This window comes from Typopeltis vanoorti, chromosome 12, assembly GCF_054136105.1.
Source record: "Typopeltis vanoorti isolate ZY-2024b chromosome 12, IOZ_Tvanoo_1.0, whole genome shotgun sequence".
Lineage (NCBI taxonomy): Eukaryota > Metazoa > Arthropoda > Arachnida > Uropygi > Thelyphonidae > Typopeltis > Typopeltis vanoorti.
In genome coordinates, this window is record NC_143560.1 from 13,892,592 (window position 1) to 13,998,840 (window position 106,249).

The 106,249-nt window shown below is 36.3% G+C and overlaps 1 protein-coding gene across 1 annotated transcript; it reads right to left on the reverse strand.

The window, feature by feature from the left end:
• Window positions 1-340: 340 nt before the first annotated feature.
• On the reverse strand, window positions 341-105,912 carry LOC150100589 (partner of xrn-2 protein 1-like). The gene is made up of 4 exons (XM_090401985.1): window positions 105,806-105,912; window positions 82,240-82,409; window positions 8,099-8,215; window positions 341-638 (listed from the first exon to the last, which is right to left on the reverse strand). Exons 2-3 carry the CDS (start codon window positions 82,398-82,400, stop codon window positions 8,131-8,133), a joined length of 246 nt encoding a protein of 81 aa, XP_090258111.1. The 5' UTR covers window positions 82,401-82,409; window positions 105,806-105,912; the 3' UTR covers window positions 341-638; window positions 8,099-8,130.
• Window positions 105,913-106,249: the final 337 nt, after the last annotated feature.

Sequence of the window (106,249 nt, forward strand, 5' to 3'; positions counted from 1 at the left end):
GAAAACAGTAATTTGATTTTGCTAGAGCAAACTAATGAAAACTCTACAGGCACAGTGCTTTCTAAAGAAAATGTACAGCAACAAACTATTCCTATGTATGAGTTTGCTATAGTCAAGGCTTGAAAATTTTCATTAAGTTACTAGTCAGGTAAACATGTCACTAACTTTTGCCAACGTGAGGTGCCCGATGTTGGCAAAATGATATCATAGTTGAATATTAATTGTGGACCCACTCCAGCTTTTACTAATACTATGGCTAATATTTAATCTGTTTAACTATCAATGTTGAAACCAATATTAGCATATTTATGTCAGGAGAGAGGTAAAGAAAATACTCACATTTTAAGAGTGACACCAACTGATTTTATTATTCACATATTAATGATAGATAATTTTTACACAAATTCAGTTCTAACACAAGGATATGCTTGAATCTGTTCTTTGGAGAGAGAGAGAGAGAGTTAATTTCTTCAGTTCCATTATAAACAGACGAAGATAAAATTCAAAAAACTTTCAATAACATAAAACTCAAGTCAAAACATATTCACATGGAACTACACTAGTGAGGTTTCTGAATTCTGATTGGCTCTGAAACAATGGATAGCCAGGGCAGGTGATGTCATATGATGCAGCAGCAACTGAGAAACATTAAAAAACATATAGGTTATATTTTTAGAATCAATAGAAATAAATCATATATTTTGAGAAAATATAAAAATTTAATACCTTTTTTTCTCATCTTTGCTAACATTCAGTATTAATGATTCAAATTTCAGATTTCACGATTGGGTACAAAATAAACCAATTACTACTATCAGTAATTGGATTATTTTTATTTTAGGTTATACCTTAAAAATACATAAATAATCCAAATAAACATAAAATAAAACATGTCATGTTTTATTTGCATAGCTGGTTAATTTGCATTATGCCTGAGCATTCTTATATAAAATTTTTCTGATGCCTACATACACTATCCTCTTACTGATCATATCCCATTACAACAAAATCAGTCATAATCAACAATTTGTAATGTCTGGCATGTCCTGTTAGGCATGATAAGTGAGGTAAAAAGCATTTATGACATAAAACCTGCTGAAGAATTGGCTTTCCATAATTAAAACTGATGGTTAAACTCCACTTCAAGAGTCAACCGCAAAAACTTACGAGGGTGGTCTGAAAAGTTCTCGGCGTCGACCACAGATGGCAACACCATCAGCAAGATTTTTTTTTTCTGAGTTGGTACATCTGTCATAAGCATCCATGTGAAACTGTAAGTCATTCTATCAAGTAGTTTGTTTTATATAGCTGCCTGAAGCAAAAGTTCCCTTGAAATTGATAAAATTGAGTATTGTGAGGTTATAAAATTCTTTGTAAAAAAAGGTTTAACACCAAAAGAAATTCATCCAAAGTTCATAAAAGCTTATGGGCACTCTTCTCCTTCGTTTTCAACAATTAAGAAATGAGCCGCCGAGTTTAAATGGGGCAGTACTAGCCTTGAAGATGATCCACGTGAAGGACATCCAAAAAGTGTAACAACACCAGAAATCATTGATCGAGTTATGATATGGTATTGGATGACTGGCGAGTCAAAATGCATGAAATTTCTCAGACTACAGGCATTTCAAAAGAACGTGTAGGATATATTTCGCATGAAGAATTGCAAATGAAAAAGCTTTGCACAAGATAGGTGATGTACTTGCTCACAGCAGATCAAAAATGCACCCACATGAAAATCTCTGATCAGTGCTTGGAGCGTTTTAACAGGAATAAAACTGATTTTGTGCATTGATTTATTACTATGGATGAGAGTTGGATTCACCATTACACACTAGAATCCAAACAGCAGTCAAAATGGTGGACACAAGCCAGTTGTTTAGTGCCAAAGAAGACAAAGTCAGTTCCATCAGCAGGAAAAATCATGGCATCAGTGTTTTGGGATGCTCAAGACATTTTGTTTATTAATTATCTTGAAAAGGGTAAAACAATAGCCGGGGAATATTATTCCAATCTTTTAACCAGACTAGATGAAAAAATTTGTGAGAAAAGGCCTGGTTTGTGGAAGAAAAAAAAATCATCTTTCATCAGGACAATGCACCTGCCCACAAAGGTATTTTGGCAATTGGAAAATTAAGGGATCTGCATTATGAATTGTTGGAACATCCACCCTATTCCCCAGATTTGGCGCCCTCTGAGTTCTATCTTTTCCCAAAACTAAAACTCTTCCTCACTGGTTAGCGTTTTACTTTGAATCAAGAGGTGATTGCAGTTGTGAAGGGTATTTTGCAGATCTCACTGAAAACCACTAAATGGATGGGATAATGAATATTTATCCTCATATTTACTAATAAATATGAGGATAAATAAACTAATCTTAAAATAAATAAAGGATTTTTTTTGCTTAGAAAGTAAATTATATTTTTATACTTGACAGGAAATAATATTCTTGTTTTCATCATTTACTAAAGGGTGAACAAACAAAAAGTGCAGTAACTTAAAAAATAGGCTACTGTGTGTGTGTGTGTGTGTGTAGATTTCCTATTAGAATGCTCCAGTATCCCATAATGGAAAGCACACTTCTTTTCAGATATGTGCATTTGTCAGGCATTATGGGAAGGTCACTATTTCAACACCCTTACTGAGGTGAAGCAGTGTATGATGAACTTCTCCTTCACTTCTTAATCTCAAGGTGTGAATAGCAATGACCCTGAAAGGAAGTGATTGTGCATTATGGGATATGGCAGAAATCAGATTATTATTATTATTATTTGTCACCTCCAGGGAGTCCAAAGACTCATCGAGGGAGGGCATCCACTCTACAACTCTGCTGCCACCACTCACAATCCACCAACTGACCGCAACTACACCAATGCCATCTACCACCGACCACCACCACAACTAGTATTTCCACAGACAATCACAAACATCCATGCCCATGGCAGGATTCGAACCCGCAGCCTCTTGACTGGAGAGCAGACACGCTAACCACGTTGCCTATATACAAGTAGATTACTTGTGAAGCTACTTCAAGTATAGACTTACTTGTTCATACTTAGATAAAGGATAAAAAAAGAATGGGGTGCTTAAGGATCAAAGCTGTATAACTGAGAGAAGACCTCCGCATAGTCTTTAAAGGAATGTGGAGAACCAACCAGGGCATCTGCCCTAATGTCCAATCCTCACCTTCTCGTGGTGCACCCTGTTGGGTATCTACCTGGATACTGAACGGACGAGGATGGGCTGACAATTTGGGATTTAGCCGACCAAATTGTATTCCTATTGGCTTAAACCAATATATAAAATGATAGTACAACATGACAAAATTTCATGCCGGCTGGGGCATCGCCCGGTTAAACAAGGCCCTCGTTGCTTTCGCCAGGGAACCAGGGCGAACAACGAAAAGTCAGCTACTGGAACAAATCTGAAAACACATCCTAACTCAACATCATCAGAGTTAAAGATTGGTACTATCAACATAAGAAGCCTGAATGGCAAAGAAATGGAGCTAACTGAAGAATTAGATAAGTACCAGATCGACATAATAGGGGTGACTGAAACAAAAAAGGCAAAAACTGGTGAGATCTTTCTCAACAATAAATACAAAATGTTATATTCGGGAAATGAAAATCAAGGAAAAGAAGAAGTAGCCAGAGCATTCAACACAAATACGAGGCTAATCTTCTTGAATGGCAGGCAGTCTCAAGGAGAGTGATGTAGGCAAATATCAGAATGGGGAATTGGACAATGAGACTTATTTGTGCCTATGGTCCCTCAGAAGGTTCTACTAAGGTAGAAGTGGAGGAATTTTTTGATGCTTTAGAAAAAGCAACTGACACAATGAAAGAGGAAAAGTTGGTACTTGTTGGGGATCTAAATAGCAGAGTAGGAAATGATTGTCAAAATACAAAAATATTTTGGGAAAATTTGGAGAAAAGAGCAAAGCTAATAATAATGGCAAATACCTGTTGGATTTCTGCTCAGGACATGGACTAGTTATTACTAACACCATGTTAATAAAAATGTGCACAAATTGATATGGAGAGAAGAGGCAAGGAATAAGAAAACTCTCATTGACTATGTTACTGTTGATAGTGATGTTTTCTCCCTGGTGCAGGACTCCAGAGTGTACAGAGGATTTGAAATTGGAAGTGATCACTATTTAGTCTTAGCAGGATAAAATTGAATTTCATATCGAAAAGAATAACATGTAAGAAAGTTTTAAAGCGAATAAAAGTTGAGCAGCTTTCAGATGTGAACTGTAGACTAAAATACACAATTTTTTTTTTCACCAGAGGTCATGCCAGTAGAATAACATGTGATCGAATCATTGTTTCTCTAGCTTAAAGTTAATGATGTAACTCAGCTTGTCCTGTATATTTATGTATGCTCCAGATGATGATCTTGATGTGAAGATCGAAACGTCGCGATAATAAAAAAAGTTTTTTTTAACACTTTTGTAAATTCCATAAAATTTTTAAAATGAATGCTGATCACCGTGTAACCCTAAAAGAAAGGATTAAAATACACAAAGATTATTGAAGAAAAAATGAAAGAGTTTGAGAACAGGAACCAAACCTTGCAGATCCAGTGGCAAGCCTTGAAGAAAACCCTGATGCATTCAGCCAGAGAGGCATGTGGTGAGGCTGTCTGCAAGGATAGAAAAATCAGAACTCCATGGTGGACACAGGAAGTTAAAGAGGTAGTGTAGGAAAAGAAGAAAGCATATCAAAAGTTCCTGGCAAATAAGTCAGCTTTTGCTCTTCGAGAATACAGAGACAGATGTAAGAAAGCGAAACACTGTGTAAAACAAAAGTCATTGGAGGACTTTGGCAAGAACATAGAAAATAAATATCAAGTAGGTGGTAAGATATTCTGGAGGTTGTTGAAGAATCTTAGAAATTGAGGAAAGAATGCTGTAAAAGGAGTTAGAGATGATAAAGGTGACAAGAAAACAGGAGAAAAAGATATCCTTGAAGTATGGAGTAATTACTTTGAAAAATTGCTAAATGAAACAAGTACTGATAGCACAGTGGTAAAAAACACTCCACAGGCATACAGTTAGGAATACATATTCATACTTGAAGTTGAAAAAGCCATCAAAGTCTTGAAATGTGGAAAGGCAGCAGGAGTAGATGATATTCGACCAGAAATGCTGAAGTATGGTGATACAAAAGTGTTACAGTGGCTGCACTGCATAGTTCAGAAAGCCTGGACAGAGGGACGAATTCCCGATGATTGGAGCAGAGCTCTAATAGTACCAATATATAAAAAGAGAAATAAAACTGAATGAGAGAATTACAGAGGTATCTCCCTACTGAGTGTTACGGACAAGATCTATGCAAGTATACTTGAGAAACGGTTGAGAAGAATAGTGGAAGAAAAGCTTGGTGAAGAACAAGCTGGATTCAGACCAAATAGAGGCTGTCAGGATCAGATCTTCACTTTACGACAAATAGTTGAGAAAGCATGGGAATATAACAAAGATCTGTATTTAAGTTTTGTCGATCTGGAAAATGCATATGATAAGGTGCCAAGAGAGAAGCTATTCAATAAGCTACAGTTATATTGTGTCAATGGGGCATTATATCAAGCAATACTTAGTCTTTATTTGAGTTGTAAGTCAGCAGTTAGAATTGAAGGGAGTACAGGAAGATGGTTTAATGTTAAAACTGGTGTGAGACAAGGATATACATTATCCCCTCTGTTATTCATTATCTATATGGATCGTATTATGAAGGAAAGTGGTATTAAACACGATATCAGAATTGGAGATGTTAATGTCAGCTCTTTGCTTTATGCGGATGATGTTATACTTCTAAATAAATCCGTTACAAGTTTGCAAGATTCCCTGACTAAATTGAATAACTGTTGTAATAGATATGGTATGAAGGTCAGCATTAAAAACACAAAGACAATGAAAATAGGTAGAATTGATGAAAATGTCAACTGTGTTGTGAACGGAGAACCTGTGGAACAAGTAAAACGTTTCAGCTACTTAGGCACGATTTTTACTGAAGATGGTAAATTAAATATGGAAATAGACAACAGAATCAACAAAGCTGGTATGGTAGGCAGTCAATTGAATAAATTCATATGGAATAAGAGAGAAATTAGTCAGAACACTAAATTAGTATACAAGACAGTGTTCAAACCAGTTTTAACTTATGGATTTGAGAGCTGGGTCAGAAGTAAAACACTTGACCATAGATTAGAGACTGCAGATATGAGAGTCCTGAGAAAGATTAGAGGCATGAACTGATGGCATCAATGGCAATATTATATTAAAAAAGAGGATATTAGGAAAGAACTTGATATTGTCAGCATCCAGGAATGCATTAGCAGAGCTAATCTCAGGTGGTATGGTCACTTAAACAGAATGGGCAAGGAAAGATTAGCAAAACAAGTGTTCTTTGCCAGGTTGGCAAGAAAACAACCCAGAGGAAGACCAAGATATAGGTTGATTGATGCGGTACAAAGTGCCTTAGACGAGAGAAATATAAGATCTGATAATGTTGGAGTCTTGACAAGTAACAGACTGATTTGGAGGAAAATTGTAGATAGGAAGTTAGTAATGATGTAAATTTTTCATGTAGTACTATCATATCCTGTATACCCCTTGAGGGTACATGGCAGGAATTGGATGATGATGATGATAAAACAAGAATATAGTTTCTTGCCAAGTATTGTTTATTACGACTTTTCTGGAGTGTCAGGAAGCAAAGTGTCACATTGGTAACTCCATTTCTGATGCCATTCTTCAAATGAAATCATGCAAATTTTTGAATAAGTTATGAATTTTAACTTTTCTTTAAGGACAGATATACAAATCATGTTTTCTACCAAAGTGCTGTCACTGCTTGTTTCATTGAACGATCTTTCAAAATAATCACTCCTGACGTCTAGAACATCTTTATCTTCAGTTTATATATCCCTTTTATTATCTCTGATTCCTTTTACAGTACGCTTTCTTTCATTTCTGAGTTTTTCCAAAGTCTCCAGAATAGTTTACGACCATCCTAATATTTATTTTCTTACCATTAGCTATTTTACAGAGTACATCACTTTTTTACATTTTTCTCTGCATTCTCTCAGATCACAAGCCTTCCAGAAACATTTGATATTCTTACCTCTTTTCCTTGACTCCTCTTTAGCTTTCTCACTCCATAATGAAGTTCTATTTTTCTATCCAACATGCATCTCTGGTTGAATCAATCAATGTTTTCATCAGAGTTTGCTACTAAATCTCAAAGGTTCTTGTTTTTAAACTCTTTCAATTTTTCCTGAATGATGTTTGTATATCTGAGTGTTGACAATTCACCTCTGAAAGCTGCTCAACTTTGATTCATTCTTTTTTAAGCTTTCTTACACTCTCTTCTTTTCAACGATATTCAATTTTCTCCTGCTCAAAACTAAATGTGATCACTTACAATATTACATTCTCTCTATGTTCTTGAGTCCTGAACCAGTGTAAGATACTGCTAGGCTTTTCTAACTCTGTGTGAATTAGTGCCCATCTTTATGTCTGAACATGGTGTTAGTAATGACTAGTCCATATTCTGAACAGAAATTCAGCTGGTACTTACCATTATCAGCTTTGCGCTTTTCTCCAAATTTCCCAAAACACATCTCTATAAGTCTGACAATCATTTCCTGCTATGCTGTTTAGTTCTGCAACAAGTGCCAACTTTTCTGTTCTTGTTGTCAGCTGCCTTCTCTAATACCTTGAAAAAATGTTCCACTTTGTCCTTAGTAAAACCTTCAGTAGTACCAAAATACAAATAACTCTCATTGTCCAGTTCGTGCATTCTAAAATTTGCTCATATCACTCTATTTAATGCTGCCTACCATGATGTGATTACCACATCAATTTACTGTTGTTTTACAAAAGAATGTGCATTCACATAACAGTACAAAGCCATACAAATTATCACTTTGGTTAAGAACCATTTTGGGTGATTTATTGGTCACCCAAAGCCACCCAAAAAATAGTAACCAAACAATGTTGTTTACTATTTAAACCACTATTTTAAGATCAGGTCAGAATTATTTAGTTAGATTATTATTTTTATTTATAGCTTCACAGCTAATTAATACTCACCTCCTTCTTACTTCTATATCCAGGATTTAAAATTAAGCTCTTTTTTTTGCAAGTTCTTTTGCAACTTTCAAATTTTTTGCTAATTCATTCACTTGCCTCATGACAGGTTCAGGATACCTAAAAAAAGATATATCTTCAGATAATACTGAATATGATAATAATGTTAAGGATATTATTTCCTATAATTAAATAGAATAGGTTAATATAATATAAAGGACATGAAAGGGTTGTTGGAAGAGTGAGAAAGTGAAAATCGTCAGTATTTTACCTCGCTATGATAAAAATGAATTAAGAAGAAGGGCCATGATGGCAAATGATTTGATGCGTAAGCTATGTAGAAGGAATGGATGTGACTTTTTGGATGTGTGGAATGAGTCTGAGGGAAGATTGGATTTGTATAAGAGGGACAACCTACACCTGAATGCATTTGGTATCAGGAGTCTAGAAAAACTAATAACTGGTATGAGACCTAACAGAGAGTCAGGGAAACTAAATTATAAAGGGAGGAATGGTGAATGTGAGTGTAAGAGTAATAATGTTATATGTGTTAATGACAGGAATGTGCTTTGTCATGGAAATGTTGATGAGGAGAGAATGATTTTGGGTTTGTATTTGTCTGGTTTGGACCCATCATATGTGCAAAGATGTGTTAGGCATTAGAGAAAAATAGAGATCTGCAAGTTGTCCAACGGTGTCAGGCAGACTGCAGATAAGACAATACAAAAGAACAAACAGGTATTATTATTATTATGTCTGTAAATGAATACTAGGAGTATCAGAAACAAAGGGATAGAGTTGGTTGCTTTAGTCAATATGTTGCAGCCTCAGATTATAGGTATTAGTGAGACCTGGCTATCAGAATCAGGCCTACTAACTGGCATCGCGTGTCAAGGGAACAATATTTTCAGGAAGGATAGAGAAGATAGGAGAGGAAGGGGCATGCTGCTAATGATATCGGATGACTTGAATCCAGTTCAAGTTGAGACCTATGACTGTAGTACTACTACTAACAATATTTCATGTGGCAGTGAATTTGAAGCCATTTGGTGTGAGGTGGAATCTAACAAGACTAATCACATAGTGGGGGTGTTGTTACAGACATGGATCAGTTGCTGGTGATGAAGAAATGCATCACCAAATAGAAAAGATGAGCACGAAAAGAGCAATCATAATGGGAGACTTTAATTATCCAAATATTGATTGAGTAGCAGTAGAATCTCATGATAAGAATGAAAATGCATTTATTGAGCTGTTGCCGGACAACTTCCTCAAGCAGCATGTGATAGAAGGAACTCAAGGGCACAAAGTGTTACATTTGATTATAATGTCAGAGGGCATTTCAGTTAAAGATGTAACTATTCTGCCTCCGGTTGGTGACAGTGATCATGCAGTACTCACTTGGGAAGTGACTAAGTTTCTGAATATTCCATTCAGAAAAGGTTACAAGCTGAACTACAAAGCAGGAAATTATGACCAACTGAGAAGTATATTGAGTTCAGTGGAATGGGATTGGTTGCTGGATGGGAAGAATATCAACGTGCTTGGGAGGCATTTAAACAATACTTAAATGATGCGATATAAAAATGTGTCCTGAGAGTTCGAAGAATAAATAGAGTAAGAATCAAATGGATGTGTAATCTTATTAAGTAAGAGATTTGTAAGAAAAGGACGATGTGGAAGGAATATATGTACATAAGAATGACGTCCGTTATAAGCAGCAGGCTAGAACAGTCACAACTGTTGTACAGAAAGAAAAGTCTGAGTATGAAAAGAAACTGGCTCTGCATGCTAAAAACAACCCCAAGAATTCTATCGATATGCTGCAAGTAAAAAAAAGAATGGACATGAAAGAATAACTTCTAAATCCAGATTGCATGAGGGTTACAGATGCAGAAGAGGTTGTTCAGCTAATAAGTACCCATTTTGTTAAAAGCTATTAACCTGGTATACGCAACATTGAGTCACTGTTACCTCTTCACTAGATGAAGAAACGCAGGTGTATGAGGATGAGGTATTAGCTGTTGCACAAAATGAATAAGAATTCAGCAATAGGGACTGATGGGATATCAGCATGTGTGCTAAGAGTGTTCAGCTGAACTGGCCATTCCTTTGACCAGGCTGTTTAATATGCATTACCATACATTCCTGCAGAAGGGTGATGCAAAGACCAATGTATCCAACTATCGACCAATTAGTATCTCAGGAGTGGTGGTGAAGATTTTGGAAAAAATTTTTAGGGCTCGCATTCAGAAATGGGTTGACAGTGAATCTCTACTTTGCAATGAACAACATGGGTTTACTAAAGGAAGGTCATGTTTTAGCAACTTGCTCACATTCTATAACAATGTTACCATTGAATTAGACAAGGGGAATGGATACATCATGATACTTTTGGATTTAATAAGACTTTTGACAGAATACGGCATCGCAGACTTCTGCATAAATTGGAGAAAATGGGTTTGGGTTATAGAATATTAGCATGGATAAGAGGTTGGCTGACTGACGGATATCAAAAAGTGGTACACGGGGGATGTGAATCTGAGAGATTTAAGGTGTACCACAAGGATCAGTGCTTGGTCCACAGATTGTTATTCAATCTGTACATTAATGATATTGAGAAGGATTTGACAAGTGACTACAGCTATTTGCTGATGATGCAAAGATAGGCAGAGTAATCAGGAATGCTGCTGATATGCAGTACTTACAGTATGATTTTAATAGTGGAATTGTGGTCATGGGAAAATGGGTATCAGTTCAATGTCAGTAAATGTAAAGTCATTCACTTCAGTGTGATTAGATATCTAATGTTATATTATATTGGTGGGATTAGGCTAGAAGAAACTGATGAGGCTAGGTATCTTGGAGTGTTAATAGACAAGAAGTTGAAGTTCAGGGGTCACGTAGCAAAGATTGCAAATACCACTACAAAGATAATTGCAATGCTAAACGAACGTTTACATGTAAAGATAAGGATGTCATTTTGCCTCTTTACAAGGCCTTGATAAGACCTTGGAGTATTGTGCGCAGGTCTGGTCTTCGTTGTGATTCTGATATATTGGAGAGAATACAAAAGGAGGGCGTTAAAAATGATATCAGGATTGTGGAATACTGATTATGAAGACAGACTGAGAATTTGTAGACTGCAGACATTAGCACACAGGAGAAAGAGGGAAGATACGATTGAAACTTACAAATTTCTGAAAAGGTCATACAGGATTTCAATTGATGAAATTTTTCAATTTACAGAGAGTGAGCATCCTTGGAAGCTAAGAATGAAGGCTGCTAAGAAAGGGATGAGGAGACTAGATTTTTCTCTCATAGGGTGGTGCGTGATTGGAATGGATTGCCACTGGATGTTGTGTGTATGTGTGCAAGCAGTATGAATGAATTCAAGAATAAGTATGATATCTGGTGTGTGTAGTATGTGGCCTCCCTCGATGAGTTTCTGACTCCCTGGAGGTCTCTCTTAATAATAATAATAATAATAGTTTAGATTATATTTAGTCATTCAAACATATAATTAAAGTGAAATATATATTGATCTTTAATTGACCATGATTTATAAACATCTATGTTTCAGTAAGGAAATACCATGAGTAGACATAATAATTAAAATTATAAACATCTAATACCAACAAGTTTCACCAACGGGCAGTGGTGCACCCATAGGGGGGGGGGGGCCAAGGGGCCCTGGCCCCCTCCAAAGAAAAAGGAAAAAACACTAGAAAATTTTCCAAAAATCTTATCCTAATTAAAATTCCTTTTTTTTTTATTTTTGTTGTGTCGTGTTTTCTGTTTCTATGCTACTTATGAATTAGCGATCATTGCAGATGCTCAGTCATAGGTTGTATGCGATGCGTAGTGTGTATTCTCAAATCATCTCCTCAACTTGCCCCCCCAAAGCTAAATCCTGAGTGCGTTGTGCTGTCTGGCTTCTTCAAGGCTTATAATGGTAAGAGGAAATAAAACTCAAAGTGGCTAGTACAGAGACATTTCTAGATAAGATGATTTACAACAGTTTCGACAAAGCTTTTCTAATTAGTAAAAAAACTCAAATGAAAAAATTCAACATGCTATATGAAAAGTATTACAACTCTTGACACAACGTATATCACATATTAGAGTTGGATTCAACATGGAAAAACCACAAGGACACTAGTAACTTATTATGGAACATGACTAGTTGGTCCACAGACTTGCAATGGAATTTGAAGTCACTACACCCATTGACGATGATTGTATGGAGCCCCGAAAGTCCACAAAAGTGGAGTTCCGCTGTGACCGATCATCGACAGAAGAAATGCTCCACATATTTATTGTTCAAAACCTCTCCAGCCTCCTAAAAGGACATCAGAAAATCAGACACTTACATTAAGAATTCAAAGCACTTCATTGAAAAACATCTTGATCTTAAAGACAGACATTCCTGCCAGCTGGGACGTGGCATCTTTATTTACCAACATCCCAGTAGAAGAAGTTATCAGTATCCTATACAATCTCTTCCCTGAAGATACAGATCACCTTTTTCATCATTGCTTTAAATCAAATTATTTTAAATGGAATGAAATGATATAAGAGCAACTAAATGGCTTAACTATGGGCAGTCCCCTTTCACTGCCCTGTGCAGATCTGTTCATGGAAAAGCTAGAAACAGACATCCTCTCAAAATTAGACCCAAAACCTTTAGTGTGGTGGAGGTGTGTAGACTATATCTTCATAATTTGGAGGTACAAAAAACAGCTCTTTTGAACTTTTTAACCAAAATTAATTATTTTCATCAAAAAATACAATTTGCTTTGGAATTGGAAAAAGATAATCAACTACCATTTTTGGATAACCTAATCAAGAAACTAGCAGACGGACATATCAAACTAACAGTATACCGCAAACCAACACACACTGGATGCTACTTTCATTTCAAATCAACTCACCATATTTCCCAGAAGCTCAGCATAATACATATGCTCAAAAATAGAGCCACGAACATCATCTCAGAAGAAAAAGAACTCTATGATGAAATTACTCATATATCAGAGACATTAATAAAAAATGGCTATCCAAGGAATTTAATCAACAAGATTTTTCACAGAAACCCCCACAACAACAACCTACCATCACTCAATACAGTTCATCAATAGTTATTCCTTATGCATGTACAGTGTCTGAAAACATCGCAAAACTTTTTAAACCTTTCAACATCAGAGTTGCGTTCAAACCAATCAAGACTGTCCGTCACGTTTTAAGATCGCCAAAAGACACTAATGCTTTTTTCAAACAAGCTGGAGTGTACAACATCTCATGTGTTTATAGTCTAAACTATATAGGACAGACTTCGAGAAGCCTCGAAATTGGAAAAAAAAAAAGAATATATAGGAGATTATAAGATTTAACGATTACAAATACAAAGAGCCAACAAGTTTCACTAGCCACTGTCTAGCATTTTCAAGGCAGTACTGGTGTGAAAACAAATGCATCAAGTTACATGAAAATATACACTTTAGTAACTGCTAGGCCATTACATTTGATAATTCGTCTCTGATGGTGTGCATGCGTTCGAATGCTTCAGTCAGAATCCGGTACATAACCACGTGTTGTGTAGTTTTTCGCATATTGTAGTTCTGTTGAGCTGAGAGAATTGATGAGATATTTCCATATGTCTTTAAGAATAGCACCTTGATTTCAGTTTAAATTATTGCCTGTGCGTAGCACCACTGCTGCTTCTTTGAAAGTTCTGTATCTGCAGTCATTCTCGATGTAAGGCATAGAACTGTTTTTCCAATCTATAACGTGATTTGATGTTGAGAAATGATGAGCTAAACCAGATGTGATGATTCTATTGTGATTGACATCTCCCCACATGTTCCTTCTGTGTTATTTCAAAACTTCTAGAGGTCTCTCCAATGTAAGAAAGGCCACACGTGCATGGAATTTCATATACTGCAGGAAATTTGAAGAAAGGTACCTCATCTTTGGGTGAACTTAAGACTTTTCTGATCGTGGTAGTTGGTTTAAAAACTACTCTGATGTTATGAACTTTTAATATTCTCACCATTTTGTGGATACTGAATTAATATACGGAATGACAGCTGTGAACACATATTGGGACTCCGTTCCAGGTTGAGACCTTAAGAGCCTTAAGGTCTATTTTGAAAGAAGTAGATGTACAGAGAGAACTGTCACAAATAGCTAACACTCTATCTCTGAATGGATACCCTTCTAACATTTTAAACAAATTGCTTTTTAAAGACAACCTCCAACAATGTGGAACGGAGTCCCAATATGTGTCCGCAGCTGTCATTCCATATATATTAATTCAGTAACCACAAAATTGGCAAGAATGATAAAAGCTCATAACATCAGAGTAGTTTTTAAACCAACTACCACGATCAGACAAGTCTTAAGATTACCCAAAGATGAGGTACCTTTCTTCAAATTTACTGGAGTATATGAAATTCCATGCACGTGTGGCCTTTCTTACATTGAAGAGACCTCTAGAAGTTTTGAAATAAGACAGAAGGAACATGTGGGGGGGGATGTCAATCACAATAGAATCATCACATCTGGTTTAGCTCATCATTTCTCAACTCAAATCATGTTATAGATTGCAAAAACAGTTCTATGCCTTACATAGAGAATGACTACAGACAGAGAACTTTCAAAGAAGCAGCAGTGGTACTACGCACAGGCAATAATTTAAATTGAAATCAAGGTGCTATTCTTAAAGACATATGGAAATATCTCATCAATTCTCTCAGCTCAGCAGAACTACAATATGTGAAAAACTATACAACACGTGGTCATGTACCAGATTCTGACTGAAGCATTCGAACGCATGCACGGCATCAAACATGAATTATCAAATGTAACGGCCTAGCAGTTACTAAAGTGTATGTTTTCATGTAACTTGATGCATTTGTTTTCACACCAGTACAGCCTTGAAAATGCTAGACAGTGGCTAGTGAAACTTGTTGGCTCTTTGTATTTGTAATCATTAAATCTTATGGTCTTTTAACAATAAAAGTTCTTAGTTTTAATACATTAGACCAAATATGAACAATTTAACATATAGGAGATGTTAATAACAAGAACAGACAACTCAGGTCGAGCCCATCATTTCATGATTACTAACCATACCACTGACTGGGATAGCAGCTCCATGCCTTATCTAGAAGATTTCTGTTGTAGAAATTTCAAGGAAGCCATTATAGTCCTCCGTTCTGGAGAAAATCTTAACAGAAACCAGGGAATGATAATAGCTGACATATGGAAAACCTTAATAAGATCACTCAGTCTGCCAGAATTTAATTTCGCTCAAAACTACAGAATGTGCTCTCATAACAGTGATTTACACAACATGCTCCATGCGTGTAATGTTACGCGTTCTATTTTAATGTTTAATTTATACGATAGTGTTACTTCATTTTCTCTATACTAGTCACTTATCTCTTACCGTTATAAGCCCTGAAGAAGCAGGACAGCCCCACCGGTGAAACTTGTTGGTATTAGATGTTTACAAATCATGGTCAATGAAAGTTCAATATATATTTCATTTTAATAATAATAATATTGGGACAGCTTAGTGCTGCATTATATAACAAACTGATGGCACTATTAAGAGAAAATTGTTTAAATTATCAGATGACTTAAGTCCAGTTAGGGTAGAAATACAAGAAAACAATGATGGTAACAATGTCCCATGTAGCAATGAGTTTGAGTCTATTTGGTGTGAAGTGAAGGTTAAGAGAATGAAATATATGGTGGGGTGTTGCAACAGACCTGGCAGCTCAGTTGTAGGGGATGAAGAAATGCATCGCCAATTTAGCCTTATGGGTACCAAGCGAATGATCATTATGGGTGACTAATTTTCCAAACATTGATTGGGTAGAAGAGAAATCTCATGATCAGAAAGAACAGGAGTTTATTGAATTGTTGCGGAATAACTTTCTCAAGCAGCATGCGAAAGAAGGAACTCGAGGTCAAAGAGTGTTGGATTTGCTCATAGCGTCGAAAGGGATCTCTGTCAAGAATATAGCTATTTTACCACCAATTGGTGACAGTGATCATGCTGTTCTTTGTTGGGAAGTATCTACTTGAATTGAAGCTCCGATTAAAACAGGCTACATACTGAACTCCAAAGCTGGAAATTATGATCGACTTAGAAGAATACTATCTTTGGTCCCATGGTATCAGTTACTGAATGGAAAAAATGTCAGCAAAGCATTGGAATATTTGAAAAATTGCTTGAATGAGGCGGTATCTGAATATATCACTAGTGTTCGAAGAGTAAATAGGTTGGGTGTGAAATGGATGTGCAGCCTTATTAAGCTAGAAATCCACATTTCTAGCTTAATAAGGCTGCTTATGAAGACGATGATGTGGAAAGAGTATCGTGAGAAGAAGAGTGAGAGGAGTTATGAAATATATAAAGCTCAGGCCAGAAAAGTAACGAGTATTATGAGAAAAGCTAAAATGGAGTATGAAAAGAAATTGGCCATGCAAGCTAAAGACAATCCAAAAGAATTTTATTGTTATGCCGCAAGCAGAAGAAAGAATGAATATAGAAGAATAACTTTACTAAATGCAGATAGTACACGAGTGTCGGAAGCTAAGGAGATTGTTCAGTTAATGAGTGCTCACTTTGGTAAGATATATCAACCACGTGTACATAGTATGGTGCACAGTGCTACTGCTACGTTGGATGAAGAGTTAGAGGTTCATGAAAATGAGGTTGAAGAGCTTTTGCATAACCTGGATAAGAATTTGTCAATAGGGACAGATGGAATATCTGCCTGTTTGTTAAAGGAATGTTCAGCTGAATTGGCTAGGCCTTTCACACATTTGTATAACTTGAGTCTCAGCTCAGGATTGATACCACAGGAATGGAAGGAATGTAATATAGTTCCATTGCACAAGGGTGGTGCAAAAACTGATGTGTCTAACTACCGACCTATTAGAGAAGTTAGTAAGAACTCGAATACAGAAATGGGCAAACAATCATTCTATACTCTGCAGGGAACAGCATTGGTTTACTAAAGGAAGGTCATGTTTTAGCAATTTGCTCATATTTTATAACAATGTTACAACTGAGTTGGATAAAGGAAATGGATACACTATAATAATGTTGGATTTTTCTAAGGCATTTGATAGGATACCACATGATAGGCTGTTGTGTAAACTGGAGAATATGGGATTGGAACATAATCTATTGACTTGGATCAGGGGATGGTTAACAGACAGATATCAAAAAGTGGTATACAGTGGGTGTGAATCTGCCAGATTTAAGGTAACCAGGTGTACCTCAGGGTTCAGTCCTTGGGCCATTATTGTTCAATCTATACATTAATGACTTCAAGCAGGGTCTATCATCAGATTTGCAATTGTCTGCTGATGATGCAAAAATAGGCAGGGCAATCAGGGATGCTACTGATATTTAGCAATTACAAAATGATTTGAATAGACTGGAAATCTGGGCAAACGAAAATGGCTGTCAGTTTAATGTTAGTAAGTATAAAGTTATGCACTTTGGTGTAATTAGAGATCCAGCGGCATATTATATTAGCAGGATTATGCTACAAGAAACTGAAGAGGCAAGGGATCTTGGTGTATTGGTGGATAAGAATTTAAAGTTCAAAGCTCACATAGCAAAAGTTGCAAATACAACTCAGAGGATAATTTCTATGCTGAAGTGAACCTTGACATGTAAGGATAAGGAAGTAATTCTGCCTCTTTATAAGGCTTCAATAAGACCACACTTAAATTACTGTGCTCAGATTTGGTCTCCCAGGTTCCAAGGGAATAAAAAAGCTGTGGAAAGGGTGCAAAGAACAGTTACAAAGATTATATCCAGATTATGGGATTTAGATTATGAGGACAGATTGCAAGTATGTGTATTACAGACTCTGGTTAACAGGAGAAAGAGGGGTGATATGATAGAGGTCTATAAACTTTTGAATGGGTGTTATAGTATTTCAAATGATGAAATTTTTCGTTATATGGAAGGCAGGGAGAGAACATTGGGGCATCCATGAAAGTTAAGGTTGTTCTTAGTCAAGAAAGGGGTAAGAGCTAGGTTTTTCTCTCAAAACGCAGTGAATAAGTGGAATAATTTGCCCTTAGGGGTAGTGAGTGCATCTAGTGTAAATGAATTTAAGGGAAGGTATGATAGCTGGGTTGGGTAATTTACAGCCTCCCTGGAGATCTCAGATAATAATAATAATAATATCCTTTTTTGAGGACTACCCCGCCTTCTCTTTCCAATTGGCTTATATTTTAGTATTTGTTTAGGATATCAAGTGTTGGCCATTCAGTTTACATGTTCCATCCATTTTTGTTTATAATTGTTTAGTTTTTCTTCTATTGATTTTGTTTTTAGTTCTTTTAAAATATCTTCGTTCCTTTTTGGTCTAATAATGTGTATTTTGCAGTTCTTCTCATAAATCTCATTTCACTTGTTTTTATTCTTTATCTTGTTTGTTTATTGTCCAAATTTCACTGCCATATAACAATGTGGGCACTGCGAAAGTATTGTATATTTTTAAACGTGTTTCTTTTTATACTATATTTGGATTGAGTGTTCTATTTATCAGGCCTATAATCTGTAAAAATTTTGAAGTTTTTAATTTTGTCTTTTTCTCCTTCATATATTTCACATCCAAGATAACTGAAAGTATTTATCTGTTCTATTATTTTATTATTAATAACTATTTTACTTCTAATTGGAGTTTGCCCACAAAATGCCATTGTTTTAGTTTTATCTATGGAAATTTTCATTCCAAACTATTTTACTATAACGTTTAAATTATATATTTTTCTTTGTAAATTGTCTTATCTGATATTATTACCTGATCATCTGCAAATAATAGCGTGTTTATTTTGTTATTCCGGGAAATTTCTATACCTGGATTGTTTAAGGTGTTCCACTGTATTAATATTTCATTAATGTAAATATTGAAAAGTGTTAGAGACAGAGGGCATCCTTGTCTTACTCCTTGGTTTATAGATCGCTTTTCAGACGTTTTTTCATTTATTTTTATTTCGTTATCTTTGTATATATTCAATATTGCATGTAGTAAAATATTAGGTTTATTCTTTGTAATATATCAAACAGTATATATCTTTTTACTTCGTCAAATGCTTTTTCATAATCTATAAACAAAAGATGAGTTTCTAAATTAAATTCTCTTCTTTTTTTCTATAAACAGTTTTAGACAGAAAGCTGCATCCATTGTAGAGCATCCTTTTCTAAATCCATTTTGACATTGTAATAATATTTTTTCTCTTTATATTTTTAGTTTTTCATTAAGTATTCTGCTATACATTTTGTAGCATGTATTCAATAAACTAATACCTCTGTAAATTACTAATTTAATAAGCCAAAAGGCTATTTGACCAGTGAAATCATTAATAGAAAGGGGGAATGATAAATCCCTTTATGTTTTAATAGCCGGGTACGAAACTCGGATCGGAATCCATCGAAATCCATAGTTTCATGCCGAAAAATCTATCGGCAGGCCCAAGTGTAAATGATCACTTGGGTAGTACCACACCAGGGCAACTCCCAGCAAAGGTGAAGCAAGCTCCCTCACTAACTTTAATATTCTCTCATAATGTAAAAGCCAGCTCCAGAGTACACCACTTCGGCAATTCGATAGTAGAGGTATGTAAGTTCATGTTCACTTAAAACCTTGATGTTCTAGGTCTACCTACTCACTGATGAGATCTCAAAAAATGTTGAAACCGGTCTGGGTAGTGAACTCTTCTCATAATGTAAAACAATATATATACATCTCTTAGGGGCTGGCTTTTACATTATGAGAGAATATTAAAGTTAGTGAGGGAGCTTGCTCCACCTTTGCTCGGAGTTGCCCTGGTGTGGTACTACCCAAGTGATCATTTACACTTGGGCCTGCCGAGAGATTTTTCGGCATGAAACTCTATGGATTTCGATCCGAGTTTCATACCCAGCTATTAAAACATAAAGGGATTGACCATCCCCCTTTCTATTAATACCTCTGTAGTTAGCAGGTTTTGTTTTATCCCCTTTTTTAAATATAGGTATTACTATACTTGTATTCCATTCTATTGGTATTTGTCCATTTGTATATATTTTATTTAAAAATTTTAGTATTCTTTGATGAAATTTTTTCCCAGCAAATTTATAGTTTGGAGTTTTCCCATCTTCTCCTTCTGATTTGCCATTTTTTATTTTATTTAGGTTTGTCCTCCAATTCTTTCATTGTTATTATATCATTTAAAGTATTTTGTAAGTTTCTGGTGTAATTATTTTTGATGCCAGTATTATTTGTCCAAAGATCTGAAAAATAATCCAAGAATTCTTTTACATCTATTTCACAATTTATATTTGCAGTTTCTTTTATATCTGCATTCATGTGTTTTAGTATTTTGTACTAAAACTGGATCTTGTTTTGTATACGTCATTTTCCAGATATGATACAAATTTTTCCCAGCTTTTTCTGTCTCTCTTTTGGCTGTTGCTCTTTTTTTGTTTATATTCAATTTCATCTTTTTGTTTTTTGCTACTTAATCATCTTTTAAAAGCCAACTTTTTATTTTCAATTACTGTTTTTATTTCATTGACCCATATATGTAATTTTCTATTTTTATGATATTTTTTGTGTGTTCTTGTTGAGAGGCTTATACGCTGGTTAAACATGATAACTAATATTTAAGGAATTGACAGCGTTTACTAGAAATATAGATTAAATAAACTTTAATATATACTTTCCGATATTTCGGCGAACGTCACATTGCCATCTTCTTGGGAACTTACTAAAAGACACGTGCACACAAGTACTAATAACAGCAAATGAGACTGAAGCTAGAAAGCTAGGGTTTCCTAAAGTCCTGATGGTGCCCGCTGGCGGGCTATATTGGTAGTTCTTGGCATTTGGGCTGAAGTTCTTCTGATAAAAGTTTCCCAAATTTGGGGCAGTTTCATGCATCCAAATTTGTTGAGGTTTGGCATGTTCCTAAGGGCCGAGGCTGATTCCATGAATAGTCTTTCATACTTGAACTTGCTGCGGTGTATTACTGTGGCTTTCTTCCATTTTATTCTGTGTCGAATATCCAGAGCGTGGTCTGCAAGCCCAGAGTGGCTGTACTGGTAAAATCGGATGTAATCCTTGTGTTCTGAGATTCTGATATTTGCTGTCCTGCCTGTTTGGCCAAAGTAGGACAGTTTACAGCTGCAAGGGACCTGGTATACACCAGGTAGGTCTAGGGGAAGTGGTTGGTCTTTGGTGGAGCGGATAAGGGATGCCAGTTTTCTATGTGGTCTGTAACAAGTGGTCAAGTCATGTTTTTTTCGGATTTTATTGATTTTTTCCGAGGTGCCTCTGATGTAGGGAATCGTGATAGATTTAGAGTAATCTTTTTTGTGAAGGGGAGGGGGTGGTGGGTTGTGGATAACTGGGTTAAGTATTTTTTGGATTTTTCAGAGGGGGTAGCCGTTGGCTGATAAAGTGTCACGGATGTGATTTAGTTCAGTGGTTAGGGCTTGATCATTAGAACAGATTATTTTTTCCCTGTTGAATAATGTTTTAATAACTCCATATTGTTGTAAGGGGGGGTGGTGGGATTGTTGGTGAATGTATCTGCCTGTATGGGTGGGTTTTCTATAAACTGAGAAAACCAAGGTTCCATCAGGTTGGCGGGTGACTAGTGTGTCTAGGAAGGGGAGGTTATTGTTTTCCTCTTTTTCCAGGGTGAATTTGATTCTAGGGTGTTGGTTGTTCAAGTGTGTTAGGAAGGAGAGGAGTGAATCCAGGCCATGCGGCCAAATTGTTTTCGCTATTTGGCCACATGGCCCATATTCCTATTTCATATATCTGAATTACATCTGAAAAGTTAGTCAAAATACTTATAAAATATAATCTTCATGCCACATTCAGACTGCATATCAAAACAGCAACTCTGATCTACTCTTCTAAGGACAAACTCTATTCTCTAGCACATCCTGAAGTGTATGAAGTGACAGATCATGCTTTAGACACCCCCTCTTTACAAGATTAGATGGAAGAAGACCAACATGCAGTATAGAAGTCATTACAGGTGTGTGTGTGTGAGAGAGAGAGAGATCATATTTAGTAAGCAATGGTTATGAAGCATTCTTCTTGCTTTAACAAATATGGCTGCCAAAAATTTGGTAGTCATTTGCTTTTCATTCATCTTAAGATCAGCTCCTATGCAACTGTAATAACTTCTTTCATGCAACATTAGAGGGCACCAAATTAAGACTTTAGATCTTGTGTTTTAATTTGCTTCATCTACTTACCATTGTGTGCGTAACCTGTAACATATTGTTTTGCTCTGAAGATGTTTGTTTGAAATCTGGTGAAATATAAGCTGGTTAATAAAAATCCTTTTATTATTTGATGTTGGTATTGGTGTTGTAATACCATTAAAATAAGTTATATAAAATGTTCAACACCTATGCTTGTCAACTGCATGTTTGGATCTGTAAGTGTTCATCTTTACAAGAATCAAGGGGATAAAGCAGTCGTTCCCAAAGATTATTCTTCATAGCCAAAAAATACCATTTGAAAATATAAACATTAAAAAAGAAAGCAAGGAATTTTACATTTATAATATTTGTTCTTGTGGGTGTTATTTATTTATTAAAATAGTCATGTAATGGAAAAAATAAAAGGGAGTTGCAAGGAATATAAATGTAGATTCCTGTGCACGTGTGGTATCAATTTGCTGGGTTCTACAACCCCCCCTCAATGTATGGGAGAGATATTTAAAAAAAAAAAAGGAGGAAGTGGGAATGTCCATGAAGGTTGTATCTACCATTGCATCATTTTTAATCAGCTTTGACCAAATTGGGAATATAGTTTTTTTTTTTTACATTGCACACGTTCCCCTAAAAACTTCAGCGTAATCAGACAAAACTGATAGAGTTGTGAAAAGAGGGGGGGGGGGGGAGAGTGGTCACTTCCTCTGTAGACACCACAATAGGTTGCACAGTTAAATCAACTTCAACCAATGGAATATAGTGGTTTCTTATATCATTTATGTTCCTCTTCGACTTTTGGCACAATCAGACCAAAGTGGCAGGGGTGTTTTTAATGAAGAGAGTAAAATTTTACAAACACCTCTACAGGTTGTATTACTCAAGCAATTGTGGCATATTCACTGAGAAGCAAGCCATCTGGCTAACACTATTGTTTGAAGTGTCAAGAATCTAAAGTCCCCTCTAGGGAGTTAACAGCCTTGACATAGTTTGTCTAACAGCAGCCTTGCTAAGGGAAGATACCAAAAGAGTAGGAGAGTAAAATGATTCACTTCACAAAGGGAGTGCCAAGACAGGTTTCAAATGACAAACCAGTCTATGTTCCCTGAGTTGTAGTTAAGGCATCACAGAGGTAGGCAAGGGCTGGGAAGGTCAACATGGAAAGGTGGATGGAATGGTTTTGTATATAAATGTTGATGGATGTGGAGATGGATAACAGACTGGCTGACAAGTATCAGCAAGTTATGTATGGGAAAACAGTATTCTGGAAAAGGAATGATGCTAGCAGCATGTGTTAGGAGCCTGTTTAAAGTCAATTTCAATTATTGTTTAACTTATATATGAATGCATTGGGAGAAGTTTAAATGGAGATATACATTGTGTGCAGATGCTGCAACTCATGAGGATGATTTGAACACATTGGCTCTGCAAGAACAAGAGGAGGATGCCAATTCACAATACTGCAAAGTGTAAGGTTTTGAAATTTGGAAGGCAATGATCAGACGTTCCAGTGCTGAGGCTATATTAAACAAGGTGGAGAAGATAAGGGACTGGAGTGTGAAAGTAGATGTTTAAAGGTAGCAGTGTTAGAATTGCAGAGACAAGATGCTAGATTATGGTAATGACCAGAGCACTGATATGGATAAAAGTAAAGAAGTTACAGTTGCAATGTGTCAGACCTCGACCAGGCCACATATGGATTACACGAGTCACTTAGTTTGCAAGGAGACGAAGGAATTGTGAAAGGGCCCAGAGAGGACTAAAGTTAATGCCATATCTGGAACAATGGAATATAGACAGAGTGAATGTCAACTATAGAAGCCTGTTGGACAGGAAGAATGATGTGCTTAAGATGTATAAGATGGTTTGGGTTTTTTTACCAGATTATTGCAAAAAACAACTTTCTCACACAGTGAAGGGACACAGGGAGAGAACCGAGGTTATCTTTGAAAGTTCTATAAGGATATAAGCAGGGAAGAATGGAGCAGGTTTTTTGCTTGGAGAATGGTGGGTGAACAAAGCTACCTGAAAGTGTAGTAAGTATACAGAAACAGTGAATGAACAAGCTGGCTGAAGTTTGACGAGCACCTCCTAAACTGACCTTTCAACCTCACAGAGTTTTGGTGATATATATGATTATTCATGATTATTCAGAATTTCCATGACCTGACTTGTTTTAATGCATTGAATCTCTGGACTCAGAATACACATGCAGCAGTTTGTACTGAAAGTTATGCACCTTATACAAAACAGAGATAAATGGAAAGAGAGGAGGAGAAGTACACTTGGATGAGGGGGAGAAGTGATGGTAGCCAAATCAATGGAGCAGCATCCATGAAAATATCTATATAAAAAGCAAACACAGAACACTTAAAGAAAAACTTCTCTATCATAAAGTGAATGCGACAAAGAGATAATCTATTAAGCAGACTAATATTCTGGATAGCAACCACTTAACAATATACCACCCATATGAGAAAGTCTTAAACAAAAGAGAACACCAAGTTTTTTTTAAATATTGAGGAGGGTATAGCAATGTCTTTGTGCTAGGAAAAGCTATAGGCATAAGTCAGCCCAAAAAGAAATTTGTGATCTAGTCTGGCAATCTGAGCATCATCAAAAAGTATGGAGATGTGAAGTCTATCTTTCTTAGGAGAAATAAGGTGGTAGCTGTGTTCTGGTGGTATTGAAGTCGACCAGATTGTAACCTCGTCTCACTTGAGAAAGGCAAAGAAGATCGTGAAGATCATGTGTTTTTGAAATGCCGTCCTGAGAAAACTACCTCCCCCCCCCATCTGGCAATAGTGCTTGAAGCTGGATATAGATGTTCTTCTGTAGTGTTTATTATCCTCATTTCATTGGTTGGTTTGTATTGCTACTGTTCGTTTTCACATCAGTAACCAGACATTTTGAAAATGGCATCCATACAGAAGTGTAAATCATCAGCATGAAAAGTTTCAGCTCAAAGATTGAGTTTTGCTCTGGATTTTTCTCTGTGGATATGATGTGAAAATTGTTATATGTATGCATCAAAGGATGTAGCAGTTTATGGACTATTAGGATGAACATAAAGAAGGAAAATATTTAGAGCATGTGAGAAGTGCAACAATAGGCTGGAGCATTCCAGAAAGGAGAATAGTGTTACCAAGAGACAGAAAATGGATGAAAATGCTAATAACAATAGTAATAGAAATGAAGTGGAAAAGCTTATGCAAGAGTTAAAAATGAAAATGATGTGTATGAGCAGAAGTAGGAAAATAGTAGTAGAGGAGAGAAGACAAAACTGCACTTTCGACCAATACCAGCGAGTGTGAAGCTGGTAAGTGCAAGCTCAGAGTGAGAATTAAAAGAGTAGAGAGAGAGAAAGAAAAGATATGATGGCAGTTACAAGACAGTCATTTTTGAAAGAAAGGGTTATATAAACATAAAATTCAGGTTTGGGTTGAAGATTACATTATGATTGGTCAGTGAATTTAGAGCTCATGTAAAAGTGGTGGTTTTTATCTGTTTATTATTTTTTTCCCTTAGAAAATTAGTGTTTTAAAGTATATTATTAGTATAGATTTTTGTGTTTTTAGTGTATTTAATGTTTTATAACATGTTTTTTGTTAAGATATTGCTGAAATAAATATAGTTCAAAATGGCGCCAAAATGCACAAGGAACGTAACATATGGAAGAAGTGAAGTGAAGTCAAGAACAAGAAGGCTTGACCCACTAAGGAGGTTATTGAAGTTATTGAGGAGGTTATAGAAAATAAATTAATCTCTGAAATAGCGAAATTAAAGCAGATTATCAGAGAGAGAGAGACAACATGGGAATTACAGTAAGTTGAAAGGTTTTTATTTGGTATAGAGACTATCATAAAACATGCTGTTGATGAGAAGGTTATAATGTCAAGTTTTCAAGTAGCAAAAATTAAAAATATAGCACATCCAATTCAAAAACAGAAAAGAAAAGTAAACGAGATCATAATTATAGTTGGTACTAACAACTTAACTAGTGATCAGTTCAGTATGAGAGAGGTCATGAAAGGTTGTTGGAAGAGGCAAGACTGAAGAGTGAGAAAGTGAAAATAGTAAATATATTACCTCAATATGATAAAATGAATTAAGAAGAAGGGATTATGATGGCAAAAGATTCAATGCGTAGGCTGCATCGAAGGAATGAATGCGAGTTTTTGGATGTGTACAGTGAGTTTGAGGGAAGATTAGATTTCTATAAGAGGAATGGCATACACCTGAATGTGTTTGGTATCAGGAATCTTGAAAAACTAATAACTGGTATGAGACCTAACACAGAGAGTCAATGAAACTAAATTATGGCAGGAGAAATGGTGAGAATATGAGTATAGGAGCAACAATGTTAAAAAATGCATGCTGATGACATGAGTGGGCATCATCATGGAAATGATTACGAGGGAGCACGATCTCAACTTTGTGTTCATCCGGTTCGAACCCATCAAACATATGCAAAGATGTCTACATGCATAAGGCACTAGAGAGAATAGAAATCTGCAAGTTGACCAACTGTGTTATGCAGACTTCAGACATTTTTTTTTTCTCTAAATCCAGAGTAAATTATTAAAAAAGGGTGGCACACCAATTGGCAATTCCTATAGGTAGAGATGACCTGCTAATGCTTCTGCCTGATATCTCCACTTGGGCCTGGCTCCCACTGAAGAGACCTCAATAAAGGTCGAAACTAGTCTGGGTAGTGGCCCTTCCCGTAATGCATAACATTAGACATATCCGCAAGGAGATGTGTTTTGCATTATAGGAGATACTGAGATAGGATGTTGGTAGCTTGCTCCACCTTTGCAGCGAGTTGCCCTGGTGTGTACCACCTTAACCCAGTCCTGAAGATACTTTCAGTCGCAAACTTTGTTTGCTCACACTTGGATAAAGGATTAAACTAAATTTATTAGACTGCAGACAAGAGTATACAAAAGAACATGCAGGTAGCTTATTAAATGCTAGGAATATCAGAAACAAAGGGGTAGAGTTTGTTGCCTTAGTCAATATGTTTGGACCTCAAATTGTAGGCATTAGTGAAACCTAGCTATCAGAATCAGACATATAAACTGGGATCAAGTGTAAAGGATACAGTATTTTCAGGAAAGATAGACAGGATAAGAGAGGAAGGGAGCATGCTGTTAATGATACTGGATGACTTGAATCCAGTTAGTGTTGAGAACAAGATTGTACTACTACTAACAGTATTTCATGTGGCAGTGAATTTGATGCCATTTGGTGTAAGGTGGAATCAAACAAGATCAATTACATAGCGGGGTATTGTTCTGGAGATCTGGTGGATCGGTTGTTAATGATGAAGAAATGCATCACCAAATAAAGACGATAGGTGCAAAAAGAGCAATCATAATGGGAGACTTTAATTATCCAAATATTGATTGGGTAGCAGTAAAATCTCATGACAAAAATTAAACTGAATTTATTGAGCTGTTGCAGGATAACTTCCACTAGCAGCATGTCAAAGAGTGTCAGATTTGATTAGTGTTAGAAGGTGTTTCAGTTAAAGACATAACTATTTGGCCTCCAGTTGGTGACAGTGATCAAGCAGTACTCACTTGGGAAGTGACTAAGTCTATGACTGTTCCACTCAGAAAAGAAAGGTTACATGCTGAACTACAAAGCAGGAAATTATGACCAACTGAGGAGTATACTGAGTTCAGAGAAATTGTATTGGTTGCTGGATGGAAAGAATATCAGAAGTGCATGGAAGAATTTTAAAAAATACTTAAATGATGCAATACAGAATGTGTCCCTAGAGTTCAAAAAATAAATAGTGTAGGAGTTGAATGGATGTGTAATCTTATTATGCAAGAGATTGCTAATAAGAAACAGATGATGTGGAAGGAATACTGTGAGCATAAGGATGAGTTGTTGGAGAAGCTTGTGAGAACTAGGATCCAGGGTTGGGTTGACAACAATGGTATTATGTTTGATGGACAGCATGGATTTGCTAAAGGGAGGTCATGTTTTAGTAATCTACTTACTTGTTACAATAAAGTGACTGCTTCCTCGGACAGAGGAGAAGGATACACAGTAATATACTTGGATTTTGCAAAGGCTTTTGATAGAGTACTTCATCAAGATAAGTTGACAGTCAAACTAGAGCAGATGGGGTTGGATATTAGATTAGTGCATTGGATTGGAGACTGGCTATCTGATAGGTATCAATGAGTTGTGTATGGGGGAGCGATATCCAGGAAAAGGAAAGTCACTAGTGGAGTGCCTCAGGTGTCTGTTTTAGGGCCATTACTGTTTAACTTGTATATTAATGATATTGGTGAAGATTTGGATGGAGATATTAAGTTGTTTGCAGATGATGCAAAGTTGGGACAAACCATGAAGAGTAGTGAAGATGTTGTGGCCTTACAAGAAGACTTGAATAAACTGAGTGATTGGGCACGGAAATGGGGATGCGAGTTCAATGTTGCAAAATGTAAGGTTTTAAAATTTGGAAAACAAAGATGGGATGCAGAATTTATGCTTGGTGAGGATATATTGTTGGAGGTGGAGGAAATAAGAGATCTGGGAGTGATAGTGGATAAGGATCTGAAATGTAGGGGACACATAGTCAAAATTCTGAAGACACAAAGGCTTCTAGGAATATTGCAGAGGACACTGACATGTAGAAGTAGAGAGATTCTTGTTCCATTGTATAAGGCTTTGATTAGGCCACACATGAACTATTGTGCCCAGATTTGGTCACCTGGTTTTCAGAATGATGAAGAGATGTTGAAGAGGGTTCAAAGGTGACTGACTAAGGTAATTTCTGACCTCTGGAATGTCGAGTATGAGGAAAGATTGAGAAGATGTAATTTTCAGAGTCTGGTGGACAGGAGGAAGAGGGGAGATAAGATAGAGATACAAGTTGGTAAGGGGTTGTTATAGGATCAATGCTGGAGAAGTTCTACAGAAAATAGTGGAAGATTGGGGGCAGAACCAGAGGTCATCCCTGGAAACTGTATAAAGAGGATGTGAGTAGGGGAGTGAGAGGCAGGTTTTTTTGTGCAGAGTTGTAAATGATTGGAATGCCTTGCCTGAGAGTGTGGTGTCTGCAAGGAGTTTGAGTGTGTTTAAGATACGATATGATGAGCTGTATGTGTGTGTGTGTGTGATAAAAAGGACCTCCCAGATGAGTCTTTGACTCCATGAGGTCTTGGGGAAATAATAATAATAATAATGCCTGTTATGAAAATTATAAGCAGAAGGCCAGAACTGTTGTTCGGAAATCAATGTCTGAGTATCAAAAGAAACTGGCTCTACAAACTAAAGGCAACCCACAAGAATTCTATCGATATGCTGCAAGTAAAAGAAAGAATGAATATGAAGGAATAACTCTTCTAAATGCAGATCGTGTGAAGGTGACAGATACAGAAGAGGTTGTTCAACTAATGAGTGCCCATTTTGTTAAAAGCTATCAACCTAGTATATGCAACATTGAGTTTGTTGTTATCTCTTCACTGAATGAAGAAACTCAGGTGTATGAAGAGGGAGGTATTAGAGCTGTTGCACAAAATGAATAAAAATTCAGCAACAGGGACTGATGGGATATCAGCAAGGGGTCAGTCAGCCATCATGTTTCTCTGAATACGAGTGTACTTCAGTGGTTGTTTTTTGGAAGTTAGTTGCTGTCACGATATAATATATTTTGGTTACCTTTGGAATCGAATGCATAACGGTAGAAAACAAAACGAAGCTAAGTTTTCATTACTGTATTTAGTTATATTTCATTTTATTTAGTGTACTTAAATGTTTTGTTTTGCTTGTAATTGTTTGCACTTTTTTTTTCTATTTATTTAATGGAATTTATTAATTGAATAATTAACGATTATGCTACTCGGCAGTAAGGAATGATGACGGATTCAGCAGCAGTCGCAAGTGGCGTATCGCCAAGTCCTCTGCCATTTAAGAACTCAATTATTAGCAATATCATAAGGGACTTTGTGGCATGCAGTACTTGAGGCATGTATGCATCTCGGGAATTAGATATGTGGCTTGTGAAAGAGTGTATATGCGCAAAATGCAGGCAGTTGGAGGAAATAAGTGCATTAGAAATATCGATATCCAATTATGTTGCTCCAGGAACGGGGAATGAATGTAGGAAGACAAGTAGTGTGATAGGAGAGAATGAAAAAAAAGATATATATGAATGAGAAAATAATAGTTGATAGTGTGGAAGGTGTGAGTGACTGTGAAAGTTTAGGAGATGGTTTTGTTTGGGAGAGTGAATTTAGATTAAGAGTGACTGACCTGCAGAGGGAGATAGATGAGTTGAAAGAGGAGGTGGAATGTCTTGTGAATGAGAGCAGAAGTATGAAAGATAAGATTAGGAGAATGGAAGAGATAAATGAAAGGAGAATCAGAGTAGGAGACAGAGAGAATTTAGGGAGTATGAGTGAGAGGTATGGGGGTCCTAGAAGAGGAGAGAATGGAAACAGTAGAAGAGAGGGAATGAGAGAGAGGTATGGGAATGCTAGCAGACGAGAGGATGGAAGCAGTAGGAGAGACAGAATGAGAGAGAGAGATATGGAAGTGCTAGAAGAGGAGAGAATGGAAACGGTAGGAGAGATGGAATGAGAGAGAGAGGTATGGGAATGCTAGAAGACGAGAGGATGGAAACAGTAGGAGAGACAGAATGAGAGAGGGATATGGAAGTACTAGAAGTGGAGAAAATGGAAACAGTAGGAGAGAGGGAATGAGAGAGATGTATGGGAGTGCTAGAAGAGAGAATAGCAGTAGAGGAGAGGGAATGAGAGAGACCTATGGGAATGAAAGAAGAGGAGAGAATGGAAACAGTAGGAGAGAGGGAATGGTAAGAGGTATAATGTATGGCGACTCAATGATCCGTGGTGTTCAAGATAGGATGCGTGAGGAGTGTTTGCCAGGAGGAACAATAGAAAGGGTGGCTATGTCAATTAAGAGAGGTGAAAGGGTGGATGAGATGATTGTGATGGTAGGAACGAATGACTTGAGTAGTAATGTAAGTAAGTCGGGCAGCGAGAGATATGAGGTTTTTGCTTGAGACTGTACGGAAGAAGACAGAGAGAGGAAAAATAGTGTGTGTGTTGCCTAGGTATGATAATGATGAGCTGAGCAGAAGAGGGTTGATATTGAATGGCATAATAGCAAGAATGTGTGAAAAGAGGACTGGTATGTGTGGATGATGCTTGGAGTGCCTTTGAGGAAAGAGAGGAATTGTATGCAAGAGACCGTTTACATTTGAATGACGTAGGCATCTGGAGAGATTGCTGTTCTGAACGAGTCAGTGTGTCCCAGGGAGGATGATAACAGGGGTGGCCTCTTGCAGGAATGGATACTTGGGAGAAGGGAGACGATGTCAAGTAACACCGAGCCCAGTGGAGTCTAGAAGGGATAATGCTGGGTATAGAAACAATGGCATTTATATACTTTATACTAATGCCAGTAGTATCCGGAATAAGGGAGAGGAATTGGTGGTGCAGACAGCATCAGCCTGGCCAAAAATTATTGGGATCACTGAGACGTGGTTGACAGAAGGGGATATAATAACAGGAATAGAAGTTGCTGGGTATAGCATTTTTCATCAGGATAGGAGGGGAAAGCGTGTGTTTCAGATACTGAGAACTCTGGATGTCAATAAAGCTTTGGGACTGGATGGCATTTCACCATGAGTTTTGAGAGAATGTGCTAGGGAACTGACAGTACCTTTAACCTGGCTTTTCAATGAAAGTCTGGCTTCGGCAAAGGTGGCCAGGGAATGGAAGGAAGGTAAGATAGTGCCATTGCATGAGGGTGGTAACAGACTGGAAGTGTCTAATTATAGACCAGTCTGTGTGTCATCAGTAGTTGTTAAGATCTTGGAGAAAGTAGCGAGTGACCGTATACAGCACTGGGCAGATGAGGGTAATATTATCTGTGAGAGTCAACATGGATTTGTGAAAGGGTGCTCTTGTTTTAGCAATATGCTAGCCTTTTATAATAAAGTTACAAAAACATTAGATGAGGGAAAGGCATATACTGCAATTTTCTTAGACTTAGCAAAGGCATTTGACAGGGTGCCACATGATAAGCTGATATTTAAGTTGCAAAACATGGGTCTGGCTGTCAGATTGGTCAACTGGATTCAGGATTGGCTGTCTGATAAGTATCAGAGAGTTGTGTATGGTAGAGCAGTTTCAAGGAGACAGAAGGTTACAAGTGGGGTCCCACAGGGCTCAGTACTAGGATCTATATTGTTTAACCTTTATATCAATGACATTGCCAGTGGATTGCAAGGGGATATTCAGTTGTTTGCAGATGATGCAAAGCTGGGAAGGATTATTAGTAATAGTGTAGATGTGGTAGCCCTGCAAGAGGATTTGAATAAGCTAGATAGATGGGCAAATGAATGGGGGTGTCAGTTTAATGCAGCAAAATGTAAGGTCTTGAGGTTTGGGAAACATCGATGGGATGCTGCATACTCTATGGGAGGAGTTATACTGGAGGAAGTTGGGGAGACAAGAGAACTGAGGTTGATGATTGATAGAAAACTGAAGTTTAGGGGACATATTGCAAAGGTGGTGAAGGTAACACAGAGGATTGCTGCAATTATGAGAAGGACACTGACCTGCAGAGATAAGAGGGTTATCATTCTGTTGTATGAGTCTCTGATCAGACCACACTTGGATTACTGTTCTCAGATTTGGTCCCCAGGATTTGAAGGGGATAAATTAACTGTGGAAAAGATACAAAGACGGATGACAAAGATGGTCTGAGGACTGTACAAGGATAGTTATGAGAATCGGCTGAGGGAATGTGGATTGCAGAGTTTGGCGGATAGAAGAAGGAGAGGTGATATGATTGAGACTTTTAAACTGTTGAGAGGTGGTTACAGGGTTGACACTGGGGAGTTCTTTCACTTGGTTGAACAGCAGGAAGGAGTGATGACAAGAGGCCATCCCTGGAAGTTACGAAAGGAAACTGTGAGCAAGAGGGTGAGGAGTGGTTTCTTTGCATGGAGGGTGGTTGAGCCGTGGAATGCATTGCCTGATAGAGTGGTGAGGGCGAGAACGGTCAATGAGTTTAAGGAGTGGTATGATAGACTGTGTTTCTTAGGGGGAACCTCCCCTCGATGAGTCTTGACAGACTTTATGTTCTTAGGAAGGACCTCCCACGATGAGTCTTTTGACTCCATGGAGGCCTGAATAATAATAATAATAATAATCCTCTTAAGCATGCTAATATTTTATAATGCAAACTAATATTCTTCAATTTATGCAACAGTCTTCCATGCTGTATTCTGTCAAAAGCATTATGGTGTATCCATTCCCCTAGTCTAGTTCAATGGTAATATTATTATAGAATGTGAGCAAGTTGCTAAAACATGACCTTCCCTTAGTAAACCCATGATGTTCATTGCAAAGTAGAGATTCAATGTCAACACATTTCTGAATGCGAACCTTTACCAACTTTTCCAAAATCCTCTCCACCACACCTGAAATACTGACTAGTCAATAACTGGCTATTCCTTTGACCAGTCTATATAATTTGAGTCTCAGAACAGGGAAGATTCTGCAGGAATGGAAAGAATGTATGGTAATCTATTGCACAAGGATGGTGAAAAAGCAAATTAAAAGACCAGTCAGTATCTCAGGCATGGTGGAGAAGATTTTGGAAAAGTTGATTAGGGTTTGCATTCAGAAATGGGTTGACAGTGAATTTCTACTCTGCAATGAACAGCATGGATTTACTAAGGGAAGGTCATGTTTTAGCAACTTGTTCACATTCTATAAAAATGTTACCATTGAATTAGACAAGGGGAACGGATACACCATGATACTTTTGGATTTAATAAGGCTTTTGACAGAATACAGCATGGCAGACTGAAGATGAAATATTTTATCTGAAGTGGAAAGTTGAGCTACTTCTTCTAAACCGTTTCCTCGTGATAGCATGTCTATTACAGAATACTGAAGATAAGAAGGAGACTATTATTCGGTTAAGGAACTGAATACAAGTGATGAAGATTGTAGAAAACTAGGGCAAACAGTTTACTCTAATATATATATTGCCTTGTTTAACTTTCTGGAGAGAGTTAAATATTCCTGAGAATTATGTAATTCTTCTCCAGTTACAGAAGTAGGATGTGTTGTTAACTTTGTAGTGAGTGTGAGATGATTCCTTATTGGAATTAAGTGTATTAAAAGACATTTGTTGTATTAATCCTAGAAGATCAGTAAGGAATGTGTTTCCTTTTTTTTTCTTTCTGCTGTTGGAATTTTTTTTTTATTATAAATTCTTGAATTTTAATTTAAAAGCAGATGAATGTGAGAGAGAAAGGTATCTCTTTCAATTTCTTTATGTAAATAATTATGTTTGTATAGTTATTTAATTAAACATTGTTTCTTCTATTACTATTTCTTTTGTTTTATTTTAGAGATAAAGATAAGTGAATATAATATCTAAGTTTCAATAATTTGGGGCCAACTAGTATAGTTTACATTTAGAATAGTGGAAAGAAGCAGTAGATATTTAAAGGATACTCGTGGTATGAACTTAACCTACAGTCTGTAAATAACCAATAGAGTTTTAAATAGGTGCAGGTAAAAGAAAGATCAGTGGTTTACACAAAATGGGTTACTGACTACATAAATAATCAAGAGGAGGGTAAAAAGTAGAGGGGGGGGGGATGCTGTTAATGATAGTAAAAGAATGTTGTTTTGGAATTAGAGACAAAATAACTAAGGCTATGAAGTTAGACAGCAGAAAAATTTTATCTCTAATTTCAACCTCACTTGTTGTACAGTTGAAATTATAAAGTAGTATAACTAATAGGATTTGTTATAGGCAGGGAATGAAGAGAGCACCAATTGTGAAATGGACAAATTCGTTCGGCACGTAAAAAATATTTTAAGTATAGGAACATGAACTGGAAAATGTAGTAGTGTAAGGGAACAAGAAGAGTGATCTGTTGAATTTCTATGAGAAGTAGCATGTAATGGAAGCAACACAAAGATTTAGAGCACTGGATTGGTGATTTAGTGGAATTCCATTAGGATCACCATATCCTCACAAGATGAGATATCAACACTCCTGGAAGGTGAGATTAATTATAAGGTACTGATTTCAGAGGTGAAATCAAGAAAAGGTAACTGTCAAAAAAGTATATGTGTGGAATTATATAAAAGGTGGATAATTATGAGAAGTTTCATAGTCAACTAGAATCAATACTGGTTGATGAACTGTACAGAAAAGAAGTTAACAGAGCATGCTAAAGTGCTCATTAGATAACTCCACTATGTCCTTTGGTATGGTCACTCAGCTACCACAACTATCCACATGTTGTGGATAGTTATGGTAACAAGTCACCCCTTTCTGTACAGTTCATCAACCAGTATTGATTCTAGTTGACTATGAAACTTCTCATAATTATCCACCTTTTATATAATTCCACACATATACTTTTTTGACAGTTACCTTTTCTTCTTGGATCACCTCTGAAATCAGTACCTTATAATTAATCTCGCCTTCCAGGAATGTTGATATCTCATTAACAACCATCTTGTGAGGATATGGTGATCCTAATGGAATTCCACTAAATCACCAATCCAGTGCTCTAAATCTTTATGTTGCTTCCATTATATGCTACTTCTCATAGAAATTCAACAGATCACTCTTCTTGTTCCCTTACACTACTACACTTGGCAGTTCATGTTCCTATACTTAAAATATTTTTTACGTGCCGAACGAATTTGCCCATTTCACAATTGGTGCTCTCTTCATTCCCTGCCTATAACAAATCCTATTAGATATACTATTTTATACTTTCAACTGTACAACAAATGAGGTTGAAATTAGAGATACAATTTTTAGCATACAAAAATCTTCCTTAAAATCTTTTCCCACACAAGCTTCATGGGAAAAGATTTTATGGAAGAGGTACAATATACAAATGATCAGATGAATGAGCATAAAGTGCCAGATAGAAAGGTAACAAGCATGGTAAAGAAAGTGCAACATAACGAGAGGGGATTGGCCAAGTCGATCAAAGATAATTCTAAGAATTCTTCTGCTATGTGACAAGCAAAAGAAAGAATAATTATGAAATGGCTAACTCAACTACCACGACTATCCACAACTTGTGGATAGCTGTGGTAGCTGAGTGACCATACCAAAGGACATAGTGGAGTTATCTAATGAGCACTTTAGCATATATCACAGTCAGGTAAATGATGATGTGCAATGGTAGCATGTAGAATGAAGTGTTAATTGGGTTAGATGTTACTAAGGCTGGGGGAATGGATGACATATCACAACATATTTTAAAGAAATGTGCAACAGAATTAACTATGCTCTTCACCTGGCTAGTCTTGCAGAAAAGGTCCTAAGAAACGGAAAGAAGGAAAAATAGTACCACTTCACAAGCACAGTTCTAGGATCAAAGTTTAAGAATTATTGACAAGTCTGCATATCTGCAATTGTAGTTAAGGTAGCATGGAGAAGATGGTTAGGAAAAGAATACAGAACTGGATTGATGGACAGAGATAGGATTCCTTAAGATGGTCAAAATGGATTTATAAAAGGTAGGTTTTGTTTTAGCAATCTGTTTGCAATTTATGACAAATGCCATAAAATGGCAAGCAGCTTGTTTGAATAAGGGAGATTCATACACAGCAAAATTCTTGGACATGTGATAATTTAGCATACATGCTGAAGAAGACAGGAATGAATAACAGGTTAGGTGGATTCGAGATTGGCTCTCTGTTACCAGCAAGCTATGTATGATGAGACAGTGTCTCAAAAAAAGGAAGGTAACCAGTGGTGGGCTTCAGGGTTCTGTTCTTAGGGTCATACTGTTTAACTTATTTGTCAATGATATTTCATATGGGCTGACTAGTATCTTCAGTTGTTTACTGATACAAATTACCTTCAAAAAGATTTGAATAGACTTTTAACTCGAACAAAGAAGGGGAGCTGCAGTTGTAATAAATGCAAGGTGTTGAGCTTTGGGTTACAGAGATATAAGACTGTGCAGTGCTGGAACTGCATTTCAGAAATTCAAAATCTGTGAGGAATCTATATTTAAGTTGTCAGTCAGCAGTTAGAATTGAAGGAAATACAGGAAGATGGTTTGATGTAAAATCAGGGGTAAGACAAGAATGCACATTATCTACACTCTTCATCATCATCTATATGAATCACATTATAAAGAAAGTGGAACTGATCTCCATTCACAGCTGCATTCTGAATGGAGATCCTACAGAACAAGTAAAATATTTTTTGCGAGATGTTTAGGCATTTCAGTGAAGATGGCAAGTTAAATCTGGAAATAGACAACAGAATAAGCAAAGCGCTGGTATGGTGGGTAGCCAGCTGAATAAATTTATATGAAATAAGAGAGAAATTAGCCGAAACACCAAACTAGCAGTATACAAGAGTGTCTTTAAACCAGTTTTAAGTTATGGATTTGAGAGTTGGGTTAGAAATAAATCACTTCATCAAAGACTAGAGACTACAGATATAAGGGTTGTGAGAAAAATTAGAGGAGTGAGCTGATGGCATCAATCGCAGAATCATATTAAGAATGAAAAGGAACTTGACATTGTTAGCATTCAAGAATGTGTCAGCAGAGCTAATCTAAGGTGTTAAGGCCACTTAAATAGAATGGGTGAGGAAAGATTAGCAAAACAGGTATTTGATGCAAAGATGGCAAGAAAGATACCCAAAGGAAGACCAAGGTCTATACCAGTTTTAAGTTATGGATTTGAGAGTTGGGTTAGAAATAAATCACTTCATCAAAGACTAGAGACTACAGATATAAGGGTTGTGAGAAAAATTAGAGGAGTGAGCTGATGGCATCAATCGCAGAATCATATTAAGAATGAAAAGGAACTTGACATTGTTAGCATTCAAGAATGTGTCAGCAGAGCTAATCTAAGGTGTTAAGGCCACTTAAATAGAATGGGTGAGGAAAGATTAGCAAAACAGGTATTTGATGCAAAGATGGCAAGAAAGATACCCAAAGGAAGACCAAGGTCTATACCAGTTTTAAGTTATGGATTTGAGAGTTGGGTTAGAAATAAATCACTTCATCAAAGACTAGAGACTACAGATATAAGGGTTGTGAGAAAAATTAGAGGAGTGAGCTGATGGCATCAATCGCAGAATCATATTAAGAATGAAAAGGAACTTGACATTGTTAGCATTCAAGAATGTGTCAGCAGAGCTAATCTAAGGTGTTAAGGCCACTTAAATAGAATGGGTGAGGAAAGATTAGCAAAACAGGTATTTGATGCAAAGATGGCAAGAAAGATACCCAAAGGAAGACCAAGGTCTATGTAGATTAATTCAGCCAGAAGTGCCTTAGATATGACATTATTGGAGAGCTCAAGTAATAGACTAATTTGGAGGAAAATTGTTGATAGAAGGTTAATAATAATGTAAACTTAATTATGTCATACTGTCATAATAATCTGAACATCTCTTGAGGATACATAATCAGGAAATTGATGATGATGGGATGATGGTGAACAGTGGATTGAAATTTAGGGGATATTTTTCAAGTACTGAAAAGACTGCACATCATGTTGCTGCTATGATAAGAAGTAGTAACAAGTAAGAATAAGGAGACAGTTGTGGCACTGTATAAAGCACATTGGTCAGACCATGTATAGCCTACTGTGATGCAATGTGATCGGAAAAGGTCCACAGATAAATGACCAAAGCAATCATGGGGGAGGGGCCTCCAGACCTTTTTCACTTCACAATGAATACTGGTTATGGGAAGAGTTTGAAGGAATGTAAACTGAAGAGTTTGGCCAATAGGGGATTTTTTTTTTTTTTAAATCAGATTAACACAACACAGATTCCAAAAATAACAGTGGCAAAAGGGTAAAGAACTAGAGACCATCTCTGGAAGTTGTGTAAATGTGTGGAGAAGACGAGTGAGGAGCAGATTTTTACATGGAGAGTTATGATTGAGTGGAATACATTACTGGAATGGATTGTGAATGCTGGGAGTGTAAAGGAGTTTAAAGTTCAACATGATTCAGTTGACTCTATAAAGGTTGATGAAATAACAATAAATACGGATTCTTCCATTATCAATTAACAGGTTTTCTTGTTTAAGTTATCCATCTTTGATAAATGCCATGGAAAATCTTAAGTGGTTGAGAGACATAAAATTTTTTCATGGTAATTTGATTGGGTTTAGCACAAAGGTCTATTAAATAAATTTCTATCATATGGTCTGCAGAATAATTTTTAAGAGTTAAAAACAACAGTTAACAGAAAACCACAAGGAATAACTAACTACACTTCCCTTCTTGGCTGCAGGTAATCTACTGAATAGAACTAAGTTACCTGAATTGTTGAAAGCCCACATGCCTGTAATTCCTGCACAAATTTCAGTCAGTGCAAATGTGCTACTTAGTCTACACGAATGTTTCCTCTATGCTGTGTGCACACATCAGTCAAAAAAAAAAAGGGCACACATGCCTAGTAACTGCATACAAAAATTTTTGCTTTCAGAATTTTTAATTTACAGTCAATTTTTAAACATACAGTAAAAACAAATTACATGATAAATGACACTTGTCAGTTATTTTATTCAGTAATTTCTCCAATGTTTCCACTCCAATATTACTCTAGCCCATTCCATCTTAAATACACTCTAATTAGTTACTTTTAGCCTGTGCTGTGTGAGTGAATTGACTCTGACTTCAGCAAGTTACCAAGACATTTATTCAGCATGTCTATTGTCTAGACTAGTATTTTTCACAACTGCAGGTTGTGACCCATTAGTGGACCATGATATCAGTTTAGCAGATCATAACCAATATTTTTTTTTAAAATAACAGAGTATGCCAGTATATCTTAGTTTTAACAGGTTTACACTGGGCAGTGTCACATCATGCATTTCTCTTCAAGAGGGTACTCACTTGACGATATGTTATGTCCAGTGGTAGCTATAAGGGGCTCGTGCAAGCTCTTTGTTAAAATTTTCTCAAATTTGCGAGCCCCTTGTTCTTCTTGTTTAATCTTGTAGAACTAGAAAATACCACCGTGGAATGTATGCATGCTACTATAATTGCTACTTTAAATTCGTGGATTTTCTGATAACTATATAAAAAATCATTTCATTACATTTTGTTCTGATGGAGCTAATGTAATGTTAGGAAACAAATCAGATGTTGCAATTAAACTTCTACAAATATTTCCCAATGTTGTGATTTGGCATTGCTCTCATCGTTTACACTTAGCATTAGATGATTTGATAAAAAACATTTGAAATATTTATGGATAAATTATATGCTTTTTATCATCAATCACTAAAATATCAACAAGAATTAAATACGATTGCAAAAGACCTTGGTATCGAAATTTTAAAGATTGGACGTGTGTTTGGACCACGATGGGTAGCTTGCAGTTTACGAACAGCTCTTGCTTTGTGGAGAAATTACTCAGATTTATGCAAGCATTTTGCATCAAACGATAAATATAAGGGCTTTTTAAACCGACTTCTCAATTTTGAAATTTTAAAAGATCTATCATTAATGACTGATATCCTACAGGAATTATCATATCATTATCATACCATTCTCATGTATATATCAGAATCTAAAATGTAAGTTGATTTCTGTGTAAGATAATTTTTCATTAAATTTTTTTGGTATTAAATTTTGGATCTCTCATTTAATTTCAGATTAGTAAGTTTATTCTTTCTCTTCAAACTTCAACTATCCATGACACCATGCATTATACAAAGAGAAACACTTTGTTTAGAATTATCATTAGAAAGCATTGTTTGAGATGTTATTGATAAAAGAAAAATAAAAGCACTTCTGAAACATCATTGAATTGATTTCCTAAAGGATTTTTTTAGGGTCAGGGCTAGACTTCTCTACAGTCTTGGTGCTTTGGCTTCTGACTTGCTGTCCTATCCTCACCTACCTGTGCTCTATCCTATTGAATGATTATGGATTGCCACTCTGGAACTTAGTTACCAAATTGTTCTGTTTTGGTCTAAATTATGTTTATGTAATGTTTATTCTTTCTCTTCAAACTTCAACTATCCATGACATCATTGCATTACACAAAGAGAAACACTTTGTTTAGGATTATTATTAGAAAGCATTGTTTGAGATGTTATTGATAAAAGAAAAATAAAAGCACTTCTGAAACATCATATAGAATGCTGTGAATTGATTTCCTAAAGGATTTGCTTACGGTCAGAGCTAGATAACTGGTGGAAAACTTCTCTATAGTCTTGGTGCTTTGGCTTCTGACGCTGTCCTATCCTCACCTATCCATGCTCTATCCTACTGAATGAGTATGGATTGCCACTTTAGAACTTAGTTACCAAATTGTTCTGTTTGGGTCTAAACTATGTTTATGTAATGATAGTACAACATAATCAGATGCTGGGCAGAAGACATTGCCTAGTCATTATATCTGGGAACCAGAGCAAAGAGATAAATTATTGGAATAACCACTGCAGAAATGAAGATAAGTATTATCAACATAAGGAACAATCATTGAAAAGAAAGGGGGAAAAAGCTTAGAAAGTAAATAAAGAACATTACAAAAGGAATTATCATGTACAAAAACTGACAAAAAGAATATTCTTGATGCCTGGAGTATGTTTTAAAATTATTAAATGAGATAACGAAACATTAGAAAAATGGTTGAAAATATATTAAATATAAAATATATAAAAATCTAATTGCATGTCACTCTTTGAGGCAATAAAAAGTAATCATAAATTGGAAAGCTGTAAAGGTGGGTGAGATAAATGACATTTTCCCAGAAATGCTGAAATATGGTAAAAGTAAAGTTTTATATGTTTGTAATGTATTAATTCAAAACGCTTGGTCACAAAGTTGAATTCCAGATGATTGGAATATAGCTTTTGCAGTTAATAGTTTATAATAAATTAGACATAAAAAGAATTATACAAGTTGAAATAATTTTCTTATTGAATGTTGAAGGGGAAATCTGTGAACAAAGCCAGATTTAGGCAAAATAGTGTTTGCTAAGAGCTTTTTATTGACTGTTTCAAGAAATCATGGATAGATAATAGAATTTTTGTTGAAATTTCCTGAAAACTTAATTTTGAAAAAAAAAAAAAAAGAAAAAAGTTTGTAAATGGAATCTGTACTGTAAATAGAACTCTAAGATATAAAGTGATGCTTATACATAAGTTGCAGACTGACAGTTATGATTGAACAATGCACATCAAAATGATTTGTTTATTCAGATGTAATTACAGTTGTTATCTCCTGTTATTAACAAATGGTAATATACACTGCTGGAAAGAAGTCAATGGACACCATAGTGTGAGAAATAAACAGCCATGGTACCCATCTTAATAAGATGTAGGACCACCTTTTGCTGGGATGACTACAGCAATCCTATGGGGCACACTTTCCACAAACATGCGATTGTGATTGATGGGAATTTTGGACCATTCTTCCTGTAAGTATGTAATGAGATCTCTTGGACTGTTGTGGGGTGAATGTTCCTTGACCTCACCAGAAGCTCCAGTTCATCCCACAGATGTTCGATAGGGTTGAGACCAGGGTTCTGATCATGAAAGTCACCACACATGAACATCAAATGTGGTGATGTTCATGTCCACAAACCATGCAGTTACAGCAGCAGCCTTAAGACACATTGCATTGGCTTGCTAAAAGAGACAGTGGTCAGTTCCGTAGAAACGCCACAAAGTAAAAGCATTGCATTTTCTAGAATGCTCAGATAACTCTTGGAGTTCAGTGTTTGTGGTACTACAAACAGAGGTCAAAGGCCAAATCAGGAAAAAAACAGGGCCATACTATCACATGGCCACCTCCAAATTTCATTGGTGAGATTACACACTCTGGTAAGAGATCTTCACCAAGCATCTGACACACCTACAGCAGTCCATCTGCTCAGTAGAGCATGTAATTTGATTTGTCACTCCATAACACAGCTTTCCAAGCTTGCATGTCCCACTGTAAATGCTCTTTGCACCACTGAAGATGACGCTGCATGCTAATTTGGATAATGTAGGTCTTGCATATTGCAGTCCTACCATCAACACCCATGCTGTGAGCCTCAGTTCTGAATGTTTTTCTGCAGAGTTGTGTTCCAGTTTATGCCCAGAACTCTGCATTCAACATGTCAGCCAGCAAAAGGTGGATTTTACATATTATCCTACATAGGATAATATGTAAAATATTATCCTACCTACGATCACCTTTGTTGAGTGTCTTGGGTCATTCACTGTGGGTAGCACTTGCATTTAACTCCCTGCACTTCCATCTCAGTAGTGTATCACTGAATATCGACGTTGGATGGCCCAATTTGTCAACACTTTGCTAAACAGATAAGCGTGCAGCATGGCATTCTATCACAGTGCCTCTTTCAGACTTGGTCGGTTCCCTTCTTGCAGCCATTTCATCTGGACACAGTTGTACTGACTTGGGAGCATCATATTCCTCCAATTTATACCAGCCACAAAAACGTAAATTGTGCTTAAGAGGTGCTTAAGGGTCAAAGCTGTGTAACTAAGAAAAGACCTTCAGATTGCCTTTAAAGGAAAGAGGAAAACTGACCAAGGCTTCTGACATAATATCCAATCCTCACTTTCTTGTGGTGAACCCTGTTAGGTATCTACCTGGATACTGAATGAATGAGGATGGGCTGGAAATTTAGGATTTAGCTGACCAAATTGTATTCTTATTGGCTTAAACCAATATACAAAATGATGGTACAACATGACAAAATTGAATGCTGCTGGGGTGTCGCACGGTTAAACAAGCCTCCCCCCCATTCTTTTTGCTAGAGAACCTGAGCAAACAGCGCAAAGTCAGTTACTGGAGCAAATCCTAAAACACACCCCAACTCAACATCACCAGAGTTCAAGATCGGTAGTATCAACATAAGAAGCCTCAACGGCAAAGAAATGGAGCTAGCTGAGGAATTAGATAAGTACTAGATCGACATAATAGGGGTCACTGAAACAAAAAAGACAAAAACTGGTGAGATCTTTCTGAGCAATAAATACAAAATGTTATACTCAGGCAATGACAATCAAGGAAAAGAGTAGCCATAGTATTCAACACTAAATACGAGGCTAATCTTCTTCAATGGCAGGCAGCGTCAGTAGAGTGATGTGGGCAAATATCAAAATGGGAACTGAGCAAACGGCGCAAAGTCAGTTACTGGAGCAAATCCTAAAACACACCCCAACTCAACATCACCGGAGTTCAAGATCGGTAGTATGAGACTTATTTGTGCCTATGGTCCCACAGAAGACTCTACTAAGATAGAAGTGGAGGAATTTCTTGAGGCTTTAAAGAAAGCAACTGACACAATTAAAAAGGAAAAATTAATCCTTATTGGGAATCTAAACAGCAGAGCAGGAAATGATTGTCAGACATACAAACATATTTTAGGAAATGGAGAAAAGAGCAAAGCTAATAATAATGACAAATACCTGTTGGATTTCTGCTCAGGACATGGACTGATTATTACTAACCCCATGTTCCAACAAAAAAATATGCACAAATTCACATGGAGAGAAGAGGCAAGGAATAAGAAAAGTCTCATTGACTATGTTATTGTTGATAGTGATGTTTTCTAACTGGTGCCAGATACTACAGTGTACAGAGGATTTGAAATTGGAAGTGATCACCATTTAGTCTTGAGCAGAATAAAATTGAATTTCATATTGAAAAGAAGAACAAGTTAAAAAGTTTTAAAGTGAATAAAAGTTGAGCAGTTCTCAGATGTGAAATGTAGACTAAAATACACAAACATTATTCAAGAAAAAATGAAAGAGTTTGGGAACAGAACCAAGGTTTGGTTCCTGTTCCCAAAGCTCTGAAGAAAACATTGACTGACTCAGCCAGAGAGACATGTGGTGAGGATATATGCAAGGATAGAAAAATCGGAACTCCATAGTGGACATAAGAAATTAAAGAGGCAGTCAAAGAAAAGAAGAAAGCATATCAAAAGTTCCTGGCAAATAAGTCAGCTTGTGCTCTTACAGAATGCAGAGACAAATGTAAGAAAGCTAAACACTGTGTAAAACTAGCTAAACAAAAGTCACAGGAAAAATTTGGTAAGAACATTCAATATAAATATCAAGAAGGTGGCAGGATATTCTAGAAGTTAATGAAGAAGCTGAGAAATGGAGGAAAGAGTACTGTGAAAGGTTTGGTTAGTTGGTTTAACAGTTTATGTGGCACAAAAATTACAAAGGTCATATTGTACACCCACAGATAAGAGACCCTTCGATACGTCTGTACATTTCAGAAGAAGAAGAAGAATCCATTCCGATAATAGGGTAATCAATCTGTCTTGTGGGATGAGTTGTTTATTATTACACATCGGAAAATTAGCTTTTCTTTTATGAACATTCTAATTTTTAAAGTTGTAACTATTTTGCTTGTATAACAGTTGGAAAATTTTACATATAAAGCATGTGATTTTGTATGTTTGTGACTAATTCGCACATCAACTTATTCTCTCCCAACATGAATTGACTCTTTTTGGCAAGTTGCCAGACTAGGGTTTGGGATATGTGGTCAAATAGTATTATGCCATACTAAGACATACACACAACTATACATAAGCAGTTACAGTAAATTGTAAACAATATGCCTGTACAAAAATTAGGTTCCACAAAGAAGCGTCTACATGGAAACAGAATTGCTATAGAGGGCACAACAACACACAAGGTTAAAGGTTATAGTAGTACAAAAATTGTCAACAATACAAGTTAAATAAACAAAATGCATGTACAAGCCAAGGAATGCAGTACCTACATATAGTTAAAATTATAACAGATGTTTTTACAGCCATATATAAATAAGCAAAAAGGAATTATTATACAACATGCATGCATAAAAATAAAATTTGGTGATGTGGTATCTACCGTACATATAAATAAAATTATAAGAAGGTTACACAAATATATAAGGTGTTCTACAGCAATACATAATTAGTAAATAATATGTATGCACAAAAGTTAGGCTGGGCAATGCAGTATCTACATATAAACAAAATTGGTTTGTTTATATGTTTATATTTAATCAAAACATGATTGGTCAGAAATTAACCTAATGAATAATATATACATTAGTACTCAACTCCTGCACATATACATCACAAAACATTACATATTTTGTAATATATATGTACAAAAGTTAAGTGAAGCAATACAGTATTTACATATAAACAAAATTACAGTCAAATGTGTTTGTATAAATTAATTCTTTGTAAAAAATTAAAAACATCATGCAATCTGCCTGAGTCTGTCAGCATCTGCTGGTCAGGCCAGGTAGGCAAAAATTTCATTCTTCTCTCGTGAAAAGTGCTGGTACTCTACCAGTATACGATAAATAGTGAGATGTGAATTGCATCTTTTACACATGGGAGGGTCATTAGCTCTCAGTAAATAAGAATGTGTAAGATAACTGTGATCTATGTGGAGCCTAGTGAGAACAACTTCCTCTCTTCTCTTTATTCGTTGACCAGAAATGCCAATACTTGATTTCAGGTTTCATGTCATATACAGTAATCCCTCGATTAATGTGCCCCCCGATTAGTGCATCATTTTTTTTCAATACCCAAATTCGATTAGTGCACCTGTATACATCTTAAAAATAAATGTTACAGATTTAAAAAATTTTCTCTATATACATTTTTATGGCTAACTATTTTAAAAAATCACTCACCAGAATGAAATAATTTAGTTACCGATTTAAAACATTTTACAAAGTTATTTTTAATGGCATACTACACTACTTCCATGTACACTATGTATACTATATTCCAAATTTTTACCACCAAATACAACTTCTCTCATACAACCTATGGACTAGGGAATTATCGCAACCTTTAAGGCATACTACCTGAGAAGAACATTTAAACAGGGCAATAGACGCAACATCTGGTGAGAATTCTATGACATTAGTACAATTCTGGAAGAAATTTAATGTTAAATCTGCTATTGAAAATATTCATCAATCTTAGAATGGAATTACTGCTAGCAATATGAGAGCTTTTTGGAAGCACATTTTTCCACATTGTGCTGAAGATTTTGGAAGCTTTTCAAATGAAATGGATAATGTTGTTGAGGAAATTAGCAATTTCCTCAACAACGGGCATGAACTGGGTTTTGATGAGATTGACAATGATAATGTCCAAGAGTTAATTAAATCACATTCTGAAGAATTGAGTGATTCCAACCTGCTAAATTTAGATGCACAAGGGGAAGATCCTGAAGAATATGAAGAAAATTTAACCACTGATAGTCAGCCAAAAGAGATTTCATAGAAACAATTTGAAAATATTTTTTGTACAATCAAAGTTTTTAAGCAGCAATGCTTAGAGGCTGACCCTGATGAAGAGAGAAGCAGTAAAATTTGCAGGAGTAGAAGAGGCAACAGGGCCATACTGTTGGTTGTATGAAAAAAAGAAACAAAATGCCCGCCAAACTATGTTAGCTCAATTCTTTGTTAAGAAGTAGAATAATAAAATTTATATTCTGAATATGTTTTATTGTCTTTCTGCTTCATGGTTTTCCTTTAACTAGGCCCTGAGACATACCTTAATTCTTTAAAAAAAAAATTAAGATTCAAAAAAGAAATTTGAGGAACGAATTATACTTTTTCCCATAGGTTATTATATTCAATTAATGCGCCTATTTTAAAGAACGCATTAATTGAGGGATTGCTGTAATTTTTTTGTTAATGCTTCCTGCCATGATGACTGCTATTGAGCAATTAGCTTTGATTGTATAAACTGTCTGTAGTCTGTATATGGTACTGTCAAACAGTACGTGGAGAAAGTTTGAGATGATTTAGCAGCTGCATCTGCAGCCTCATTTCCCTTAATTCCAATGTGGCTGGGGAATCCAGCACAACTGAACATCAAAATTAAGGATTTTCATTTTGTGAAACAGGTGTAACACCTCATAAAGTACTGGATGTGGATTATGCATAGGAGAGGAGATAGCCAGTAAATAGCTCAATGAGTCTGTATACAATATACACTTTTGGTAGCAGTTTTCTTTTATATGAACAAGTGCAAGCTGAATGGCATGTAACTCTGCTGTATAATTACTGCAATCAGGTGGGATCTAGTTGGAGATAATAATGTCAGAAAACACTGCAGCACAGCCATCAGAGGTATTAGTTCTTGAATCATCAATATAGATAGGCAAAAAATCAGAGTGTGCTGCTCTGTGTGTACATTAAACAATTGGAGGTAGACAGATGATGGAGTATGAGATTTCTGTAGCTGACAAAGTGAGAGGTTGCAGGATAGTGTGAAACCTGCCATGGAGGGATGCAGTTATGTTTAGTGTAGGCATTGTTGTCAACATTTATACCAAGAGCTTGCATAGTCTCTTTAATATGCATACCAAAAGGACGTTGGCAGTTTGAAGTATGTGGTATTGAGCTTCCCAGTGCAAAGAAAAGAGACTAGTCCATGTAGGATGATCTATCTTTAGGGCATAATTAAGAGACAACTATTTCCATGAAAGTGATAGAGCTGGTTCATTTGCTTCAACATAAAGACTCTGAGTGGGTGAAGTGCGAAAGGCACCAGTAGCTATCTGCATACCCTGATGATAGATGGAATCCAACCATCGCAGGTTACTCTGTGTTGCAGAACCATAGACTTGAGACTCATAATCCTGCTTTGAACATATAAGTACATGATAAAGATGGAGCAATGAAACTTGATCAGCACCCCATGGAACACTAGTGTTCTGTGGAAGGTGAATAGGTGTTCTGCGAGAAGTTCTGGAATTTGTCATTTTAGTTTTCTAAGCATTTTTTCATTAATAAATATTTTATGGTAGAAATATTGTGAGGAGAATAATATTCGTTAATATGTCGAAAAGCTCAGACCCAGAACGCCTAATAACATCTGTGTATCGTTAATTTGCACACATCAAAACCTTTCAACATTTGGGAAAGGGAATAGCGCTGTTTATGACGTGTCATAAAAATCACCTGCAAACGGATTATAGCAATGGGTGACATATCCTCTGTTCTCAAAACTGAAGGAAATGACATCTGTGTAGCAAATGTCAGTGACCAAGCAGTATATTTTTAAACATGGAAATCTTTCAACAATCTGGAAAGAGAATACCCTTGATACTCTTGCTTTTTTAGACCTAAAGATAAAATAAATAGAAAGAAAAATTTTTTTTCACTTGGAAAAAAAAAAATTCAGGTCAGAAAGGGTTAAGAAATCTTTTATTGAAGGTGCTTGTGACGGAACAGATAGTGAGTTATCCACTTCAAGCCTACAAAGATCTCCAGGATGTACAAAAGGAGGGGAAAACTACCAGCACACAGGAGAAAAAGTCTGCATTCTCTCACAAGTACATATAATATTATAAATATATTTGGTGATCAGAATAGGATATGTCAATGAAATTCAGCACAAATTAATTTAATAATGTTTGCCTGAGGAAACTATAACATGCTACAAGATTTCATTAGTCCAGCAATTGATAACTAATTTAAATGTAATTTTATATTTGTCAACATGCCACACCGTATGCATAAGTGTACTAATACTCTTTATGATTATGTCATAATTAATTATTAATACTTATGTTAATGCATGAACTTTAATAAAAAATTTTGGAAAGGTATTTAGAGTAAATTTGTTGGGACCGGCCCTCGTCTTTTAAAAAAGAATTCTTATTACTCTTTTAACTAATTTCATAATTGATATATCTGATTTATTTCAAACTGTTTAATTTTTTGTTACTGAACATTTTATCACAATTCATATTTACTTTTGTGTGTTGCAGTCATTTTTACTATTTTGCATTATCCATTTTCTTTTATATTATTCGACAGTTCTTATTTATAATCTTATTGTTTTTCATAGTAAAGTTACCTTTACAACATAATTATATTTGTTTTTATTATAGCTCTGACAAATATTGGAATTTGAATATTATTCAAAAATTACCCATGGATTCATGTTTAAAGACAGGAACTTTAACACAAGGAGGAGCAAGTACTTCTGCTGACACATCTATTTGTATGATTGGAGAAGATATGGAATTACAAACTGTGGTTTTTCAAAAGTTAATATTAAAGAACAAGAGTCATCTAAGAACAGACCAAAACGGAAATAAGATGAAAGTTATTTAAATTATGGATTTTGGCAATACACATGCTCCTGATGCAATGTGTTTTATGTAATAAAATACTAGTAAACAGTTCTTTGGCTCCAACTAAACTTCGTAGGCACTTCGAAACAAAACACACTGATTACAAAGGAAAAGATATACATTTTTTTAAGAGATGACGTGACTTGCTAGAAAAATCTAAACGTCAAATGGCTACAATTGCTACAATTGAAAATGCAACAGAGGCATCTTTTTGCGTGAGTTACCTCATTACACTTCACGGTGAAGCTCATACAATTGGTGTGACGTTCATTAAGCCTTCCGTGAAAGACATTGTATCATTCATGTTAAACAAGCAGGTTGCTAAAAAAATAGATGCAGTACAATTATCAAATGATACTGTTTCATGCTGCATCAAAGATCTTTCTGCTGACATAGAGAAAGAGCTAATTCATCGACTTAGACTTTGCAGTGACTATTCATTGCAAATGGATGAATCTATAGATGTCGCAGGATTCGTGGTATTACTAGTGTTTGTTCATTACATATTTGATAAAAGTATTGAAGAAGATTTACTCATGTGTGAATATCTACAAGAAAAAACTACTGGAGAAGATATATTCAACTGTATTAATAATTATATTACAAAACAGAGAATAAGTTGGGAGAAGTGTATTGATATTTGTACAGATGGTGCTCAAGCAATGGTAGGAAAGATGAAGGGAGTTGTAACATGTATCCTGCAAGCAGCTACAAGAGTCACCAAAAGTCATTGTGTTTTGCATTGACAAGCACTAATAACAAAAAGAATTCTTACATATTTAAAAACTATTTTGGATGAAGTCGCAAAAATGATCAACTATGTAAAATCTCAATCACTTCAATCCAGATTATTTAAACTTTTGTGCGATGAAATGGGTAATGCACATAATGCACTTTTATTACATACTGAAGTGAGATGGCTATCCAGAGGAAAAGCATTATTGAGGCATTTTGAACTTCGTAGTGAGTTAATGGTCTTCTTGACGTCACATAATTTAGGACAAAATTTTATTCAACTTTTTTTATTAAAGAATATTACAATTTTAATGCAAGAGATAAAATTGCATCTTTTGATAGTAAGTTGCAATTCTGGATTTCTACAATTGAACAGAATAATTTTGATTGTTTTCTCTCCTTGCATGAATTTTTGACTGAAATAAATTCTAAAGTAAATGAAGAAGTTTCTAACGTAATTTTAGAACACTTGCATGACTTACAATCAACCCCTTTGCAATATTTTCCAAAATCCAGTGAGGACAATTCCTGGGTTCTGAATCCATTTACAGTGCCAGCTAAGCCAGCAGGCTTCAGCGCAAGTGATTATGAAAATCTAATTGACTTAATTAGTGAAATTAAGTCAATTTCACTAATTAATTATTTCTGGACAAATTTAACAGAAGAGTACCCCAGCATGTCAAAACTAGCTATTCTTGTTTTACTTCCCTTTACAACGACATATTTATGCGATGTAGGATTTTCATATTATGCTGCAACTAAATCAAAGTCCAGGAACAGACTCGACGCTACACCAAATATGAGAATTCAACTTTCTAATATTGTGCCTGATATCAAAAGAATTTGTAATTCAAAGACCAAAAAACATCAGAGTCATTAAGAACTTAATTTGCAATAAACGTGTATATATATATATATATATACCCTAGTTTATTTTACTATTTTTATGTGTTTTGTTTTTAATAATTAACATTTGACAATAAATGTTTGTTTTTTCTTAACGCTTAGATTTACTTATTTATTTTATTTATTATTTATATTTACCTACCCTACCAAGATGTTCCGTTAAAATTTCAGGATTTGTGAGGTGTTCTGTCGTAGGAAAAGATAAAGAAAATTTTTCCACTAAAATTGAAGATCAAGTTAGTCTGTATCCAGTTCTCAAATCTAGTAATACTGAATACTTTCTTTGCAAGTTCGTATTATAGGGTGAAAGTTTCGAAACCGTAGTGCCGATATTTTTTAAAAGTAATAGGCCAGCAGATTTAAATTTTAATATGAATAAGGGACAAGGGACTTTGTTTAATTTTGGTATTAAGAAATCTCTTATTGAAGGTATTTATGACGAAACAGATAGTGAGTCATCCTATACCAGCCTACAAAGCGATCTCCAGGATGTACAAAAGGAGGGGAAAACTACCAGCACACAGGAGAAAAAGTCTGCATTCACTTGTAAGTACTTATAATAATATTATAAATTTTTGGTGATCAGAATAGGATATGTCAATGAAAATCAGCACAAATTAATTTAATGATGGTTTAATTGATGTTTAATTATCAGTTAATAATTAATAATAAAAAAATCAGCTAAATTATCAATTAATTATTAATTAATACATTACAAAATAACCAAGGTGTTCCGTGAAAATTTCAGGATTTGTGAAGTGTTCCGTCGTAGAAAAAGTTTGAGAAACCCTGCAGTAGAGGATAGAGTGCAAAGAAGGTTCAACACTCTTTTGTACTTTTCTCTTAGTTGACGAATGTGTGCTAGAAATGTAAGTTTACTGTCAATGATCAGTCCCAAGAATTTGGCTTCTTTAGCTATGGAATAATAGTGCACTCCATTCTTAATTCAGGATCTGGGTGAAGAGTGCATTTTTCACAGAAGTGTACACAGACACTTTTTTCTGTTGAAAAACTAAACCCAATACTAAGAGCCAAAAGAGAAACATGATCAATTGCTTGCTGAAGTTGTCTTTTAATTACCCTCATGTTACGGGAGTGGCAGTAAATTGTGAAGTCATCAACATATAGAGCATTGTCTACAGTGGGAGAAAGCTGTTCGGTGATTGAGTCAATTTTAACAGTGAAAAGTGTCACACTTAAGACAGAGCCTTGGGAAACACCCTGTTCTTGATGATATGATCGATATATATATATATATATATATATATATATCTTAATATATCTTTAAGACACAGGTTATAGAGGTCTTTTAATGTACTATATCTCTAGACTGTGTCATACGCTTTTTCCATGTCAAAAAAAAAAAAAAAACTGAAACAAGGTTTCTTGCTTCAGAAATGCATCTTTCATACAACTTTCTAAACGAACCAAATGGTCTAAAGTTGAGCGATGTCTACGGAACCCACATTGTGTATTGGAGAGAAGATTGTTGCTTTCTAAACCAGAGAAGTCTAGTATTAACCATTTTCTCTAGTATCTTACAAAGACAGCTGGTCAGAGCAATGGGTCAATAATTATGTACTTGTGTTAGATCTTTTCCTGGTTTTAGGATAGCAATGAATTGACTTGTGCCAAGAATTTGGAAACTATTCCTCTGCAAGTATTCTATTGTATAGTAAGAGAAGGAGACCCATAGAAGATGATGGTAGATGTTTTATCATTTCATAATGGATGTCATCAGGCCCTACTGCACTAGGGTGAGATAGTAGGAGAGTTCTTTTTAGTTCCTCCTTAACAAATGGCTGATTGTATGGCTCAAGAACATTGGTAAAAAATTTTAGCCTTTGTTTCTCTTGCTGTTCTTTCAGAATTAAAAATTCAGGAGGATATGAAGCTGTTGCTGAGATTCTGGCAAAATTTTCTCCAGAGTGTCTGCAATGGCTTTGGGATCAGCAATAACACTTCCATTATGGTCTAAGGATGACAAACAACGTGTTCTATATCTGCCTTTCATTTTCCAGATTTTATCCCATACAATTTTTGGACTGGTCATTTGATTAATTGATGTAGTAAATTGGATCCATGATTGTTTTTGACTCTGACACCTCACATAGTGTGCTTTGGCTCGAGCACACTTGAAAGCTATAAGGTTTGATGTGGTGGGATATCTATGAAATATATCCCATGCTCTGTGTTGATCTTTTTTGGCTGTCTGACATACTGGGTTCCACCAAGGCTTTGGATAGAGTGGAAACTAAGATGATGTTTCTGGAATGGAGGCTGTTGCTGCCTGGACAATGCACTCTGTTATATATTTTACCGCTTCATTGAGTGTTTGACTGATGGCATCAGCATTAAGTCTTCCAGTCAGCCTGGTCCAATTTCCATGTAGGTATCCGTGTGAGTGAACATGGTTCCTGTGAAGCCATTGTGCCGAAAACAGGAAAGTGATCACTTCCATATATGTTCTCTTCAACATCCCATGTCAGTAGTGGAAGAATGGAGGGGGGAAGCAGATTGTAAGATCAATTGCATATTGTTATTAGGCCTCCATGGAGTCAATGACCTATTGTGGAAGGTCCTTCATCATACTTACAAAACACACACACACAGCTCATCATACTGAGACTTGAATGCATTCACTGTTTCCACACTCACATTTTCAGGTAATGCATTTCACCCACACTTCCAGGGAGATGGCCTCATGTTCTCCCACTGTCACCATCCATTCTATGAAAAATCTGATCTACATTAATCTAGTAATAACTCTTTACCAATTTATATATTCCAAAGACTAGAAACCACTTTAGTCAATCGTCTCTGAACCTGTTCCAACATCTCTCCATCCTTTTGCAAACCCAGTGATCAAATTTGTGCCTAGTAATCCATGTGCAGTCTGATCAAAGCCTTATACAATGGAATTATAACATCCTTACTTCTATATGCCAATGTTCTCCAATCATTCCCATAATGTGATGTGCTGTCCTCACAATTTTAGCAAAATGTCCCCAAAACTTCCAGGTTTTTATCCACCAACATCCCAGATCCCTCACCTCCTCTAAAATATCCCCATCAATCTTATACTCTGCATCCCATCTATGCTTCTCAAACTTTAAAACCTTACACTTGCACTTTCTGAATTTGCCAATTCAGAAAGTGCAAGTCCACTTGCAAGGCTACAGCATTCATTGTACTCTACTCATAGTTCTTCCTGACTTGGCATCATCTGCAAACAACTGTATATCACCATTCAAACCCTTCCCGATATCATTCACATACAAATTAAACAGCAATGGACCCAAAACACACCCTTGAGGCACACCATTGGTGACTTTCCACTTCCAGGATATCACTCCCCTGATACACAGCCAATAATCTGGTGCACTAATCTACTATCTAATCCACATGACAAATTAGTAATTAAATCTAATTCAGATTTAATTACTAATTTGTCATGTGGCAATCTATCAAAGGCTTAAGTAAAATCTAAATATACCACTATATATGCTTCCTCTTTGTCCAATGCACTTCACTGTACTAAGTAGACTGCTAAAACACTTTAGCAAGCCCATGCAGTCCATCAAAGAGAATGCTGTTGTCATCAACACAATTCTGAATCCTGGTTATTGTAGTTTGAAGACATAGTCTTATCCCCCCCCTTCATGAAGCAGAACAATTTTGCCCTGTTTCCACTCCACAGGAACTTGGAGAAATCTAACACTTAGATTAATGTTAAGGACATAAGTTAAAGCTATTGTTAACTTCCTGGAACATTCCCTCAAGATATGCAGTGATATCTCATCAAGTCCTATGGATTTACTGACATCAAATTTACTGAATTCCTCACATACCTCCTGCTCACTACTGGCCACATATCGAAAAAAAAAACTCCCCTGGATTCCTTTTAGCCTCATGAGCTAACTGCTGCTTATACTGTGCTTTTGCTACCCTTACCACATGAGTTACCTCTCTTGCTTGCTCTCTGTACTCTTTGTGCAAATGATCACCATTATTGCCACTCATCTTGTGCTGCCTCCATAATGCCTTCTTCTAAACTGCATACTTCACCTCTTCATTTATCCATTTCACACCACTTATTTGACATCTTGAACTTTGGAATGCATTCAGACATTGCCTCTGCAAGACAGTTCCTGAACAGCTCCCAAGCAGCACTTATATCTTTCTAATTCTTCATCCCATGATATAGCTGCAAGTTGTCTCCTGAGCCTCTCATAATCACCAGCCTTATAGTTCCACATATCCCTTTTTCACAGAAGTTCTCATATGACTGGTCACCATCCAAGTAATCACTCTCACCAACTGGAGGGAGATTGAATGCCTCATTTACAATAACATACAGTGATGAGATAATCAAATTCAATTCCCTTGATCCTCATGTATCCTCTATTATGCACTGCCTAAGATAGTTGTCCCTCAAAAACTCAAGAGATTCATTCTCTTTGTCCTGCTGTCTCTTCATTTTGCTCTATATCTCATAATTTAAATCACCCATAATGATCACCCTTTTCTTATTAGCTAAACTGATTTGCCTATACATTTCCTTCTCACTGACCTCCATGTTACAAGGTATATAGCAACATCCAACCAGATATCTCCATCAAAGTGGAGGCAAACAGAATGAAATAACTCCTCTACTACCAGCAACAGCACTACTCCTATCTTGCCTATCATCACAAAAACAACATATCCATCTATCTCTGTTCCTGTCAGAATATCACTCATCTAATAATGTCTCACTTATTTCAACAATTTTTAAGCAAATATATGCTATTAATGCTATAATTTCATTTCCTTTATTTCAAATACTTCTGGTATTTGTAAACATATATACTAGCTTATTTCTGGTTCTATAAAAAGCTACCCCAACTCCATTCCTCAAATGTAACTCCTCCATACTCCCTCCCCTCCTGGCTGCTCATCTCTATCATCACTGATCTTACACCTCACATCAGACCTGTTTGTTTTCCCTCCATATCCCTGATCATCCCAATCCTTTCTTGTACACTTATACATCTGCTCCTGTATCCATCATTTGCTCTTCTTGTGCAGCATCTTCTTTTGTCTATCCCAACTCGCCCATTCCCCTATTTATCTTGTGTTTCTTCTCTTTCATTCTCTTCACTCATGCCACTTGCCTTTGCATTCACAAGCTCTCCTACCCTACTTACCTACTCTTCTGCATTACCTCTATCAAATCTTGCTTCATCAGGTCTTCCACATACTTGTCATCTCTCTCTCTTGTAGCACAGATGACAGACCAGTTTCCCTAGCTGACTCACACCAAATTCATTTAAATGTAGCCCATCTCTTTTATACAGCTCTATAAAATTCATTGCACACATTCTCAAAATGGATTCCTTTCTCTTCATACATCTCAGCTAGCATTCCATTCATAATCTTCACTCGCCATCTCATCTCATCACTATCATATATGGGCAACACACTGACTACCTTTCCTATCACTCACTCTGTTATCTTTTACTCTCCTTAGCAACCTCCCAATATCTATCCTTGCCAACTCTTTTGCTTGTTTCTTCCTCATATGCTTCATTCACTCTGCTCTATGTACCCCCTGGAAAGCAAACCTTATGCACCTTCTCATTTACCACACCTCTATGAGCCAAGACTTTTGTAAACACTTTGTAAACCACCAATAGCAGAACTTTTATCAAAAGGTCTAGAGTTGCACAAAGTCTATGAGCCAAGACTTTTGTACACACTTTTGTTGATAGTTCCTCTATTAACAAATCAGTTTATCAGTTTTTATCAGCTAACTTCACAAACTCCAAGAATATCCCATTTTATTTGCTTTAGCTCTTCACTTTATTCAGTTAGCCATGTTTCACTGCTCAGACTCCTACAGTTTAAAGTTCTAAAGTCTAGTTTAGAATGGCAGCATGATCCAGTTACCCAGGGATTCTTAGCACCATCAGCCTTCATGTTTAATTGCCGGCTGCCCTAGGTAGTAAAAATCTGGCTCCTAGGGAATGAGGGCCATTTTATTCCTATCTGGTTCATCATGGAAGTTTGGGCTATAATTCACAATGCTGGCACACTGCAGATTGGTGACTAGTTTCACATTTTAGGATTGCCAGTCCCAAAACCACTAGTCTATGGCTCTTTATTCATTTTATTCAGAGCTCTGATATCATACTGATGGTAGTCAGGGCCAAATCCCTTCCTCCATTCTAACACCTGAGGACTTGCTCAGTAGCTCATGGAAACCCAGATATATTTGTTTTTGCGTGAACACACACGCACAGGGTTGAGATGTAATTTTTTATTTTATTTTATTTTTTTTTTTTTTGTGGGTCATGGCCAGAAAAGCTTAAAAAATGCTGGTCTAGACTTTTGTAGCTATGTGGATTTGAGCTAATTAATTGGGTGTTGTGAATCACATTACTCCCTCCTCATATGTGACAAGTCGAAGAGTTTTTTGATGGCAACAGTAACCTTATCTGATTTACAGTCACTCTGTGACGTCTTGATATTTCTAATAGTTCATGAACTATTTCTTTCAATCTACTGAGCAAATATTATTTATTAATGAAATTATTTGTCTCTTCTGTATTCCTCATTCACAATAACATTGTGATATACAGGATCCCCTGCCTAAGCTATGGAAGTGGCTCTGATTATTTTGTGCAACAATTGAATAAGATAAGATTCCTAATAATGTGCAACAATATTAGGATTTTGGAGTGAAATCATTGCAAAAAAAAAAGTGGTAGATTGCAGGGACCTTTTCTGCATAACTGGTAACCTTTTTTAGGGTTATCCATTATGTGGAAAAGATCCCTGCCACGACTGGTAGCAGTAAGATCTCATTGTCTAACTAACATGATATATTTTTAGTGGTTATAAGAATTTATTTATTTAACTCAGCAAACTACACCCATGAATGTATATGTGATGGACTATAAAAATTATCCCAACTATCTAAAATTTGGAAAATGCTGATCAAGCTTTCCCACTACGTTGCTAACAATATTAGCAAAATACACATGTGCTCACACACACACACACACACAAAAAAAAGGGGAAAAAAAGCAACCTCTCCAACAGAGAATTCAAGGTGATTCTGCTAACAAAAAGATCAACCTATTCTCAGGCTCTTCAAAAAAAGTCACCTCCTGGCATCTACAAAAAGTCCAAAATATGTGAAATGATGTAATAAATTATTTACATAGGTATTTTCAACTGAAGTTGAATTAGCCTGTCTCATATGGAGATAGCATAGTGTTTTTTTCCCAAATTCATGGAAGTGTTATAAGAGGACTGCTAAAAATCCAAATAAAATGTGCTATTGTACCCAACTGTGGATCATGTTGATTCATCAACCTAAAAATTAACCAAACACTAGCCAAAGTCTTCCTCTCTCTCAGAATACTGAGAATATCTCTTCACACGAAGAACATAGTTTAAGTTCAGCATAGAAAACATCACCATAATGGTAACGTTTTGACACTGCCTCTTTCTTTTCCTATTTTATTCCACTTGGACATCCTTATGAGCTGGATTTCCTCATGATATCTCAGCCTTGTTTCTGTTTGTCACAAACTTGGGTTCCTTACTTTTTTTTTTTTGGCTAAGAAAGCTCTACAAATCTCCATGGATTTCTCTCAAAAAACTTTTTGAGAGAAAGAAAGACCAGATGTGCTCTCTGTTTGGCTACATAGCTCTGATGCACTGAGTACCAAAACACATCTAAACAACAACAGCAGCAGCAGTCTGTCAATATATATACTGATTACACACAAATGTGCTAGATCTTTGACGTTCAATGTCTACAGAAAAATCCACACACAGGTATATTTAACCAACAGTCACACCATCACTCCCCAGAGTACAGCATTCAAAAAAAATTCTTTGATTAATAGGTAAGACATAATTATTTGCTCTGTTATAACTAAAAGATAAGAAATTACATGACATGCAACTTTTGAAATTTCAGGTGTATTACTCTATTCTTCAGTTTCACCTGATACACTATAATGAACTATGGAAAATTACTGGCCTAAGACGGCCTGGTTGGCCAAGTGGTTAGCGTATCCACTCTCCAGCCAAAAGGCTGTGGGTTCGAATCCCGCCTTGGCCATGGATGTCTGTGAAAGTACTAGTGGTGGTAGTTGGCAATAAATGGCGTTGGTGGTAGATGATGAAGGTTGGTGGAGTAGTGAGACGAAGAGTTGTAGAGTAGATGCCCTCCCTCGATGAGTCTTTGGACTCCATGGAAGTGTGATGTAATAATAATAATAATAATAAAAGTCCACACACCCAATGCTATTTTAAAGCTCACTATTACAAGTAGTCAAGCTGAAGTCCTCATGACAGTGAACTGAATTTCCTGGTGTTGGATTCTAATTATGTAGAAAATAGAATAAATGTTATTTGATTCAGAATCCAACATGATTTTCCATCACAAGGGCTACGTTTGTAAATATTATTTAATGTAAATAACGTAAATTATAATTTGATATCATATAACTACCTTAATTATATCAAATATTTAATTATTTAATCAAAGAAATGTGTTAATGGTAAATAGATTCTGTATTAAATATTATTAAGCTATTTTATTTATTGTTATATCAATATTATAGAAACTTATATTTGCAATATTAACTACGCATTTATTGAAAAGCAAATATTCTAATTATTCCTATTTGTGTATAAAGCTTAACGTATGTAATGACTCAATGTAGTAGTATAGCCTTGTCTAACATTGGCGAGAATGTTTGTTTGTCTGTTGTCATGGAGACGCGTGAAATAAACGAGCGCGAGTGGAACAGAGCGTGGGCTAAAGAGAGAATAAGAAAAATATATAAAAAGTAGGGAGTTGGGACGGAAACTTGGAAGTAAAAGGAAGTAAGGTGATAAACTAAAGAAGTAAATAAAAGGTTCTTAAGGGTAGGAGTTAAGTGAATAATTTTTATAAGTGAGCAAGAACGTAACGAATTTTATAGTTAGCTGAAATTGAAATCAGCAGTAATAATAGAAGGAAAATTAAAGCTACAATCGGATAAAGTAAAAAGCTGAACATTCAAGGAAGAATTCTGAATAAACCCAGCTGATCTAGTATTGCAGCTTATTTCCGATTTGCCCTAAAGAGAACCTCACAGTGTTTTAATTAATTTATGAGTGGTAATAAGGATAGTTGAAGTGCCCTAATTGATGTCAAGAATTCTGAAGCGTAATTGATAGTGCTTTAAGTATAACTGCGGATAAGTTTTGTAGATGTGTTTTTATTCTTTAAGTGTGATAAGTAAATTCCAGAAGTTTGCTCACAACATAATAGATGTTCTAGGAACCATTTCCGGTAAGGTCTATCATAGTGAATTATTAACTTTAACTGTGGAAACCCTTCGTGATTGAGAGTTGGAGATAGGAATTGTTTGAAAGATATTTTCAGCTATTAGATCCTGTAATATGTTGAACTTATAGCATGACTGAAAAATGTGTGAAAACTAATTAGATTGGATGTTCTATTATATTCATTTAAGTGTAAAAACTTTATAACCCAGAAGCTAAGAAGGTGTATGTGAAGACTTGGAAGATTGTGCTAATGTAATTGACTTGACTTAATGTTTGACTTATTTCTATTGTTTAAAATTAGAAGTAAAATTTATGTAAGTGTTATATGACTTATATTAAATGCTTTATTTATTAACCTAACTGTTGTATTTGCCTGAAATTCTTTTTACTGCACCGTTCACAAAAATTCGAATCTAGCGGGAATCCCAAAGAGAGAAAATAAATACTTTGGCCTGAATGAATGAAAAGACTGCTAATTAATTTTGAATTGACCCTACTATTTCATATAGACTTATCTAAGGATAGAGTGGTGCAGTATAATAGAAATTTCTCTAACCTTAGATCAGTGATCAATTTACAATTAGTTTTCCTTTATTTTATGAAAGTGACTTTTAACAAGATGGCGGATTCGAACATCAAGAGAACAACGTCACGACACTGGCACTTACTATCAGTAAACAAATGAAATGGCATTTATTTCAGTAAATAATGGAGCCTACAACTATGTTAGGTTGTAGACGATTCAGATATATGGAGTACAGGCTTCGTAGTGCCCATCTATAAAAAATAAACATGAAAATTACAGAGGTATTTCTCTATTGGGTGTTTCTAGTAAGATTTATGCAAGTATACTTGAGAAGTGGCTAAGAAAAATTGTGTAAGAGAAGTGTGGTGAAGAACAAGCTGGCAGGCCAATTATAGGCTGTCAGCATAAGGTTTTCACTTTAAGGCAAATAGTTGAGAAATCTTGGGAATATATCCAAGGATTTGTATTCAAGTTTTGTAGATATGGAAAAGACATATGACAAGATGCCAAGAGAAAAGCTCTTCAAAATGCTACAGTTATATGGTGTAAACTCAGCTAAGGTTAGCTGAGTGGTTAGCATACCCACTCTCCATCCCCCCCCCCCCCAAAAAAAAGGGTGCAGGTTTGAATCCAGCGTGGGCATGGTTGTTTGTGATTGTCTGTGGAAATATTAGTGGTGGTGGTGGGCAGTAGATGGCATTGGTGTAGATGATGCGGTTCACTGTAGTTGGTGAATTGGGTGGAGACAGAGAGCTCTAGAGTAGGTTTCCTCCCTCGATGAGTCTTTGGACTCCTTGGAGGTGTCACATAATAATAATAATAACAATAATAATAATAAATGGGACATTATATTAAGCAATACATAGTCTCTATTTAAGATGAAAATATGCAGAAACATTGAAAACATCAACTGCATCCTGAAATCTACGGAACAAGTAAAACATTTCGGCTATTTAGGCACAATTTTTTAGTGAAGATGGTAAATTAAATATAGAAATAGACAACAGAATTAGCAAAGCTGGTATGGTTGGAAGTCAACTAAATAAATTTTATATGGTACAAGAAAGAAATTAGCAAAACTAAAATTCGCTGCATAAAACAAACCAATTTTAACTTATGGATCTGAGAGCTGGGTTAGAAATAAAATACTCGATCAAAGACTGAGACCTCTGATATGAAAGTTCTGATAAAGATTAGTGGAGTGAACAGAGGCATCAATGGTAGTATCACATTAAAAATGAGGATATTAAGAAAGAAGTTGCCATTGTTAGTAATGAGGAATGTATTAGCAGAGCTAATCTCAGGTGATAGAGCCACTTAAACAGAATAGGAGAGGAAAAATTAGCAAAACAAGCGTTCTTTGCCAGGTTGGAAAGAAAAAGATCCAGAGAAAGACCAAGATGTAAGTGGATTGATACAGTAAAAATTACCGTAAAAATATAAAATTTGATAATGTTGGAATCTTGAGAGATAACAGATTAATTTGAAGGAAAATTGGCAATTGGAAGTTGGTAATAATGAAATTTTTTCATACAGAGGACAGCCAAGAAGAGAGCAGATAGATGTGAGAGTAATGTCGAAAGAATTTGCAGGATTTGAGATTTCTCAGTGGACAGAGAGAAGTGGTGAAACAGGCATCAGACATCAACAGGCATTGGTTGACAACGACTTCTATAATATTTTGAACACCCGGTGAGGGTCTTCTTCTTTCACTATGCCTTATCCCATGTTAAACGGGGTTGGTACACTGATCTTTAACCTTCCTCTTCCAAGTTCTCTGGTCCAGGGCATCCTTCAGACTCCATCCTTTCTGCCTAAGATCCTCTGTCACCTTATCCCTCCACCTGAGCTTGGGCCTGCCTCTTTTCCTCCTTCCCTCCAACTCCATATACTCCACTCGTTTACCAACATACTCCTCACCCTTCCTCTCTACATGTCCAAACCACCTCAGCCTACTTTCTTGTATCTTCTTCCAATTGGTCCCACCTTAACCGTCCCTCTGATGTAGTCATTCCTTATCCTGTCCTTCTTTGTCACACCACTCATCCATCTCAACATCCGCATCTCTGCTACCTCCATCTTCCTCTCCTGTGCCTTGGTTATAGGCCACGTCTCCGCACCATGGAGCATCGCCAGCCTCACCACCATCTTATACAGCTTTCCTTTCCTCTTACAACTCACTCTCTTGTCGCACAGGACCCCACTTATCTTGCTCCAATTCATCCAACCGCATGTTATTCAGTGCTGTATTTCCTCATCCAAGTCACCATTCCTCTCGACAACCGATCCAAGGTACTTGAATTTCTTCCCTGAAATTAGCCTTTCATCCTGGAGTCATATGGCCATATCCTCATCACTCCCTGTTGACATATATTCAGTCTTCATCCAGTTAATTCTCATGCCTCTCTCCTCCAATGCCTTTCTCCACTCTTCCAGGGTATTTTCAAGCTTCTCTCGGAATGATTCGCATAGAACAATGTCATCGACAAACAGCATGCTCCATGGTGCCTCCTCCTTGACATCCTCCACTAGTACATCCATGACCAGGTCAAAGAGGTAGGGGCTCAGAGCTGACCCTTGGTGTAGCCCTACGACAATGGGGAACCCTTCTGTCATACCGACACTAGACCTGACCTGAGTTTCTGTTCCCTCATACATCTCCTTCACCAACCTCACGTACTTCTCTGACATCCCCCTTCTTCCTCATACACCTCCATACCTCCTGCCTGACCACTCTGTTGTATGCCTTTTCCAGGTCTATAAACACCATGCGCAGATCCACTTGCATCTCTCTATATTTCTCCATCAATCGCCTTAGCGCAAATATCGCATCTGTTGTCCCTCTTCCTGGCATAAATCCAAACTGCTCCTCACCAATTTTCATTTCCTGCCCAATTACTCTTTCCCATATCTTCAATGTGTGTGACATCAGCTTGATCCCTCTATAGTTGCCACAGTCTTGAACATCTCCTCTTCCTTTGTAGATTGGGACGAGAATACTTTTCCTCCATTCCTCTGGTATCTTTTCCTATTGGGCTATTTTCCTCATCAGATCCCACAACATATCCACACCCTCACTGCCCAAACTTTTCCACACACTTCCCCAGGTATCTGGGGAAGTGTGTGGAAAAGTCTGCCCCCACAGCCTTTCCATTCTTCATTTTTCTTAGTATCCAATCCACTTCCTCTCTACTTATTTCTTGCACCAGTCTCTCGTTTGCCTCTCCATTCTCACACTTCTCTCTCTCTCGGATTCTCCTCATTTAGTAGTTTACAGAAATATTCTTTCCATCTTCCTCTGATTTTGTCCTCCTCTTGTAATACTACTCCTGAGGCATCCTTTATCTGCTTGACTGATGTTATGTCATTCGAGGTATTATCTCTGGCTTTCGCTAAGGGTACATATCAGATATACATATACCGGTGAGGGTACATATCAGAAATTCAATTATGAACATTTTGAAATTAAATGTTAACTCTGCATTTTTTGTTTTTGTAATTTTTTTTTATTCTTTTAGTTCTTTCTTTTGTCTTCCAGTATTGTTTGCATTTGTACTTTTTCATGCTGTTGTTTTGCATTCTTTATGTTTGCTTCCTACCATTTCCTTTGTTTTATGTGAATGGAGTTTAGGGTGGGAATCTTTTTTTTTTTTTTTTTTTTCCTGAATTCACTATTGCAAACCTGCACTACTTGCTACAGCATGCATCTACTATTGTAACTTAAATAAATTTGAATCCATAAGGCTGCCTCATATCTAGAAAACTGCTCATACTCAGACCATCTACCCAATGACCAAGAGCACCTAATCGAGGCTTACCAGGTGTGCGGTTTATTATTATTCTAAGAAATTGTTTTTCTATGTCAGTTTCACTTATTTGAGTGATGCTGCATGCAAGTATCTTTAGCTATGTATTGTTCTCGGATGATGCCAATTTAACTTTTGCAAAATATAAACAGTAACTAAATAATTTTAGTGATTGTGGAACTACAAGGCAGGCGATTATGACAAGCTTAGGAAGAAGCTTAAATCTGTGTCAATGCTGTGCAGGGAATATAAAGAGAAATGTGACCAGCAAATTCATGAACAATACAAGGCTCAGGCAAGAAAGGTGACCAGCATGGCAAGGAAGGCAAAATCGGATTATGAGAAAAATCTAGCTCAGCAGGCCAAAGGAAATATCAACGAGTTCTTTCATTATGTGGCGAGTAAGAGGAAGAATGACTATGGAAGATTAACCTTAATCTTCCATAGTCAGCATGAGTGATGATGGTCACGAGGTGACAGAAGCAGAAAAAAACAGTCGAGTTACTGAGTAACTACTTTGCAAGGGTATATCATCCTAGTGAGGTTACTGCTTTAACATATGTAAAAGATACTATTGCGGAACAGAGGTGGATGAATTGGAGGTTCTTAGGATATTGCAGAATCTCAATGTAAATACAGCTGTGGGATTAGATGGGATATCAGCTCGGGTTTTGTGAGAACGTGCAAGGGAAATGGCAATGCCTCTGACTAGGCTGTTTAAGTCTCAGCTAGTAAAATATCAAGGGAACAGAGAAAGAGGACAAAATAATTTCCTTGCATAAGGGAGGTTCTAAGACTGCAGTAGCAAATTATAGACCAATCAGTATCTCAGGAGAGGTGGTAAAAGTATTGGAAAAAATGGGCAAAAAAAAAATTCAAGAATGGTTGGATAAAAATATGATACTGTATGAGGGCAATATGGCTTTGTGAAGGGTTGGTAATGAATGCCTTAGTACCTTACTGTCATATTAACAGTAAATTACTGTCAGCTGTTACTCTAACAGTAAATTACTCAGTAATTTACTGTTAGAGTAACAGCAGAGTTGGATAAAGGAAATGACTAAACGATGATTCTGCTGGATTTTGCAAAGGCATCTGAGAGAATACCACATGGAACTCTTATGCAAATTAGAACAAATGGAGATGGATATGACACTAGTTAAGTGGATTAGAGGGTGGCTGACAGACAGATATAATTCTGTCTAGCGGCCACCTAATTTTTCATCATCAGCAAACAACTGAATATTCCTTTTCAGGCTATTTCCTATAATTCTGAGGAATCTTTATTAAGAACAAGAAGCTACTGTCCGAACAGATCTTGGAGAAACTGAGTATTTCACAATAGGTAAAGGGGTGCGACAAGGATGTATTTATCTCCATACCTGTTACTTGTACAGCGAATACATTTTAAGAATGGCAGGGCTGGAGTTGGAATTAAATTTGGTTGGAATTAAAATTGGTGGAAAAAATATTAATAATTTGAGGTATGCAGATGATACCACCTTGCTAGCAGAATGCAAAGAAGATTTGAAGGAAATTATTATGAAAGTTAAAGAAGAAAGTGCTAAATATGGTCTTAAACTTAATCTCAAAAAAGACAAAAGTTACGGCAACATGTGAACTTAATGATTTTGAAGTAGATGGGGAGAAAAATGGAAGCAGTTAATAATTTTGTGTTCCTAGGATCCTGAATTGATAAAGATGGTTATTGTACCGAAGAAGTTAGAAGAAGATTATTACTCAGAAAAAAAGCAATGATGACAAATTTAAGCAAGATCTTTAAAGATAAAGATATTAGCCTCACAACAAAAATCAGGATCGTGTAAGCAATGGTATTCCCTGTGGTGCTGTATGGATGTGAAAGCTGGACCCTGAGAAAGACTGAAAGGAAGATAGATACATTTGAATTATGGGTTTGGAGAAGCTTACTAAGAATACCATGGACTGCAAAGCAAACCAATAAATCAGTGATAAACAGAATAAAGCCAGATTGCTCCCTTGAAGCTATGATCATCAAGCAAAAATTGTCATACTTCGGGCATATTATGCGAGCAAATGACAGTCTGAAGAAGATAAAAATGCTAAAGTTGATGGAAGCAGGAGAAGAGGAAGATCAAGAATTAGATGGGTGGATGGAGTTAAAGAAGCAACTGGAGTGTGCTTGGAGGTTCTGAAAGACATGGTCAGGGACAAATCGGAATGGAGAGTGTATGTTCATGGAGTCGCTAGGAGTCGGAAACGACTCAATGGATCATAACACAACACATATTGAAGGGGCAGAATTGAGGTGAAAACAGGTGACTAGTGGTGTACTGCAAGGTTTGGTGCTGGGACCGAATGATATAGGAAATAACCTGAAAGGGAATATTCAGTTCTTTGCTGATGATGAAAAATTAGGTAGAGTAATAGTTAATCAAGATGATTTAAACAGGCTGTCAGTATGGGCAAAAAATAATGGGTGTCAGTTTAATGTGGAGAAATGTAAAGTTATGCATTTTGAGATAAACAGATTACAAGCTGTGTATCACATTGATGGCACTGTACTCCATTTAGGAGCGGTAATGGTAGAAAGAGATTTAAAGTTTATAGGACATATTGCTAAGGTTGCTAAGATAGCCCATAGGATTATTTGGCTATTAAGGAACACATTAACAAGTAGAGATAAGGAAGTTGTTATTCCTCTTTATAAGACCTTGATATGTCCACATCTGGATTACTGTGCTCAAGTATGGTCTCTTGGGGATGAAGAAGTGGTGGAGAAGATTCAGAGGGTGAATGACCAAGATGATGAGTGGTCTGTGGAATGTTCCCTATGAAGTTAGTTGAGGGTATGTGGATTACAGAAGTTGGTTGATAAAAGAAAATGAGGGGATATGATAGATACATTTAAGGGCTTTTGCTTAAAGGGTTTTATAGGATTGATGTAGGGGAAATGTTTCAGCACTTAGCTGGAGGGGGCAAGAACTAGGGATCACCCATGGAAGTTGAATAAAGGTGTGGTTACTAGTGATGTGAGGACTAGATTTTCTTCTTGGAGAGTTGTGAACGAGTGGAATGGATTGCCAGATTCAGTTGTGAGTGCTTTGTCTGTTAATGGGTTCAAGGAAAGGTACGACAAATTGTTTGGATGGTTTTGGATCATCAGCAATGAGTTTTTGGACTTCATGGAGGTGCCCATACAATAATAATAATCTATGTTGCCATTTCCTTTCTAAAAAATGCCAGTAAGAATAATAATAAACAAATAAGCTTGAACCCTAGACTCACAGTGTTCTGGATATGGTCTAACCAAAGTCTAATGCATTAGGACCTCCTAATTCCATTCAATATCCTTATTACTGCAATAACTTCATCACCTTCTGATTGTGAGAACAAAGAAACATAGATCTACGAATTTCAGCTCCTAGCCTGCCCATCTTTAATTTTTTTTTTTTCCTGTTGTGGTGGTGGTACAATTGCACCAACACACTGCATTCCAAAACTGCTTACCAATAATGAATTGGTATTGTTGAGGTGACAATGCACAATGCTGTTCTTAGTAAAGGAGTTCTGTCAATAACAAAGAATAAGTAAATTAATTTTTGCTATCTAACTAAAGAGTAATTTTTCCCTATGGTAGCCATGTGTCTTTTGATTATTATAAAAAAAGAAATGAAAAACATGATTGATGAGAAGATTATGACAATATAGCAAGAATGCAGAGAGAAAGATTACCATAAAAGATCTTAACATATAAGCCTATAGGAACAAGAGATAGGGGAAGACCAAGAAGAAGATGAACTGAGTCCAGAACAGACCACTTGGCCTAGAACCTGGATAGGAATAAGAAGAAAAGATTATGAGAGAATCAATTCTGACGATAGAGCCATTGTGACATGCATTCATTTGATGTTCTATCATCATGAGAATTTTGGAGAGAAAGCTGTATGCGTCTATTATAAGCAAAGCTTGAAAATACATTTGTCTGTAATGGGGTGCTTAAGGGTCAAAGCTGTATAACTGAGAAGAGACCTCCACATAGCCTTTAAAGAAATGTGGAGAATCAACCAGGGCTTCTGACCTAATGTCCAATCCTCACCTTCTCGTGGTGCACCCTGTTAGGTATCTACCTGGATACTGAACGAACGAGGATGGACTGGCAATTTGGAATTTAGCCGACCAAATTGTATTCTTATTGGCTTAAACCACAATATTAAATGATGATACAACATGATAGAATTTCATGCCAGCTGGGATTAAACAAGGCCCCCGTTGTTTTCACCAGGGAACCAGGGCGAACAGCGAAAAGTCAGCTAATGGAACAAATCCTAAAACATACCCAAACTCAATATCACCAGAATTGAAGATCGGTACTATCAACATAAGAAGCCTGAATGGCAAAGAAATGGAGCTAGCTGGAGAATTAGATAAGTACCAGATCGACATAATAGGGATGACTGAAACAAAAAAGACAAAAACTGGCGAGAACTTTCCAAGCAATAAATACAAAATGTTATATTCAGGCAATGACAATCAAGGAAAAGAAGGAGTAGCCATAGTATTCAACACTAAATATGAGGCTAATCTTTTTGAATGGCAGGCAGTCTCAAGTAGAGTGATGTGGTCAAATATGAGAATGGGGAACTGGACAATGAGACTTATTTGTGCCTATGGTCCCACAGAAGGTTCAACTAAGGTAGAAGTGGAGGAATTTTTTGATGCTTTAGAAAAAGCAACTGACACAATGAAAAAGGGAAAGTAGGTCCTTGTTGGGGATCCAAATAGCAGAGTAGGAAATGATTGTCAGACATACAAAAATATTTTGGGAAAATTTGAAGAAAAGAGCAAAGCTAATAACAATGGCAAATACTTGTTGGATTTCTGCTCAGTACATGGACTGGTTATTACTAACACCATGTTCCAACATAAAAATATGCACAAATTCACATGGAGAGAAGAGGCAAGGAATAAGAAAAGTCTCATTGACTATGTTATTGTTGATAGTAATGTTTTCTAACTGGTGCCAGATACTACAGTGTACAGAGGATTTGAAATTGATCACCATTTAGTCTTAAGTAGGATAAAATTGAATTTCATATTGAAAAGAAGAAGAACATGTAAGAAAGTTTTAAAACAAATAAAAGTTGAGCAGCTCTCAGATGTAAACTATAGACTAAAATATACAAACATTATTCAAGAAAAAATGAAAGAGTTTGAGAACAGGAATCAAACCTTGGAGATTCAGGGGCAAGCTCTGAAGAAAACATTGATTGATTCTGCTAGAGAGGCATATGGTGAGGTTGTCTGCAAGGATAGAAAAATCAGAACTCGCTGGTGGACACAGGAAGTTAAAGAGGCAGTGAAGGAAAGAAGAAAGCATATCAAAAGTTTCTGGCAAATAAGTCAGCTTGTGCTTTTAGAGAATATAGAGTTCTTACGAAAGTCATGGGAAGACTTTGGTAAGAAATATCAAGAAGGTGGGAAGATATTCTGGAGGTTGTTGAAGAAGCTCAGAAATGAAGGAAAGAGTGCTGTAAAAGGAATTAGAGATGATAAAGGTGATATGAAAACTGGAGAAAAAGATATCCTTGAAGTATGGAGTAATTACTTCGAAAAATTGCTAAATGAAACTAGCAGTGATGAGAGCACAGTTTAAAAAACACTTACCAAGCATGCAATCAGGAATACATATCCATGCTTGAAGTAGAAAAAGCCATCAAAAGTTTGAAATGTGGAAAGGCATATGGAGTAGATGATATTAGACCAGAAATGCTCAAGTATGGAGGTATAAAAGTTTTACAGTGCCTACAATGCATAGTTCAGAGGGGATGGACAGAGGGACAAATTCCAGATGATTGGAGTAGAGCTCTCATAGTACCCATATATTCAAAGGGAAATAAAACTAATTGTGAGACTTACAGAAGTATTTCCCTACTGAGCGTTCATGGTAAGATTTATGCCAGTATACTTGAGAAACGGTTGAGAAGGATTGTGGAAGAGAAACTTGGTGAGGAACAAGCTAGATTCAGGCCAAACAGAGGCTGTCAGGATCTTCACTTTATGGCAAATAGTTGAAAAGTCATGGGAATATAACAAAGATCTGTATTTAAGTTTTGCAGATCTGGAAAAAGTATATGACAAGGTGCCAAAAGAGAAGCTATTCAAAACGTTACAGTTATATGATGTCAGTGGATCATTATATCAAGCAATACTTAGTCTTTATTTGAGTTGTAAGTCAGCAGTTAGAATTGAAGGAAGTACAGGGAGATAGTTTAATGTTAAATCTAGTGTCAGACAAGGATGTAAGTTATCACCTCTGTTATTCATTATCTATATGGATTACATTATGAAGGAAAGTGGTATTAAACTTGATATCAAAATTGGAGATGTTAATGTTAGCTCCTTGCTCTATGCGAATGATGTTATACTTCTAAATAAATCGGCTACAAGTCTGAGATTCCCTGACTAAATTGAATAACTGTTTTGATAGATATGGTATGAAGGTCAGCAATAACAAGACAAAGATAATGAAAATAGGCAGAAGCATTGAAAATATCAGCTGCATTGTGAATGGAGAACCTATAGAACAAGTAAAACATTTCAGCTACTTAGGCATGATTTGTGAAGATGGTAAATTAAATATGGAAATAGACAACAGAATCAACAAAGCTGGTATGGTAGGAAGTCAACTGAATAAATTTATATGGAATAAGAGAGAGAGAGAGAGAAATGAGTTCAAAACACTAAATTAGCTGTATACAAGACAGTGTTCAAACCAATTTTAACTTATGGATCTGAGAGCTAGATCAGAAGTAAAACACTTGACCAAAGACTAGAGACTGCAGATATGAGAGTCCTAAGAAAGATTAGGGGTGTGAACAGATGGCATCAATGGCAATATCATATTTATTTATTTAATCGTATGGAGTTTCTTCCCTATTTCTCTCCCATCCCTACTGAGGTGAGTTGAGCCCCCTCATGGGGGGTTAAGTATTTATGATTGTAGATCCATGTGTGTGTGTTCATGGGGCCGGTTTGCCTGTTTGCGGGATGAAAAACCCTAGATAAACTGGTGGAAAAAACTCTGCTGTCCACGTCCAAGACTGGCTAACTTGGCTATGGCTGAGGAAGATTCTTAAGCTCCTCACGTCGTCGATGGGAATTGAACCTAGGACACCCCTTCCCCAGGCATATGGTTGCGAAGCACATAGCCACTAAGCTAACCGCGCGGACGAATATCATATTAAAAACGAGGATAATAGGAAAGAACTTGACATTGTCAGCATCTAGGAATGCATTAGCAGAGCTAATCTCATGTGGTATGGTCACCTGAAATTAGCTCTGGCGAGGAAAGATTAGCCAAACAAGTGTTCTCGGCCAGGTTGGCAGGAAAAAGACCCAAAGAAGAACAAGATATAGATGGATTGATATGGTAAAAAGTGCCTTAGAAGATAGATATATAAATATAAGATCTGACAATGTTGTAGCTTTGACAAGTAATAGATTGATTTGGCAGAAAATTGTAGGTTGGAAGTTAGTAATGATGTAAATTTTTCATTTAGTACTATCATATCTATCCTGTACACCCCTTGAAGGTAAATGTCAGGAATTTGATGATGATGAGTGAGAAATCTGAGTCAATGAGTACAAAAATCACATGAGGAGTTTCAGTTTAATCATCAGTTTTATTTATGTAAAGCTGATGATACTGTTTCACTCTTTGCATCTATTGGGAAATGCTGGCCATTATGCCTGTTTGTCAATTACCATTGATTTTGTTGTAATAGGATATGACAGAGGACAGGACAGGACAGGATGCACACATATCATTATACGTTAAGAGTGCACTCACTTGTACTGTGATGCAACCAATTAATAGCAAGGTGGCAACCTAAAACAGATACACAGTGGTAATAAGCATATTGCTTAGCCAGTATGCATAATTTAACTATTAATAGTGGACATTACAAGTTGAGAAAGAAGTATTTTCTCAAAATATTTCTTTATATTGATTCTAACCTCAATGGTTTTTGATTGTTTGTCATCTGAGTTGCAGCGATGTATGATATAAATGGTCATGTCCCTCTGGCAATATATCAGAGACATTTTAGAATTCAGAAAGACACTAATATGGCAATGCGTGTACTGTTTGACAATAACCCTTGACACTTCTGCACATGTTAGAAGAAGGCAAATCCATTCTGATATAACGGGGTAATCAATTAGTCTTGTGGGATGAGATTATTATTACACATCAGAAAATGAGCTTTTCTTTTAAGAACATTCTAGTTTTTAAAGTGATAACTATTTTGCCTGTATTGTGACAGACAAGAAAGCACATGATTTCATGTGTTGGTGATGAATTTGTGCATCCCTTATTCCTTTCTCTTCCTCAACACAAAATGACTCTTCTTGGTACTCTGTCAGCTACTGGTGGGCAGACAGTAAACCTTATGGGTTTTTTTTTGGTTTTTTTGAGTTCTTATGATACTAAATGTTTCTAACATTTGTTTGTAATGGTAGAGAGGTTGTTTGATTTTTCCATAAAACTGATTAAAGACATTAAGTTGTAGAAGTGAAAAATAGTATCATTAATAAAATAATAATATGTCGCCTTATCACTTATAAAAATGCATGAATTTTTTCTTCACAGATTGATAAACATGCTAATATACAAGTAGTTAACATATATGCTAGAACACTGGTAGTTACAATTGATCTAAAAATTGAGATGCAAATAGAAGAATTCATTATAATTAATAATGGAATCACTTACATTAATTTAAATATTTTTATTTGTAGAATTTTGGCTACTCTCCGGAATCCTATCCGAATGCAGAAGAATAGCTCCGTCTGCATTAATAAGTATCCAAAAATAATTATAACAAAAATTTTTAAATATAAAGAATTAATTAATTACAATTTATAAAACACATGAATGTTCAGTATTAGTCAGTATAACTTCCAAAAATTGAAAAACTTTGAGGCAATCATTTTTGTTAAGGTCTGGATTGTGAATGTTTGCCTCAGTTTTCTTCGCACAGTCTTTCCTGAAGTAAATAACTTTTATGTAACACTTTGGATTTGTTCCACTGAATCTTGTGTTCTGGGTATCTATTAATGTAGATGGAGCTATTCTCCTGCAGCCAATAGTGCATACAATATTATGCGCTTTCAAAATGAAATGATGCTCTCTTTTTTTGTGACTGTTTTCCTATAATTGTATTGGAAATGGCTGTGAAACAGCTGAAAATTCTACAAATAAAAAGATTTAAATTAATGAATTTCTATAATTAATTAGTTATAATAGACTGGTAGTTAAACAAGGTAAAAAGTAACCAGTTTCATGTCAGATAAATTTTCAATGACTAATTTTTAATTGTTCTTAAGAGATACTTGAGCTATGGGAGGTTTCTTCAATTAACACAAAAAACCACAATGGTTAAGTAATAATATTTATTTAAGAACATATATTTCAGCCTGAATATTACAGCTCTTCATCAGTAGTGACTTCATCAATAGTTAATTACAAAGTAGAACACGAACAATGGATTGATGTCAAAAAGTAAGAGCCACATGATGTTATTATAAATAAAAAAATGCAATGATATAATGGAGAAAATATTTCATGTTTGATAATTCGTTAACTATTTATTAATAAAAAATAAAAAAAACTTATGTGTGAATAAAATAAGACTTTCCCATAATCTTAGATTGAGAAAGGCAGTTGGCAGTCATTCTGATTTAAGTTTGGATGGTGAAGGTAAAGCCTCAGCACTTTCTTTAAACAAGTATTCAAATTTATACCGACACTGAAGAAGTAAGCATGTTTTTCAGAACATAAGATGTTGTAGTCTATATCTATTCTGTGCTCTGGCAGGCCAGATTTTTCAGATTTACTGTTGCAAATGCAAGGTTGGCGTTCTTATATTTTCTTTTCTACAGAGCATCCAGTTTGTACAAAGTAATAACAATGACAGTCACAAGATACTTGGTAGACACCACGGAGACCGTTTATCTTTTAGAGAGAAACCATGATGATAATTTGTTGAAAAAAAGAAAAGTAGCCACTAAATCGTGTTTGTTAAGAATTCTGGAAATGGGTTCTGAGATGCCAGAAATGCATGGGATTGGAACTCAACGTACTGTTTCCTTGTTATATGAGCTAGGATTATCATCATCATCAAATTCCTGACATACACCCTCAAGGGGGTGTACAAGATATGATAGTACTACATGAAAAATTTACATCATCACTAACTTGCTATCTACAATTTTCCTCAAAATCAGTCTGTTACCTGTCAAAACTCCAACATTATCAGATTTCATATTTCTATCTTCTAAGGCACTTTTTACTCTATCAATCCACCTATAATTTGGACTTCCTCTGGATCTATTTCCTGCCAACTGGGCAGAGAACAACTGTTTTGCTAATCTTTCCTCTCCCATTCTGTTTAAGTGACCATACCACCTGAGATTAGCTCTGCTAATGCATTCCTGGATGCTGACAATGTCAAGTTCTTTCCAAATATCCTGATTTTTCATATGATATTGCCATTGATGCCATCTGTTCATGCTCCTAATCTTTCTCAGGACTCTCGTATCTGCTGTCTGTAGTCTTTGTCCAAGTGTTTTACTTCTGACCCAGCTCTCAGATTCATAGGTTAAAATTGGTAAAAAGAGAAACTGACTAATTTCTCTCATATTCCATATGAATTTATTCAGTTGACTTCCTACCATACCAGCTTTGTTGATTCTGTTGTCTATTTCCATATTTAATTTACCATCTTCACTAAAAATTGTGCCTAAGTAGGTGAAATGTTTTACTTGTTCTATAGGTTCTCAATTCACAATGCAATTCATATTTTCAATGCTTCTGGTGATTTTCATTGTATTGTTATTGCTGAACTTCATACCATATCTATTACAACAGTTATTCAATTTAGTCAGGGAATCTTGCAGACTTGTAGCGGATTTATATAAAATTATAACATAATCCGCATAAAGCAAAGAGCTGAGATTAACATCTCCAATTTTGATATCAGGTTTATTAGCACTTTCCTTTGTAATGTGATCCATATAGATAATGAATAACAGATTAATGTCTGACACCAGATTTAATATTAAACCATCTTCCTGTACTTCCTTCACTTCTTCACTGACACCATATAACTGTAGCGTTTTGAATAGCTTCTCTCTTGGCACCTTGTCATATGCCCTTTCCAGATCTACAAAATGTATATACAGATTCCCATGATTTCTCAACTATTTTTCGTAAAGTGAAAATCTGATCCTGACAACCTGAATCCAGCTTGTTCTTCACCAAGCTTCTCTTCCACAATCAACCGTTTCTCAAGTATACTTGCATATATATCTTACCAGAAACAATCAGTAGTGAAATATCTCTTTAATTCTCACATTCAGTTTTATTTTCCTTTTTATATATGGGTAGTATGAGAGCTCTGCTGCAATCATCCGGAATTCATCCCTCTATCCAGGTCTTCTGAACTATGCAGTGCAGTCACATTAAGACTTTTATACCCCCATACTTGAGCATTTCTGGTTGAATATTATCTACTCCTGCTACTCGTCTACATTTCAGGCTTTTGGTGGCTTTTTCCACTTCAAGCATGGATATGTATTCCTGATTGCATGCCTGGTCAGTGTTTTTTAACACTGTGCTCTCATCACTGCTAGTTTCATTTAGCAATTTTTCGAAGTAATTACTCCATACTTCAAGGATATCTTTTTCTCCAGTTTTCATATCACCTTTATCATCTCTAATTCCTTTTACAGCACTCTTTCCTCCATTTCTGAGCTTCTTCAACAATCTCCAGAATATCTTGCCACCTTCTTGATATTTATTTTGTATGTTCTTACCAAAGTCTTTTCATGACTTTAGTTTAACTAGTTTTACACAGTGTTTAGCTTTCTTACATTTGTCTCTGTATTTTCTAAGATCACAATCTAACTTATTTGCCAGGAACTTTTGATATGCTTTCTTCTTTTCTTTCACTGCCTCTTTAACTTTCTGTGTCCACGATGGAGTTCTGATTTTTCTATCCTTACAGACAGCCTCACCATATGCCTTTTTGGCTGAATCAATCAGTGTTTTCTTCAGGGCTTGCCACTGAATCCGTAAAGTTTGGTTCCTGTTCTCAAACTCTTTCATTTTTCTTAAATGGTGTGTGTGTATTTTAGTCTATAGTTCACATCTGAGAACTGCTCAGATGTGAACAAATCAGAAAAAAAGATTCTTAAAATTATGTGAGGGAAAATAGGGCATTATACAGAGCCATACATAGTTCACATGTAAGTTGTCAGTCAGCAGTTAGAATTTAAAGAAGTGCAGGAAGATGATTTTATGCAAAGAGTGTAAGACAGGGTGCAGACCATACCCATTCTTATTCATCATCTATATGGATCACATTATGAGAGAAAGTAGCATTAAGCTGACATCAAAGTTGGAGACATTCAAATCAACTCTAAAATTTGCATAGATGACATTACTCTTAAACATATACAGTACAAGTCTTCAGAATTCTCTGCCTAAACTAATTAACTGCTATAACAAATTTGGCAGCAAATCAGCACTAAAATGATAAAAACTACAGGATGGAAAATATTAACTACAACCTGAATAAAGGATCTACAGATAAGTAATTTAGTAAAGTACCTATGCTATTTAGGTAAAATTTGTAGAAAAATGGCAAATTAAATTTAGAGATTTTATTACATTTTTAGAAAAATGGAAAATTTAGAAATAGATCATAGAATAAACAAGGTTGGTACTGTGATATGCCAATGGAATAAATTTTTATGGAAAAAGAAATAAAGTAGTCAAAACAATTAACTAGAATATAAGACAGTGTTCAAACCAATTTTAACTTATGGATATGAAAGTTGGGTTATAAATAAAAACAGCATCAAAGAGAAGAGACCAAAGATATGAGAGTGTTGAAAAGCATCAGGAGAGCAAAGATGGCATAACTGCCAGGATCGCATGAAAAATGAAGATATTAGGAAAGAACATGACATTGTTAGCATTCCACAATATATATCTACTGGGGGGGGGGGCTCTTCCTCCCTGACGCCTATGGCGCCCAACCTACCGAGTTCCGGACTGGTAGGCCGGTTCTCCTTGAATTCTGATGACTCAAAAGGGGGGTCCCCCGGTACCCCCCCCCGAGTTCCGGACTGGTAGGCCGGATCTCCTTGAATTCAGATGACTCGAATTTTGAAGACGTGAAAGGGGATTCCTCCTCCTGGCGCATACGGAGCCCAACCCCCCAAGTTCCGGACTGGTAGGCCGGTTCTCCTTGAATTCAGATGACTCGATTTTTGAAGAGTCGACACTCAGGGTTGCCCCTGAGTTTCAAAATGTTTCAAATAACTTGACAAAAAACGTGACACAAAAACGTTACAAAAAAAGCTTATCATTTTATATTATAGAGTAGATATATATATATATATATATATATATATATATAAATAATCAGGGTCGAATATTCCAGGTGTGCTAGGTATGTGGTGCAAACCCATGGAAAAGCAATATCACCGATATATTTTTACATTTATTCCTGTTAAAGACTTCCCTAATTATTTCCTGGCTTCATGTGATTCCTAAAATTAAACATAATATACTTAATGCTTCATGAAGAGGACACTTTCAATGTGTAAGCATTACATCACATTCGCGTTAATAGCCCAGGTATGTGGTCACAAATACAGACACCTTTGAACAGACGTATAGATGGTGCAGCAGGTCAAATTCTTAGTGTTCCAGTAGTTTTAAACCACCCAGAAGGTAAAGCAGGGTGTGCAATGAGACAAAAGCACCGAAATCAGTGGCCATGATTGGTTATTGTGTCAACCAATCTAATTGAACGTTGCCATTTGTCATGAGTTGCTGTTTGGTTTCGTTGTTTTTTGAGTTTCGTTTGTTTTAAATGCATGAAGTGTAAACTGACATGTTTAGGACACTGATATAGACAAGTTTTTAATATGTAATTTTCTATAAATAATTTATAACTTTTTTGCCTATATTTACAATGGGAAACAGTGTTTACAATCTACTGAATGTCCCGTTTTTCTGCCAGTGCTTTTGCAGATTGTATGATTGCAGTCGAAGAAGGGTAAGCCTCTTCTTCCAAATTTTGTTATATTGACACCTTTGAGTAATTCATATATACCAACCAAATATAGTATTCTTTTTCATTATTGTTATTCACTATATCTTAAAACACACACACACTGTTCCCACTCTATGCACATTTGGTTACAATTAATTGCATTACACCAATTAAGATGAGTGCTGATGTGCTATGCACTGTTAAAACTTTCATACATAGATAAAAATGCAATCATACGGTCAAATTGATGTGAATTTTGTAGCATAAGCCACACAACAGCACACCCAACCTAAATGGCCACACAATGCTGCCGACTGTGTGGGCATTTTGTGTATGTAGAGCTAATCTAAGGTAGAATGATCACTTAAACAGGAGAGAAAGGTTAGCATAAAGGTTTGATGCAACAATGGCAGAGAAAGACCCAGATGTAGACCAAGATGATATTAGACTGCCGACAGATAAAACTGATATGGAGGGAAATTATTGATAAGTTAGTAACAAATTAAAATTAAATAAATTATTTTATTTTTTCACCAGAGGCTGAGGCTAGTATATATGATTAACAAAGCATTTAGATTTAGCTTATTTTTGTGTAGTGTCATGTAGCTTGTGTCCTGTGCATATGTATATTTCCCTGATGATGATGACCTTGATATAGAGGTCAAAATGTCAAGCGTTATTTCCTTAATTGTAAGTAAAGTAGGTACTCAAACACATGTTTTTGTCTCCATAAATTCTACGCAATGAATAATTTACTTCGTAACAAGGTGAAAAAAAACTTTCAAATACTTGAGATGAAGCTAAGAAAAACTTGAAGAACAAGCTGGATTCAGACCGAATAACAGCTGTCAGGATCAGATCTTAACTTTATGAGTAAAAGTCGAGAAATAACAAAGAAACAGTGGGAATATAACAAGAATCTGTAAGTAAGTTTTGTAATAAAAAAATAGAAAAGCACATGAAGATATCAAGAGAAAAGTCAAATTGCTACAATTATAAGGAGTAAATGGAACATTATATATAGCAATATGAAGTCTATATTTAAGTTGTAAATCAGAAGTTAGATGTGAAAGAAGTACAGGAAGCTGGTTTGATGAAAAATCAGGTGTAAGACAAGGGTGCAAACTATCTTCACTCTTATTCTTTACACCTATATTATTATTATTATGCGACACCTCCAGGGTGTCCAAAGACTCATCGAGGGAGAGTGTGCCAACAGCATCGAATGATTGATCCCCGTCCAACTACTAACCGCGCTCAAACTTGCTTATTTTTTGCGTGGGGCATTAGTAGCAGAGGCTCTACCAATCAACTAACCTTTGCCAGCAAAGGTTGGTCGATATGTATCACATTATGACAAAAAGTGGCATTAAACCTGACATCAGAATCAGAGTTATCAATCTTAGCTATTTCCTTATTGAGATGATATTGTGCTCTTAAACAAAACCAGTGCAAGTGTCCAGATTCACTGTGTAAACTGCATAACAGCCATAACAAAACTGGATGGAAAATTAGCAACAAAAAGACTGAAATTATGAAAACAGGCAGAAAATGGAAAGCTTTAACTGTATTCTCAATGGAGAATGCTACAGACCATGTAAAATATTTCCGCAATTAAGGACAATTTTTGTTAATGATGGCAAATTAAATATGGAAATAGACAACAGAAAGCAAAGCTGGCAAAGTGGGGAGACAGCTGAATAAATTTATATGGAACAAGAGAGAAAGTAGCCAAAATAATGAACTACCAGTATACAAGACAATGTTAAAAACCAATTTCAGCTTATGGATCAGATAACTGAATTAGAAATAAAACAGTTAATCGGCAAATGGAGACCAAAGACTATGAGAGTTCTGAGAAAAATTAATAGTGGACAGATGGTATCAGTGGCAAAATCATATTAAAAATGAAAATATAAGGAAGGAATTTGACACTGCTAGCATTCAAGAATGTGTAAGCAAAGGTAATATGTATGGTCTGTTAAAGAGAATGAGAGAGAGGAAAGATTAGCAAAAGTGGTTTAATGCATGATAGCATGAAAATGACCCAATGATCCATTGGACTGATGCAACTGGAAGTACCCTAGAAGACAGAGATATGTGTTTTGACAATACTGGAGTGCTGACAAGTGGTAGTCTAATTTGGAAGAAAATTGTTCACAGGAGATTAGTAATAATGTAAATAATCACATAGTACTGTCATAGTGTCCTGTGTATCCTTTGAGGATAGCTATCAGGAAAATGATGAAGAAAATATTAGGAATACTGAAAACAGGTTAATACATACGTGCAGCCTAGCAGCTCAATATTAGTATATACTTGAGCCAGGCAAAGAAGACGTTGCTCCTCGAATCTGTCCATGTGTGAAAGAAGAAATTCTTTCCGAATTGCCCAGTGTTCTTCACTTTCCCATGGCTGGCGATATTTTTCTGTAGCATAACCAGACATTCTCCTCAACTATCAAATAAGGGGGGAAAAATTTCTCATTACTTAAAGAGTAACAAAAATTCATATGAGAGCTCTGCATAATTATCATCAATAATATTATTGTAAGACTATTCATCAGCATCATCAACAGCTTTCTTCAGTTCACACCGCTGGATAAATGCCTCTCCATGCTTCTTCCATTCCGACCAATCTTGTGCATATGTCCACCATAAAAAGTGCAAAACATCTTATTTTATCATCCTACCTTCCTGCTGGTCTACCTGGTTTCAAATAACTTGTTGTTGATAATCATTCTGTTACTCTTTTTGTCCATCTGTTGTCAGAGATTCTCATCACCATGTACTGTGATGAGAGGTCTGAGAAAGTTCCCAGCACCATTACATTAGTAATAAAAATTACTAATGTAATGTTCATTATCCTTGTTTGCTTTCTTATCCAAAATGGCTTGTTTTATTTTAAGTATAAGCATGCGATTAGCAATATCGATAGTCTAATTCCCTGTGCACAGTTTGGTGACATATGACTCAGAAAAAGTCGTCATTAAATGCTTTGGTCAATTACTGTACACAGGAAGTTCTATTTGTCCATACAAGCCTTTACAGATGACAATGATCTTGTTTCTGACAGAATGTCTTAGGACTACAGTTTTGCCTCTTAGATAAGCAATGTGGGTTATTTTTCCACTAATTAAAGACCCATTAAACACTTTTTGAAAACAGCAGAGCTGTCTGCAAAACCATAGCTCTAGACAAATGAGCATCTACAATAAGCCCTTTATTGAACTCCAAAAGATCCTTTGTTTTTCCCCATTGTGATCAACATTACTGATCAGCAGCATTCTTAAATAGTTGTCTAGAATAGAAGCAGGTGACCAAATATTTTGCATATACGCTGCATAATGTTTACATATATCTGCATAAAGGTTTTGTACGAACTCACTATTTTCATGTGTCTCTAATTTATTTCGATCTGTTTTCTTTCTGGAGTATTTTCATTATACGTTATTTCTGATTTATCCATATTTATTTGTAGGTCCATCTTCAAACTTACTTTATTTAATTCAGTAATCATGTGTTCAAGTTCTTTTGGTGATGCTGCTATTATTATATCATCAGTGAATTGTAGATTGCTTAAGTATTCCCCATCAATATTCAGGACTCTTCTCCCCAGTGAATTGTAGATTGGTTAAGTATTCCCATCAATATTCAGGCCTCATTTCTCCCAGTTCAGTTTTCTCATAAAGTATTCAAGAGCTGTAGCAAATAATTTTGGCCGGATAGAGTTTCCTAGTCTCTGACTCTTTTTATTTCTATTTCTCTTTCTTTTCCATTTAAATTTATCACTGCTGAATCTCTCTCTCATATAATATATTAATTATTATTATTATTATTATTATTATTATTATCTGAGACCTCCAGGGAGTCAAGGACTCATCGAGGAAGGCTCTAAATTACCCAGCCCAGGTATCATACCTTCCCTTAAATTCATTCACACTAGATGCACTCACTACCCCTAAGGGCAAATTATTCCACTCACTCACTGCTCTCTGGGAGAAAAACCTAGCTCTTATCACTTTCTTGACGGAGAACAACTTTAACTTCTATGGATGCCCACGTGTTCTCTTCCCGCCTTCCATATAATGAAAAATTTCATCATTTGAAATGCTATAACACCCATAACTCATAACTATCATCTATTCTTATATGTTTTAAAGCATCAAGCATTTTACATATACCTATTGAGTAAAAGTATTTTTCATTATCTATGAGAGCCAAAGAATATAATAAATTTAGTTTAATCCTTTATCCAAGTGTAAGCAAACAAAGTTTGTGCCTGAAGTATCTTCAGGACTGAGGCAACTCGTGGTAAAGGTGGACCAAGCTCTCATCACTCCTTCTCTTAGTATCTCCCATAATGCAAAGCACATCTCCTTGCAGACATGTATAATGCTATGCATTAAGGGAAGGGCCACTACCCAGACCAGTTTCGACCTTTATTGAATGTTCAAGTACAGGTCAAACTCCAAAAACTCAGCGTTGTACTCCTCAGTAACAAGCTCACCCTGCCACTGAGAAGAACTCTCAGAACCAGTTGACTCTACACCACAACAGGCTCAACCCCACCACTGAGCAGAGCCGCTCATTTGCTTATATCTCATCCGAGGGGGTAACAGCAACAGCCATGCCTCAGTTAAAACTTCATGGGCACAGCATTGCCATTCATCACCCAAGCTTCCAACCGGTTTCAACCTTTACTGAGGCCTTGTCAGTGGGAGTCAGACCCAGAGGTGGTGATACTAAGATGGAAGCAATATAGAAGTCATATTTACCTATACGAGTTGCCAAATGGTGTCTCACCTTATTATTAAATTACTCTGGATTTAGAGAAAGATGTTGGAAGTTTTTTTCCACTTCGTTAGACTATAACAAATTTAGTTTAATCCTTTATCCAAGTGTAAGCAAACAAAGTTTGCACCTGAAGTATCTTCATAGGTACTCATACCTATGAAGTCTTCATACGACCTCAATAAAGGTCGAAACCGGTCTTGGAAGTGGCCTTTCCTTTAATTCATAGCATTATACATATCTGCAAGGAGATGTGCTTTGCATTATGGGAGATACTAAGACAAGGAGTGATGAAAGCTTGGTCCACCTTTACCACAAGTTGCCTCAGTCCTCTTCAGGACTTCAAGTACAATACTTCAAGTGCAAACTTTGTTTGCTTACACTTGGATAAAGAATTAAACTAAATTATTTATAGTCAAACCAAGTGGGAAAAAAGCTTCCAAGCTTCCAACACTTAGTTCCCTAAATCAAGAGTAATTTAATAATGAGGTGAGACACCTTTTGGCAACTTGTATAGGTAAATATGACTTCTCCATTGCTTCCACCTTAGTATTCCTGGGTCTGGCTCCCACTGACGAGACCTCAATAAAGGTCGAAACCGGTCTGGGTAGTGGTCCTTCCCTTAATGCATAACATTAAGGGAAGGACCTTATACATGTCCACAAGGAGAAGTACCTTATACATGTCCACAAGGAGATGTGCTTTGCATTATGGGTGATACTAAGACAAGGAGTGATGAGAGCTTGGTCCACCTTTACCACGAGTTGCCTCAGTCCTGAAGATACTTCAGGCGCAAACTTTATTTACGCCTGAAGTATCTTCTTAACCAAGTGTAAGTATTTGCTTACACTTGGATAAAGGATAAACTAAATTTATTATAGTCTAACTAAATGGGAAAAAACTTCCAAAAGTCAAAGAAATTGGTACATGATATTCTTTTGTTTTTTCCAGTACTTTATTTAAGGCTTGTAAATGATCTAAAGTCGAAAAAGATGTTCAGAAACATGTCTATTCTTTTGGTTGACATAAATTTAATATATTGTTTGTTCAGCCATCTAAAATTTTTGTAAAAAAGCCTTATAAAGGACTGGAAGAAGAGTTATAGGTCCATAATTTCTTATGTCAGTTTTATCACCTTTCTAATACATAAGGATGATAGGTTTTTTTCCCCAGTATTCCAACTCAGGAGTTTTTCCTGTTCTTAAAAACTCAGCATACAATTCTAGTTTTAAGTGCAAGAGATCTTTTTTATCATTCTATTAGTATTCCATCAAGTACAGGTGCTTTGCATTTTCCATTTTTGTAAGTGCATGTTTTACTTCATTGGCTGTATATTCATTATAATTTTCCATTTCTCTACTGCTGTTTTCTTACTTTTCCCTTATTTGTATAAAATTCTTAAAATTTATTAAGATTTAGCTATAAAATTTAGCTATAATTTCCAACATGTTTGTTCTATGTGTGATCAGTATTCCACTTTCATCTTTTACACCTTTCATATAAGACTACATTATCAAGAAGTTTTCTTGGTATTTTTATACTGTTATGTTCTATTTGCTGTTCTTATAATTTTTGTATTGAAATGTTTCTGTTTCTTACACCATGGGCATCTCGTTTCATATTTCTTCTTTTTTCTATTAGGTCTTTAGTCTCCTTTTTTAATTTGCCTATATTATTATTATTATTATTATTATTAAGAGAGACCTAGAGGGAGTCAGAGACTCATCGAGGATTTTTGCTATTTTTGAATTCCACGATAAATTTTCAGCATTCCTTATTATACTTTTTGTTAGGATACTGTTGAGATTTTCAATATTTGGAATTGAAATTTTTTTAATGTCTTTTTCTAAATTTACTTGAAATTATTCTTTTTTTTCATTTCCAATATTTCTAAGATGTTTCTGATTTTCTTTTCTTTATATATATATATATATATATATATATATATATATATATATATATATATCAGTTTTTATCTTTCCATTCCTAGGTTTATTGCTATTTTGCTATCAATGATCTTTGCTTAACTTTACTTTCTTTATAATGTTGATGTCTTGCTAATATATAATTAGCATGTTTATTAATATATAATCAATTTCATTCTTGTCAGTTCCATTCAAGTGTCTCCAGATTCATGTGTTTTCAGGGCTTTTTTTTTCCTTCTAAAAAGTACATTATTTTTTAATTTTTTCTTCTGCAAATTCCACTAACATTTCCCCACTTCCATTTTTGTTGCCAACACCATTAAATTCCTACACATACTTCATTAGGATTTTTCTTACCTTTGTTAAAATCTCCCATCAAAATATGAAAATGTTTACCATTTTCTAGTTGATAATGACAGCCAGCCTGATTGGCCAAGTGGTTAGCATATCTGCTCTCTAGCCAAAAGGTTGCGGGTTCAAATCCCGTTGTGGGCATGGAAGTTTGTGATTGTGGAAATACTAGTGATGATGGTGGGCAGTAGATGGCGTTGATGTGGATGGTAGTTGCGATTTGTTGGTGATTTGAGTGCTGGAGACAGTGTTGTAGAGTAGGTGCCCTCCCTTCCTAGAGGTGTCATATAATAATAATGTATTTGTTATAAACATGTTATACTTCTTCATCTGTGTAGTTACTTGTAGGTAGATAAACCTGCACTAGCCTTAAGGTATATTTTTTATTTAGTCTTATTGTGATTTGGCAGATTCTTTCTGATATGAATTTTACACATAACTTATTTTTTATTTTACTGTTAATCAAATGACTACCAATCAATCAAAGCAAAGATGTAAACTTCAATCAGACTGGATTCAAAATTTTTAATTAAAATTCATTATTTCTATCAGATAACGACTTATTTTACAGGCTTATTTTATATCTAATTTTAAATTAGTAGAGATAATCTAATTTCTTCACCTTTTATATGGACCATAATGTAAGATCTGCAGATCTTTGAAAATAAAATCCTCAGAAAAAGTCCATGGTAAGATAATACAACAGGTGAACAGAGAAGACATAATCAAGAACTATATGAACTCTACAGATATACAGGATATTATTATTATTCTAAGACCCTATGGAGTCAAAACTCATCTAAGAGATTCTTTTATCACACACACATAGCTCATCATACCGTGCCTTAAATACACTCAAATTCTCTGTAGATACCACTCTCTCAGACAAGGATTTCAATCATTCAGCATGATTGAAATCCTTGTCTGAGAGAGTGGCTTCCAGGGATTACTTCTGGTTCTCCCCTGATCTCCCACCATTTTCTGTAAAATCTCTTCAACATTGAACAACCCCTTACTAACTTGTAGGTCTCTATCATATCACCCCCCTCTTCCTCCTATTGACTAGACTCTGTAAATTGCATCTTCTCAACCTTTCCTCACATTTGACATTCCACAGACCAGAAACTACCTTAGTCAGTAGCCTCTGGACCCTTTACAACAACTCTTCATCCTTTTGAAAATCAGATGACCAAATCTGTGCACAGTAATCCATGTATGGCCTAATCAGAGCCTTATACAATGGAACAAGATTTTCCTTACTTCTACAAGTCAGTGTCGTCCGCATTATTCCCAAAATTCGTGTTGTCCTCACAATTTTGGCAATGTGCCCCCTAAATTTCAAATCCTTATCCACTATCACCCGAAGCTCTATTTCCTCTACCTCCAACAATATATCCCCACTAAGCATAAATTCTACATCCCATCTTAGTTTCCCAAATTTTTAAACCTTACATTTTGCAACATTGAACTGGCATCCACACTCCCGTGCCTATTCAATCACTCTATTCAGGTCTTCTTGTATCTGCTTTACTCCTCATAGTTCATCTCAACTTTACATAATCTGGAAACAACTGAATTTCCATATTCAAATCTTCCCCAGCATCATAAACATACAGGTTAAACAGCAATGGTCCTAAAACAAACCATTGAGGCACACCACTAGTGATTTTCCTCTTCTAGGATATTGCTCCTCCCATACACAACTTGCTGATACCTATCAGATAGCCAGTCTCCAATCTAATGCACTAATCTAATATCCAACCCCCATCTGCTCTAGTTTGACTATCAAAAGCCTTTGCAAAATCTAAGTATACCGCTATGTATCTTCTCTCCTATGTCCAACGAAGCCATCACCTTACTGTAATACGTAACTTGATTACTAAAACATGAACATTACTAAAACAGCCACTGTAAGACTTTTATATCTGCATACTTGAGCATTTCCAGTTGAATATCATCTACTCCTGCTGCCTTTCCACATTTCAAGCCTTTGATGGCTTGTTCAACTTCAAGTATGGATATGTATTCCTGATTGCATGCCTGGTCAGTGTTTTTTGTGCTATCACTGCTTGTATCATTTAACAATTTTTATAAGTAATTACTCTATTATTATATTTACGGCTATTTGCCTGCTTCTGTTTAGGAGTGCCCCAGTTTAAATGCAATTGGCTCTTTTTCTCACGGATTCTTAGGGCATTGTAGATATATATTTATCAATAAATATGTGTTGCATAGAGGACAAGAAATTTGCACGCACCTTTTTGTGGGTGTTGTGGCTCTTCTTCTTTTGCGTTGTCCAAACTACTATGTGTGTGGAGGGGGGGGGGGGGGCAAGTGGGAGAATTGAAATAACCAATGGAAAAAACCCAGGTTTTTTTGAACAACATATATATATATATATATATTATAAGGGATGGGCAGATCGTTTTTTATATATTTATATGAGGTGGGGGTTGTCGGGGTTCGGTCCGTTTCGACTATTCTTGGTCGTCATCTGAACACATGGGGAAAGTTGATGCTATGTCCAAAAAGACTGTGATATCACCTACACAGGTTCCACCATCAGATCTTTATGGGCAAGACTACAAGAACACTTCCGCAATTGTAACATCCCTATTCCAGAACATTTAAATACTAAAAAACGCAACATAAAAAAGAAAAATCGAATACAAAGCACAGGAAAAACAGAAATAGCTGTATACGCCCGTGAACAAAAACATACCCCAGAGATCAACAAGGCCATCACAGCAGACAGACAAGACTTTTAAGGACATAGCCTCAACTTCCCCCATGTGTTCAGACGATGACAATGAATAGTCGAAACGGGCCCTACCCCATCAACCCTCCCCCCCTCCAAAAATCAGTTGCTGTTTTCAACACCTTTCACCCTTTCCCACTTCATATAAATATATAAAAAAACGATCCGCCCATCCCTTATCATATATATGTTATTCAAAAAAAACGGGGATTTTTTCCATTGGTTATTTCAATTCTCCCACTTGCCACCCACCCCCCACACACACAGTAGTTTGGACAACGTAAAAGAGCCACAACACCCACAAAAAGGTATGTGCAAATTTCTTGTCCTCTATGCAACATATATTTATTGATAAATATATATCTACAATGCCCTAAGAATCCGTGAGAAAAAGAGCCAATGACATTTAAACTAGGGCACTCCTAAATAGAAGTAGGCAAATAGCTGTAAATATAATAGTTTAAGAGGAGTAACATGGGATTTTTCCAGAAATAATATCCATAATTACTCCATACTTCAAGGATATATTTTTCTTCAGTTTTTATGTCACCTTTATGATCTCTAATTCCTTTTACAGCACTCATTCCTCCATTTCTGAGCTTCTTCAACAACCTCCAGAATATCTTGCCACTTTCTGGATATTTATTTTGAATGTTCTTAAGAAAATCTTCCTATGACTTCTGTTTAGCTAGTTTTACACAGCGTTTAGCTTTCTTACATTTGTCTCTGTATTCTCTAAGAGCACAATCTAATTATTTGCCAGGAAATTTTGATGTGCTTTCTTCTTTTCCTTCACTGCCTCTTTAACATCCTGTGTCCACCATGGAGTTCTGATTTTTCTATCCTTACAGACAACCTCACCACATGCCTCTCTGGCTGAATCAATCAGTTCTTGTGTAGAGGCTTAAGTGCTGTGAGGACATTATGTTAGAGGTTTAATGGATTTTTTACAACACTCAAAAAGAATTAAAATAGAATTTAATACTTCCTATATTTTGTCCTAGTCACTAGGACATCTACGGGGATTACAAAGACAATTAATGTAACATGCACACAAAAACTTACAATACTAAGCCCAACCACGTGGGTGACAATAAAGTCCTATCTAGGTGGAGCGTCCTCTAAGGGCAGTTGTAGGTGGCCTGGAATGTAAGGTGGGACCTCTGGTGATGACTGTTTCCCAAATCTTCGGAAGCTTAATGCAACCGTATTTGTTAAGATTTGGTTGGTTTTTGAGAGCTGCTGCTGCTTCTAAGAAAAGTCTATCTTTCTTGAATTTGCTGTGGTGGAGCATGGTGGTTTTCTTCCATGATACTCTGTGGGTGGTGTCCAAAACATGGTCAGCCAAGCCTGAATGGCCATAGTTGTGTTTAACGATGTACGACTTGTGTTCCTCCAGGCGGATGGATGCTGATCTGCCTGTCTGTCCAAAGTACGCAAGCTTACAGGAACAGGGTACTTTGTAAACTCCAGGCAGAGAGAGAGGAGGGAGCTGATCTTTCGTAGAACGGATAAGGGTAGCCAGTTTGCGGTAGGGCTTATATGCTGTGTGTAGGTTATACTTGTTTAGTATCTTGGCTATTTTTTCCGAAGTGCCACGGATGTAGGGTATGGTGATGGCATTTTTAAATTCTTGTTGATGAGAGGGACAGGGAATGGGGGAGGAATTGATTATTTTTTTGATGCTGTGTTCGCTGTAGCCATTGGAGAGGAAAGTTCTGTGTATGTGGTTAAGCTCAGTAGTGAGGGCAGTTCCACTGGAACAAAGATTGTGGGCTCTCTTGGTAAGGGTTTTAATGATGCCATACTGTTGTGAGGGGTGGTGGTGGGAGAGTTTGTGAATGTATCTGCCTGTGTGTGTGGGTTTTCTGTATACAGTGAAGGCAAGTGTATCATTAGGCAGGCGCGTGACTAAGGTGTCTAGGAAGGGTAAACAATTGTTCTTTTCCTTTTCCATAGTAAACTGGATTCTTGGATGTAGGCTATTCAGATGACCAAGGAAGGAATCTAACGTGTCTGGGCCATGAGGCCAAATAGAGAACACATCATCTACATATCTTAGCCAGATAGAAGGTTTGAGTGGGGCTGAGTCTATGGCTCATTTTTCGAAATCTTCCATATAGAAATTGGCAAGGGGGGGGGGGGGGGTGAGAGGGGGGAGCCCATGACGGTTCCCTCTATCTGCTTGTAGATTTTGTTATTCCAAGCGAAATACCCAGAGTTGATGGCAAAGGAAAAGAGATCTAAGATGTCAGAGGGAAAAATGTTTTCTAAGAGAGATAAAGTGTCAGTTAAGGGAATATTGGTAAACAAGGAGAAGATATCAAAGCTTACTAATATGTCTGTATTATTCAAGGTTAAATTTTCTGTGAGGGCTTTAAAGTGGGTCGAGTTTTTTATATAGGAAGCTGAATTTCCGGTGAGGGGGGACAGAGAGTTGGCCAGCTGTTTAGACAGTCTGTAACAAGGTGCATTGGTGGCATCTACTATAGGCCTGAGTGGGGAATTAGGTTTGTGGATTTTTGGTAAACCGTATATTCGGGGGGGATGGGAGCGAAAAGGTTTAAGTTTTTTCGTGACGTCGGGGGGGCCAGGAGGTTACTTTTTTAAGTAAGATTTTTAATTTCTTAACTTGCGTTTTTGTGGGGTCGTGTTCTAGCGGGATGTAGGTAGCGCGATCGCGGAGGATAATGTTCATTTTACGATTGTATTCGCTGGTATTAAGGACAACTGTGGCATTACCTTTATCCGCTCTGGTGATGACGATACTTTTTTCTTTGCATAGTTTCTGGAGAGCCATGCGTTGGGAATAAGATAAGTTACTTTTTGGAGGCGAAGAGTGAACGAGGATGTTGGCTACCTTCGACGGTAAGCGACCGATCCCCCGTTCGACGGTAAGCGACCGATCCCCCGTTCGACGTTAACCATTACATCGAGCACCGGCACTTCTTTCGGGGCGACGGCAAAATTACGGCCAAGGCAAAGGGCGCTGACGGCATCATCATTGAGCCTTTTGGACGAGAGGTTTATTACTGTCTGGAGCAGTTGAATTTGTGGCACTTCGGAAAAAATAGCCAAGATACTAAAAAAGTATAACCTACACACAGCATATAAGCCCTACCGCAAACTGGCTACCCTTATCCGTTCTACGAAAGATCAGCTCCCTCCTCTCTCTCTGCCTGGAGTTTACAAAGTACCCTGTTCCTGTAAGCTTGTGTACTTTGGACAGACAGGCAGATCAGCATCCATCCGCCTGGAGGAACACAAGTCGTACATCGTTAAACACAACTATGGCCATTCAGGCTTGGCTGACCATGTTTTGGACACCACCTACAGAGTATCATGGAAGAAAACCACCATGCTCCACCACAGCAAATTCAAGAAAGAGAGACTTTTCTTAGAAGCAGCAGCAGCTCTCAAAAACCAACCAAATCTTAACAAATACGGTTGCATTAAGCTTCCGAAGATTTGGGAAACAGTCATCACCAGAGGTCCCACCTTACATTCCAGGCCACCTACAACTGCCCTTAGAGGGCGCTCCACCTAAATAGGACTTTATTGTCACCCACGTGGTTGGGCTTAGTATTGTAAGTTTTTGTGTGCATGTTACATTAATTGTCTTTGTAATCCCCGTAGATGTCCTAGTGACTAGGACGAAATATAGGAAGTATTAAATTCTATTTTAATTCTTTTTGAGTGTTGTAAAAAATCCATTAAACTCCAACATAATGAATCAATCAGTGTGTTTTTTTACGCTTGCCACTGAATCTCCAAAGTTTGGTTCCTGTTCTCAAACTATTTCATTTTTTCTTGAATGGTGTTTGTGTATTTTAGTCTATAGTTCACATCTGAGAACTGCTCAACTTTTATTCGCTTTAAAACATTTTAACTTACATGTTCTTCTTTTCAATATGAAATTCGATTTTATTCTGCTCAAGACTAAATGGTGATCGCTTCCAATTTCAAATCCTCTGTACACTCTGATGTCCTGCACCTCAAACTCAAAAACTGCTGCTAAAAAACTATACAAATCAACCAGGATAAAACTGAATATTTAAAAGTATGCAGAAATCAAAGGGAAAATGACCATTTTACCATTGCTAACTGAAATTTAAAAGTGTTGCTTCCTTCAGATATCTTGGAACATTGATTATAAATAATAAAATAAGATAAAATCAGTACAGAAATAAAAACTAGAATATATGTCTCCAATAGATCATATCTTCGCTAAATCATTTACTATCTTCCAAAATTCTATCAACCCGAGTAAAAACAGAAATATACAAGAAATTCATTAGAGCTATCATTTTATATGGTGCAGAAACCTGGAGCATAAAAGATCCATATGCAAAAGCTTTGCAGATCTTTGAAAATAAAATCCTCAGAAGTGTCTATAGACCTGTAATGGATAACACAACAGAAGACGACAAGAAGACATGTAGAAGAAGAATATTTTTATTATTATTACATGACACTCCAAGGAGTTCAAAGACTGATAGAGCAAGGGCACACCTACTTTACAACTCTCCGTCTGCAACACTTAATCCACCAACCACAGCAAACCACCACTAGTATTTTTTTGTCTGTAAATTGCATGTGTTTCTCAAGGCCGATTTGTCTGTATGTGGGATAAAAAATCCAAGTTTCTGGGAGAAAAAAAAATGATACTTCCGTATGAGATGCTAGCTCACCTTCAATTGAAAAACATCATATAAAGATTCCTCTCGTCTCGATGAGAATTGAACTTCGTAATAAGCAATAATCAAGAACTATATGAACTTGGATCCCAACTTCCAGATGATGATATCAGAGCTTGCAAATTGAGATATCTTGGTCACGTAGAAAGAATGGGTAAAAAGAGAATGACTAAACAAGCATTCAAGATGAAGCCCAATGAAAAGCAACCTAGACTGTGGCAAAGTTTCAGCAAGCCTAGGAAGAAGAACCTAATTTGTTAATATGGCTTACTAATAAAGAACCAACTGTTTTATGTATATTCAGAACAAAATAAAGCAAAATCCTAATAACAGGGTTTTACTTCAGTGTTTACAGGTGAAATGTGAAAAGTAAATTCTATAATTATGCAGCCTACAATGAATACAGTAAACTTACTAATAAAATAATTGATCAAATTCTTTATTAGTAAGCCATTAACAATTTGAATATTACTACTAATTTAAAATTAGGCATATGGCAATAATAACAGACATTTCAAAAAGAAGATTGTATCAGTGGAAGTGCAGGCTTTTGGTTATTAAGTACACCTCCACCATCATGGGCAAACACTATGAGTTATATTGTAACTAGTTTTTTTTTTTTTCCCTTTAACTCAATTTGATGATGGTGCAAACAAGGACTTCATCTCCCCACACAGCAGATTCATAGCAACCACAGCTACCTTTGTGGTATCTTTCCTCCTAACGACAACCCCACTCAATTCTCCTCTCTGTAACTGAAAGATGCAACTTACCCTACTGAAGATAAATCAGCCAATTTTAATGTTCACTTTTAAATATTTAACTCTGCAACTGAAAACAGCACTTATTGTTTTAGACATGATCTAAATGGTAGCAGATAACAAATCCATAGTCAGAATACTTAATAAATTATATCATCGTCGTCATCAAATTCCTGACATGTACCCTCAAGGGGTATACAGGATATGATAGTACTACATGAAAAAGTTGCATCATTACTAACTTCCTATCTACAATTTTCCTCCAAATCAGTCTATTACTTGTCAAGACTCCAATATTATCATTATCAGATCTTATATTTCTATCGTCTAAGGCACACTGTACCATATCAATCCACCTATATCTTGGTCTTCCTCTGGGTCATTTTCCTGCCAACCTGGCAGAGAACACTTGTTTTGCTAATCTTTCCTTGCCCATTCTGTTTAAGTGACCATACCACCTGAGATTAGCTCTGCTAATGCATTCCTGGATGCCGACAATGTCAAGTTCTTTCCTAATATCCTCATTTTTAATATGATATTGCCATTGATGCCATCTGTTCATGGCTCTAATCTTTCTCAGGAGTCTCATATCTGTGGTCTCTAGTCTTTGGTCAAGTGTTTTACTTCTGATCCAGCTCTCAAATCCATAAGTTAAAACTGGTTTGAACACCGTCTTGTATACAGCTAATTTAGTGTTCTGACTAATTTCTCTCTTATTCCATATGAATTTATTCAATTCCCACCATACCAGCTTTGCTGATTCTGTTGTCTATTTCCATATTTAATTTACCATCTTCACTAAAAATCGTGCCTAAGTAGCTGAAATGTTTTACTTGTTCCACAGGGTCCCCATTCACAACACAGATGGCATTTTCAACAATTCTACCTATTTTCATTGTCTTTGTCTTTTTAATGCTTCATACCATAATTATTACAACAGTTATTCAATTTAGTCAGGGAATCTTGCAAACTTGTAGTGGATTTATTCAGAAGTATAACATCGTCCGCATAAAGCAAGGAGCTGACATTAACATCTCCAATTCTGATATCATGTTTAATACCACTGTCCTTCATAATGTGATCCACATAGATAATGAATAACAGAAGGGATAATATACATCCTTATCTCACACCAGATTTAACATTAAACCATCTTCCTGTACATACTCCAAATCTAATTGCCGACTTACAGCTCAAATACAGACTAAGCATTGCTTGATATAATGCCCCGTTGACACCATATAACTGTAGCGTATTGAATAGCTTCTCTCTTGGCACCTTGTCATATGCCTTTTCCAGATCGACAAAACTTAAATACAGATCTTTGTTATATTCCCATGCTTTCTCAACTATTTGTCGTAAAGTGAAGATCTGATCCTGACGGCCTCTATTTGGCCTGAATCCAGCTTGTTCTTCACGAAGTTTTTCTTCCACAATTCTTCTCAACCGTTTCTCAAGTATACTTGCATAGATCTTGTCAGGAACACTCAGTAGGGAAATACCTCTGTAATTCTCACATTCAGTTTTATTTCCCTTTTTATAGATGGGCACTATTAGAGCTCTACTCCAATCATCGGGAATTCGTCCCTCTGTCCAAGGATTCCGAACTATGCAGTTCAGCCACTGTAAGACTTTTATACCACCATACTTCAGCATTTCTGGTCGAATATCATCTACTCCTGCTGCGTTTCCACATTTCAAGCCTTTGATGGCTTTTTCTGCTTCAAGTATGGATATGTTTTCCTGACTGTATGCCTATTGAGTGTTTTTTACCACTGTGCTATCACTGGTTCTTTCATTTAGCAATTTTTCGAAGTAATTACTCCATACTTCAACGATATCTTTTTCTCCAGTTTTCATGTCACCTTTATCATCTCTAACTCCTTTTACAGCACTCTTTCCTCCATTTCTAAGCTTCTTCAGCAACATCCAGAATATCTTACCACCTTCTTGATATTTATTTTCAATGTTCTTGCCAAAGTCCTCCTGTGACTTTTTTTTAGCTAGTTTTACACAGTGTTTTGCATTCTTAAATTTGTCTCTGTATTCTCTAAGAGCAGAAGTTGACTTATTTACCAGGAACTTTTGATATGATTTCTTCTTTTCCTTCACTGCCTCTTTAACTTCCTGTGTCCACCATGGAGTTCTGATTTTTCTATCCTTGCAGACAACCTCACCACATGCCTCTCTGGCTGAATCAATCAGGGTTTTCTTCAAGGCATGCCACTGAATCTCCAAGGTTTGGTTCCAGTTCTCAAACTCTTTCATTTTTTCTTCTATAATCTTTGTGTATTTTAGTCTACAGTTCAGATCTGAGAGCTGCTCAACTTTTATTCGCTTTAAAACTTTCTTACATGTTATTCTTTTCAATATGAAATTCAATTTTATCCTGCTCAAGACTAAATGGTGATCAATTCCAATTTCAAATCCTCTGTACACTGTAGTGTCCTACACCAGAGAGAAAACATCACTATCAACAATGATATAGTCAATGAGACTTTTCTTATTCCTTGCCTCTTCTCTCCATGTGAATTTGCGCACATTTTTATGTTGGAACATGGGGTTAGTAATAATCAGTCCATGACCTGAGCAGAAATCCAACAGGTATTTGCCATTATTATTAGCTTTGCTCTTTTCTCCAAATTTTCCAAAAATAGTTTTGTATGTCTGACAATCATTCCTACTCTGCTATTTAGATCCCCAACAAGGAACTACTTTTCCTTTTTCATTGTGTCAGTTGCTTTTTCTAAAGCATCAAAAAATTCCTCCACTTCTACCTTAGCAGAACCTTCTGTGGGACCATAGGCACAAATGTCTCATTGTCCAGTTTCCCCATTCTCATATTTGCCCACATCACTCTACTTGAGACTTCCAGGCATTCAAGAAGATTAGCCTCGTATTTTGTGTTGAATACTATGACTACTCCTTCTTTTCCTTGATTGTCATTGTCTGAATATAACATTTTGTATTTATTGCTCAGAAAGATCTCACCAGTTTTTGTGAGACCATTTTTGTTTCAGTAACCCCTATTATGTCGATCTGGTACTTATATAAATCCTCAGCTAGCTCCATTTCTTTGCCATTCAGGCTTCTTATGTTGATAGTACCGATCTTTAACTCTGATGATGTTGCGTTGGGTATGCTTTCAGATTTGTTCCAGTAGCTGACTTTTTGCTGTTCACCCTGGTTCCCTGGTGAAAACAACGGGGGCCTTGTTTAACAGGGCAACACTCCAGCCGGCATGAAATTTTGTCATGTTGTACCATCATTTTTTATTTTGGTTAAACCAATAAGAATACAATTTGGACAGTTAAATCTCAAATTGCTAGCCCATCCTCGTTCGTTCAGTATCCAGGTAGATACCCAACAGGGTGCACCACGAGAAGGTGAGGATTGGACATTAGATCAGAAGAGCTGGTCAGTTCTCCGCATTCCTTTAAAGGCTATGTGGAGGTCTCCTCTCAGTTAATTAATTAATATTAACATAAATAATTAAATATTTATATTACTTCAAATTTTTTAATACAACAAATGCATTATTTTGATACATAGACCACCCAAATGGTTGTTTCTGCATATTTATTTTTATGATTACAGTAACCTTCCTCCCATAATTAAATTTAATGGGAAAGATACATCACAGAAATAATTAAACCACAGGTTTAATTGTTCTGGTAATTTGTCTCTGTCACAGAGAGTCTTCAGGAATATAATATTAAAATTGTAATAACTCAAACAATAGTAAGTGGAAGAAATTAGACTCTGCTGTGTCTAAAGTAATATGAAGGGACACCCTCTATGGGTACTGTTAGCTAGTCTTAGCTGTTGAGCAGGAGATTTAAGAATTAAAGTTTCCCAAATCTGGGATATTTAACACAACAATATTTATTTAAATTAGGCTGGTTGTTTTTTTTTAATCTACTGCTGATTCTAAACAGTTTTTCAAGTTTGTATTTGCTGCAATGAAACGTAGTAGTTTGTTTCCATCACATTTGTACAAGGTATCCAAGGCATGGTCAGCAATAGTGGAGGTGACAGATGTATTTCTTATATTCACCAAGGCAGATCACCAGTTTGACCATGATATGATAAGTTGCAAGAACAAGGAACATTATAAACACTTGGAACAGAGAGGAAAGAAGAAGATCATTAGGAGTGCAGAGAAGCGAGGTTAGCTTCAAATGATGTTCGAAAGCAGTGCCAGGATTTTATTTCTTTAAAGTATTGGCTATTTTTTCTGAGGTGCCATAGATGAATAGCAATAGCATTACTGTAGTCTGTATGTTGAGAGGGATGTGAGAAGATGGGGAGAAACAATTAATTTGTTAATCTTTTTGATATTATAACCTGGACAGGAAAGTTTAGCAAATAACCACCAATTGGTGAAAGTGACCATGAGGTGATTACTTGGGTGGTTGCCAGCAGTGCAAGGACCCCTGTGAAAAAAGGGTATATGTGGAACTACAAGGGGGGGTGATTATGAAGAGCTCAGGAGACAGCTTGCAGGTGTAGCATGGAATGAGGAGTTAGCTGGAAAAGAAATCAATGCAGCTTGGGGGATTTTCAAAAAATATTTAGTAGATGCAATGTCTAAATGTATACCATGGGTGAGAAGGTTAAATAAGGTAGGTGTGAGATGGATGAATAAAGAGATTAAGCATGCAATACAGAGAAAAAGGGCATTGTGGAGGCAGCATAAGAGAAGTGAAAATAACCAATTTCATGAGGTCTACAAAGACCAGGCAAGGAGGGTGACTTGGTTGGTGAGAGTAGCTAAAGAGAGGTATGAACAGCAGTTAGCTAATGAAGCTAAAAAGAATCCTAGGGAGTTCTTTCGATATGTAGCCAGCAAAAGAAAGAATGATTATGGAAGGATGACATTGATTGGAGGAAATGGTATAAAGACAGCTGTTGAAGAATGTGTGGTGGAGATACTTAATGAGCAGTTCATAAAGATCTTTCAATCTTGTGAATGTGACTTCATGGAGAGATTAAGAGCAGTTGATGATGGGGAGGAGAGACTGACTGTAGGTGAGCAAGAGGTGTTTGGGGAGTTGAGTAAACTAGATGTAAATAAGGCTGTGGGACTTGATAATATATCACCGCGTATTCTGAAGGAATGTGCCAGAGAGTTGACACCTGCCTTGACATATTTTTTTAATACGAGTCTTGCACTTGGTCAAGTCCCTAAAGAGTGGAAGGAGGGCAAGATTGTGCCACTTCATAAAGGAGGTGATCGAACTCAAGCATCAAACTATAGGCCTATCTGTGTGTCAGGTGTTGTGGTTAAGTTGTTGGAGAAGCTTGTGAGAACTAGGATCCAGAGTTGGGTTGACAGCAATGGTATAATCTTTGATGGACAGCATGGATTTGCTAAAGGGAGGTCGTGTTTTAGTAATCTACTTACTTATTACAATAAAGTGACTACTTCCTTGGACAGAGGAGAAGGATACGCAGTAATATACTTGGATTTCGCAAAAGCTTTTGATAGAGTACAGTCAAACTAGAGCAGATGGGGTTGGATATTAGATTAGTGCATTGGATTGGAGACTGGCTATCTGATAGGTATCAACAAGTTGTGTATGGGGGGTGCAATATCCAGGAAAAGGAAAGTCACTAGTGGAGTGCCTCAGGGATCTGTTTTAGGGCCATTACTATTTAACTTGTATATTAATGATATTGGCGAAGATTTGGATGGAAATATTCAGTTGTTTGCAGATGATGCAAAGTTGGGACGAACCATAAAGAGTAGTGAAGATGTTGCGTCCTTGCAAGAAGACTTGAATAAATTGAGTGATTGGGCAAGCGAATGGGGATGTGAGTTCAATGTTGCAAAATGTAAGGTTTTAAAATTTGGAAATCAAAGTTGGGATGCAGAATTTATGCTTGGTGAGAATATATTGTTGGAAGTAGAGGAAATAAAAGATCTGGGGGTGATAGTGGATAAGGATCTAAAATTTAGGGGATACATCGCCAAAATTGTGAAGACAACACAAAGACTTCTGGGAATGATGCGGAGGACACTGACGTGTAGAAGTAGGGAGATTCTTGTTCCATTGTATAAGGCTTTGATTAGGCCACACATCGACTATTGTGCCCAGATTTGGTCACCTGGTTTTCAGAAGGATGAAGAGATGTTGGAAAGGGTCCAAAGGCGACTGACTAAGGTAGTTTCTGACCTCTGGAATGTCGAGTATGAGGAAAGATTGAAAAGATGTAATTTGCAGAGTCTAGTGGAGAGAAGGAAGAGGGGAGATATGATAGAGACCTACAAGTTGGTAAGGGGCTGTTATAGGATCAATGGTGGAGAAGTTCTACAGAGAATAGTGGGAGATCAAGGGAGAACCAGAGGTCATCCCTGGAAACTGTATAAAGAGGGTGTGAGTAGGGGAGTGAGAGGCAGGTTTTTTTCGTGCAGAGTTGTGAATGATTGGAATGCCTTGCCTAAGAGTGTGGTGTCTGCAAGGAGTTTGAATGTGTTTAAGACGCAGTATGATGAGATGTGTGTGTGAGATAAAAGGACCTCCTAGATGAGTCTTTGACTCCATGAGGTCTTGTTTAATAATAATAATAAAGGAGAGCTGCTATAAAGGAAACTTAAGTAGAACAGAGGCTGGAGACTATACTTACAAGGGATTTTGATGACAATGTATTGTTGAGAGGGGAGTGTGATGGGAAAGTTTATGTAAGTAAACTATTTCCTTATATCTTGGGCACCTCAGAAAAAATAATCATAACTTTAAAGAAATGCAATCCCTGCACTGCTTTCAAACATCATTTGAAGCTGGCTTCACTTCTCTGCTCTTCTTAGGATTTTCTTCCTCCCGCTCTCTGTTCCCAGGTGTTAACAAGATTCTTTGTTCTTGCAAGGAAGAATGATGGTTGTTAGCAAATAGATTTCACAAATTTGTGAGATGAATGTGTTGTTATTGATTTGCATATTTTTTGAGGGCTGCAATACAGAGATTTTGGTGGTGTGCTTATGCTTCTTGGTAGTCACATTCCATGTAGTGGCTTTTTGATATTTGTGTCTGTTTTTGTATCCCCATAGGGTGATATGCTGGGTTGAGTGAGTAACTTTAAAATGTTAGGTTGTTTGTCAAATTAGGTGCTTTATTTTAAGTAAGTTTTTGGTGTTATTTTGTTTCGTTGTTATTACTATTTAATCAATACAGCTTGTATTGATGCTCCGATTAAAACAGGTTACGTGCTGAACTACAAAGATGGAAATTATGATCAACTTAGAAGAATACTATCTTTGGTCCTATGTATCATTTACTGAATGGGAAAAATTTCAACAATGCATGTCCTTGAAAAAGTGCTTAAATGAGGTGATATCTGAATGTATGACTAGTGTTCGAAGAATAAATAGGTTGGGAGGGAAATGGATGTGCAACCTCATTAGGCAAGAGATCCACAAGAAGAAGATGATGTGGAAAGAATATCGTGAAAATAGTCACATTCCATGTAGGAGTTATGAAATATAAAAAGCTCAGGCCAGAAAAATAACAAGTATTGTGCAGAAAGCTAAATCGGAGTGCAAAAAGAAATTGACCATGCAAACTAAAGGCAATTCAAAAGAATTTTATCGTTATGCCGCACACAAAAGAAAGAATGAATGAACGTGAAAGAAAATAACTTTACTGAATGTTTGAATGCAAATGAAGAAACACAGTTGTTTCTTCATTTGCATTCAAACATTCAGTAAAGTTATCCCTTAATAACCACATAAAATCCAATTCCTTCCATGTCCTCTCCTGCTTCCAATCAATGTTACCTAGTTGAAATCTCCCATAATAATTACCCTCCTTCCACTCATTTCTTCTATTTGCTTATGCATACTATCTCCACCATCTATTCTATCATCTGGTCTATAGCAGCACCCAACTGTATATTTTGTTCTGCTAGCCTCAATCGCACACCAAATAGCCTCAAATGTGCTCTTTTCTTTATCCTGCAGTTCCACTTCTATTCTCCTTGGCTGTAGCTCATCAGCTATCATCAATAACACTCCTCCCCCCATTTTATTCTCCCTGTCACTCCTGAACACACCATACCCCTCACATTCAATCCCACTAGCTATATGATCTTCTGTCATCCATGTTTCACTAATGCCAATAACCTGTGGCCTGGAAGTGCCAACCAAGGCCAAAAGAAGAAAGCCCATTATTCTGATTTTTTGTCCTTCATACTCGCTCGGGCATATAACACGCATTCATACACTCAACTGTCTCCCTAAAGTCTGCATATCTATTTCTCCCCTCCCTTAATAACTCTAGTTTCCCTGATTCTGCACATCCACTTCATTCAACAACACCTTTTCAAGTCTGTGTACACCAAATCCATTCAAATGTAAATCCTTTCACCCATAAAACTCACTCTACACATCCACAAATTCCACACCACTCCTCCTGCATAATCCATGCATAAAGTCATTAGCAATTTTGGCCCTCCTTCTATACTCTTCACTGTCATACCGTGAAGAGTATAGAAAGAGTAATGCCTTCAAATCCTCTCTCATAGCCATTTTGTCTCCTTTCAAATATAACATGGAAATCGTCTGATTTCTTGTTAGTGAAGAAATACAACTAATGTTCCACAATGTATTAAATGTGACGAGAAAAGTGAAACAGAAGATACAGAGAATGTAATATAACCATTTTTAGTTAATAAAATACACAGGTAGTAGAACAATAAGTTTTTCCCTTTATTTTCATGTTTTTATTATTGGAATTTATATAATGTAATAAATGCTACGCATGGTTCAGAATAAACTTAGCTCTTGTTTTAATAATCTGAGCAGTTGAAAAAAATTACATACACTGTAATTTTTTTTTTTTTTTCAAATCTTTGACAGGGTGCCACATGACAAGTTGATTTTTAAGTGCATCATATGGATGTGGATATCAGGTTGGTCAACTGCAATTATGATTGGCTCTCTGATAGGTAGCAGAGTTGTATATGGGGAACAGTATCAGGGAGTAGGAAGGTTATTATTATTACATAACACCTTCAGGGAGTCCAAAGACTCATCGAGGGAGGGCACCTACTCTACAGTTCTCGTTTCCACCACTCCACTAGCCGCAACTACCTTCATCATCTACACCAATGCCATCTACCGCTGACCACCACCACCACTATTTTCACAGACAATCACAAACATCCAGGCCCATGGCGAGATTCGAACCTGCAGCCTTTTGGGTAACACTCAGCCAACCAGGCCAGCAAAAAAAAGGGCACTTGCTGTACAACTCTGTCTCCACCACTCAATCAACCAACTAACCTCAACTCCACGAACGCCATCTACCAGCGACCACCACCACCACCACATGGGCAAACATCCATGCCCACGGCAGGATTCAAACCTGCAGCCTTTTAGCTGGAGAGCGGATATTCTAACCACTCGGCCAACCAGAGGTTACAAGTGGAGTTATACCACAATATTCAGTCCTGGGACCATCGTTGTTTTATGTAATTGATATTGTCACAGGACTATAAGGAGATGTACAGTTGTTTGCAGATGATGTGAAGCTTGGGACGGTTATTAATAATAGTGCTGATGCTTTGACTATTCAAGAGGATTTGAATAAGCTAGAAGAGTAAGCAAAAGGCATGGAGATGTCAGTTTAATGCAAATAAATGTAAGGCTTTAAAATTTGGGATCCACAAATGGGATGCTTCATGGTCACTTGGTGAGGTTATGCTGGAAGACATGGAGGAAGTAAGGGATCTTGAGGTGATTGTGGATAGAGATTTAAAGTTCCGAGGACATATTGCAAAAGGTTGTGAAGACATCTCATAGAATTGTGGCAATGTTGAGGAGAACATTGACCTTGTTCTTTATTGTTATTGGTGTTTTATTTTGTACTGTGTTTTATATATTTAGTTTTTTATTCTTATTTATTTATATTTATATATTGTTTTTGAAATTGAATATTCCTTTCTTTTATTTATATAGTATTTTGTTATCTGCTTAGTGTATTGCAATGTGGTTGATTTTTGAATTACTAGAGAGCAGTAGCTTTCTTAAAGTTGTATCTACACTGACTACTATCACACTTGTCACCTAAATATGGAAATGCTAGACCACGGTAACAAGTATCTAAACTTGCATCAGGACGCTAATTTCTACTATTAAAAATTTTGGGGAGTATATTTATTATTATGGGATTACACATCCGTCGAGTCCCAGTGCATTAAAGGTCACACCACTAGAATCCTCAACTGCATTCCGCTATCAAACATATATTCTTCTCTGTTTACTGTGTTCTCAATGGCTTGTTGCTTGCCAGAGTAAAACTGTCTGTTGCTTCTGCGTGAGAACAGATAACTCACCTTCGTAAGAAAATGCCTTATAAAGATTCCTCATTTTATAACAAGAATTCAACAGGTATTTTCTAGTTACTGGGCACTTGATTATTCTCACTTTATTTTCGTGTGGCCGAGCTTTGTGGAAAATACTTTTTATATTACTGAAGGGGGGGAAAAAAAGAGGCGATATATAAACATGAAAACTTTTCTTCGCTAAACGAAGTAGTTTGTAGTTTGGGAACTAAATAAATAAATACCTTTATTCGGACACAATTTAGATTGCCAAATATCTAGGCCTCTCAAATAACTTACTACAACAGGAACGTTACACCAAAACTTAGTACGCGAGAACCGCACGTGGAAGCATATGCATGTGTCAGTAGAGTTCTATTTTTATTATTTATTCAAATGTCAAGAAAAACAACCGTTAATGTTTATCTAAATTACAACACAATACTGAACGCATAACAAAATATTGAACAAAAGGGATGTTGAAGAAAATCCAGAGGAACAAACGACGAGTTGATAATTGACAAAATGATTTTGAAAAATTCGAAAAGACAAAATGTCAACTTATATATGGCATGAAGTTATTACTAGAAAGCATTCAATTCTTTGCCACATAGTTGGATAAAAAATGTTTAGAATTTTTGGGGTGAGTAAAAGCATCAGAAAATTCTAGTCGTTATGCCCGCTTGGAA

What these genes read in the sequence shown, in the direction of transcription:
- LOC150100589 (XM_090401985.1), bottom strand. Translation starts at nt 82,400, where the DNA reads ATGTCTGGTTATGCTACAGAAAAATATCGCCAGCCATGGGAAAGTGAA. An exon ending in ATTGAGCTGCTAGGCTGCAC is followed by an intron (nt 8,216 to 82,239) that starts GTATGTATTAAC and finishes ATCTTTTTTTAG; the next exon opens with GTATCCTGAACCTGTCATGA.